The 112,044-nt window shown below is 42.8% G+C and overlaps 3 protein-coding genes across 8 annotated transcripts; 1 reads left to right on the top strand and 2 right to left on the bottom strand.

Annotated features, from left to right (window-relative positions):
- Positions 1 to 316: 316 nt before the first annotated feature.
- kif26ab (kinesin family member 26Ab) lies at positions 317 to 77,033 on the bottom strand. Of its 5 annotated transcripts, XM_058091272.2 has the most exons (17): positions 76,605 to 77,033; positions 75,367 to 75,579; positions 45,346 to 45,420; positions 44,962 to 45,234; positions 40,346 to 40,551; positions 20,048 to 20,231; positions 15,617 to 15,832; positions 14,667 to 14,760; positions 13,544 to 13,806; positions 12,679 to 12,862; positions 11,983 to 12,142; positions 10,764 to 10,926; positions 6,827 to 10,049; positions 3,950 to 4,143; positions 3,238 to 3,261; positions 3,000 to 3,150; positions 317 to 2,079 (listed from the first exon to the last, which is right to left on the bottom strand). In XM_058091272.2, the coding sequence occupies exons 1-17, from the start codon at positions 76,737 to 76,739 to the stop codon at positions 1,877 to 1,879; spliced, it is 5,961 nt and encodes a 1,986-aa protein (XP_057947255.2). In that variant the 5' UTR covers positions 76,740 to 77,033; the 3' UTR covers positions 317 to 1,876. The 5 variants fall into 5 exon arrangements, with proteins under 5 accessions (XP_057947255.2, XP_057947253.2, XP_078652444.1 ...); XM_058091270.2 differs by having other exon boundaries at positions 44,962 to 45,420; XM_078796318.1 differs by having other exon boundaries at positions 3,000 to 3,126; positions 44,962 to 45,420.
- Positions 77,034 to 81,951: 4,918 nt separating this feature from the next.
- Positions 81,952 to 100,400, bottom strand: aspg (asparaginase homolog (S. cerevisiae)). 2 transcript variants are annotated; one of them, XM_058091284.2, is made up of 17 exons: positions 99,972 to 100,400; positions 96,102 to 96,228; positions 92,840 to 92,951; positions 92,027 to 92,152; positions 91,853 to 91,936; positions 91,358 to 91,484; positions 91,145 to 91,257; positions 89,058 to 89,243; positions 88,866 to 88,979; positions 88,665 to 88,784; positions 86,708 to 86,803; positions 86,461 to 86,624; positions 85,648 to 85,734; positions 84,878 to 84,977; positions 84,746 to 84,811; positions 84,602 to 84,658; positions 81,952 to 82,980 (listed from the first exon to the last, which is right to left on the bottom strand). In XM_058091284.2, exons 1-17 carry the CDS (start codon positions 100,222 to 100,224, stop codon positions 82,936 to 82,938), a joined length of 1,977 nt encoding a protein of 658 aa, XP_057947267.2. In that variant the 5' UTR covers positions 100,225 to 100,400; the 3' UTR covers positions 81,952 to 82,935. The 2 variants fall into 2 exon arrangements, with proteins under 2 accessions (XP_057947267.2, XP_057947268.2); XM_058091285.2 differs by lacking the exon at positions 84,602 to 84,658.
- A 1,440-nt stretch (positions 100,401 to 101,840) lies between these two features.
- On the top strand, positions 101,841 to 104,389 carry arf6b (ADP-ribosylation factor 6b). The gene is made up of 3 exons (XM_058091287.2): positions 101,841 to 101,956; positions 102,059 to 102,217; positions 102,429 to 104,389. Exon 3 carries the CDS (start codon positions 102,959 to 102,961, stop codon positions 103,484 to 103,486), a length of 528 nt encoding a protein of 175 aa, XP_057947270.1. The 5' UTR covers positions 101,841 to 101,956; positions 102,059 to 102,217; positions 102,429 to 102,958; the 3' UTR covers positions 103,487 to 104,389.
- Positions 104,390 to 112,044: the final 7,655 nt, after the last annotated feature.

Raw genomic sequence — 112,044 nt, 5'->3', positions numbered from 1 at the left:
AGCTGGGATAGGCTCCAGCACCCCCTTGTGAGGATAAGCGGTAGAAAGTGAATGAATTAATATTTTTGGAATGTGGGAGGAAACCGGAGTACCCGGAGAAAACCCACGCATGCACGGGGAGAACATGCAAACTCCACACAGAGACGGCCGAGGGTGGAATTGAACTCGGGTCTCCCAGCTGTGAGGCCTGCGTACTAGCCACACTTCCATCGTGCAGCTGTATTTTGGACATTTTTGCTCTATTTTTATGCTTTGGACTGATGCAATAAACATAATCTGAGCACTCTATGGGTCATGAAAAATAATAACAATCATCATCAGTAAGAAGAAGTATTTTATTCACAGATACTGTAAAAGTAAAACACAAGCTGCCATATCATACATTTATACACAGGGTTTGAAAATCCTATACAAAAATCAAAGATATTCAAAAAAATATGGGTTTCGATATGAAACATGACCTTACATTAAAATAATTTCTTGGAAAAAAGGTCTCGGTTTGGTACTAGGTTTTTAATTCATAAGCCTAAAACCCACAACAGTGAAGCTATTGTAAAAAATTAGAATGGTAAAAATGGAGTAGAAATCATCCCTAAAAATGATTAAAAAATCTCATGCAGCATCTTCAGAGAGGGCCTGAGAGAGTAACGTCTTTGTTGAACAAAGTAAAGAAATTCTTATTGTAATACAAAAAAGCCAGTTTGTTTTTCCAGTGATCGTCTTTGTTCTCTCAGATGACCGGCGTTCCGAAATGATACCATTTTTTTTACTCTTACTCGCACAAAATTAGCAACGATGGAGCGGAGTAGCACAACGCCGTTTTTTAAACTTGCTGAGATGCAAACAAATAAAAAATAAACAGAAGCCAAACTTTGCTCGGTAATGATAGTCTGACAGTAGTTTGAGTAAAAAAGTGTTGGAATGCATAGAGCTGAGGCTCGGCTATAAACAAAGAAAAACTCAACAACAGGCAGATTTGTGCTTCCTCTTATGCCTTTTTTTTTTTTTTTGACATTGTACAGTTCGATCCCCACGTCACGCTTGTATATAAAAAAAAAAGGCTTACATGAGCACACGTGGAGGCACCAAAGAGAACACAAACACTAAACCGTCCGTCATCACAGTGGCTCTCTGATTGATATGTTTTGGCTTCATGTCTCATGAACTAACATGAACGAGCACCGTCTTATAAGCGCTGCTCCGCCTTAGCGTATCCGCCGAGACTCATTGCGATCAAGGCAACTGGAGGGGCAAATAAAACAGACAACAGCAAATGCATCCTTGATGAGAGAACATAGTCCGAGTGGAACGGAAAGAGACTACAAAAGCAGACTAAAGTAAGGCGCAAGAGGCTGAATGAACATGAAAACATGCTGAGGTTTCAAATAAGACCAAAAAAGGCAAATCTGGGAGCGCAATAACATTAGCTTATTGCTTTTTTTTTTTTTTTTTTTCCTCTTTACCCCACTTTGAATGAGACTTGAACACACCACATAATCATAAATACACTTTACAATTCAATATAAAATATGTTTCTTTCAAAGCGGTATGTTCAGTGTTTGCTTAGGTATGTTTAAGATACCTGCACCAAATGAAAATATTAATACAAAAAGGCACTTCCGGGTGTTACACTAACTTTCCAGTAAGTGACGGCCACTGCTATACCGTAAGGGAATTTTGTGCTCACGTTTCGTTTCGCCGCCATTCAAACATGTCCTGTCCAACGAGGCACTACCAGATCCAATTTCCATGCAAAGACACGCTGCCTTCGTTATCTCGGGGTTCTTCGTCACAAAATCCGTGAAGCGGCTGCTACATTTAACCATCCTTGGCTTTTTTTTTTTTTTTTCACTTCCGCATCGACTTTCGCTCGTCCTCAGACTTCAACTTCTCGTGGTCCCTCCTGAGCGGCGGCGGCGGCGGCTGCTGCGGCTGCTGGCGTGCTGCTGATGTCGAAGCACGTCACCATCATGACTCGCGACTTGCACAAGTTGACGCAAAATTCCAGCTCCTCCGTGACCCGCGCCAAGACCTCCAGGTACTCCAGAGAATCTTTATCCAAACTCTGGTCCACGTCGACTGCACAAAAAAAACAAAAACAAGAAATTAACCATTCATTCATTCATTTTCTACTGCTTTTTCCTCACAAGGGTCGCGGGGGGGGTGCTGGAGCCTATCCCAGCTGTCTTCGGGCAAGACTTCGGGTACACACCAATCACAGGGCACATATAGACAAACAACCATTCACACTCACATTCATACCTATGGACAATTTGTAGTCGCTAATTAACCTAGCATGTTTTTGGAATGTGGGAGGAAACCGGAGTACCCGGAGAAAACCCACGCATGCACGGGGAGAACATGCAAACTCCACACGGAGATGGCCGAGGGTGGAATTGAACCCTGGTCTCCTAGCTGTGAGGTCTGCGCGCTAACCACTCGACCGCCGTGCCGCCAAGAATTTAACCAATTAGCTAAAAATGTCATCTCTACAAGAAAGAAGAAATATGATCTCAGGGAAAAAGTACATTTGAAACACTTCTATGCTAGGACTACGTTAAAAAGCCATAGCATTTCAGTATGTGGAATCAAACTATGGAATGGATTGAGTAAGGACCTCAAACAATGCATAACGATGAGCCAATTCAAGAAACAATACAAGCAGTTGATGTTTGCTAAATGACACTTACTATGGTACCCATTATGTCATTGGATGGTCATATCACCTCGTACTTGACAAAAAAAAATTAAATAAAATTAAAAAACTTAAACTATATTAGGAAAGCAGGAAGTGAACAAATGTAACAGTTACTGATTGTAAAAGTACCAGATGGAGGGGTAGGATTTAATAAGCTTTGCTTCTTCCTACTCCTTTTGGACATGTGGAACTGTGAACTGATTATGTGATGCATTCAATTGTAATCTGATGCATGTTCAAATGAAATTAAACCATTACCATTACCATTACCAGAATAAAACATCACGGAAAAGTCACTTACATTCTCCAGTCCACTTGCTGGGGTCCATCATCAGCCGGGCCTTGGTGTCCTCCAGTTCCTCCATCAACACCTCATGCTTGGACTTCAGTTCTTTTACTTGCTGTTGCCTTCTCTCCAACATCTTCAACTTATTGTTAAAATACAACAAACCCTATTTGAATAACGACGAGAAAACAAAACGTACCGTGAATGTACTGTACATATAAAGTAAATAGAAGACAGCTAAATATTTCCTCACCTTGTCAACATCCTGGAATGGTTGCTGTAAAAAAAAAGAGTTACAATGTTATTATTCTGTAGAAATTAAAAGTGAGATGTGGAGAACGTATAAATCAGTAACTAATTAAAAGGAAATCAAACATAATTAATAAGTTAACACATCCTTTCCCGGCTGTGAGAAACCTATGGAAGCAGTCAATGATCCACAGAAGAGGAGCTATAAAAAGCAATTGGGAATGAGTGGTGAGCTGATTGAGCCGGGGAGTGGGGGTTTCGGGGGGGTTGGGGGGGGGGGGGGGTCCTTGCCATCATTGCACATTCTTCAACTATTTCTAACAAGATCATTATCCTCACTCTCGCCATCGTGAAAAGTCCATATATCATTTAAAGCCTGTTAGTAATTGCCTGCGGAACTCTTGACATTCCCAAGGAGTCAAAATTCCAAGCTGGTAGAATCCCTGCACTGACAATACCGTCGCTGGGGGATTGACAACCGAGCTGACTGAAGGTCAGACGTTTCAGACGTGTTATTCCCGTCTCGGCCTTTAAAAAGAAACTGGGAAGAAGTGAGCTAAGACATTCCCATAAGTTGTTGTTCATGCAAAATAGTGCTAAGGCTTAGCGAGAGGGCTTGATGGACAGGGGGGGGGCGGTTTAGGGGACCCAGACGCTACATGATCCGTGACAAGGTCATCACGACACGCATCGCCATGTAGAACATCGCCACACACCTCCATAACTTGTTCCTGACGTCGTCTCTGAAGCCGTTCCACGTCATCGATCTCGTAGACCTTGATTTCAAAAGGCTCCTTCAGTGTTCCCGACATAGGCGGCAAGTCCACCCACTGGCCCGCCGTGCCGACTTTCTTCCCCAAGGAGGAGGTGTCTGGCAGGGGTGCAGGGATGAGACGTCTTCTCTGGAAGCCTACAAATGCCCCGCACATAAACACACACGCTACATTTGAGTATTGTGTATTAGTATTTGTTGGGAACTGCGGCTAAATATGTATGAGCTTCAAGTGATTCAAGGCTGGGCTAGCGATGCCGGCTGCATATTTATGGACTTTTCATGAGTTGCCATGCCGCGGGTTCAAGGACGGAAAATATTCCGGGGTTATGTGTAAGCCCTGAATACCAATGTTTGTATGTTCTGGGTTATAAACAACCTGAAGTCGGTCCCTAATGCTCATATTCGATTCACCTAACCTGGTCATCAAATGTTTGAGGCGTCTTTTTGTGAAACATTCATCACTGCTTTCCCATATATATATATGAATAATGTATGGGACTGAATCAGGGGAAGGGAAATACAATGAAATACCAATTTGTGACTGTAATAGGAAAGGATAATGGAAAGGAAGGGATAAAGAGCCTTCCTGGATAATGGAGCATAAACGGCGGCTATATTGCTATAGTAATAAAGCTATTCCCAACAAAAGTAAAACTTCATTCATTCATTTTCTACCGCTTTTCCTTACGAGGGTCGCGGGGGTGCTGGAGCCTATCCCAGCTGTCTTCAGGCGAGAGGCGGGGTACACCCTGGACTGGTTGCCAGCCAATCACAGGGCACATATAGACAAACAACCATTCACACTCACATTCATACCTATGGACAATTTGGAGTCGCCAATTAACCTAGCATGTTTTTGGAATGTGGGAGGAAACCGGAGTACCCGGAGAAAACCCACACAAAACTCCACACAGAGATGGTCAAGAGTGGAATTGAACTCGGGTCTCCTAGCTGTGAGGCCTGCGCACTACACACTCAACCACTGTGCAGTCTGTTTCATCCCTTATTATTCATTCATTCATTTTCTACCGCTTATATCTCACTAAGGTTTTGGGTATGCTGGAGCCTATCCCAGCTGTCTTCAAGCGAGAGGCGGTGTACACCCTGAATTAGTCGCCAGCTAATCACAGGGCACATATAGACAAACAACCATTCACACTCACATTCATACCTATGGACAATTTGGAGTCGCCAATTAACCTAGCATGTTTTTGGAATGTGGGAGGAAACCGGAGTACCCGGAGAAAACCCACACAAAACTCCACACAGAGATGGTCAAGAGTGGAATTGAACTCGGGTCTCCTAGCTGTGAGGCCTGCGCACTACACACTCAACCACTGTGCAGTCTGTTTCATCCCTTATTATTCATTCATTCATTTTCTACCGCTTATATCTCACTAAGGTTTTGGGTATGCTGGAGCCTATCCCAGCTGTCTTCAAGCGAGAGGCGGTGTACACCCTGAATTAGTCGCCAGCTAATCACAGGGCACATATAGACAAACAACCATTCACACTCACATTCATACCTATGGACAATTTGGAGTCGCCAATTAACCTAGCATGTTTTTGGAATGTGGGAGGAAACCGGAGTACCCGGAGAAAACCCACACAAAACTCCACACAGAGATGGTCAAGAGTGGAATTGAACTCGGGTCTCCTAGCTGTGAGGCCTGCGCACTACACACTCAACCACTGTGCAGTCTGTTTCATCCCTTATTATTCATTCATTCATTTTCTACCGCTTATATCTCACTAAGGTTTTGGGTATGCTGGAGCCTATCCCAGCTGTCTTCAAGCGAGAGGCGGTGTACACCCTGAATTAGTCGCCAGCTAATCACAGGGCACATATAGACAAACAACCATTCACACTCACATTCATACCTATGGACAATTTGGAGTCGCCAATTAACCTAGCATGTTTTTGGAATGTGGGAGGAAACCGGAGTACCCGGAGAAAACCCACACAAAACTCCACACAGAGATGGTCAAGAGTGGAATTGAACTCGGGTCTCCTAGCTGTGAGGCCTGCGCACTACACACTCACCCACTGTGCAGTCTGTTTCATCCCTTATTATTCATTCATTCATTTTGTACCGCTTATATCTCACTAAGGTTTTGGGTATGCTGGAGCCTATCCCAGCTGTCTTCAGGCGAGAGGCGGTGTACACCCTGAATTAGTCGCCAGCTAATCACAGGGCACATATAGACAAACAACCATTCACACTCACATTCATACCTATGGACAATTTGGAGTCGCTAATTAACCTAGCATGTTTTTGGAATGTGGGAGGAAACCCGAGTACCCGGAGAAAACCCACACAAAACTCCACACAGAGATGGTCAAGAGTGGAATTGAACTCTGGTCTCCAAGCTGTGAGGCCTGCGCACTACACACTCATCCACTGTGCAGCCTTACCCTTATTATTCATTCATTCATTTTCTACCGCTTATCCTCACTAAGGTTTCGGGTATGCTGGAGCCTATCCCAGCTGTCTTGGGGCGAGAGGCGGGGTACATCCTGGACTGGTGGCCAGCCAATCACAGGGCACATATAGACAAACAACCATTCACACTCACATTCATACCTATGGACAATTTGGAGTCGCTAATTAACCTAGCATGTTTTTGGAATGTGGGAGGAAACACGGAGTACCCGGAGAAAACCCACGCATGCACGGGGGAGAACATGCAAACTCCACACAGAGATGGCCGAGGGTGGAATTGAACCCTGGTCTCCTAGCTGTGAGGTCTGCACACTAACCACTCGACCGCCGTGCCGCCCAAAAGTAAAACTTAGTAATTTAAATGTTTTTCTCACCGGTTGCTCTCTTCTTGGGACATTTGGAGCTCCTCGTTCTGCCCGAAGAGGACATGCCGCTCTCGCTCATGGAGTCGTGGGCAGAGGAAGCACTCCCCGTAGCTTCGCTGTCACGGATCATACTCTCGTATCCGCTGCTGCCGCCGCTGTGATAGAAGAGTGCCGTGCGACCCATCGCGGGAGGCAACTCGCCGCTCAACACGCTACTGTTGTCACTGCCGTGACCGCTGCTGTAACGCTGGGGCCGCCGAGGTGCTGTTATTTTGCTGTACGGAGAAGGTAGCATAGCAACGGGGGATTTGTCGTCGCCCACGTTTACGCCGCTGTCATTCCCGCTGTCTGAATCTCCAGAACCTCTCACAGGTTTGCCTGATGTGCTTCCCGTTGCCAGTTCGCTCACGCGGCTGTTGGCGGCTCGTATGGCCTGCTTCGTGCCCATGATAGTCCCTCTCCCGGGTTTGGTACTGTTACCGACAGCGGCAGTGGTGCGAGGAGCTGAGGTTCTTCCTGAAGGAGGGAGGTTGGCATTGGTATTCCTAGTCCCAGACGTAGTCAAAGATTTGGTGGAGGAGCTCAAGCCTTTGGAACTGTTGGCGGACAGCGAGCGTGCTTTGCTGCTATTGATTGCTCCTAACGCTCGAGGATTTCCTGATGCTTTGACTTGACCGGTTTTGCTAACGGTTCCTCCACCTGGAGATGATGGGCAGGTAGCAATGGGGGAACTTGAAGAATTAGGAATACCAAATCTTTGTATCGATTTGCCAACTTTACTACTACTACTACTGCTGCTTCCCAGACTTGCTCCGCTGTTTTCCCGACTAAGTCCGAGTCTGGGACTGGACAAAGAGAGGCTTTCACACCGCTCCAAGGACATCTGACTCCCAAAATGATGTCCAGCATCGCCTCTTGTTCCTCTGGGCTTCAGACTAGAAGTAACTCTGACATTGTGTTCACCTTTAAGGCTGGAGGTTTTTAAACTGGTGGAATCCATTCTGTGACAAACATCAGTCTCATCCTCCGATACAGCCGCCCTGGCTCCAAAGCCCCTTGCCGCCTCCCCATATGCTGACTTTAAGGCACTTTGGGGTAGCAGGATCTTAGTCTTTTGGTCAAGACTGGACTTTCTGACTGGTGGCGGAGGAGGGGATGTACAGCCAGGTCTGGGTAGATGACTTGATTTCTGTGAATTAGCCTTGTTGTTTTTCCCGAGAGAGGAGAACTTAAGGCTTGGAGCTGCAACAGCATCCTGGGCTCCCTTGGAGTCCACCGAGGAATGGATGACCGGGACTGTTCCCAGAGTAGTGGCACCTCTTCTGAGCTGGGGCATCCTGCTGGGAGGATCGCATTTCTTACTGGTCGACTTCTCGCATCCGTCGACCACCCTTTGGGATGAGGTAGACCCATGCGCCTTCGATGGCCGAGGTGCACTGCTGCAGTTGTTGGATATTTTGCTTGAAGAGATACCGCTGGGGGGGTTTCTGACAAACCTGCTGGTGTTGCCGGAGTCAGAAGGCTGAGGTTGGACGCGCTGCCACGGACTTTCCTGCTTAGCCTCTTGTCTTGCCTCTCTGCTGTTGCTGCTACTGCTACTGCTGGAGATGGACGAGGTAGGTTTCACCTTCCTTGGAAGACTGGAGTGGACTATGGAAGAACTTTGCGGAAGCGAGGAGCTGAGTGAATGGGTTTTTGTTATTTTAGACGGAAATCTAAGGGAACCTTTGGTTGAATCAGGAGACGGGGGGCACTTTGTCAAGGATAGTTTGCTTGAGGCGGCACTGTCACTGTCCTGTTCGGAAAAACTAAATCCGCTATCATTTAAGGAATTCTTGGCATCTCTAGGAGATGAAACACAATGGAACATGTCAAGGGAATCAAAATTAAAGTTGGCTTCCGGTCCGATGCTCTTGCCCGGTGGAAGAAAGACGTCAGAGGACTGAGCCCCTTCACTCTCTAGCGTGCACACGCTAACTTCGCTAAGCCATGAGCTAATAGATGAACCCCTGCTATCTATACACTCCATCGCTCCTTCCTGCGGTGGTGTGACCAATACAATGTTCACATCAGATCCTCCGACTGACGACGTGTAGGCGTCAAATTCGTCATTGATGCTGCTAATGATGCTGACCGGTCTGGAGCCCGAGGCGAGTGCCTGCAAGGAGCAATCACTGTTAAAGCTGATAATGCTGGATGGCCGACCCTTATCAACAATACTGCCTATCGACAACTCCTCCACCACAGTGAACACAAGCTCGTCCTCTCCATTCAGCTCCACAGGCTGCTGCAGGGTAACAGTCGCTCTGAGTATGTCCCGATCAAAACATCTTTCCCGCAAGGTGGAGCGAACCTGGCAAACCTCCAGCGGAGCTCGGAGAATTGGGGATGAGCAAGGATCCCTCATTTTCACAGCTTGGTGGCTCATTCCGACTGGAGGCATTCTAGTGTTTGATCGCTCCTCCTTTTCGGAATTTTCCTTGCTGGAGGCTTTCCTGTTGAAGTAGACCTTCTCCCTTACAACTGGCTCGGGATCAGTCGTCGCAGCAGCTGACAGTTTATCAGCACTTATGTTTTCTGACGGCAAGTTCCTCTCTCCGTCAGCGCTCGTTCTGCACACATTTGAAGCACAATCAGATGGTTTCCATTCCGCAGGTTGCCTTGTTGAGATGTCAGCTTTGGGTTTTGTGCCAGGGCTACAAAATGGCTGCACAGCAACAGATTTAGCAGGGATGTTATCTTGGTTGCAAGCGATACTTGTAGTAGTCTTTGGTGAAACAGTGCTTCCTGTCTCCTTAGATTTTTCCGTTTTCGGGCTGGCCTGGCTTCGCTTGCCCTCGCCAACAAACGCTGCAGGTTCTTCGCTTCCGTCGATGCATTCCAATCTCTCCTGCAGCTCGGCGAATGTGTTGCATTTAAAGAATTGGTCTCTGTCTAAGGGGCCGTCTTTTGCCGCTCTTTTCTTGTTGAGGGAGGGGATGATGGGAACAAAAGCAGGGGGGCCTTCGTTGTCGCTGAGCTCTCTGTCTGAGATGGCAGCACCCCCGGGGCCCACGTATATGACCGTATCACATGACTGTTCACTACTGGAGGAATAGTCTGGGTCACTGAGCAGGGAGGGCAGATCCGGGTCCAGGGCCACCGTCCGAGGATGGAAAGGCCTGAGATGAGGTGGTCGACGGATCCTCCCTTCCTCACAGGAACTTTCCCCTCCAGATGAACTGGATGCGTACTGCGGAGTAAAAGCAGGAGGCACATACGTCTTTAAGACAATCTCATTAAAGGATGGCAGTAACGCTGAGTCCATCTTCTAAAATATTCATGTGGCAATCTGGTCTTTCTCCGGAACCATTTGCGTGCTATATTAATTCCCAGGATCAAATCAATCTCTAGATGAGATTAAGGCTAAATTCATTCATGAAATTATCACTAAATATTTACTTAAGGGTTAAAAGTGTACATTAATATCCATATAAAAGTGTTCTGATTTATTGTGTGCGGACTGCATTGTAATTAAGCCCGGAACCGTTAGTGAACAAATGCATGCTGTCATTCCGCCTAATTATCTGCAGCACATATTTCCCTAATACCGAGGAATGCATTCCACAATTCCTCAGGCAGCGGTATTGATTATGTGTTGAAGAGCAGGGAAAACTACCTCCAGACTTACTGCACAAATAATCTTTCACTTGCTGAGGCATTAACGCATTCATTTGCTTAATAGCTCCAGAATTACAGGAGGAAAACAAATTTAAGGATGCAATGCAACGGACATGGTGGATATTATTTCAATTATATTATGTAGTCTGACAACAATGTTCAAATGTTTAATAACAATTACTCTAAACGGATTATCCACCATAATTATTACAGGTGATGGTGACTTGTTGAAAAACCTTAAATCTCTGAAGTCTTTCAGCTCCATTTTGTCATTGATGCTGGTTACCTTTGTTTTCTTTTTGCGCATGCGGTGAATGCGAGATGCCAGCTGGATGGTGGTGAGGGAGTCTGCGTAGTTGATGGGAGAATCCGAGATGTGGGCGATCATGGTGGTTCGACAGTTGATGTTGCCAAGAGACTCTCTCAGCAACATTGTCAGTTTGCTGTCCCTGAGGGAGCGATGCGATGTTATTAGCAAACAGCACTGCCATACAGTATATCATAGTGACAATAAAGGGAGCTGATATCATTTCAAAAATCCCTCAAGGATGAAGCATTTTGAATTCTTAGGGAAAAAAAATCTTTCAGAGTGTCACTTTCTATAACTAGGGCTGTCAATCGATTAAAAATATTTGATCGCGATTAATCACTCTTTGTCCAGAGTTAACTCACAATTAATCACATTTAATCACAGATGGAAATATGTTTTTATCTATAATAAGTAAGGAAATCTCTTTGTGGTAAACGATTCCATGTGCAACTACAACGATAATTACATCAAATTTTATGTAAATGATATCAATTTGGGCCATTATTTAAAAAAAATACAGTCAACAAGCATATTTTTGTATTACTATTTTTCCTTATTATTAGCATTTCAGCTCAAAAACTTGCCCACAAATGTTCAGCAAATACAAAATGGGAGCAAGTGAGACCTCTCACACTAACATGTCTTTGTTTATTTGTGTCAGCTCAAAATAAGATTTGTTTATTCATGATACTGGTTTTAAATTTGAAATGTTTGTGAGTAAAAAGCCCATTTAGGAACATTAAGAAAGGATTATTATTAAAGAATTGCCTCAATGCACCTTTCCTTCATGTAATGTACAAATGAAAATATCTAAAACATAGGGCAATAGTCATAAAACATTTTATACAAATTGCAAACCTAATTTCATTTCATTTCTCTTTTAAAACACACTGAAATACATAGAAATGAATCATTATATTATATTATATATATATATATATATATATCACTGTAAATCAAATTTGCCGGCGTTAAAGGGAACTTCCGTTAACACGTCATTAATGCGTCAACTTTGACAGCCCTATCTATAAGATAATATATTATCAACAATGTATAAGGCTGCCACAAGAAGCTAATTCATTAGAAGAACAAGCCCATGTGACAGACTAATGATACGAGCTGGGACTTGCCCTACACAATTCCATGCGGATTACAGCTGTGCAGCAGTTCATTGATTAATGGAGTATTTTCTCACCTGTACGGTACGTGTTTTGCTCCATTCGCTAACGCCATGATGACGTTTCCCAACGCATTCAGAGAAAGACAAGCGCCACCACCTCCGTCTCGGCTTTTGCTAAGGACCTTCTCGCAGCTCCCCAAGTCAATAAGGTGCAACCTGCTCCGTCCGCCAGACACTGGGAGGGCAGAAGGAGGAGTGAGTGAGTAAAACACAGATGCATCATGTCTGTAAAGTTCCTCACACACTATTTCGTGATCTCAGGCGTGACACAGCGACTACCACAATGAATGAATGAAGGCTCCCACTAGATTAGTAGCACATAAAAACAAAGAGGCTACATTGTAGGAGCTACTTATAGTGGTTAAATTTCACTATATGTAAAAAAAGATGTTTTAACTGTAACAATGATTTAGAGTGCATGAGAAAGTGGAAAAGAAAATTCGGCTATCCACAAGATCATTAAGTATATTGCACAACACAGCAATAGCACTACTGTTGTAACAGTGGTAAGTGGTAAGGCTAAATTAATACCTCGGATGACTTTAATATAGCAAGTGTAACATTTTAGCACTGAAATACTCATCAATTGAAGCATTTACAGGACGTTATGGCGATCTACAGAGATATAATATATCTTAAGTGTAGGTCGCAGAGAGGAACCAAATCTGGTGTGGCAGGACGTTGTGGAAAAACCGTAGAAATGACACTAACTTCCTCCCTTGCCAGTCTTCTCCATGCGGTACTGGTAGATGTGCAACGTAAACAGCATGTGGGAGTTGCGTCGCTCCTCCTCATCTGCATCGGGCCGGCTGGTACTGCGTGCAGATATGGCGGCATCCAGGAAGAAGGCTGCCTTCTCGGCTGTCGGGGCATGAAGTTCGCTCTGATTCTGAAGCTGCAAAAGGGGACGGGGGGGATGGAGGATGTCAGAAAGAAGGCTGAGCAAAAGAGACGGCATGGTGCTTGAGAAACAGAACAGGCCGACAGCAAAGAGGGCAAGTGCTTAATTGGACCCCAACACATATTCCTTGACCATTAGATTGGGTCTCAGGGGCAATTAAACCAGCAGATATGTGCACAGAGGGAGGAAGATTAGCAGAGGTAATGGTGCAGCAGGAAGCAGAGAGGTAAGCCCTTCACCGTGGATGTGATGATAATGTGGGTGAGAGAAAAAGATGGAGCGAGAGGAAGGGAACCTCCATGCGGATGCTAAAAGGAAGAAGGGATGTCTTTGAAGTGAGGGGACAAACATTCGCCCGAACATCTGACAGCGACGCCCGTGAGTGGCTTTTCAAACCAACACCATCCCTTGATAATACTTCTATTGTGCTTAGAAGGCTCATGCGTTTTCACACACACACACACACACACATGCAATAGATGCTGATGGATGCTGACAAGAGAGTCAATACAAAGGTAAGTAGAAAGCCATCAATACCACAGATGGCTTTGGTGAAAAGGCAAAAGACGTGCAGGTCAGCGTTAGATGATATTCATGAAGAGAAATATTTTTATATGCAGACAGACAAGATGGACTCCCCACAGAGAGGGTGTGAAAAGGCAAAAAGTTTCTCACCTGAGTGCCACAAATGGGATCCTCTCTCAGGTGGATGCCGGGAGACTGGCCTTCCTGCGGGTTCCCGGTCGACACTTCCGATAGCAAGTCCCTCAGCTCCTCATCTTTGCCGAAGATTTCCACCGCTGACACACGGACGGAGAAACGAGCGCCCGTCTTCTCCTGGCGCTCGTTGATGAGCTTAAAGAGCCAGGAGATGGCGCAGGGCACGACACCTAGCGTCTGTGTAGAGCTGTCTTTGCCGATCATGGTGTATGTCTTACCTGTCAACATGGGGTGGAAATAGGAGGACATTAAAGTTATGGCTTAAAAACAGTGGTCTCAAACACGCGGCCCGCGGGCCAAATGTGGCCCGCAGGACACTAGTTTGAGGCCCCCGCCTTGATACAAAAGTTTAATGTTAGTGCGGCCCGTGCAAGTTTGATACGGACGCTGTATGGTATCATGTACCCAGAAAAAATTATTACGTTTGATTAATGTTCATGTTAAAGGTTAAATAACTGTTAATAGTTATCCTCCCTATCCGTGTGGAAGTGGTAAGTTTTTGGCTATTTAAGTTTAAAGGAAATAACTTGGAGGCTACCGTTTAGGTCGCTAGCTCTAGTTTGCGAGTTAGCATGTGTCTCAAGACCCTGCAGTTGCACAATATGTTGTAAATAAAAAAGTATAAATGTGACTATAGTCGTGTTTTGTCATGTCTACAGGGCTCTAATAATGCTTTGTTCATTTTAATCTGAAAAAAATAATTTGTCTATCCACCAACTATATGTGGTTTCTTAAGTTTTTATTATTTGCCGTTTTACTATTATTATTATATTTATTTATTACTGATTGATTTTCTTTTGATTTGTTCAGTTATTTTTCTCCTTATTTTGTGCAGAAAAATAAAAATTAAGATATTTGAGAACAGTGGAATGTTTTATCAGAGCTTTTATTGTAGAAAATTTGAACCAAAGCACTGAAAAAGTTTGTATATTTTGCTGTTTTGTTTTTTTTGGAAAATCCAGTGCCCCCCAGTTAAATTGAGTTTGAGACCCCTGCTATAAAATAAAGAATATGAGTGGTATAAATGTGTGGTTTGTAGCTGGAAAAGATGTGTTTTCGTACACGGGGAGTATCTTACCAAGCTTAACTTGGCCAAAGCAGAAGATGCAGCCATCTGCGCCATTCGCCACCGACTGAATGACCTCAGCTACTGTCCCTGAGCACACCTCAGCCTGTGGAACAACATCACCACTCCGTTTACAGCCATGTAAAAGATAAACCAACACACAATGAACAATACATCCATAAGTAGCCTTTTAAATGAACATTGATTATCCCAATCAAATGAATGGCTTCTATGTTTTTTTTTTTATTGTATTGGCGTGCGCTCATGTTTTGGCATGTAACTCATTTTTGCTGTCTGTTTCAGCACGAGTCCTCTGGGGCAATGCTTGTGCAGCAGAACCCCCCCTCTCTCTCATTCATCATACAGCAAACAAGGCCTGTAACAGCACAGCAGCTTGCTGATACAGTTAGCCACCAGCAGCGTAGTCCCAGCGGCACTATCGAGCATGTTGGCCTCGGCTCTGCAGTGAAAAACGTTTTAGGCTTAAACTATCAGCTTACTTAGGCAAACACTTGCTTCAGGTAGAAGAAATGATGCACTAGTCTTTAAGTGATAATATTCTTTTTGCTTATGTAATTAAACCTCCCTGTATCACGGGGAGTACACCTTTTGGAGTATAAATAAGCAGTGACAGGGGTAACCGTATAGTACAATATAGTAAACATGTATCTAACCTTTTGTCTTTCATGTCAGCAGGTATGCTCGCCAAAGGGCTGAGATTAGATATAGCGGCTATATGGAAGGAGCGTGGATTGAAATCATTCCCCACAGGGCTTAAAAGCCCCAGCTGTTAGTCGCATACTGGTAAGAGTGCCCCCTGACCCAAGAACGGCATTTTTTCCTTAAGCCCCTGCCCACTCCCTGTCAGCCTTAAGATGTTCCTTTGCCCTTGAGAGGGAAAAAAAAAAAGGCACCTTCGAAAACAATTCCGACGCATGCACCAGCAACATATATTTACTCACTTGTGAGGCATCCTGGGTAAAAACAGCATCAAAGGCGAATATCTTTGGGACGGCAACAGTGGCGGAGCGCCTGTGTCCTGAACTGGAGTGCGGCGGGCTGGATGCGGGATCGTAAAGAGTCACTTGTTTTTTCCTGCTGTCCACTTTTAAAAAGGACTGAGACTCTGATGAGTCCGTAGCCTCCAGTGATGGGCAAATACGCATCATCACTTTTACCTACAAGTGAGACAAACGGCAAGGAAGCCGAAAAGAACAAGGTGAATTAGAAAGCCAGGTAACAAAGCATGAAAAAATAGCCTGAAGTGGTTTGTCGGAATGCATTTCCTGGTTTGCCACAAAGCAAGAAAAAAAAATGTACTTTTTACTTGTACAGTACTGCTGACAAAGAGAGAATAAATGACATAGCTCAGCCTCCAAACCGGGAGCTCGGTGCAGCATTGTGCATTAACATCACGTTCTCTCTGTGTCAGAGCTGACGGACACGGAAGGTTACCATGGAAACATTCAATCCTACATTGACTGGCAGAACTGACAGGTCAACATAATGCCTAATGGTGTCGGTGTTAGGCGGCAAGGTGTGCATTGAAAGTCAAGGCAGAGAGTGGTGGGGATGAATGTGTGTGAAGCCACATGCAGGGGGGGATTAACACTCCAGCAGGTTGTTTTTCTGGACCAGGAGAAGCTCACCAGCATGGGAGTGAGGGAGCATATGGCACCCCTCTTATCCCACCTCCTCACTCTTCCTACTTCTCGGCTCCGTCAAACCCCCCTATTGGTTTCTATCACTGGAAATTAAAAGGCTCAAACACACAGTTGTATGTTGACATTTCAACACTGTTCATAAATCACAATCATACCTTCCTACATGTTCTACTACCATGAGGGACATGCACCTACCCTGATTGCCATGGTTACTGCAGCGGATACCAACTGAACACAACATGAAATACATGTTCCTGCCATACTGTACAAGTGGCTTTGGTGTCTGTCCTAACATTTGCGACACAGACATGGATAAATGAGACATGAAAAATACACGTTTTTTCACATCAGTACTACTTTTAAACATCGTTCAGGATACATTTCATTATATGGATATTTTCAAAACCGCATATTTTTGTCTGCATTTGGGCCTTTTGTCTACATTTTGTTGCTAAAGATGCAAAGAACAAAATTATGCCTTTGGCATTCATGTGGCTTGAGGCTGTGTGGAATAGGAGAATGTAGTCTTTTAAAATATCCACGTCGGTGCAGACATAGCATTAGCTTAAAATATGATGTGATCATCCCAGCACATTTGCCATTCATCCCCTCAAACTTGCCAATTCTTTTATTTTTTCCTCAGAAAATTAGCCCAGAAAACAAATATCATACAACTTTGTCCATAATTTTTTTTTTTTAAAACTTGATAATATGCTAATGTATGATTGTAAATTGTTACTGGAATTACACCCTGGCAAGCAGGCAGTGTCGATTATTTTGCAGCTTGGAGAAATGCCATCTTCGACATCTTGCCGGGACAACCCAGGGGAGCCTTGGACTAGCTGTTGCGTTAGTCTGTGAATCCCAATTTATCCATTTAATCGATCATTCATTTATAAACATTCATTAGGGGTGAGTATATATATATTTTAGAATTAAAATGTGTTTAATAAGTGTGTGCGTGTCGCATAGTTAGGACTTAAACCTGACATTATGCATGAAGTGTTTAGCTTGTTAGCTTCCGGCGCTAATGAACAATGACAACTGAGAAGAATCGAGTCTAATAAGTCAGTCACAATTAGTCACTTTTATTGCAAATGTTGATCTGAAATCTGAGACATTTCCCTGAGTGTATCAAGATTTTCAAGATCAATATTTTCGCCATTTGCTGATAGGCGTGGAACGTACTGAGTCAACTGAGTCCTGTAGGTGTAGATGTTTTTACAATGGTAAATTCTACAGATGTTCCAATCAGGATTTTATGCCGATCCATGAGTGAAATCGGTCGATACCAATTTGTGCAACATTTATATATGCTTGTTTTACCAAAAACATTAAACTCATGTTTTGTATTTCACAATGCATTTATTTCTACTCTGAAACGCAGGTTTGCCCGCCTCTGCTGGGCCCCTCCAGCCACATCCGCCGCCTTCTGAACTGCATAACCTCATCTTCTGTGCCCACGGCATCCCAGAGAGGAGACAAAATGCGGGTACTTGTCCGTCAGCTTAGCACCAAAGCTAAAATCAGTGTGCACAATGTGCATTGGCCGCACACGCTCACTCGTCACGGTCCAAGCGAGCTGTGTCCGCTCATTGAACAGCCGATTTGAGGAAGTACTGAGACTAAAATGGATGAAAATGTGTTATTTCATTCAACATGCCATAGATAAGACAGAATAGGACCCTTCGTAGAACAATTAACAAAATGGGGGTACTTTAAAGTGTATTAGCGTCTAGCATTAATGAGATGATGGAATTCCCATGCAGTGTCCCATGGATGGGACACTGCATCTCATTTATATCTGCCATCCAAGCCTCACTAGCGCTCGCTCTTTCAGCATCAATTGGCTTTGAAGCCTGTCGGGGTTACTGTCGAGCTTTGAAATCACATCTATCGAAATGTCATTCATTTGAAGGACGGAGTCAATTAGAGTGGGCAGCAGTTTGGAAGGAAAGTTAGGGGAAGAGTTCGACTATATTTCCTGTCTTGGAGGTATCTGAAATGATTGGTAGCTGGGGAGAAATATCGGCTTTCTTATATTAGTTTGACCTTTCTATTTTAGTTCAGTCAACCATTTTTAAGCTTGAAAATGCCTAATTTAGGGCAACAGTACTGAAAATCCCTATCTTGTAGTGAGTCCATCTTGGGTTTTTCCAATCCACGGGAGTCCTGTTGCTATGACTGACGTGTGCACATGTTGAGAAAATTACATTTGCTATGACATTTAAAGCGTCCTTTCACATTTGCCTGCAGTATCTCACACAGCGAATACCTCGGTTATATTTATGTTGGCGCAGATCACATGCTTGAGGCCACAGAGGATTGGCCACAGTATTTTCACACCTCAAACTGGTGTGCTAATGGCCCCTTGTTTCACTGCCCTTAGATCCCCCACCAAGACCATTAATGTGGTTCTCCAATCCCTAAATCAGCACAATGCTGAAGTCAACGCAGACATTTCAAGAAGAAAGATACTGGCAAAATGATTTCTACAATTATCATATCAAATCAGTCAACAATGAAAAACAGATGGGCATGAAAATAAAAACAGGAAGTGATCGCTTTAGGATTACAATATAGCTTAACGCACTTCTAAAAATGCCATAAATGTTAATTGCCTCCTTTGGAAACAACCCCTTCAGGGGCACAGATGCACAAATTATCCCTGTTGTGGACTTGTTTACAACAATAAGTTTATCTCGCTGGGAAATTTACAATAAACGACCCAACTGTCTGGATACCTGACGCAAAAAAAAAAAAAAAACAGCTCTTCCTACCCAGGTGGGATCTTAATCTTACTCTGGGACGTCTGTTTTGTAAATACAGGACGCGGGCTCAGACAAACAATAGCCAATAAACCACAGAGGAAGAGTGATATGTTTACACAGCTTTCTTTAATGACTGCTCCATCGTGACGACTCTTGACTTTCATCAGCGTACGGTCAACCTCGCGTAGAAATAGAAAAGCTGTTGTTGACATAACCGCAGATTGAACATCCTACAAATGAGTGAAGTCATGACGTTCCAGCAGGCTTATCCGATGTATGTGCTACACCTGGTTTTCCTCCCTGTTTTGGGTGTGAGCGTATTTACTTCCGTCACGTGCGGGGATGAGGTCATGTTTTCAGGATTTATTTGCTAGTGTGTAACTTCCTGGTACGTTTGTGTGAGGTTTGAGGATACATTGGTTGAAACCAAATCGATAATGAAGTGCTGTACAATATCGATATCAGATATTAGTAAGAAAGCCATTATTGAACATCCATCCATTCATTAGGATCAAGGCCAAAATTGAGCATCTCTAATATATTATCCTAATGTAAATAATATGGCGGCACGGTGGTCTAGTGGTTAGCGCGCAGACCTCACAGCTAGGAGACCAGGGTTCAATTCCACCCTTTGCATCTTACTCCGGTTTCCTCCCACATTCCAAAAACATGCTAGGTTAATTGGCGACTCCAAATTGTCCATAGGTATGAATGTGAGTGTGAATGGTTGTTTGTCTATATGTGCCCTGTGATTGGCTGGCGACCAGTCCAGGGTGTAGCTGGATAGGCTCCAGCACCCCCGCGACCCTCGTGAGGAAAAAGCGGTAGAAAATGAATGAATGAATGAATGAATCTGAGATGTCCCATAATAGTGCATTTGAAGTGTTTTGTCAAAAATCTAGCCAAAACTTAAGATTATGTGGGAATGACCGTGTGCATATGAGGATGTGTCTCTCACCTTTCCCATCCCTGGATTCTCTTTCACTTTGGACACGGCCCTGAGCAGGCATGGCGGGGCAGGAGGAGGCGACACCTGAAGGATGCCGCTGAAGTTGGTGGGATACACGGAAGGCTCCTGTGGGTGGAGCAGGGAAGGCTGGTGCTTCTTCCGTTTGGAGGACAGGTTCAGCTTCTGAGCTGCCCTGCAAAAAAAAAAAAAAAACAAGGACCCTCAGTCGCTAAGGGCAGAACAGTCGAAAACGTTTTACGTGTAGTTTATTGATTGTCAGCCTTGATGTGTTCTAACTTGATAAATTAGACACTGTGTACCAACAGGAAGAAAAACAAGATGCTTTGTATTTCTCCAAGTTAAAACAAGACAGTTCTCCTTGGCACCGGTCTCCTCAGGGTCCCTTACGAGAAAGATAATCCTGAAGCCAATTCTTATTTTTTGCCTCCCTCAAGTAATATGTTAGATGAGCAATTCCCAGTTACAGCTCTTCAGGGACTATTGGCATAGGAGGCAAAGCATTTGATCAAACAAGCACGACTAACTGTCACAGCCATGGACCAAATACCACTATTTAAAGACTCTCCCCCGGGATAAATTCATGTGTACCCGGGGATGAAAATAAGCAACTATGACACATAATATCCTCTTGTCATATAAGTCAAAGCTCCATTTATCAAAACCAAGAAGGCCAACACCAGTAGCGAAGACAGGTAAAGCATACCTGTCACAGTCACACTTTATATATTTGTTGTGTAAAATGACATCTGAAGAGCTGCACACAAATTTGAAACAAAGCTCTGTTGTCGGCACTATTATTTTTCTGATAAATATTATATATTGTTGTATAATGTGTGGGTGTTTATGATTAATGTTGAGAAAGACATAGGAAGTGAACTACATCAATAGGAACCATAATAGTGGAGGGAACATCAAATTATATTCTATTCTACATACCTTAAAGGGGACCTATTATGCTAATTTCTGGACACTTTGTATTGTATTGTATTGTATTGTATTGCTCCTATAGAGCAGCGACACACAATAACCTGCACAGAAAACTTTCTAGATTTTCTATTCCAGCTGTATTTCCATGGATTTGTGCTTCTCGCCAAAACTGACTTTTAATTTATTCCACCCACAGCCCACCTCCGGGCACACCCACTCCGCTGTGATTGGTCACAAGGCCAAAATACACCCTAACTACACTGTTGATGTCGTGGAGCTCCGAAGCCGGATGTGAGGGCGCTGCGTTTACTAACTGCAGACAATCTTGGCCCAATATCGGTAGTGGAAATGTGATCATTACACGTTTTTTTGTGGGACTACCTAAGACGGGTACTGTGGTTCTCTCCACCTCCATGGACGCACAGCGTGTCCGATATTAATGTACCTTTCCTGGCAAGAGAATGCTGCTGCTGGCTTCAGCAACAGTTTGGCGGATATTTCACATTTGTCAAAATATTCTCAAAAACCGTCTTGTGTGAAATACCATTGACAGATTTTGTGGGAATCACCAACTCCAATAACTTCTTCTCTGGTAGACAGAGAAGCAAAGCTTGGGGAGGGGCTGGGGAAGCAGAGCTTGGGGGAGGGCATAGGGCGTATCTGGCCTCTGTGACATCACAAAAGAACAGTTTTGCAATGCCCTCTGAAACCGAGCGTTTCGACCAATCCAAAACTTCTTTCAGGGCTTACTTACAAATGGGTTTATCACGAGAATACAACATTCTAACTTCATGTGTAGGTCAGAAAAGTGGAAAAACCTTTAACTCTAGTCAAACACATTATTGTACACCTTGATCATTTTCTGAAGTTATTTCAGATTTGTCAAATGGTACATTTTGAATACAGGAAGAGAACAAAATTATTGATGTGAAATAAAGAGGTTTGGATTAAATAAGCTCTGCTTCTTCCTACTCCTTTTCCAAAATGTGGAATTGTGAATTGAAAAGTATTCCAATGCAATATGTATGCATGCTCAAAATAAATCAACCCATGTCGGCTAGCATGTCTTTCAAAGCTTTTTTTGAACACAATGCCACAAGGAGTGTCCTAATTTTTCACATGACTATTAAGAATCTTGCTGTGTCGCCATCCAAAAGTGTAAATTGGAAAAGAAAAGTAACATTTTTGACAGTCCTCTAATTAAAGTCTGCCGTCTCCCGCCTTCCAGAGAGAGTCAGACAGGGCCAAGTGAGTCTCGCCGTCAACTTCTTTCTGTGTAAAGTGTGTCAGCAATATCTCTGCTCAGTCTGCAGGGAATATGGCCAAACTTAGGCATGTATCTCCCAGGCTCCAAATGCAAGGTCACCGGGAAAGCAATACTCTCACTGAAAAGTCATTGCAGGGAGGCCACATGGGCATGGCAGACAGGAGTGTATGAACAAGAAAATGCAAGCCTCATTAGTTCTTCTGGGTTCCTCCGGACAGGACTGGGCGGGCCCCTGCCAAAAACACAGCCCCCCCTCCCTGCATCCTGGAGTGACAACCACCCCCCCTCCACTCCTCTCAGCACTCCCCTCATCCCCGCCCCTCTCCACTGTATTCCCCCCTGCTGCGACAACCCTTCAGCACAATCAGGGAACATGCTGCCGGCTGATGGAATAATTATTGCATCCAAGAGGGCTACAGGAGAAGGTTCTCCTGGGGGAGTTGCTGATGTGTGATTGCATGCTGGCTGCATTGAAGAAAAAAAAATGGAGATGGAGGAGATGAATTTGAGATGAAAAGAGGGAAAGGTGGAAACGACATCGGAGCGCACGTGTCATTATGCAATACATGCATATGAGGACCGATATTGTCTCTGCAGCCCATTCATTCAAGATAAATGTACCCAGCCTCGCACTCCCTGCCCGAAAAGATAAATCATCAAAAATGAAATTGGGTGGAATGAATCCATAACCGTCATCACCACGACTTTGGGCAACCCAAAGCATGTCACCTTGAGGCTTAAAGCACGCTACATAAGCAAGCATGTTTGCATGGAAGTAAGGGAAGAGATGATGATGTATGTGTTTTTCCCACTCAAACACCTAACAAGACAGGAAAAGGAAATGAATGACTTGTCACTTCCTCTGTGGCTACCTCTCTCCTCATCGCTCTTTCTTAGCAAATTATTAGACAGCGGAAAATGAGATATGAGAACGGACTCAGACAGCTTGTCCACCTGAAACGACTTGAAACGCTTGTTCACTGCAAATGAAATAAAAGTTGTAGGGATGTATACTTACAGCTCTTTCCAATCCATTATCTAGAATGTGCTCATAGTCACAAAACATACAACTGATTGAGTTCAACTTTGCAGTCCATGTCTGTGTTGTCAGCACACGCCATTATTTCAACATGTGATACGTCGGCACAGTCCGGTGAGCGAGGCGGGGCCGCTCACCAGTCGGGGAGCCGCGGTCCTTTTTGCTCCGATGGCAATCATGGAGGTTCCACTTGATTTCACAGAGGTTTGTAAGAAGCTGGAGTGGCGGTGGAAAGACAATGAAGAGCAGCAGGAGGAGGCGACTTAGTAAGTGAAGGGATAAAAAGCACCGGCAGGGCAGGGTGAGCAGACAGGAAGAGTACCAAGTGTGTAAAGGGGGGCAGGTAGTCCATGGGGCTTCTTGGGAGGAGGAAATGAGGGGGTCAGGACCAGACTGAGCATCTCCTCATTTCACGCACCGCTAAAGCACTTCCAAAAGCTTTCCTCCCCTCTTCAAGCAAAAAAAAAAAAAAGTTCCAATCTGAGTCCAAACATTCAAACATGCAGCAACAGTCTGCACACAGTTCTGCTCCCCGCCTCTTCATTCACATCCATTCTGCATTCACGCCACGGGCTGTGTGGTTAATCCAGACTTGATGTCCACGTCGTTCCCTGCAGAGTGCCACTGCATGGAGGGAATAAGCATGCCTGACTGGGCTGCAAGAGAATGAAGAGAATTCCTAGTCTGCCTCTCGCTCCTACTACTACCGGAGAAATGCTGGCAGCTGTCCTGCTGTGTGTATGCGCGCATGTGTGTGTGTGTGTGTGTGTGTCAGTCTCTCTCTCCCTGCTTGCATGCCTTCCTCCCCTATCCCTTCCCCTCTCTCTCTTTCTTTCTTTCTTTTTTCCGCCGGCCCAACCCCTTTTCCCTTCGACAGCCAGACCAAGTGTCAGAGCACTCGATTGCCGGCTGCTTGCGGCGCAAATCAGGAGTACTGTTTTTCTCTACGTGCACACACATGTGCACACACACACACACACACACACACATACACATGCATGCACCCCGCTGCACGTCAGATGAATACTTAATGCACACAGGAGCCCTCTCTTCTTTTAGGGTCCCACACTTCAAACAGATTTGGTTAGTATGCCTACAGTATATGCATGATGTGAGTGCGTGTTGGTGTGGTTAGCCACTATGTATGCATGCAAGTTTGTATTTTTTTTCTTTGTTGAAGGATGTAATTAAGCAGACAAATGGGTTATTAATCATAAGGGCTAGATGCAGCGATAAGGAAGGGTACACTTAAGAGCGCTGAGATGGATAGCCTGCATGAGGATTGCAGCAACTAAATGGCAGCGAGGAGGCAGAGACATTGAACAGATGACATCATTGAACGGCAGATTGATGCCGGACGGCGTGAATGAGTGCAGTCAGTCAATGGTCAAGGGTAGAAAAAAGGGGAATGAAAGCAAGAGAGTGGGCGAGAGCGCCCCTGTATTCCCTGGGCTGCCAATTTAGCACGGAACTCTCTGGGCCGCCGACCAGCCAGTCTTGTTGGAGAGCGCTCCCGACAGAGTGGGTTGTGAGTGCTGCCAGATGAAAGAACATTGTGCACAAATACACACTCTGCTTCTGACACAGTGCCCCTTTTATGAACTTGGATGGACTGAATATCGGAGAAGAAAGGAAAAATAACATTCCAACCGCTGCCTACCTATTTGCCCAGCACAGAATCGTAATGAAGCGGTTTGATGTATCACGTAACCTTTAGCTTCCTCCTTTCCCTGTGCTGTTTTGCAGCGTGTCCAACTTAATTTGCCTCGGGGGCTTATTTTCAAAGTGCAGAAACGGTCGCCCCCCCACCCCCACCCCAGTCAAGCTTTGCCACATGCTTCCAATTCCCCTGGATCCTGTTGCATCCTGATTGCCAAAAGGTCCAAGTGGAAGACAATACTAATGCGAACACTGGTCACACTGACAGCCTAACCAGTCATTATTGGACTAATGCTTCTTCCCCTTAGTGTGGTTTCATGTCTTATATGTCAACATGACGTCATACTTGCAGTTGCAGTCGCAGTTGGAAGTGGCCTGATAGCATTTTAGCTCCATCACTGTCTCCTCGTGAACAGACCTCAGGGACGGATAGTGATTGCCGTGTATATATAAAAGACCCAATAGCAAGACGGATTTTCGAAAATTGAGCAACCTTTTGGAAGAAAAGATCTCCTTTGTTGAAGGACGGTCGTCAGGATTGTGTCCTCTCTTGTGGAAGAAGTCACAGTGGGGTGCAGAGAGAGTGTAGAGGCGATGTTTTGGTCTGCCCCCTTTTCCCTTTGGCCTGCTGTCAGTAATGGTGCCGGCTTGCTTTTCCGGTATTGTCAAATTCATTCATTCATTCATTTTCTACCGCTTTTCCTCATGAGGGTTGCTGGAGCCTATCCCAGCTGTCTTCGGGCGAGAGGCGGGGTACACCCTGGACTGGTTGCCAGCCAATCACAGGGCACATATAGACAAACAACCATTCACACTCACTTTCATACCTATGGACAATTTGGAGTCGCTAATTAACCTAGCATGTTTTTGGAATGTGGGAGGAAACCGGAGTACCCGGAGAAAACCCACGCATGCACGGGGAGAACATGCAAACTCCACACAGAGATGGCCGAGGGTGGAATTGAACCCTGAGCTCCTAGCTGTGAGGTCTGCGCGCTAACCACTCGACCGCCGTGCCGCCCTATTGTCAATTTAACAAGAGAAATTCCTCCGCCCCAGAGAATCATTAGTAGCTGCATCCATTACCTTGTTTGTGCAAATTTGTTTCTGTTCCTCACGCCAGCTGTACAGATCTTTACGTGTAGCTAATTACCATGTTGGCCACATTTACTATCCTCGACGTTGGCTTTTTGTGATTCTTCCCTTTTTTTTGTCCCTCGGTGGACAAGATGAGACGCCGCATGCATGGATCAGATCAGTGGGTGTGATATCAGGCTGTGCACGACACACACACACACTCACAGCGCCACTGATTAGCTGTGCAGAATGGCTCTTCATGAATGGAGACGAGAGCCAACCTCACCGCAGCGCCGTGGTAATGACAAGAGCACAATGATTCCGGCTTACTCGCTATTTGGAGACATTCTGAATGTGTCCCGGATTCATTAAAGGAATGTTCGACAGTCTCAACAAAGCCAGGTTGTTAGCAGAGGAGGCTGCCAAAATGCCATATCAGCAGATGGTAAGGATGGATTGAGGAGGATGTGTGCTGCTCTTTCAGGTGAGGTGCTGTGTTTTAGAGAATCAATAAGAAACCTCCCCTGAGCTAAAATCACTACACACCATCTTATTGATGGCCTGCCCTTGACATGATCAAACAGCCTTTTGGCCCAAAGGTTGGAGAGAAGAAGAACACAAATCCAGCAGAGCTAACACACTCAGAGCAGACCGACGCATGGGCTGGCCCACGATGCCATATTACCCATAACCACAGCCCGACTGCTGCTATGCACCAGTGGTGATCAAGCATCCTTGACGACATGTAGCGAGAACATACACACTTTCATGCCATCATACAAAACGAGACAAACATGAGATAAAAAACATTAGAGAGAGAAAACAACAAAGCCGCTGTGTGATGTGTGGTGAGCTTTAGTCTGGTAATGAGCCTCCTTATGACTCCCCTGCAAAGACGACACCAGCATAAACAGTTGTCTTTTGAACAATCTTTCTCTTTTCCCAAATCACTCCAAATAACAAGTGTCAACAAACTGTTCTATAATACTTCTCTACAAGAGAGGAGAAATATGATGTATGTGGAATCAAACTATGGAATGGATTGAGTAAGGACCTCAAACAATGCACAACGATGAGCCAATTCAAGAAACAATACAAGCAGTTGATGTTTGCTAAATACAAGGATGAAGAGTCTTGAACCAGTCATGATGTGCTATATATATATATATCACTATATTGACAGTTACTATGGTACCCATTATGTCAATGGATGCTCATATCACCTCGTACTTCGGTACGAGGTGCATTATTAAAAAAAAACAAAAAACTTAAACTATATTAGGAAAGCAGGAAGTGAACAAATGTAACAGTTACTGATTGTAAAAGTACCAGATGGAGGGGTAGGATTTAATAAGCTTTGCTTCTTCCTACTCCTTTTGGACATGTGGAACTGTGAACTGATTATGTGATGCATTCAATTGTAATCTGATGCATGTTCAAATGAAATAGAACCATTCAAAAAAAAATTTAATTGAAAAATAAAATTAAATTATATTAGGAAAGCAGGAAGTGAACAAATGTAACAGTTATTGATTGTAAAAGTACCAGATGGAGGGGTAGGATTTAATAAGCTTTGCTTCTTCCTACTCCTTTTGGACATGTGGAACTGTGAACTGATTATGGGATGCACTCAATTGTAATCTGATGCATGTTCAAATGAAATAAAACCATAAAAAAAGTTTTAAAAATTAAATAACAATTTTTTAACAAAAAAAATACAATTAAATAAAATTAAATTATAATAGGAAAGCAGGAAGTGAACAAATGCAACAGTTACTGATTGTAAAAGTACCAGATGGAGGAGTAGGATTTAATAAGCTTTGCTTCTTCCTACTCCTTTTGGACATGTGGAACTGTGAACTGATTATGTGATGCATTCAATTGTAATCTGATGCATGTTCAAATGAAATAAAACCATTACTTTCACAAGCAGTTGTTTCCCTGCTATGCTTTACCACCATGAACCTTCCGTCTTCCCAATCATTTTGAAAAATAGAATTTCTATATCAGTCGGCAGTCGGAGATATGTTCAAATGGAAAGAGAGAACTAACATTCTTATCTGGCTCTCAGTGAATCTTATCAATACCGAGCTCGGAAGCTTTCAACTGACTGCCTGACTGCCGGTTTTCCTCCGGCGTGGCTGTATTAATAGTAGACTGAAGGCTCTACACGGGAAAATGCCAAACACCTCCAGGGTAACATTCATAGGCTGGCTATAAATCTTTCAAAATAGATAAATTAATCCTCGCTTAAAACAGACAGAGAGGGATATGATGTCCGGTTAGCTGAGTAGGAACCATCCCAGTATGTTCCGAACATAGTCTGGCCTTGGACACCCAGTACTTGATTGGTGGTAAATGATGACAACCAATAGGCTGGACACCAATCCCTAGCCAATTCGGGAAGTGCATTCCTTTTATCCTTTGAAACTCCCCTCATGTAAGAAACTCTGAAACATTCGTCAAGATACAAAAGTAGCACAGAAAGAAATATGCATGAAAAGAAAATGATGAATAAATCAGAGATTATGGTGATAAAAAAAATGAGATCCAGTTCAAAGACGGTACCATTTACAGTAGGATGAAGAAAAGCGGCGAGAAGGAGCAGCTGAGACCTTCATGAACTGGCTGAGTGCCAGTGAAGCTCTGTCAGTGAGACGCTAAATAATTTTATGCCCGAGAAGAGGAAGGAATGATCATTGGAGGCTTTGACACAGCCACCTTGGAATCGTTCAAAGATTGGATTCCCCAGTTGGCCAAGAATAAATTGAACAGTTGGTGCAAAACTCATCAATATTCAGGAAAACCTGCTTTGGTGTAATGTCAGATTAAAATAAGCAAAGTGATACACAGTGGGTTTAACGCAGACTACACAGTGTGAAAAGCAAGGATGTTTGTTTCTGTGGCGAATTATTTTAGTAGCACTTAAATGCATCACATGGATGTGTGACACTCCTGTAACTTTCAAGCTTTTGTAGTTGCTTCCTGCTCTGCTCGTAAAGCCCCCCTACCCCCTCCCTACCACAAAGCTCTCTTGAGCAGACCACCATCTTAATGAGGGCTTAAGACTAGTAAACGAGGGGCAAAAGTCAGGGGCTATTGTTCCATTTACAGTTCATGTTATTGTTTTCTATAATATGGCCTTAAATAGGCTGAACATCAGGTCATGGAAGTGTGGACAAAGAAGAGGGCACTAGACTCTGTAGGACCCAATTGACCATCGATGAGGTAAATTGGCCAATTCAAGACCGCAGAGGAAAGAATTGGAAATACGTGTAATGAAGCCCCCCCCCCCCCCAAAAAAAAGTCCTTTTTTTGACCCAAACGAGTAAAAAATCTTCCCCTATTACGTCACACTAATCGAACCAGGAGGACACAAAAATTCACTTCTGACAGAAGATAACGAAGACATATTCCTTAGGTTGAGCAGACTGAAGTCTTATCCCCAGCCTCACCCCACCAGCCGCCCTGGCACCGCTGACAGAGATTAACAGCTGCTTTCATCCCTTCCTGTGCATTTACACACGGCTCCTGAAGCAGCTATTTCGCCTGTGCTGATCTGTGCGGCTGTGGGGAATCATCTGGAATGACTTCACACACTTTGTGAGTGCACATGTTGAACTCGGATTCAATCACCATTCCCACCCACACCTCGGGAAGTACTCATCTGCAATGTCTGGATGACATTTGCGGTGTTGGGAATGCAAAAGACACAAACAGAAAATATATTTTTTTAAATGAAAGTCCCCGTATTCATATAAATCTTGTGTGGGACATAATGTTCATGGGAGTGGCAGTTTCTGCCCCACTTTGCTTTTCCATTAATCACTTGCAGCCAAGGAGAGACATCCAGTGATTATTTATTTGAACATGCCCACATAGAGTTGCACGGTGGACGAGTGGTTAGTGTGAAGGCCACACAGCTAGGAGACATGGGTTTGATTCCATTCTCGGCCATCTCTGTGTGGAGTTTGCATGTTCTCCCCGTGCATGTGTGGGTTTTCTCCGGGTACTCCAGTTTTCTTCCCACATTCCAAAAACATGCTAGGTTAATTAGCGACTCCAAATTGTCCATAAGTATGAATGTGAGTGTGAATGGTTGTTTGTCTATATGTGCCCTGTGATTGGCTGGCGACCCCGTCTCTCTGCCAAAGACAGCTGGGATAGGCTCCAGCACCCCTGAAACCCTCGTGAGGATAAGTGGTAGAAAACGAATGAATGAATAGAGGCTATCAGAGGCTGTCCAGAGTATTAGACAGTAAGGGAGGGAGCATTTGAACATGTGTTTCTTAATCCCTCCCCCCCTATATTCAAGTTAATAGGCAGCCTAACAAACAAGGCGGTGGTTCAAGTCCGATAAACGGAGATGTCCTGTTAGTGAGCTGGCCACCACTGCTGATTACAAGTCGAAAAGATCAAGCGGCATATTATGGATGCGGATAAAAACCCGGCCCAGCCACCATTTCCACAACAACTGCACTGCATTATCCAGGTTAAGAAGTTTATCCCACATTTCACACACAAAGACATGCACACAAACACGCGGTAACACTCGCCAGGCTATATAATGTGTGCGGGGATAATGGGCTTTTTAGCATAATGCAGCCACGGCTCTCACGTCCTGGGTCGCGAACCGATTACAGAATAATCCTCGGCATCCATCCAAGGCGATGAGCATGCAGAAAAGGAGAGGGGATTACAACTTTTACTGATACTGCGAGAGTCAACAGTAAGGGTTCATGCACTACAGGAAACAGTGTTACAAATGAAAGTCCAGCCCCGCCAAAATCAAAGAAAATGTAATGTACAAATGAAAATGTACAATAGTGAAGAATGAAGGAGAAGATTTGGTTTCGCATCATTATCATAACATAAATAATAAAGCAATAGGTTGTCCTTACTTTCCTTCCATGCAAATACCATCACTGTTGAAGGAATGACACAATGAGGCAGATCACTCAAAGTCAGAACCATTTGTCATTTCATTGTAATGCAAGCATGACCCCACGTTTGATCTCCTTGCTGATGAATTCCATCCTGCTTTCACAACATCTACGATCGAAGATTCAAAACAAAAGAAATGTAAAACTATGTTGAAAAGGTTCCCTTGTGAAGCTGCGGGTGTTGAGCGCAACAATGGTCGTACCCTCTGTGGTCATCTAAGATTGGTACCTCCCATTGATAAACATGTTGTGATGTGTTTTCCAGGGAGAAACATTTGGGCAAATCAATCTACAAGCTCTCATTAGGAAACGATTAGTTTTTCATACAGAACAGAAGGCCACGATGCTGATCGGCGATGCATGAAAAGGCTGTGGTGAGCCATCTTTGTTTTCTGTGGAATTGTACTGCATTAAAGCTGGGGAGCACTCTGGGGATCAGAGACCAAAGGGATACGTTTTGCATACGTGCACACAATAGGTCATAAAATTGCTCAAATGTATATTCCGCCTTCCATCGACTACAGCAATCTGCTCAACCTTATTCTGCAATATTCGCATGGTATAATCGTACATTTGCATGACAACTGTCGCTGGGTCATACTTTAGATCACATGACACATTCATTCATTCATTTTCTACCGCTTATCCTCACTAGGGTCGTGGGGGTGCTGGAGCCTATCCCAGCTGTCTTCGGACGAGAGGCGGGATACACCCTGGACTGGTCGCCAGCCAATCACAGGGCACATATAGACAAACAACCATTCACACTCACATTCATACCTATGGACAATTTGGAGACGCCAATTAACCTAGCATGTTTTTGGAATGTGGGAGGAAACCGGAGTACCCGGAGAAAACCCACGCATGCAAACTCCACACAGAGATGGAATCGAACTCAGGTCTCCTAGCTGTGAGGCCTGCACACTAACCACTCGTCTTGTTCTGGTGCTAAATGTGTTTTCATTCATTTATTCATTCATTCATTTTCTACCTATGGACAATTTGGAGTCGCCAATTAACCTAGCATGTTTTTGGAATGTGGGAGGAAACCGGAGTACCCGGAGAAAACCCACGCATGCACGGGGAGAAAATGCAAACTCCACACAGAGATAGCCGAGGGTGGAATTGAACCCTAGTCTCCTAGCTGTGAGGTCTGCGCGCTAACCACTCCTCCACCGTGCAGCCCGCATGAGACATTATTTATGCTATTAAACGTTACCGATCACCAAATGCAAACACGATCAAGATTCAATGTTTCAAACTGCCACGGTGAGTGGAAATTAAATGCTTAGTGGAAACATTTTTTTTAATGTCCTAAATATGGAGCCCTCAGGGCATCGGACCCTCTTTCCAGTTGAGTCTGGAATGCTCGCCGTGGGCTGGAAATGGACTGATGCGAACGCTTTGACCTTTTCTTCCCACACACATTTTGACATTTTTTTTTTATCACCTCCACCACCATAATGAGACAAATGCAGCCCTGTGTTAGGTGACAAGTCAGGACACAAGTCCTCTATTACTCCATGTGTGAAAAGAATCTGTCAGGAGTGCATTGCCGCATTTCTCCTTCTTCCCGCAGGGCTTAGTGCACATGGACCCGGGGTGAGCGCATACCCTTGCGTCAGCTCTTTTGTTTGTTAGACGCCCACCCTCCTCCAGGCTATATGAGTGGGCTAGACAGAGTTTTTCCTGACTCAGACGTTTATCTGGGGGAACAAGCAATAGAGAGAAATACCGCACCAGGTTTCGGCTCACGCATTGTGAATGATGGTGATGACAGGAGCGAGTGATACCCTGCTGCCCGTCACAACAGTCACAAACTGCATAGGAAAGACACTGTCACAGCAGGTTATCCCGCAGGGAAACTCTGATCCGCACTTCCTGTCCACTGAAAGATATGGGCCACTGACCAATGCAGCAGTTCTTAATGATATCCACCACCTCTTATAATAGAAATAAGTATCTATATACAGGGTCAGGCAAAATTATCTGACACATTTGCAGGTTAAATAAAAGGCAAATAAAGTAAAGGAGGCTGCACGGCAGTCGAGTGGTTAGCACACAGGCCTCACTGCTAGGAGACCCGAGTTCAATTCCACCCTCGGCCATCTCTGTGTGGAGTTTGCATGTTCTCCCCGTGCATGCGTGGATTTTCTCCGGGTACTCCGGTTTCCTCCCACATTCCAAAAACATGCTAGGTTAATTGGCGACTCCAAATTGTCCATAGGTATGAATGTGAGTGTGAATGGTTGTTTGTCTATATGGGCCCTGTGATTGGCTGGCCACCAGTCCAGGGTGTAACCCCCCATAGCTGGGATAGGCTCCAGCACCCCTTGCGACCCTTGTGAGGATAAGCGGTAGAAAATGAATGAATTAATGAATTTAAAGAAAAAGTGGCATCATAGGCCTCCAATTATAGTTATCATCCCTTTGGGGTGGGGGGCATAAAAATGTAAAAAAAAAAATAATAATAAAAAATTGGAAAAACCCGAAAAAAAATACAAAAGAACTAACAAAAAAATGCAAAATGGTAAGAATGAATGAATTAATAAAGTAAAGAAAGTGTTTTTATTTTCGAAAAATACATATAACGCCATTATGTTTCATTATCTTTTAAAAATTAAATCCGTTCTGGCGGCATGGTCGGCCGGTTGATTTTCGTTTCAATGCAGATTTAGTAGCTATGAAGTTGGTAACCCATAACAAGATGGAGCTGGTACGGGATCATGTCTACCAAGATTGAAGTGTAAACGGAACGCTCGTTGTGTTGCAGTTACAGATTTGTTTGTTTTGATAAACGTTTCCGCAATGAAAGAGCGATGCTCAGTGAAAAAGAAACGAAAAACAATGGCATAAATGGCATTATATGTACTTTTCGAAAATAAAAACACTTGTTTCTTTACTTTATTTACCTTTTATTTAACCTATAAATCATTTTGCCTGCCCCTGTATAATGCAACATAATTCCTCATCTAATGAACAGTCTCTACTCCAATGCAGGATTGTGACTGGCTGAGAGTGAACATGAGGATTGTGGGAGGGTTTGTCCTGACACTACAAGGCCAGGCTGGATCTCTATCAACACCTCGGCCTTGACAGCGCCCCACAGGGTTTGGATGGAATCACACCTGGGCCTGTCTTCTGGCTTGCAGCCCTTCCATGAACTCAGCTGGTGCTGCCATTTGTGTTTTCAGCCGCACAGTTAGCAGCCATTAATCCCACCGGGTTGAACATAGCAATAAAAAGTTGGTTCCCGGTGGAAAATAAAGATAAATACAGCCGAGCAAATAAACCATTGCAAATTCCACCCACTCGATACTTCTGATTGCGCTGTTTGCTACCCTGGTGTTGCTCGGATTCAACAGATTGTTATGAATCATCTCTCATGTGTCAGGAGGCTCGGAGGTAGCTGTGGTAACATTGCTGCAGCACCTCAAAAGAGAGCCGGCATTTCAGCAGGCACCTTTTTTTTTTCTTTCCTGCTATGCTATATATTCTGCTCACACTCTCGCCCCGATGGAGGAATCCATCTTGCGCAGGCTTGACAACACAACCATTACCCTCTCACCTCCAGGGAGCAGAAAGTCCAGCCTCAACTATACAAAACTGCAGTAGAGAGAAGCAACACAGAATGAAATGCAGAAATAACACAAAAAAGACAAAGAGTAGGAAAACACCGTACATCAGCAAGCAACAACAACAAAAAAGACATATTAGGTCACAACATGAGAGGCCATAACACATCCAACAAATGTTTGTGTCTGTGTAGGACATCTTACGTGAGTCGCATACTCCTGAATCTAATATTCCATCTCAAACCTCTGGTTCCTGATGCTGTTAGAATTGAGCCCAGGCTCACTTTCCGAAAGACATCACGGAAAAAAACATCGGTCCATCCTCCTCTGGGTCAGCTCTCCACTCACCCAGTGGATCTCTGTGCCACACATAATCTGCCCCGCCTATTTGTCAGGAGTCATGATCCGTCCTGTCATTCACACTGAAGCCAACCAAAGAGCATGGTTCTCATTTGTCTGCCTTGCTTCATATACCTCTGTGATACATACTTAAAGACAAAGTTGTGCCTTATTATGGTTATTGTCAACATTTATGCTTTTTCGGCCTTGTTTTTAAATTTTTTGCTGAGATTTTTTTGTTTTGTTTTGTTTTTTCATTGTGTTTCAGGCCAATGATAAATGCTACACATGCTACAGATGGCTGCAGGGTCGGAATAAAATACGTTTAAAAAAACAACACACACACAAAAAAAGGTAAAAATAAAAATTCCATGCTTAATTTAAAGAAGTTGGTCGAGTTGGTTAGCGCGCAGACCTCACAGCTAGGAGACCAGGGTTCAATTCCACCCTCGGCCATCTCTGTGTGGAGTTTGCATGTTCTCCCCGTGCGTGTGTGGGTTTTCTCCGGGTACTCTGGTTTCCTCCCACATTCCAAAAACATGCTAGGTTAATTGGCGACTCCAAATTGTCCATAGGTATGAATGTGAGTGTGAATGGTTGTTTGTCTATATGTGCCCTGTGATTGGCTGGCGGACCAGTCCAGGGTGTACCCCGTCTCTCGCCCGAAGACAGCTGGGATAGGCTTCAGCACCCCTGTGACCCTCGTGAGGATAAGCAGTAGAAAATGAATGAATTAATTATAGTTATCATCCCTTTGGGGTGGGGTGCATAAAAATGTAAAAAAAATAATAATAAAAAAGTGGAAAACCAAGAAAAAAAAACTAACAAAAACAATGTAAAATGGTAAAAGAAAAAATTACCAAAAGGCACAATGAGAAAAAGCTGCGATTTTGACAGCAACAACCAATAATAACACAAAGCTTTGTATTTAGAGATGAAAGAAATAAACATGAGAAGAAAGTGTAATGTATGGAGTTCTATTTCAAATCCGAAATTTTAAAAATAAAGGAGTTACTCTTGAAGTGGACTTAAACTTCCTGAATCAGTAATTTCATTTCAAAACGATAATGGCTTATTTCGATGGTTACTCAAAGCACGTGGGTGGGTGGGGGGGGGTCAGGCACAAAAAGCACATGGCCCCCGCTGCCACAATTCCGGGAAGATTCCTTCGATACAATCATAGTCATTAGCGAACAACACTCACCTGGGCAGCAGCTGCGGGGCGGGGTCTATTAAAAAAAACACTTCCTCCTGACACTCCTCCAGGGTCACATTCCAGCAAACAGCTGTCCAGGCCTTGCCCAACAGCACTGATGCCACCTCTGCAAGATCTATTTATTACCTCCCCATACGTGTCTCTCTTGAGCATGATTAGTGTGAGGTTGCACACTAACACAAACATAAGATCACATGAGTTGTGTAAAATTAGCAGACCAAGCAGCATGTATTGCAAACTGAGCATTCTCCACTGCACTGTGCCCCTGCCCCCCCCAAGAGGAATCCCAGGGGCCTTTGGGTAATAAACACACCGTCACAATCAGCAGGTGTTAATGGAACAGGAATATGGGAATAGAGGCAGCAGTTATTTCCAGTCTCGCTCCCTGCTGCGAACTCCACCTGCTTTCATTACACAATGCTGTGTCAATACAGTAATCATATGCTCTGTCACAAGGCAATCAGTGCTTAACGTGCTAGTCAGCTGAACACTGGGCTATAAATTCATTAGCCCCACCCCCCCACCCCCCCCGACGAGTACACACACACACACACACACACACACTCATATGCAGCCAGTCAGTGTTTGACCCTTGACTCTTCCTGTCTCCATGCAACTGTAGAGTCCGTCTAATTGGTCGTGGCTGACCCGGCGTTATCATGGCTTTTTAGACTCTTTCCAAAGACACCATGAACAAGTCAGACGTTTCATTAAGATGCAGCCAACATCAACGTATGCAATAAATTGAGATTTTTTGTAGCGATTTCCCCCAGTTAAAAAGTGCAAGCATTCTCAGGGCATCGTTGGCAACTGGACTGTTCATGTTGGAACACGGTGTAATACACGAGGAGCATCTACTGTACGTGTGGAACCACATGACCCACCAAACTACAGAAGAAGTCTGTCTGTCTTTCCGAGGCTTATATTATTCATTTTGGACAATAAGACAACAATCAGGTCAATGTCGACCGGACTGAGTCATGTTCATCAAAATATTCAGATATGTTGGCTGGTCGTCAAAACTCACTTCTAGTCATGTGACAGTGACGAGGTAGTGACGGCATTTGTGAGACCTGAAAGATGTTTGGGATGAAACAAAACACTCACAGAGGGTGTTGCAAAATTATTCCTTTGTGATGTCACAGAGGACCAGGCTTCCTTATGGGCGTGGCTGTAGGCGCTCTCTGTCCTCCCTTTCCAACATCAATTTTTCCAAAACCAATAAATCTTTATTTCTCAAGAATATGTAACGCCGCCAATGGAATGTCAAGAGCTTATAAATAAAACAATTTGAACAAACAAACAACATAATAAATAGGTGTGTCCCAGTACATGCATTAATTAGCTTCCTCTTTTTTAGCTGTTTCTATATCTTTAGAATGCCCAGAAGAGAGAAATACATGTGTTCATGTCACTTAGGGATGGGCAAAATTCCAAAAAACCATTTGAATTTGCATTAAATAATTTGCATTAAATAATATTTGCATTAATATTTGCATCAATTAATTAATTTGCATTAATTAAATAATATTAATGTATTTAATCACGACAGCTCGACTTGCTATAAATAAAACAATTTGAACAAACAAACAACATAATAAATAGGTCTGTCCCATTACATGCATTAATTAGCTTCCTCTTTTTTAGCTGTTTCTATATCTTTAGAATGCCCAGAAGAGAGAAATACATGTGTTCATGTCACTTAGGGATGGGCAAAATTCCAAAAAACCATTTGAATTTGCATTAAATAATTTGCATTAAATAATATGCATTAAATAATATTTGCATTAATATTTGCATCAATTAATTAATTTGCATTAATTAAATAATAATGTATTTAATCACGACAGCTCGACTTGCTATAAATAAAACAATTTGAACAAACAAACAACATAATAAATAGGTCTGTCCCATTACATGCATTAATTAGCTTCCTCTTTTTTAGCTGTTTCTATATCTTTAGAATGCCCAGAAGAGAGAAATACATGTGTTCATGTCACTTAGGGATGGGCAAAATTCCAAAAAAGCATTTGAATTTTCACTAAATAATTTGCATTAAATAATATTTGCATTAATATTTGCATTAATTAATTAATTAATTTGCATTAATTAAATAATATTAATGCATTTAATCACAACAGCTCGACCTGCTTTTACAATGCAGAGAGCTCTGCGGTGTCAAGCAGTCCAACTCAAGGTAATTGCTTTGTAATTAAAAATTCATCTGTGAATAAAATGTTGTAGGTGAATGTCAAAGAAATGTCCAAGGAGCCAAGTGCTGTTTGGTGATTCATCTCCACCATCTTGGGCTCCCTGGATTTGCTCGCAAATCCACCTAATTGTATCCGTCCAGAACAAAACGGAATACTAATGAGATATGGCTTTTTTCAATTAAGTGGAAACGCTAAAGGACACTAATTTCTTTGCATATTTCAGCATTGAGAGAACAATGGGAGGAGCTTAATTTTAATCAGGATGAAACAAAGACAAGGAAGAGATGGCGATGATGATGATGATGACAATATTTTGGTAGCCAGCAACAGCTGCAGAGAGTCAGGAAGCTTCAAATCAACCACAATGCATCTCTAACACCCTCTTCTCTGTCTGCGGAATGTTGTTGAAAGCATCGTAACACTTCTCCGAGCCAACAAAAACAGCAGATTCCTGGCAAAGGAATTATCTTTGGGATAAAATGAAAGGTGGAACCTTTCTCCCCTAACCCACCAGGACCTGCTGCAGCGGAAAAAAACAGATCCACCTTTTTCCCCCCATGGCTGGGCCCGGCCGGCTCTTGATCGTTATCCGTTTGAGGTCATGTCCAAAGAAAACAGGACAACTTATAAATCAGTGTCAGGAATCAACCCTGTGTCACACCTCACTGTTGTCCAGGCATTTGCTGTCGTGACTGAAAAGTGTGGAATTTCCCTTCAAATTAGCATCCAGTCACAATCTGGTTGGAGTTTGAGATTTGGCAAGACAAACTACGCTAGAGAGAAAGCTAATCCCCCTCAGTGATGTCCCATTGGCTCCTTGTCACAGTCCCTTCACTGGTTTCCTCCCTCCTGTGGTGTGGTGCAGAGTTTCAATAGTCCCCATGCATCATCCTTAGCAGGCTTCCCTATTGTCAGCATTCATTATCAGAACAGCACCCCTCAGAGACGTATGCACCTGACCAGCGTGCCGGGGAAATCTAACGGTGACAGTGAAGCACCGCTGCATCTGCCTGCTTAGCAGATGGAGAACATTCTCAAAGCAATAGTATAAGACAAGGCAAGTAAATACCTCAGGACAATACACAGATTTAACCTAAGCCCCTTCGTGATACTCTCCCTCGTCATATAAAACCATGTCATTCTGTTATCCATTCATGGGCACTGGTGCTTGTAAAATAAAGGTTCATTTCATTTGGTGATGGAGCGTGTCCGTCTGCATGCTGTCATTCAACCATGGTAACAACATGGAATGGAATCAAAGTCATGATCTTCAAGGACGAGTCTGTGCGGATCTCCTCTTTTTCTCAGCTTTGGATGCAAGTGTGTGTTCTCTAATTTTATTCATTCATTCATTTTCTGCCGCTTTTCCTCACAAGGGTCGCGGGGGATGCTGGAGCCTATCACAAGGCACATATAGACAAACAACCATTCACACTCGACAATTTGGAGGCGCCAATTAACCTAGCATGTTTTTGGAATGTGGGAGGAAACCGGAGTACCCGGAGAAAACCCGCGCATGCACGGGGAGAACATGCAAACTCCACACAGAGATGGCAGAGGGTGGACTTGAACTCAGGTCTCCTAGCTCACTTCTAAACTTAAGGAGAAAAAAAAGCTACCACTTCCACACAAGATGGGAGGAGAACTTTATTTCACTCTATCTATCTATCGATAGCCGAGGGTGGAATCGAACCCGGCTCTCCTAGCTGTGTGAGGTCTGCGCGCTAACCACACGACCGCTGTGCAGCCTGGTCATAAATCAGACCACATCAATCCATAAAGTGAATGAAATAACCTTTTTATAATTATTTTTAGTGATTTAAGCTAGCTGTCTGCTGTGTATGCATGAGCTCATCAAAGCATTCTGCTGCATATGGCCGAGGGTGGAATTGAACCCTGTTCTCCTAGCTGTGAGGTCTGCGCGCTAACCACTCGACCGCCATGCCGCCCTCTATAATTTTATGTTTTCATTAAACAACACCTTAATCTAATCAGTCAACATTTAGACACCAGTACGGGGGAGGTCCTTACCTGATGAAGAAGGAGGCCGCCGCAGACGAGGAGGGCGTATTGGTGACGGGGGCAGGGAGGTCTGGTTGCATGGAGCCTCGGAGGCGACAGGGCGTCAAGGTGCTGCTCTTGCTGCAGCTACTGGTGGTGCTGGTGGTGGTTATGGTGGTGAGCGGGGCCACGGTGGTTGTGATATCTCTGTCGGCATCGCCTATGAAGCTGTGGGCCTGTTGGCATACAGATAGTAAGAAAAGACCCCAAGCTGCATCACCTCCTTCATTCCACTCCATTTACCCTCCCCTCTGCTGAGCTGCGCCGCAGATGGACGGACAGATGCTGCAGCCAGTGTCGCTGAGCCGGAGTCAGCAGCCTCCACAGAAAGAATTGTACCATTCAACAATTGCTTGAGTTGTTATACAGGGTCAGGCACATTTGTAGGTTAAATAAAAGGCAAATAAAGTAAAATAAAAAAAAATTGTTTATTTTCGAAAAGAACATAATGCCATTATGTTTCATTATGTTTTCAAAATTAAATCAGTTCTGGGGTGCGAGGTTGCTTGATTTTCGTTTCAATGCAAATCCAGTATCTATGAAGTTGGTAACCCATAACAAAATGGTGTTTGGAGCTGGTACGGGATCATGTCTACCAAGATTGAAGTGCAAACGGAACACTTGTTGTGTTGCAGTTACAGATTATTATTTTTTTTTGATTAACGTTTCCACAATGAAAGCGCGATGCTCACCAGTCCAATTCATGGCAGTAACTGAAAAAAAAACAATGGTGAATTTTTTGTTTCTTTACTTTATTTGCCTTTTATTTAACCAACAAATATGTGCGATCATTTTGCCTCACCCTGTATTTGTCCAAACAACTGTATCTTTAGTTGTATGCATCAAAATGAGCAAGAAAGCAAAGAAACAAAGTGGTCTAATATCTCGAATTTTTTCCATTCAATAGCACGGAAGGGCAATGACAATCAGCTGGATTTGCCATAAAAGATTAATTTCAACGACATAAACACCGCAGCACAACAGTAACCTTGAGTACAATGTAGCCTTGGAGGCATTTGGAAGCATATGTGTGTTCCAGTATATACACAGTTAAGACCTTGTGCCCTTGATTCAAGTTTGGTTCAAGTTTTATAAAGTGTGTGGCCTTCATTCTCTGCCATTTGTCAACGCAAGCCGGCAGCTGTACTATTTATACAGCAAGCCAAGACATATGAATGCTATAGATCAGGATGTGGGGACATATTTACATTCTGATATTCACAGGAGAGGCTCAGCTATTGCCCTGCCAAGTGTTGGCACTCTTAGCTTTGCATGCACACTTTACTAGTATATTAAAGCTTGGCTCAAAGCGCTTATGTGAGGACCAGCACTGAGTATATGGATATTTACTTTTGATATATTGTGGCTTCATCACACAGATGATTATCAAACTGTGGAATTTAAACTTGTGTTTGCATGAAAGACAAAGTGAAATGAGCCATCCACAGCTACCCACACAACAACCACAGCAAATGCTGGTAAGATGCTGGGCCCGTGCCAGAGAAGTAGGCCCATTACACTTTGGCACGAAAAAAACTGCAGCACTTCACATGCAGCCACACAGGAAGTGAACCTGTATGGCCCATGGAATGTTTCACAGATTGAGCCCATTAGATATCAGTTTTAAAAATCATCAGGCCAACATGTGTGGAGCACACAGGGACAGCTGGTTACAAGTGGAGTGCATCAAGAGTGCCTATTGAAGGATATTCCCCCCTGGTGTTGAGAATGAGGACTTCAGCCCTCCAGACAAGCTGCTCGCTGCAGCCTCGGACCTAGCCTGGATTGTGACTGCAGATGAGAAGAAGTACGATCCATCCCCACGTCCCACGTCAGGTAATTAGGCTGTGTCAGTGGAGCCTTTTGAGCCAGGAGTCAGTAATGAACCGGCCTTCCAGCCTTTAACCCTCGGTGCGGTTCCAGAAAGCAAGGACAAAGATCATTGGGGGGCGAGGAGCGAAAAGCGGGGGAGATTTGGACATAATGGGGAAAAAAACGATGCGGCAAAAAGGAAGCCAAGTGACAGCGGAGACTTCTCGGAGTAAAGTGTGAAGCAAGCAGGCTCCTGTGACCTTAGATCTCATTGGTTAACTGGCGATCACTGGCCGAGTCACAAAGGTCCAGTTAATCTGGCCGGTCACGCTCCATTGCTCTCTGGGGATAATGGAAACGAATGGAGGTGAGGTTCTAAAACAGACGATAAGTGTGGTTAAAAAAGAACAAAACGTGGAAGTAAAGCTTCGCAAGTGACGCAAAACGTTTAAAAAAAAAAAAAGAGGCTAATTGCACAATTTCTTGACTCATCAGGGCTGTTAAGGGAACCCTTATTCTGTTATCTTTGGTTTGTGGCCCACTGCCATGCATGCCCAGCTGCCACCAACTTAGCAGCAGCCAAAATCGTCCTCTGGGCTTCAACTAGGTAGCAGTGGCACCAAGCGAGCCGTGGAACAATAACAAAAACCAGTCACAAGCACTTCTTCTTTGTAAATTAGCACTAAGTGATTTTGATGTGGCGGCACGGCGGTCTAGTGGTTAGCGTGCAGACCTCACAGCTAGGAGACCAGGGTTCAATTCCACCCTCGGGCATCTCTGTGTGGAGTTTGCATGTTCTCCCCGTGCATGGTAGTTTAATTGACAACTCCAAATTGTCCATAGGTATGAATGCGAGTGTGAATGGTTGTGAGGATAAGCGGTAGAAAATTAATGAATTTAAAGAAAAATTATAGTTATCATCCCTTTGGTGTGGGGGGCATAAAAATGTAAAAAAAAAAAAATTCTCCCATTATTGGTGAGAATTGATATTTTGACATTTTTATGAAAAAATATTATTTTGGTATATATCATGTCTCTATAGCCCAGGAGCACAATATTCTGTGTGCCTTTAAAAATGAGTCGAAATCATCAAAAATGGTGCCGGGCTGGACAGCTTTTAAAAAATGGCTGGGATTGAACGAGTAGAAAATGAATGAATGAATGATTTTGATGTTATAAGGAATAACTCTTTATCAAATGATGAAATGATACTGTGTCAAAGCCCAGGGCAGTGATACTGATAAAATATAGAGTTTAACCATGTCCAGTATCAGCCCCCGTAGCTGTCCGCCCTGAGGCCCAGTATCATGCCCCCAAGTGTCAGTATCAGCCAGAGACCGAAGGTATGGTATCGGGTTTTAGAAGATTTTCCCTCCCGCCATTCAGGGCAGCCAACTTAAGAGTCCGACAATTCAAGAGGGATCCAGATAGTTTCAATTCCAAAGACCACAACAATTATTCCAGATATAAGGAGAACTGGGAATAGCAATAGATCCAAGGTGCACTGAAATGATCTCAGCGGGGGATTGCTCGTGGCTCCCCGGCACACACGCACACATGGATTTCTGCGCGATGCCCACAGCCACCGGGCCTTTGCTTCTTTGTCTGCACAACACCACATGCCCTCTTTACAAAAGAAGCCAAGTGGGAATCGTGAATTAAAGCTTTTGCCTTTGGGTGCAGTGGACCACTGTGGTTTTTTCTCATTTTGAAGGATCTGGTTTTAATGAATGAGAGACACCAGAGGAAAGCTTGGCAGTGTTTTGGGAACCCCGTGAAAACCTCAATGTTTTAAGCCTCGAGAGCTTTCACATACTCCGTAGATGGAAAACAACATTGAACCATTTAGCATGAGGAAGGAAAACATATAGCCGTGTCCTTCAATACACAATAACAAATGTGATTCGCAAGATTTATTTAAGAAATATGACAGTAAATGTCTTGACTTGAAAGGCTACATTACACACCGATTAGACCTGGTTTGTTCACACACGATTGGCTGGTTGATCATGAGACCAGAAGTTGAAACGTCACAGCAGGGTTGGCGTTAGAAACAAAAATAAGTCAAATAATTATTGTCGCTCATCAATCAAGTACAGCATAAGGGACTCTTGTGACATGAAAGCCTCGCTTATCTAGCATGAGTGCAGTTACGGTGATGAATGATGCATAATGAAATGTTAGTGAGAATATAATATTTCATGGTTCATTTTTGGTTCTTTACATGTGATGATCTCATGGTCTGAAAATCACAAAGGAACTCTTATGTGGTCAGACATTTAGAGTACATTAATACATAATGGTGTTCAGGAATTGACTACTGCAGTACTTTAAAATCAAAGGTCACGGTAGCTTAAAAAAAAGGGGGCGTGTATTATTCATTCATTCATTCATTTTCTACCACTTTTTCCTCACGAGGGTCGCGGGGGTGCTGGAGCCTATCCCAGCTGTCTTCGGGCGAGAGGCGGGGTACACCCTGAACTGGTCGCCGGCCAATCACAGGCAACATATAGACAAACAACCATTCACACTCACATTCATACCTATGGACAATTTGGAGTCGCCAATTAACCTAGCATGTTTTTGGAATGTGGGAGGAAACCGGAGTACCTGGAGAAAACCCACGCATGCACGGGGAGAACATACAAACTCCACACAGAGATGGCCGAGGGTGGAATTGAACCCTGGTCTCCTAGCTGTGAGGTCTGCGTGCTAACCACTCGACCGCCATGCCGCCATGTGTATTATTTAAAAGGCATAAAAAATAGACATACCGGTTTAAGCTGAGGGAGGAAGTTGTTGACCCTTGAGATGCTCCACATGCCTTCGAGGTACTGCTGGGCTTGGATGGTGACAGAATCCAAAGATCCAGTGAACTGCCCTCCCGCCACCGTCACCTGAACACTAGTCTTTGGGCTTGATGGAGCCGAGGGTTTCTGGGACCAGAATGGCTCCTTGTGCTGCTCCCCCAAGGGAAAGGCTGAGTGGGCTTGGCCTTTGGATAGTTGTTTGGCATGGATGGATGATGCCACAGCAAAACCTGTGAGCTGTGGTAAAAAGGAAGAGGCTGGCAGGGCCGGCATGTCTGGACAGAGACTGGGAGCATGGAGGGTCTGCAGGGCCTCCTGCTTCAGTTGGTGGAGAGGTGTGAAACACACCTGGCAGCAGACAGCTCCTTCCTTGCTCCCGGATGTGTGGAGCTGATCGAATAGAAAAGTTGCATATCCCGAGTCCTGCAGTGCAAAATAAAACACACATGAAAGGAGCGCTGGGACAAAGTGACCAAGCACTAACATGTTGTTCGTGTTTTCCGGGTGCGCCACTGGTGTGTTCACGGTTCCATTGTGTGTTTGTTCAGACTGAGCCCCCTCTGTCTGCATGCAAGTACACTGTATTCTAGGGAGACAATCAAGACTGCCAAAAAAAGCCCAACCATATGACATGGCTCAGAAAGAAGGCTCTGGTTGATTAGTAGAAGATCCCACAGAATCCTCATTAACTCATTCCCTACCAAAGACGTATTTAACCACATTTGCACATTTTGTAAAACATGGCTACTTTCATGTAAAACAACTATTTTTGCGTTGTTATTTGTGGCATCATTGTTGAGACATTTTGGCTAATTAAATAAATTTCCGGGCTGCACGGTGGTCGAGTGGTTAGCGCACAGACCCAAGTTCAATCCCACCCTCGGCCATCTCTGTGTGGAGTATGCATGCTCTCCCCGTGCATGCGTGGGTTTTCTCCGGGTACTCCGGTTTCCTCCCACATTCCAAAAACATGCTAGGTTAATTAGCGACTCCAAATTGTCCATAGGTATGAATGTGAGTGTGAATGGTTGTTTGTCTATATGTGCCCTGTGATTGGCTGGCCACCAGTCCAGGGTGTAACCCCGCCTCTCGCCCGAAGACAGCTGGGATAGGCTCCAGCACCCCCCCCCCCGTGACCCTTGTGAGGATAAGCAGTAGAAAATGAATGAATTAATGAATTTAAAGAAAAAGTGGCATCATAGGCCTCCAATTATAGTTATCATCCCTTTGGGGTGGGGGCATAAAAATGTAAATAAAAAAAAAATAATAAAAAAGTGGAAAAACACGAAAAAAACAAAAGAACTAATAAAAAAAATGCAAAATGGTAAAAAAAATTGACCAAAAGGCACAATGAGAAAAAGCTGCGATTTTGACAGCAACAACCAATAATAACACAAAGCTTTGTATTTAGAGATACAATGAATTTAAAGAAAAAGTGGCATCATAGGCCTCCAATTATAGTTATCATCCCTTTGGAGTGGGGGGCATAAAAATGTAAAAAAAAAAATTTTTTAATATTTTGGCATTTTTATGAATGATGAGGGTCTAATATTTATTTTGGTGTATATCATGTCTGTATAGCCCAAAAGCACAATATTCTGTGTGCCTTTAAAAATGAGTCAAAATAATCAAAAATGGTGCCGGAATGGACAGCTTTTAAAAAATGGCTGGGATTGAACGAGTTAAAAGTCTGGAGAAATATATTTGCATTTATTTTCCCAGCTTTATGAAGAGAAAAGTGATGTCCAGTTTTGTTCTTTCTCTATAACAGAAGTCTCTTGGGTGTTCCTCTCTGCTTGGTCGGAACACTGAGAAGAAAAAAAAAAAAAACAAGACTCTGGCACCCAAAGCTATGCAATTTACATATGATAAGTGCCGCAGCATGAAAACAGACGATAAGCCAGCAAATGTGAAAATAAGTACCTCCTGCAGGAAGCTGGAGGCACACCAAGCTGTCAGCCAACTATTGAAATTCTACAAGAACATACATTTTGGGGCAAATTAACACACAAACACACACATGCATATACTTTGAGAGTCTCTGAAGAGGCATAAAGGGGCATCGGGACTGTGGCCCAGTGGAGTCGTGGCTTAAGACAGGAGCCCAAACATAAATGTTTATGAGGCCTTTGCTCTGTGGACCCTCAGAGGTGATCAAGAGGAGCGAGGAGGAAACAATAATCCACTGCTCTAATGTAGTGCCACTTAATACATCAAGCCCAGTAGACAGGTAATACATCTGACCCAAAAAGGCCCTGCAGAGAAAATAGCCGAGAGAATCTAAACCCAATAAAACACGTGCTGTTTAAATAAACAAGCTGAAGCTTTACGGCTTGACAGAGTAACAAAATCTTTGCACGCTTTAATAATACAAGCAGTCCGGCATAGGAGTGTGACTGGACCGGACTGCTTGCTGGCTGATGATTTACTGGCTTGCTGGCTACCTGCTTTCCGCTTGAGCAGGTGGGGGCAGATTCCAAGCACAACTAAGAAACAGGATGTACGGAGCACCATAAATCCTAACTGCAAAACGGCCAGCTCAGTGACAGATTTAGTGTAATACGGAATCAAGTGACGGAGTATATCCAATAGGTTGGATGACGGTAAGTTCTTGTCTTTATTAACACAGTCAGCCACCAGTCACGATTTTCCAGAACTATAGTGACATTTCTGGATAAAGCCAAAGAAAAACAGCAAAGGCTGCCCTTTGGCTGGATCTACATTGCTTCCCGGGCAGGAAATTGAAGCCAAGTCATAACCAGTTAACTCCACCTATCTATCCACTCCCACCCTTTTACCCTTCGGCAGCCCCTTACCAACCTCGGGGCGCCGGTAGATGCAGGAAATCAATCCGCTGGCGCTCTCATGCATTGTTAAGTTCTGATTTAGGGGAGCTAATAAAAGGACGCACAAAGCTCGGCCCATCTGCTATTCAGTTAGGTTTTCGGGAGGTTAGAGAGCAGGTTGCTCCTGTAAAACTGTCTGCGAGCTTTACACACCCGGCAGAGTGAACGGAGGGTCATGGCCATGAGGCTTGTGGGGATGATGGCACTGATGATGATGATGATGATGGCGAATGATGCAGGGATAATGAAAGTGAAGGACACTCTGTCACTTGCGGTGGATGAGGTCAACAGATGATCACACAATCTTTGCATATGAGACAATAAACGTAAGATGTTGGCTGCATTGTTAACTACCAACGTGATGTATTGTTGGCAGGTGCAAGTGAGTATGAAGAGCATCGCGTCTTTGGAGGAGCCCATAAACCCAAGCTAGGTGTTCAAAGCATTCCTGTTGGGCGAGGAGGTTCTACCTCGGGGATCTGACTCGGCGGCCATTGTTCTGTACAAGTGGGAGATGGTTTTGGTTTTCAAGCGAGAGCATGGGGTGAGGATAAGAGGACAGACTGAGGAAGGGTGGAGGGAGGAGGTGTTGTGGCTCTTTGCCTGGAGGCTTGTGGGTGGTTATGTTGGTTTACTGCCTGTCAGCGCCGATCTTTATTAAACTCTGGGGACAAACGTAGTCAGATGCCGTGGCCTTATTATGGAAAGGAGGTTGGTCGACTGCCGTGGGGGGGTGCAGACCTGCCTATGTGAAATAAGCCCCCCCCGCTGCCCTTTGAGACCTAAGTTTGTCCCTGTGCCTCACACTATCCATGATGAAAACCATGGCAGACCATCTAAGTGAATGTGTCTCTGGGTTGATAGAGAGTGTCATCACGCACAGTGCATGCCCACAGGCTGATGGAAACAACCTCAGCCTTAGCCAAGTGTGGGATGATCGGACAAGGAGAGAGATGGCAAAAAGTCAAACGACAATTCACATCATTTACTCCACGAAATCAGTGCAACGTTTCTATCAAAGTAGAACTGTCAATTCAGTTTACACACAGTATTAAAACAATGCTCATACTGATGTGGCGTTGACTTAAATCGCAAGAAGGCCACGGCGATTTGAAATGCATGAGGTCCCTCGCTCGCCTATAGGCACGCTTCATTGAGCTAAAAACACTCACTGAAAAAAAAATATTCCAGTTGAGGCCATTTCCTGGGCAGAGAATGACCCCATCGCCCATGGTGGCAGAAAGACAAATGAAGAAAAATTGGACCAATGTGCATCCGTGATGACAATAAAAATGGAAGTAAGATGGTGCAGCCTAGAGATATCTGTCAAATTGTGCCTTGTGCGATTTATTTTGTTGAGTATATGGAGTGCCTTTTGGCAAGAATAAGTCCAAGAACCGGTTTCCGACTCTCAATACTGCGGTAAATGGAACACCGGTCAATTTAACTAACCGTTTAACCATCAGTCCTTTTACCTTCACTTTTCATAGTGGATTTCACAATGTGTGGCAGGTTCACCTGGGCCGTGAAAGAACACTTCAGGGGGGGTGCAGGAAATTGAGATAACTAAAGAATTTTTTTTTATTAAGCTAATTTCAGTATATTCATTCATTCATTCATTTTCTACCGCTTGCCCGCATGAGGTTCGCGGGGGGTGCTGGAACCTATCCCAGCTGTCTTCGGGCAAGAGGCGGGGTACACCCTGGACTGGTGGCCAGCCAATCACAGGGCACATATAGACAAACAACCATTCACACTCACATTCATACCTATGGACAATTTGGAGTCGCTAATTAACCTAGCATGTTTTTGGAATGTGGGAGGAAACCCGGAGAAAAAACCCACGCAGAGATGGCCGATGGAATTGAACGTGGGTGAAATTGGACCATTTTCATAATTTTGATGACAAATCTCCAAAAGGTTCTACAAAATACCAAAGACTGATCTAAAAAAGTAGGATTACTATGCTGACTGTCAATAGAAACTTTGAGGTACAAAGTAGTAGTAGTAATTGTACCTTGTCAATTTATTGTTGACTTTGTACTTGAGTAGTTGTCACGGTTCATTGCACATGGGTTGGTCTCTGTGCAAAATACTCAGTGGGTATTTGCATAATTTGAAGATTGGTTTTGGAGGCCTACTGTAAAAAAAAAAAAAAAGGCCAGTATTGTTAGTCCAGTGAACGGCATCATGCCACATCTATCACAGACAACAATGTCTCCGTGCACTGGGTATGGTGGAGGCCGGTTTGAGATACAATCCACAATCAGAAACCCGCATGAACACCACAACATGACAGGCGATAGAGACGATAGGGAGGGATGGAAAACCGGAGTCCCCCGGAGAAAACCCACGCTGTGCACGAGGAGAACATGCAAACGCCACACAGAGATGGCCGAGGGTGGGATTGAACTTGGGTCTCCTAGCTGTGAGGTCTGCGCGCTAACCACTTGACCGCCGTGCAGGCCCAATTTCAGTATTGAGTATATCACAAATCAATTTTATGATTTTATTTCCCGCTGTGAAAAAAAGTAAATATGGTAGCATCTGGGTTAAGTACAAAACTTGGGGGGCTAATATTAAACTAGCAGTCAGGACAATGGCTCACTTCACTAAAGTTTGCACCAGTCTTGTTGACACATTACAAATTCAGGTACCAAGTGGAAAATCAGGACCACACAGACGAGTCCTGTCATCCCCTTGTTTTGGCTTTCTCTGGTGCACAGAAAGGATGCGACATGAGACATCTTTGTTTACTTGGACTGCGACTCTGTTGACCCTCACCACACACCATAAGTCCATAAGTCTCAAAGGGACTGAGCTCCAATAAAGCCGCAGGGGCCCAATCCTGAGGACGAGACATTCCCACAGGTAGCCGAGTTCTATCCTGACAGCCGAGTGGGAGAAGTATGAGGACAGCTGCTGGCCCTGCCCCGGGTGGGCCCAGGGCATTAAGGCAGATTACATCCCCGGGATAAAAGAAAACATCCAGCGGTGTAATCCCCTTTTCTGCCATCCACACCCCTTTCTTTGCTCTTCCTCAATTCTTCTCCCACTCCCATGTCGCGGTCTCCGAAACAGACGACTCAAGCTAGGATCCCCTCAAGGAGGGTTGAGAGCTGGATGAGATATCATGTGAAGGTTTTAGTAGCACAGCAGTCCTGTGGGATACACACCATTAAGTTTAACCACTGCCTGCTCAGGGGTACACATCACAATGACTCAGGATGTCACACTCGCGTGCTACTCTTCAAACTGTGGGAAACGCCTTCAGTGGAACACAAAGAGGAGCAGCTTAGCAGATCAAACAGATGTTTGCACCTTCCTTATGACCGGACTATCGAATAACAATGCAACAAGATTACACCATGCATTTCTTCGCTTAGAGGTAAAAATTCCAATCGTTGTCCAATCAAAATAATAAAAAGAAGGATCTCATGAAGAAAATGTACTTCCTTTTTGGCTACCGAGATCCTAAAGTTCTAAGTCTAAGACTTGGTAAATGGTCTTTTCCTGTCCTTGGAAAATAGTTAACAGTGAAATTCCATCAAATTCCTGCCTTCTAAGGTACTTCAACTGCAACATTCAGCGTACAATTCACTTTAGACTGTTTGACTTCTCGCATTTGTTACAGATATAGGTGGAGAATCAATTCCACATGTCCTCCTTTCATGACTGCATGGTGGTAACTTGCAAGGCAAATAGTAAAGAGACAATAAAAATAACACAGTATACTTCAAAGACATCCTTAAGGCTACTTACTGGCAGCGTGAACGGGACGTTACAGCTTTTCAAAGATGCACACAACCGAGGATATCACGTTGTTTGGAAGAGCGCACGTGAGAGCTCTGCTTGTGGATTTCGCCTTAAAATGAGCAACCACATCTGAAGCATCTAGCATCTGTTCCCTCACCGGGAGACAGATGTCAGACGGTCTGCCCCGTGTGATTTAGGCCTCTCCTCCCTTTTGACCGTTGCAGAACTGCTGACTTAAAATGCAAATAAGTTTTACTCTTAGTGACACTTCCAACACATGACACCACCTGTCCATGTTATCACAGTCATGTGACTCCAGTGGAGAATTCCAGAAGAATCCATTGGAAATGTTTTTTTCTTTATTATTAAGACTTGGTTTAGCTTAGCAGCTGCAGTATCAAAACTAAAAGCTGTCATCAACCGTCAATGACGCCGATACGTCCACACGACAGAACCGTCCATCACCGTGGGACTGCTTGTTGCTGCCATTACTGTAAAAGTGTCATTACATAAAGGTTTCGCAGGACAAAGCTTTAGTGCATGCGAGTGTGTTGTCCTCCCGTGTGGCTGTGACTCTATGCCGCACCCATCCATCACTCCAGCCTTTCACCACTTGGCCAGTTAATTACCCTTTCCTGTTCACTCACGCACATAAAGAAAACAAGCCCCTTCCAGACTGTTTGGACAGACTTCCATTCTCTCTCCCCACCTTTTCTGACCTCTTTTGCTCTCCTCGGCAGGGCCGAGGCATTATTTACTGTCTCTTTCATCGACTTTAGAGGGGGTAATAGCGCCAGGGAGGGCTAGACAGGACAGAATAGCTGCTTATTAGAGCAACTCGCTCGTGGTTTGCAAAAAAAGTAAACAAACTGTGTTCATAACTAATGCATCGCATTGTATATTGGAGGAGCAAAAGGGGCTATTTACTATGCTAGCCGCACATGCAGGATTGTGTTTACATCCCTTTCAGCAAAGAACATTCTCTTCTAATTGGAATGACTACTTTTTTGCCTCTCGCAGTCGTTTATTTTTCTCCCCCCAGCAGACCGAGCTGTGGAAACAAACCGAGATGGGAAAATAATGAAAGATTCAACAGGCAAGCTGGAGAGATGGGCGCCAGGTGTTGCAGTAAACTGCAGGTGAAAGGGAGGACAGATGGGGAGGAGGGAGAGTTGAAGTGGGGGTCAATAGGGTTCAAAATCCCTTTCAACGCGCATATGATGAACGGGATGTAGAAATACGAATCTTTGCACTATTAAAAAGCAAATATACAGCGTATTTGCTATGCATTTGGAAAAGTCCTCTTATGCAGTTTCAAACTAAACCCGGATTCCGTGTTCCAAACCATACACTGGAGCCTGTTGAAAGACCAATGTGAATTGAAGGGCCCACTTTAAAACACTCACCGCAAAGTACAGAACCCAGACTCAAGAGTGTTTTTCCAAACCAAACCACTACTTCAACCCCTCCATCTCCCCTTTCAGTTCTGACAGCCACCTGCCTCTCCTCTGTCTCAACCGTCACCGTCACACCACAAGAGCGAGAGAGACGGAGAGATGGAGTTTGTTTGGATGGGAACACAGGTCTGACTGGGATGACTCCCACTTCCATTCATTCATTCATTTTCTACTGCTTATCCTCACGAGGGTCATGGGGCCGCTGGAGCCCATCCCAGCTGTCTTCAGACGAGAGGCGGGGTACACCCCTGGACTGGTTGCCAGCCAATCACAGGGCACATATAGACAAACAACCATTCACACTCACATTCTACACACCTATGGACAATTTGGAGTCGCAAATTAACCTAGCATGTTTTTGGAATGTGGGAGGAAACCGGAGAACCCGGAGAAAACCCAGGAGGAGAACATGCAAACTCCACACAGAGATGGCCGAGGGTGGAATTGAACTCGGGTCTCCGAGCAGTCTCCTACGTGCAAACCACTAAATCGCCATGCAGCCCTCTTTTACATTCATTCATTCATTTTCTACCGCTTTTTCCTCACGAGGGTCGCGGGGGTGCTGGAGCCTATCCCAGCTGTCTTCGGGCGAGAGGCGGGGTACACCCTGGACTGGTCGCCAGCCAATCACAGGGCACATATAGACAAACAACCATTCACACTCACATTCATACCTATGGACAATTTGGAGTCGCCAATTAACCTAGCATGTTTTTGGAATGTGGGAGGAAACCGGAGTACCCGGAGAAAACCCACACATGCACAGGGAGAACATGCAAACTCCACACAGAGATGCCCGAGGGTGGAATCGAACTCGGGTCTTCTAGCTGTGAGGCATGCACGCTAACCACTCAACTCCCACTTTCCTACAGCTTATTTAGAGAGAAAACAAACATGAATCCCCACTGAAGTGTGACACAGTAACAAATACAGTACTTTCATTTCAGAATAATACTCAAAGTAAATGAACTGTATATCATTATTTTCTACATCTCAATGTGGAAAACATCAGTCTAGACGTCAGATTTAGACCAACATCTTCATTTAAAGCCGCTCAGAAACATAATCTTAAACATATGGCTCGTGAATGGCACATCGTGTTCTCATTTGATAGAATCACTGCAACATTTTATGCAAGACACACATAAAAGAGGCACCACACAGTCTCAGTCATGAAAATAAAGTGGCATAAAAGTGATGACAAGGTGAAATGTTGAGTATTCTCCGTTAAGAATTCCTCTCCAATATCCACTCAGAATGAACACTTCTGTAATTATAGAATATTGGCAAGCAGCCATATAGAAAAACAGTCATTTTTTTCTCTTACTGCTGCAGATATCAGCTCCCCACTTCTCTCTCCTCATGGAGTGTCTGTGGAGCCTGAGTTCACTGTGAGAACAAGTGTTAAACAGTGGGGGATTTGTATGTACTTGTTTGTGTCAGCCGTGTTTTATACTCCTGAACTTTGCCAAAATTTTTTGGCAACTTTGCCAAAATATGAACCTCTACTATGATGCGTGTGCTATTATTTTTCTGACACTTGGTGGCATTGTTATTAAATCCCAAAGTTTGACCCCCATAAGAAAAATGATTGAGAATCATGGCCGCCATCACCAAAATGTGTGGCAGTGCAAATCTGTACGGAACAGTGGCCCTACCATGTTTGACACGACATGATGTATGCTGGAGCCTCTCCCAGCTGTCTTCGGACGAGAGGCGGAATACACCCTGGACTGGTCGCCAGCCAATCACAGGGCACATATAGACAAACAACCACCAGTCCAGGGTGTACCCCGCCTCTCGCCCGAAGACAGCTGGGATAGGCTCCAGCACACCCACAACCCTCGTGAGGAAAAAGCGGTAGAAAATGAATGAATGAAGAAAATGCTGCACGGTGTTCGAGTGGTTAGCACGCAGGCCATACAGCTAGGACACCCAAGTTCGATTCCACCCTCGGCCATCTCTGTGTGGAGTTTGCATGTTTTCCCCGTGCATGTGTGGGTATTTTCCGGGTACTCCGGTTTCCTCCCACATTCCGAATTGGCGACTGCAAATTGTCCATAGGTATGAATGTGAGTGTGAATGGTTGTTTGTCTATATGCGCCCTGTGATTGGCTGGCCACCAGTCCAGGGTGTACACCGCCTCTCACCCCAAGACAGCTGGGATAGGCTCCAGCACCCCCGCGACCCTTGTCAGGATAAGAGGCAGAAAATTAATGAATGAAGAAAAAAAAAATTTGGGTGACGATGTAGCTTTCCCTACTGTAGCTCATTGTAAGCCGAGGTGAGCTGTGCATGCACATCCTTAGCAGGCATTGTGTTGCAGAGTGACACACTTTGTGTCTGACAAAGCTGCTGCATGTCCACGAGGACAAAGGAACAGCAGAGCTCCGAAAGGAAAATAATCAGCTGTGAACTGTAGCTACAAGCATTCCTAACGAAAGATGCCCGTGTTCAAGATTACCATGTCATTGAATACCATTATCATTGTGTAACAATAATAGAAATGTATGCCACAGTAATAGAAAACTGTTGTATGTTTACAAAACCGACACACTGTTAGGAATGAAGATAGAAATAACACATGGAGATAAGCACTAACCACCTTTTTCTTGCTAATTGAGATGTCTAGACACATTCAATTGAATCTAGGCAAGATAAGGAAGTGGGTGGAGCTATATTGGCGAAAAATAGCAAGCGCTAATCCACTTTCTGAGCTAATCTGAGCAATATTCATTCAGCATCCAGGAAAATACATGTCTTATCAACATTCTTTTCCTCGTGCACATTTTGCTACTTTGTCTTTTAGGAACAATAGCATCTTGCACACACATTAAGTTTCACTTAAATGATGCGAGTAGGCAGGGAATATGAATGTTGATTTTAATTTACACAAGCAATGAGAAAAAAAAGAGTGCACTACTTGGTTGTAACCAGCAGAGGTGCTGATTCAGTTTGTGGTCTATACCAGTGTTTTTCAACCTTTTTTGAGCCACGGCACATTTTTTACGTTGGAAAAATCTTGTGGCACACCACTAATCAAAAATGTTACAAAATGTCTATCGGAGTAACAAGATAGGTGTTGCCACACGGACCAATATTACAGTCTTTACACCACAGACACTCCACAGTAGCCACATTTTTACATGACCGTTTTATCTCTTTCCGAATGACCTTTTGGGAAACAATGGTATCCATGGAAAGGAATATTCCAATCTCTTATCTACATGCACCGTGAAAATCAACCAGAATAGTCAATAGGGCATGCCCAGTAAAACGTAAACATCAACATCACGTGATATCGGCTTCCCCGAGTTATTCTTTCACTTGTTGGAATAACTCCGTATTGCCAGTTTTTCATCTGTCCAGTCTTGAAATTTAGTTTGAATCAAAAACAAACTTTGCTTAGTCCAGTGCCGATTGCTGGCCTCCATTTTTAAAAGTGAAGAACGTCTGGATCTGCGTGTTACGTCATATCTGAGCATGCGCTGAAAGAACGCACCCGGGATCAATTTAAACAGGAAAAGATCAAATTCAATCTTGCTAATATTTTGTCATTAAACTCATGTTTTATATAGATATATATTTTCTTTTTTAATAAAAGTGCACTTGTGAATGGCGTATAGAAGGGTTTAGATTCTGTTCCACAGATGGCGCTAATGCACACAAAAGCCAATAAACAACAGAAGAAGAAAAACACCACGAAGAAGAACGCACCCTGACAACTTTCCGGGTACAAGATCCCTCAATCGGATTGGTTAAAGGAATATTCCATCCCTGTTCAATTCTTTCCGTTTGAGCAAATAAACCAAATGCAATTGGAATATTTGGGTCCATGTATTCATGGCTATTGACATAATATTTGCAAATGATGATTAATAAATGTTAACTATAAAAAGTGATATTGGATAATTCCTCACGGCACACCTGACGGTTTCTCAAGGTACACTAGTGTGCCGCGGCACAGTGGTTGAAAATCACTGGTCTAAAGAAAAAGTTCTACGTAAAGCAGGTATGGGGATGCACAAGCATGCCCTGTCCGTGCTGGCGACTTGACTGCCGGACTGAGGGGTCAAAGGGTAACTAATTGTGCAACTCATGGGAGGTTAGCATCAGTGTGGCCCCCTGGAAAACCACCTGAATGACATATGAACCTTTTCTGATGACTTCCAGTCATATTTTTATCTGCTATGTACGTGCCAAAGTTGATATTTGTATGTTTCATATTGTTTTCCCCCTCATAGAAATCTATTGCTTCCAGTTCAGGTCCACGGACATTGTTGGCAAAACAGAAAAGGGTTCACTCTGGACGTTCTAACAATAGCATTGTTGTGCAAGTAGCTGGCTGTTTTTTTTCTAGACCCCATAAAGAACTAAAAGTAGCCCTGCTGTCCGACTCTTGGAATTCCACAACTCCGACTTTAACAGTGAGCCGTGACACAGGGCAGGACAGGAGATGGTTATCAGCGGTCAATAATTAGCCAGCTCCTTAATGAGGTATTTGTGAGCTGCATCAGCTTGCGCCTTCTCATTTAGCCATATCACTGCAGACATGGCCGCTTTTACCTGCTCAGGCATCAGGAGTTAATACATGGCTTGAGCTGCACTGATAGCGGACTTTCAATGTGGAATGTGTTCGGTGTTAGCTGGGTGTGTGTGTGTGTGTGTGTGTCATCCTGTTGCACAACATTAACGCATGTGATGGATGGACAAAAGCACATGACAGCTCCTGTCTGACAGGCTCGGCATTGTGGTATTGTGACTGTAGGTCTCGGGATCATCCAGAGAGAAGGAGTGTCTCACTTTCATGATTAAGCAAATGTCAAAAAGGATTTCCTTTCCTAAACAGAGACCACAATCAGATGAGGCGACCAGCGGAGTGGGACATCTCCCTCGCTTCGCTGCCGGCAGCTGTTGCAGTACTTTTGGGAGATAAAAATGACCCGGACCTGTGTCAACATTTGGGGAAAAAGCATCCCTCACGTTGCTTTGTGAAAGTGATAAAAATAACACCATGACTGCAGGTTACGCCCCGAACCAGTCTGTTTTTCTTGACCGGGGAGGGTCGCTGTCAGCCAGGGCTGGAGCTCAAGCCAACACACATCAAGGGCAGCACTTTCCTAGCCTCCATTTTCACCCCCTGACTTTTCCTGTTTTGACAGGAAACAGGAGATGATAACAGAGCCACACAAACAAGCAGCCATCGCCTGCAACCTGCTTTAAAATGGCCTTCAGTCTAGAAACAGAAATAACAACAAACCTATTGAAAATCCTAATTTGAATCGGCATCAAAACAGTACACTGTAAGGGCACGCCTCCAGCATTTGTGGGTGTTTTTTTCTCCTTAAGATGCATGCAGCATTCACTGAAAAAGAACATCTAAAATCTAGCAATCACGTATGACGCAAACATAATCCACAATCCTGAAAGTTTGTGGATTTTTAAATGTAAACCAGTGGTCTCAAACACGCGGCCCGCGGGCCAAATGTGGTCCGCAGGACACTAGTTTGAGGCCCCCGCCTTGATATGAAAGTTTAATGTTAGTGCGGCCTGCGCAAGTTTGATATGGATGCTGTATGGTATCATGTACCCAGAAAAAATTATTACGTTTGAGTAATGTTCATGTTAAAGGTTAAATAACTGTTAATAGTTATCCTCCCTATCCATGTGGAAGTGGTGAGTTTTTGGCTATTTAAGTTTAAAGGAAGTAACTTGAAGGCTCCCGTTTAGGTCGCTAGCTCTCTAGTTTGCGAGTTAGCATGTGTCTAAAGACCATGTAGTTGCTCAATATGTTGTAAATAAAAAGAGTATAAATGTGACTATAGTCGTGTTTTGTCATGTCTACAGGGCTCTAATAATGCTTTGTTCATTTTAATCTGAAAAAAAATAATTTGTCAACTATATGTGGTATCTTAAGTTTTTATTATTTGCTGTTTTATTATTATTATATTTATTACTGATTGATTGATTTTCTTTATTCTTGATTTGTTTATTTATTTTTCATCTTATTTTGTGTAGAAAAATAAAAAGTAAGATATTTGAGAACAGTGGAATGTTTTATCAGAGCTTTTCTTGTAGAAAATCGGAACCAAAGCAAAGTTTATTCATTTTTCTGTTTTTAATAAATGCGTTTTTTTGGGGGTTTTTTTTGGAAACCTGATGCGGCCCAGTCTCACCCAGACCCTAGCTCCAGTGGCCCCCAGGTAAATTGAGTTTGAGACCCCTGATGTAAACCTTAGTTATGAAAAGGCAAAAAACTGGATAATGTTGCTGTTAAAGAAAAAGCATACAATCTATCTCCAGGGTGTTGTTGTTTATAGTCGTTTTTGTTGTAGTTGTTTTGGATAATGTGAATTTCTGGATTCAACGTTAATAAATAGAATATTTTTGTAGTTACGGTATACAAAACATTTTCTAAATATTTTTTTAACCATTATTAGAATCATGGAGACATAAAATTTCACCCTTATAGTCATCTTTACATTTGTATTATTATACCATATTGATAATGCGCGGGATGGACATAATAGGGCCACAGCTGCATAGCATGCTAGTGAGCTAAGTCGTTAGGGTAATTTATTCTAAACTTAAGAAATACAACATGAGGAGCTAAAAAAAACGTACCACTTCCACATGGAATAGGAGAACTTCTTTTCACTTTATCATGTTGGACATGCGATGGCTGACTCCACTGATGTAATGTCATGTCATTACAGATACCTAGTGGCCAGACCACTCCATATATAACTTGCATTTCAATATTGTTTGACTAACAATAGCCCATAATTAACCACAAAAGAGTGATCTTTGACGACCCGCGATATTATTATAACCTCGATATAGCAAGGGACCATTTTCATTGCATAATTTTCATTGGCCAGCTACAACAAGCCGGTGGACATATTAAGATGTTCCACCCATACATCCAAATGGTTTCTTGCAACTAACAATCCAAGAAGAAACTTCAATAAAACCGTGGTCATCCTTTGTGGATTACCGTGTCCTGGATGACTGAGAATCTACAAAAGGGTTGAAAACATAACCTCCTTGGTGAAGGTAATAACAAACATGGAAACCAAGCCGCTGAGACGCACAGCTCAAAAACAAGTAGTGCTCCAGTCTTGCGCCAACGCAGTGACGCACAAAGGAAGGCAATAAAGGCAGACCACCAAAGTCACGGACACATGAAAGCCGGTGCAGTCGCCACGGGGAACCAAACATGCATCAGCGCAGAGGTGAGCCGAGGAGCAATGTCACTATCCAATAGCGAGAGGAAGAGGCCTGGCTTTGAAGGCCAAAGGGAGGTGTGGATAGCTACGACCTCCTGTCCGAGTCCCTTTTTTGGAATCCGGGCCTTTTATGTTGGCAGGAAGCGCACTGTGGTGAGACACAACAAGGGTGGAGGAACGGGGTTATTAGAGATGCTTTGTTGACGGTGAGAGCACCTCAAAGGAACAAACCACTTTGATTGCCCCTTCTGATCCCCCGCTAGCCTTTGTTTATGAGCTAATTAAGCATTGTGGAGGAACTGCGGGAACCTCCAGGCTTCCATCCACCACCACCACCGTGACATTCAAATACTACTGTAGGGCTTTTACAGCACCTTCCATCACTTAAGGACTATCAGGATCGAGCAAGGAATCACTGGTGAAAGCCTGATTGTGTGCGAGGAAACATTTCAGTCCAGAAGGTCAAATCCAGTTCAATCACAGTCCCCGGTGACCATTTCTGGGGGAGTTCAAGTGTGCCCCGGATTCACCTCGCCAACAAAGAGATGAAGACATAAATGCTCAGCGTGGGATGAGAAGAGGCTGAGGGGGTCAGCGGATGGCCAGAAGGAGTAGGAGGGGGGGTCGAGCTTCGCTAGACCAACGTGGCAATGACCGTGTGAAAGCAGTGAACACTGTGGAATGCTCACAAAGAGGGAGGAACATTTGAAACGAAAAATGTACAATTTCTTCTTCTTTGGTTGTGGGACTTGCCCTGGAAACTTGATGCGATACTTCAAAGTCACACTCGTAAAACGCTGGGTGCAAATAAAACCACACATTCAAGTTTGTCCACATAATATACTTTTACACCCTGTTGGATGTCTGAACTTGCAGTGAGAATGCCCTTTTTGCAGCGTCGGCCTCTGATGTTACTTCCTAGCGTCCAGCGTCCACCATGACTCTGAAGCCGGTGATCCAAGCAGGAGTTCACCAAGGACGCACGCACAGGTGTGCCTGCTGAGCTTGCCTCCTTTTCATGGGACGTTTGATTAAAAGAAAGTATTCCTGTGTTGCAAAAACATGTTCAAAGGCATTCCTGCCATGGTTGTGTTGGACGCATTCATTTGGAGCAGTAAATAACTCAGCTCATTTAGATGTTTACCAGCAAAGTCAGCAGAAGTGGAGTCACCTTAAACGCACGCTAGACTGAATTGCATTTTTATTTTATGTATTTAAAAAAAAACAGTGCACACTAAGGCTGTAAACAGAGGAATTTTTAAACATGTATTAGCATTAGGCCACTGTTTCCTAACTCAGTATAATTTTTTATTTTTGCATGTTCCCCCTGGGATTCCTCCCACATTCCAAAAACAGGTTACTTGGCAGGTTGTGGTGAGTTTGAGGCTCGCGATGTGATCATCCATCAGGCAGCAGCTAAAAAGCGCCGCCTCAGTTCGGATTTTGGAGCATGCAGACACTAAGTAAAACTTTTAGTGCAGGAGGAACTTTTGTTGTGTGCGGGTCTGCGACGGGTTACGAATTATGACGTATAGCGTGTGTTAGTCTCGGCACTTCTGCAGTTCGGCTGTCCAATGAGGACCGGAACTAGTATCAGCCGAATTCCTTCATAGATTATCGGGATTGTATCAGCATCCCGAGCTAAAATAGCTTTCAAGTGACGTAGAGCACCTCCTGCTATTAGTACATTGACTAATGCCAATAATGTCATCTGATAAGTCAACAAAGATACACATTTGTACAAGTCCACACTATACCACGCTTCTTCTCAAGATCAGACTAAGAGTCGGCCATGGCTCAGTTGGAGAGCCACGGCGTAAGCGTGCGCGTTCCCACAACAAGCGCTTTTATTGGCAATGCCATAGTAATAGCGAGCCGCAAACGCAGAGCCTGCAGAGGCAGATTGGGGCTCATAAACAGAGAGGTTTTAAGTTTAAGTGCCTGACACACACGAAGGAGATAAAGCGGCACGCAGCTCTTCAGCAGCAGCGGAGAGTGACATCATAAAAGTAGAGCATCAAAAACAAGATGGGAAGCATAAAGGACAGATCTATTAATGGGAGTAAGTTCAACGGAAGGTTTACTGTACAAGCGTCGGCTGGGAGGGACGGCCATCCTAGGGTGGCATCAATTCCCAAAGAAACCATTGGGTTTAATGTGAATGTGAATCTGTAATTAGTTAATCCTCTCAAGCAGCTGCCATAGTACGGTGTAATCTCAGTTTCCGCAGGGTTCTATTTTTGATGAAAATGATTGCCACAAATATGCCTGGGTTTTTGTACACTGTCATCGTACAGCCAAACAATGCCCAAAGCGTCCACTTGTCGGTGACTCAGTCTCCGTGAAGAATACATGATGGTTCTTTTAGAGCTGGGACACTTAAGGCGTATTCTGGTCAAGGAATCCTTTCATCACTTTGTTCATAGAGTGCACACTGAACGATGAATAAATAACTCAGTGTCTGTCTCCTTTCTAACTCGATGTACCGATGGCCCTGGGCAAGTTAAAGTTAAGTTATTTTTTTAAGCGGTTCTTGTTGGGTGTTGGTAAAAAAACACGGACTGCGTAATACCGGTGGTAATTTGCAAACCAATCCTTGCTAATCTTGAAACGGACCAATCAGAATCGTTTATTTAGACCGCGGTCCGAAGTCCACAGTCCGCGTTTTACCCACACCCGTTCTTGTTCGCGATCAGCGAGGGTTTGACTACGAAAACATCTATCAGGGCTCGACAATAACGATGTACCGATGGCCCGGGGCAAGTTAAAACAAAATTGGGGCAAGTAAATCCAATCAGTGATATTCCCGTCGGTCAAGTGCACTTTGGCTTTTGATGATGGTTCTTGTTGAGTATTGGTAAAAAAAACACGGACTGCGTAATTCCGGTGGTAATTTGCAAACCAATCCTTGCAAATCTTGAAATGGACCAATCAGAATCGTTCATTTAGACCGCGGTCCACAGTCCGCGTTTTACCCACATCCGATCAACCAATCAGCGATTGTTTGACTACGAAAACATCTATCATGGCGTCCCTGCCAACATGGTCTAATTCTTCAACAACTTCTGAAGGAAAAAACAGCAAAAAGTGATGAAACAGTACCTCCTAAACGAGTATTTTATTAGCGGCACAGGTGAGTGAATCACATTGCTGTGACAATTTGAAGTGGTCACAATGAAACACCAGTGATTAGATCCAATACCAAGTGCTGATTTTGCACAAGCTACAAAATCTAGCGCGTCCATTTCTCTGTGTATTTTTCTCACCTTTGCTTCACAAATTATTGTTTGTCCGTTGAGCATTTTTTTCTGGCTTAAAAACACTTTACTAGTACACAAATGTGTCTATTCAATAATGTTTCATTGTGGTGCACAACTTATAAATATTAGTGCTTACTACGACTACCATGTGTAAGGTAGTATGGCATGCCATGTTAACATACATATCCACTATTTTTCAGATATTCCTCCAAATACAATGCGTCAGTACTATTATCTGATGAATTATCAGCATATATTGATATATGATATCATTATGGCAGTCTTTTAATTTTACATGGGGCAAGTTCGGGCAAGTAGTTCTCACCTTAAGGATTCCCCAAGGACAAGTAATATTTGTTTTAAATGTAAAGCCCTGAAGTGCGCTGCAAATTTGAGTCCAGTGGCAGTAGGACCATGAGGTTCAGGAAGACACTGCTTTTATAACCTGATTGACTTTCTTTGCGGGAAATCAGTAATAAAAATCCATACAAGATGAGGGTGACCTTTTCGGCACTCTGCTGATGGAGAAATTCACTGTTTAGTGCCAGAATAAAAGCAACTTTGCTGTCATTTTGTGGAACGCATTGCTGTTTCCTCTCAAATGTCAGCAGGCAAATTGCAAAGCAATTGCAAAATCAAATCATTGAAGTGGTAAAATAAAGCAGCACAAGGGAGTGTACACTATGCGCCCTCTGTATGCAGAATGCGTACCAGCTTTGCAAAGAATGCGTTTCTGGACAGTAACCTCTACCAAGGAGGTTGTCTTCAGCATAGGTTGGTTTGTTTTCAACTTTGTGACTACAGATCCAGACTACACCAGATTATTATTACACTCTTAACAGTGCCTGAAGCCATTATCCCCTAAAGATAAGCATACAGGAACACACACAATTCACCTTCTCCATCACATTCCCCATTTAGCAGACCACCATTGGTGTGCCAGGATAAGGATATAACACTGACTGCAATAATGCAATCATAAATTGGTAGGCAGTTAAGTTGAGAAAGATGGATGACATCTGAGGGGATGGAGAGAGAACGTGCTTCGTCTCTTTCTCTTTCCTGTGGTACTTACACGCTCGTTCGCACGCCATCAATACGCACACTCATCCTCACTCACGGAGCTGGATGCTCAAGCATGAAATGAACATGAGCGGTGTGAACTTTGACTGGCATTTTCACACAGCGGCAGGATTTATGGAGCACTATATAGGTAGCTGAATGAGCCACTGAAGAAGAAGAATAGCCTCACCGGTGTAGCTCGGAAACACAGCGAGGGGCCAGTCAACCCAAACCAAGCATCACAGCTGTCAAGCTATCACAACACAAACACAAACATGCACGGACACACCGAAGTGTTTGATGTCTTCATCAGTGGCCAATTTACCACTCAATTAACATCACACTTTAAGTAATGACAGAAAGAATTAAATCATGATGTTGGTGATGTTCAGTCATCCACATGGAGGCAGCACCTAATACCAACCCAGAAGTTGCCAACTCATGCCGTCTGGGAATACTGAGGGGTCCAAAGGGAATGGATAGTATGATAGATGGATGAATGGGGTCAGATATTCCCCCTCAGGAATTGAAAACAATGGAACATCCCCATGAGCAACACAATTTCAATGTTGTGTGGAGATTGCATGTTCTCTCTTTACTGTTTACTCCAGGGGTCTCAAACTGTATTTACCTGGGGGCCACCAGAGCTAGGTTCTGGGTGAAACCGGGCCGCATCAGGTTTTCAAAAAAAACCCCAAAACACATTTATTAAAAACTGGAAAAAAAAATCAATAAAAAAACTATCTTCAATGCTTTTGCTTCTACTATACCCTACACTTTTTCAGTACTTTGGTTCCGGTTTTCCACACCAAAATCTTAATTTTTATTTTTCTATACACAAAATAAGATAAAAAATAAACAAATTAAGAATAAAGACAATAAATCAATCAATCAGTAATAAATAAGTAAAATAATAATAAAACAGCAAATAAGAAAAACATAAGAAACCACATACAGTTGGTAGAGAAATTATTTTTTTCAGATTCAAATGTACAGTATTAACAGTTATTTAACCTTTAACATGAACATTAATGAAACGTAATAATTTGACCCAATTAGCAAGTTAGCATCGTACTCAGTTCCATCTGGGAGCAGCGTCGTAACTTTAACAACATGTTTGATGAGATGCTTTATCTTGGACGTGTATTTTCTGTTTTATTCCAAATCATTTCCTGCATTTATTTGTACCACAGCGTCATAAGCCTTTAGCTTCATTGCTAATCCAAAGCAAAACAGGGTGGGGTAACAGAGTAGGGTAACAGTATGGGTGTGGGCAAAATCATGTTAATTGCGTCCAGTGTGCACACAGCTTTAAGCTGTCATTTCAACATTAAACTTTGGTATCAAGGTGGGGGCCGCGAGTTTGAGACCCCTAGTTTACTCCAATACTCCTTCATCCGGCAGTCCAAAAACATGCATGTTGAATATTGTTTAATTGTTTATATGTGTCCTGTGATTGGCTGGAGACCACCACTCACAGGCTCTAGCTCAGCCATGCCCCAAATGAGGACAAGCAATACAGAACATGTATGGCAAAATTAAGTAAAGCCGTATATATGAATTCAGGACTAAAACTAAATAAAACGACTACATTTGACATCAATTTAATATTAGTCACTTGTGTTTCTATGCCGGTGTTGTACTGACCGGAATAATGCTATCCAGAGGATGTTTGCGTGATTGCAGCTCAACTTATTGACAATTATTGAAAACTGACACTTGCTGCAATAAGACACAGAAAATTGATTCAATCACAATAGACTTTATAATCGATAAATTGATTGCTATTCCCATATCTACTTGGCTGAGTGCAAATAAATGTTGGAGTAGGTTTTACAACCAGTTAAACTAGTTTCTATTTTGATGCCATCCAAAGTGATGGAAGTCCATTTACATCTTCTTCCAAAGGCAAAGCTACTTGAGGCACTGTGCTCCCCGATGCATTTTACTTGCCATGAAGGAGGTTGCCACGCCCGGGCAGCCCAGTTTGCTGTCCGCATATCCATCTTGGCAGGGTTACACAACACTGGCGTTGTCTTTCAACGCTTTGCTATGAGCAGAGAGATTTGTTTGCGACCACAAGATCTGCTGTCAATGGAAGTACGTTTTATGGCGCCAACAAGAGATTACCTCCAGCACTGAGCTCCTTCATGGTATGTGTACCTAACCTAGCGCCGTGAAAATTTATCACGACAACTCTGTTTCTCCAATACTCTGAATCAGACTCAAGACTGTCTTCTTACATTGTGCATGTCTCCTTGACTTATGGAGCTAAGCACAAGAAGCCCAGTCACAAAAAAACACACACACACACACACACAGAGAGCCTGGCCCTACATTAACAAGTCAACCTGATTAATTCACTTCTTGTTGCACTCCTTGTTGTATTTTTGTCCTGTGCTCGTTGACATTTCTGCTTTTGTTGCCCTGCTCACATGCGGGTGCTGCAACACATCACCCTGTCAGGCTGGACCACGGCACTATTGTTTGGTTCAAGTCTGGTTCTTTGTTGCACATGATCCCGCACCCAACACCAGCAAACACGAGCTCTATTATGCAGGGCAATCCTTCCTGAAGCACCTTCGCAATGAGAAATAGCTCAAAAACATGTTGTCACAATGTCCATATCGCACTTCTTTGAGTCAAGCTGGAAAAACACATGTACTCTGATTTAATTGGTTCTCAAATGTCCACTTAAGCCATGATCTCAGAGGTGTCAAACTCAATCGCACAGAGGGCCAAAAACTCTAAGCCGAATTTAGGTCACGGGCAGAACTAAATTTAGTAGTCCAATTTCTACTTTCCTATAGTCTCTGAGGCCATGAATGTATCCTGACTGCTGATTTGGATGAGAGTGGAAAAGAGAGTGGGAGAAATGCATGTATACCGTATTTTCTGGACTATAAGTCGCTACGGTGTATAAGTCGCACAAGGCCAAAAATGCATAAAAACATACATAAGTCACACTGGAGTATAAGTCGCATTTTTGCGGGTAATTTATTTTACAAACTACTTGACGAAAACAGACATTACGTCCTCTTGGAAGGCAAGATCTAACAATAAAAGAATAGAAAACAGGCTGAATAGGTGTAAGATATGCTAACACAATGGTTATTCAGCTACACGAAAAATAAATACGAACAGAAAAGGTGTCCAGTTTATGTAACATAAACAGTTTTTTTCATTTATAAGTCGCTCTGGAGTATAAGTTGCAGGAACAGCCAACCTATGAAAAAAAGTGCGACTTATAGACCAGAAAATACAGTAACTGTGCTTGTTTGTTCATCCTCTCAAAGCGACACATTTTATATCAACACAAATACATCACAATCCGCGGAAATACTTTCTTAAACACCAAAAACCATCCAGAACTTGGCTCACGGGGGTCAAGTGAGGGGAAAGTCACCGTTGATGCACAATGCTGCTAATTGGGATGTCGTACAACTTCATGTCAAAAGATTTCAAACTATTTGTTTAGGTTTTAAATGGAAAATTCTGTACTTTTTTCCTGAGGCTGAGATTTGAAATCTTTGTCTGAGAAGCTCAGACTGTCAACCAAGTGTGAAGTTCCATGGCCGCCTGGTTGCTTGGCGCCTTCCCAGCTCATTATACAGGTAATGATACAGCTGTTCGTTCCCAAGTCACACACTTTGATTGAATGTTTTTGCTGAATAGTTGTTATTAAGCATAATAGACTGGCTTTACATGTTTGTCTTCTGGGAATAAGAAGTGATGCAGCCTTTACCACGAGGGAAGGCAACAGACCAAATTGGCTAAAATAGATCAGCTCACCTGAACACATATCTGAGGGAACATCTGAAGTCCCCGAAGACACAAAGTAGGCATGCAGCCAGAGCATCCGAGTGCCAGATGGTCAGAAGAGCACTGCCTCCACACATGAAATGGTAATTTCTTAGCCTCCTCCAACTTATTATTTTTGCACCTCTTTATGAGAAGCGATGTGCATCGACCTCAGCGCTGCTCACCATCCAGAACCCTTCTCCGACTCAAAACTCAATTGAGTCTACCAAAATGAAAAGCAAGGGGAAGATGGTCTTTAGTTGTGACTAGAGCTTCGTTCATTTTCTACTGCTTTTTCCTCACGAGGGTCGCGGGGGTGCTGGAGCCTATCCAAGCTGTCTGTGTCTCTCTGGGCGAGAGGCGGGGTACGCCCTGAACTGGGCACCATGTAGACAAACAACCATTCACACTCACATTCATACCTACGGACAATTTGGAGTCTCCAATTAACCTAGCATGTTTTTGGAATGCGGGAGGAAACCGGAGAACATGCAAACGCCACACAGAGATGGCAGAGGGTGGAATTGAACCCCGGTCTCCTAGCTGTAAGGTCTGCTAACCACTCGACCGTCGTGCCGTGACTAGAGTTGTCCCTCCTAAAAGGTACTACAGTACTTTTCGACTCTCGACCTGTACAGTACATCAGTTACTGTGGAGTCCCGTATGGGCTGCATTAGTGTAGATCAGGGGTGGGCAAACTACGGCCCGGGGGCCACATGCGGCCCACCAACGTTTGAATCCGGCCCGCCAGTTGCCAGTTGAAGTTTTCTTTTATTAAGAAACCAGCATGGCAACAAAATGTAGTATTTTCTACATATATAATAGTGTTGCCTGAAGAATTATTTAATCTCTTCATGTTGCACTTCCCATGAAGCCAGGGGTCGGCAAACTACGGCCCGGGGGCCACATGCGGCACACCACTCATTTGAATCTGGCCCGCCAGTTGCTTTCTAAGTAACTTTTAACGTACAAACTGGCAACATGACTTCCAAGTCGGATGTCTTATTTAGTAAAAAAAAAAACAACAAAACTGTAAAATTTAATTTAAATAATTAAATTAAATTAAAATTTAATAAAAAATTAAAAGTAAAATATTTTTTTAAATTAAATTAAATTAAAATTTAATTTAAAATTAAAAGTAAAATAAAACTTTATTAAATTAAATTAAAATTACATTTTAATAATTTGATGTAGTCTGATGTTTAGAGTGCTCCTGAAAAAAGGGACATTAGAACATACTGCTGATAGTAGAACACTTTTACAGATAAAAAATTAGACAAATAATAAACATAAAATAGTGTGTGCGTGTTAAATATATGTTCTGGCCCGCCGGACAATTTTGTTAACTCAATGCGGCCCACGAGTCAAAATATTTGCCCACCCCTGGTGTAGATAGTACCTGAAGGAGAAAATGAGAAAATGTAAGTTATTTGACTTCCCAGGAGAAGTGTCGCCACCCGCTTTACTCCATAAGAAGAGCACTCACTCCACCGAGCCTTTAATTTCACGCTATTCTACCATCATAGTGCACTTAGCAAAACCCACTATTTGACATTTTTAATGCTACGTTACATTCGGATTCCTTGCAATACCAACAAGACCTTCTGCACAAAAACTAGCATACGATAGATACATTTTGAACACAACAAATTATTGTCCACTACCGATAAATACTAAAGTCCAAAAGCCATCATCAGCCAGTACCAAAAAAAAAAAAAGATGAAAATGTGTCTGGCAGCTGCACAAATCCTAAACAAAAGAAGCTTGAGTGCCGTGCTAAAGTGGCAGTGAGCAGCTGCCGGGGTTCCCAAATACAACACAGCAGAGTATAGTGGAGAACCATGAATGATGTCTGAGGTCTGCACACCATTTGACACCATATTATCACTCCGTGCTCGCACACAGACACATGCCATAAAGCACAAGTCACATGCTGACCACATATGATGCGAGAAGGTGTCTCTCATCTCCTCCTGGAGTGCACACACACACACACACACACTACACACACATACACACTACATCCAGAGCCATGGAGGTGAAGATGCTTAGAGTTGAATCAGATTGTATGGCCATATTCTGTTTTAACTCTGCTCAAGTTTCACCACCGGAGGCGTTTTCCAAACTTTATTTTTCTATCCCCTCCTCTCCAAAAAAGGCTGCCAGTCACTCATCTGTGTGGTTTGACAACCTGACGGTATACACCTGTACCAGACCCTGAGAACTGACACAAAGGCCAGAGACTGATGCACAGAACTTCAAGTCACCTGAGAGGTAAATCTCAATCATCACAATACTGCCTTGTAAACACTTGGACACATATCAACAATGGACGGTAGAGCCTGCTTTTTGTGGGGCTATGATCCGAAAATTTTTAAAATGTACATATGTTGCAATTATTAGAGCTCTCTTCAATTACCATTGTTTACTCGTGACACGATCCAAGTTCTAAATATGCGTCAAACACATATAAAATGTATAGGTACCCACTATTGAATGACAATGAACAATCATCAAAAAACGGATGCAATCTGCCCTTAGCCTGGTTATAAGGCTAGCGCTAGAGGCTAGCATAGCAGGCTAAAGAAGGCCTGTTGTAACGATTTACAATAATGTATTAACTTATGTTAATCTTTCTGCACATTTGTAGTCATGACAGCAAAGCCAAACAAACTTTTGTATCACTTTTTCAGAGGAAAAAAGTTTTAAGTTTGGAGTTTCGGCCTTAGCAACCAAGCACTGTTGCGTGACAATTATTCAAATCTGTATGTGGGAACACAAGTTCTGATAAGGAAATTACTTGAAGTCGGAGTTGAACTTTCTGCACAGCGGTGTTGATGTTGCATGCCAAAACAAGGGTGTGCAATGCTATGGAGTGAGGTTGATTCCTTTAGTCCTTCACAGGAAATATGTCAACTGCTTTGGTAGCCATAAATGAATTCACTAACTGTAACTGGATGGAGGGTCAAGCAGGAACAAAAACTTGAACCGAGTGAACACAAATGAGTCTCCTGTGAGTCATTTTGCCTTCCGATATTTTATGAATTCAGCATGAAAAGCAGGCAAAAGGTCCAGTGGTTTATTAACTCTAGCAGTCATACTCAAAACGCGTCCATAATAAATTTGGACACATTGTGAATACATCAGTAGTGCTTGGCTTTTGGTATTAGCTGTTTGCTATACCCAACTAATAGTCTAATTACATTGGGGTTCCTGTGTGTCATCTCCACCTAAGGCACATTTGTAAGACCTATAAGAGCCAGAGCAGAATGTTCTGTGTTAATGAATCAGTGTGCTGGTGGAGTTGGCAGCTTCAACAGTACATTGATATTCATGAAGCTCAGTATATGAGAGGGTGTTAAACACTGCTGACTCCCATCATTGACCACCAAACTCTTGTGTAGCGAAACCCTTACATTAGAAACGTCGACTGACATAGGGTCTCTTGTTGAGGTTGGCAAGTATAACTCAAAGACAACTAACGTTAGTGGTGGGAAAAACCGTTCATTTGAGTGAACCGGTTCGTTCGGTAAAAAGATCCGTTCATTTCGGTCATTTCGGTCAATTGGTCGTTAGCCTGAGACCTCCCTCTGTGCATAGACCTGGTCAACCGTGTCGAGTCAGTCGGTTCACTCATGTTCAAGTTCGTTGTTTCGGTCATGAATGAACAGCAAACGAGTGTCGGTCAATCTCTCGGTTTCGGTCTTTCAGTCAGCTAACCCCACCCACTCACAGAGCGAGGCGTGACGATAGGATAACAGTGAACTGACTCTACAGCCAATCAAAAAAACCATTTGCAACTGAACGAACTGAATGGGTATTTTAGGGGCGGTGACTTCGTTCATTCCGTTCACAAAACTAGTTCTTTTGACTCACAGAGCGAGGCGCAATGATAGGATGAGACAGGCAAGCACGCAGATAGTCCCGCCCTGCAAAAAGAAACGGTGAACTGACTCTCCAGCCAATCAAAAAAAGCATTTGCAACTGAACAGACAGAACGGGTATTTTAGGGCCGGTGACCTTGTTCATTCCGTTCACAAAACTAGTTCTTTTGACCCCGTTCGTTCATGAATGACACACCACTAACTAACATGGTGAAAACTACATCACCACCAAGAACCACCAGATACAGATTGTACTACAAACAGGCTTCTTTCTTCCACATTTCATTAAACCCATTTAACATTTTAGCCTCGGCCAACTGTCTTTTAAAACAGGATATCGAGTGACAGCCTCAGTCAGAGCTGTGATGCAGGAGATGGATCTGTTCTAGAGCCGTTCTAGCTTGGCCACAGGCAGACTGGTCACAATGGCTCCCAGCAAACTTGGCTGCATACAAACCTAATCACCTATTGTGGTCATTGACACCCTGCAGTGTTTATTGCATGAGCTGGCTGATGTCACAGCCACACACAAAAACAGAAGAACCAAAAAAAAAAAAAAAAAGGAGATTCAGCATGAGGATTTAAGCCAGCCACACGGTCATGTCTGTAGAGTCTGTGATTACTTCAAGGCGCTAATTTGCTACTTTGAAGTTGCGATTTTTTTTTTTTTTTACAGTATACGGTCTTCTTTCTTTCTGTAATTCCCGGCCACCGTGTCCTGCCACAATAAGCTAAGGCTACAATTACTGAATACGCTCCCCTCTATTGAAATAATGCCCATAGGTTTTAATTATGTAAATAAAAGTGGATGAATTTCTGTTTGATCAAGTCTGCGGGCATGTTCCTGCATGTTGTTTTAATTATCTGCCGTTTTGTTTAGTCTTAAAAAACAATTGAAAAAAAATCCTAGAAACTTCAAATGAACATTGTATTAAATGATAGCCCGTTTGCCCTCGCTCACAACCACGAGAATGTGGATTCAACTCCCTACAGTAGATGCCAACCAACACCCGTAAGTCAATACCTTTCTGTTGTTAAATAAAACCTACAAAAATGAGATAATTTCATACATATTTTATGACAAACAAAACAGTCAGAATTTTTTTCTCATTCTAGTCAAGTGTGCGAATAATAATAAAACTTGTCGGTAACACTGACTACTGTCTTTCCAGTATTTCTATACACAGCTCATACATACCTCTGATGTTATAGGAATTCAAATATTCCAAATATTCCACTAAAGTCACACAATTCAGTGGTGAAAACGCTAGCTTGCAAGACTTGCTTGGTGAGCATCGAAAAAGTCTTTTTATGAGTGGGTTCATTGGGACGCTTCAACGGAATGTAACATGTCGGACCATAGAATATGGTATAAAGTGAAAATAAGAAATAATAACAGAAAGTGTGCTGCGTGCTATATGTGAAAAGACTCACTTCGCCAAAGTAGTCTACCTCTGTAAGTTAAGGATTTATCGCTAGCATTATAATGTTATATTGGAGTAGATTACCGGTCATACAGGTCAAGGTATCCCACATGAATTTGTTCTTGTTTTGAAAATGTTTCACTTTTAATCCAAAAGGCTTCTTCAGTTCTGAGTTGAGCCCCCGGCCCCCCCGTGAATTTGGGAAACAATTTGGAAGCAATCATCCACAACCGGGTCCACAACAGGTGAGCAGCACAGGCCCATAAAGACAATGGCTTCATTATGTATTGACGGAGACAGGACCATGTCATGACCCGACTCTACTAAAAGTAAAGCAACCTGCCTTTACCGTTTGCCAACCTGGAATTAAGCCCCAATTTAGCTATCAACAAGTGCAAAATAGTGATCTTCTGGCAGACAGAGCACCTGGTGAAGGCCACAAAGCACTGTTGAAGGGTCCCCGCACTAAAAGAGGCGGTCACTTCCCACGGGAGATAACAGCACTCAAGGGGAGGCTTAATGTGTTCTTTTTTACCTGATACCTGAATATGGATCTGATACACTCCGAGCAAAGACCACACATACAGATCTCTGGAACTGCTGCTTGTCCCTTGTATACCTGCTCCCGTATAACCATCAACGGCAATGGGATTTTGCGAGGAGAACCTTGAAGAGGTGTAATCCAATCTGCCATTTGAGACTCCCTCGCTAAAACGGGACAACAAAAGACAGGACCAGGCCAGGGGGGCAATCGTAGCCCACCACAACAACAGTGGTCTCGGGGGCCTATATTTAACAGCGGTGGGAACTGCGCGAGCAGCCGTACAGGAACACTTTCAATGCACAGTGAAGGTCGGCTGGGACTCCACTTCCTCCTCAGTCTACAAAGTGAGAGGCTGGCTTAGTTCAATCCCCTCGATTTCCCCCCTTTCCTTTACACCCAACAGCAAAAATAAAAAGATAAGCATTGTTCGGCTAAACAATGGCCCACTTTCAAAGTCTACAAACCCGTCCACAATTTGGCATCCAAGGCCGGTTTTTGATGTAAACTCAACAGCAATAAACAAGATTTCTAGCAGATGGCGAGCTCGTTCCGTGCATGTGTATTTACTACTTGGCAGGTGTTTTTAATGTAAACATGTGGAAATATGAGTCTTAATAACAGGTCAGCGGAGATGAAATATTATTGGCTTGCTGGCAAAGCAGTTTTCTGTCACGTATTCTTTGCGTAGATGTGCAACAGGTGACGCTTGAAAAAGTACATTAAGGTATCTTTAGGGGACACCAGAACAGAATATAAAATGACGATTTCTAAATTTGTTTTAAAATATAATATAATGATTGTGCCCCTTTTTTTTCTCCATGCCCTCCTGCATGCAATGTTAAAGGTTTATGGCTAAACAGTATGGAACCATTAAAAGTTAAGTAATGGCTGTGAAATGATATAGTATATATTATATAAGTTTTTAATGCAATTTCATTACACTGCAACAATATACTACATATGAAAATAGCACCCCCTGAAATGTTATCTTGTACCATTACCGCTTGTCACTGGTACTGTGACTGTACATGTACTGGTACTCAAATATTTAGACTTATTAGTATGCATTGCACCATGATGGAGTGTAAAAAAAAAAAAAGACCTACCTTTAATGAGTTTTGGTCTGCCAACGCCAGCTTCTTCAACTCAGACACTTTCTTCTGACAATTGTGACAAAAGCCCCCCTTCGCCTCCGTCTCTGCCACAGAAACTGATCCGGCGCCCTCAGGAGGGGGGCGGCTGCTGCAACGAGCGTCCTCCGCAGAGAGGAGTCTCTTCCTGGGGGTGGCAGGAGACCCTCCAGTCGGACATCCCTCCACCTTCAGCGGAAAAACAAGAGAGTTTCACCTGTCAGGGTATGTAATTTATGCAGATGAGGTTGAATCCTGACGACATTAAACCATGCATGTCAAACTTACACTGCTCCCAAGCCCACCTCTGTCTCCCCCGGATGCATTCATCATGCACTACAAGTACACACTTTCACGACTTAAAACAAGCCAAATTAAAGATTGTGACAGAGCCATAGGCAGCTGAGATGAGTGAAGGGTGACCTGTCATCTGCTGACTTAGCCCAGACGATGTTGTCAGGGTGTCCCATGTGAGTTTGCAACCCGGCGGACTTCCAGAGAAAGGAGGCGGTGTTATTGTGATCGGATGGGAAGGGCCAAAGTAAGCCTGTGCAACTTAAAGTCACTCAATGGCAGAAAATAAGTTGTATTTTTCCTTAACTATTATTATGTCTTTAAATATTGACTATTAGGCATGTTATAAATCATCCATCCATGTTTTTATACTCCATTGAGTTGATTTTTACGTCAAAATTTACTTTAACAAATGATGCCTAAATCAAGCCACATTGCACATTTACGCTACTCTGGCGCCATCATCTGGCAGAATACGACATGACATCATTTTTACCCAGGAGCACGGTAGTGGATGGAGGGGGATTTACCGCGGGTAAATATTTAATTGGTAAACTTTCAATATTTCATATGATGACGTCAGCGACGGTGGCCTCCGATAATGCTTAGTGCACTCTGATGACCCCATATCATCACCATATATGGAAATGTTTATATATTTTTTATCAAATAATGTTTTTATATAAATATTCGTAATTTTAAGCGTTTTACAGTAAACACGAACAATAAATGGTGCTAATTAAATGGGGTAAGTTATGCTAGTAGCATTAGCAAAGACGTGATGAAATAGCTAGCACCTGTTTCTAATTAGTCCACGGGAAGTTCAACACACGCTAATGTTTTTTTTTTTTTTTGCTAAACTGTCAAAAAATACCAACCAAATACTTTTTTAAAAAGGCAAAACATAACCTTTTTCTCACCCGTGTTTTTCTCTTTAGCAGGTGACTGGTAAATCCAAAAATGATATCGGAGTCAACGAAGATGGTCCCCAGGTCGATGACGCCAGGGTCCGGCGTGCCACCTCCAGGAGACTCCGGTGAGTTCGGTAAAGCCATGCGGGCTGTAAATTTCGCCTACACGTATTATATTCCACTACAGCATCTTTAGAGCCATCTAAAGAAGAATCTGGTGTTTGTATCCGTCCAAGAAGAAGGGAAAAAAAGTCCACATGCTGTTTTTAATCCTGACATCCAGAAAGCTGGCACATAGTATTCTCTCAGAAGTCCTCACAGTGAAGGCATACAATCCTTTAAAAAAAAAAAATCTCCATCCACTGGGGTTCTTCTTAGGACATGATGTGAGGAAAAACACTCTGCTCCTCTCTGTTCTTCTGCCTCCCCCTCACTCTGCCTTTTTTTACCTCTCTCTCTCCCCCTTTCGCTCTCCCCTTCTTTCTCTCTCCACGATTCGCTGCATGTCAGCTCCCAAAGCCAAGATGTATAACCATGACATTCCAGGCCATAATCGCTAACGACACATCCCTGTGATATTCCCATAATATTCACAAGGAGACTCACAGTATGCACGCAAATGTTCTCATCGGGACTTATTTAATGGCACCATTTCCACTTTAATAGTCCTGCAAAGATGCACTGTATATAAAATATATCCCACTATGCATGTCGAATATATTCTTATGAGAGCTGCTATCAATATTTTCGATTTTCCCCTCATCATTCATATAAAACATAGTCCTAAACTTAAGCTGATTGGATTCGGATTGATTTTAATAAGCACGGCGGGACCTCGGAGTGTAGCTCTCAACAATAAAACTTGAATCTGACCTCTGTTCAACTTTATCACGGCGGAGAAGCCAATAAGGCCTCATGATTGCTGATCAATATTCAATGACTAGCCTTCACTGTAGCATTTCTAACGAGCTAAGCCTTGTTATCACACAGATTGAATGGCGGTTCCTATAGCGATAGCTAGGGTCCAGTGGAACTATTAGACCTTGTCCATTATAATGAGGCTGATATGTGAACAGCAGAATGCATGATCCCAGTAATGAGCTATATGTGCATACAAAACTGTTCAACAGAAGATTATGTTTATTCATTGTGGTTGATGGTAATTCACTCATTTGCCAGAGTAGACAACCGATTGCTTTGGACAACAGTCAATCCCTGGTTGCTGATCCGGGTGTGGTTCCTATCGGTTGTTTCCTTTGCTGTACGGCAACACTGCCTCCGCTTGTGTTACCTAATGTAGCCATCCTGGACGGGGGTTGTCATTCTCTATCATCTCTATCGTCAACAAAGCCTGTCGTGTTGTGGTGTTCATGCGGGTTTCTGATTGTGGATTGTATCTCAAACCGGCCTCCACCATACCCAGTGCCCGGAGACATTGTTGTCTGTGATAGATGTGGCATGATGCTGTTCACTGGACTAACAATGCTGGCCTTTTTTTTTTTTTTTACAGTAGGCCTCCAAAACTAAATTCATTCATTCATTTTCTACCACTATTCCTCACGAGGGTTGCGGGGGTGCTGAAGCCTATCCCAGCTGTCTTTGGGCATTGTCCATAGGTATGAATGTGAGTGTGAATGGTTGTTTGTCTATATGTGCCTTGTGATTGGCCTCCAAAACAAATCCTCAAATTATGCAAACACCCACTGAGTATTTTGCACAGAGACCAACCCATGTGCAATGAACCGTGACAACATGACAACTACTCAAGTACAAAGTCAACAATAAATTCACAAGGTACAATTACAACCCTCCTTTATTTCTACCTCAAAGTTTCTATTGACAGTCAGCATAGTAATCCTACTTTTTTAGATCACTAATTTTTAGAACCTTTTGGATATTTGTCATGAAAAATGATGAAAATGGTCCAATTTCACCCGAGTTCAATTCCACCATTGGCCATCTCTGCGTGGGTTTTCTCCAGGTTCTCCGGTTTCCTCCCACATTCCAAAAACATGCTATGTTAATTGTCGACTCCAAATTGTCCATAGGTATGAATGTGAGTGTGAATGGTTGTTTGTCTTTATGTGCCCTGTGATTGGCTGGCTGGCGACCAGTCTAGGGTGTACCTCGCCTCTCACCTGAAGACAGCTGGGGTAGGCTCCAGCACCCCCGCAGTAGAAAATGAATGAATATTCAGGGTCAAGGATGAGCTGGAGCCTTTACGAGCTGACTTCCTGGACTGGTTGCCAGTCTACACTCACATTCCTACCTATGGACAATTTAGACTCACCGATTAACCTAATATGCATGTTTTTTGGGATATGGGAGGCAACTGGAGTCCCCGCGCAGAGAGGGCCCTCCAAAAAGGCTGAGATTATAACTGAAACCCAACCTACCATACTGTACATATCTCAGAAATGAGGGCATATTCAAACCCAAGACCTTATTGCTGTGAGGCAACAGCATTAACGTTAGTTAACCTTAGCGTAGCATGTTGCAGTTGGGGGTTCCATGTGTTGCTCAAGGGTTCCTCATACTTGTTGATGTGTATCTGCTCTCAAAGCTCTCGGTCCCTATACAGCCATATCTATTAGCTGCTGCTGACGTGAGTGATGTATGTGTAAAACGGTATAATGCAAGTCAAATCAGTGCTACGTATGTCGTTATTTTATTTTATGCGTGCAGCGAGAGAATGTGTCAGAGAGTTTTACGCCGGTCCGAGAGTTTGGACCTCTGTTGTCATTGTAGGTTAAACATGATTACACAAAGATTTACATTCACTCGCAACAATTTTGGCGATCACAGAGGGCTGAATAATTGATATTTTAGGGTGGAATAAATTACAATAGGCAGGAACACCATGCCTCCGGGTGACACCCAGGAGTACACACCTATTTGTGAGGGAGTGGAGGCAGGGCTTGTCACTAGGCCGATAATTACAATCCATAGTAAAGATGATTTACCATGTCCGTCACTCAGCGGAGGGGGTTTGGGTTGGGTCTCCCTTGGCCCGCTGATGAAATTCCACGGAGGGAACCCCCTGGGACTTGTGCTGCTACATCTGCTGCCCTTGTGCACGTACAGGGAAATGGCTAAGGGCATCTCATTAAGGCCTCTTCTATGTCTTAGCCACGCTTGTGAGACCCGTGTGCCTTCTCCTCGCGCATGCACGGACAGGGCTTTGTGCGAAACGTTTAGCAAATATTGATAGTTCTGCTGCATGGCGAGGATCAAAGGGAAAAGGGAAAGGGGTGATGGGTGTGGATGGTGGGCGCACGGTGCTTTCATGAATGATTTATGCAGGATTCTTTGGGAAAAGGGCATTTGGATTTTGTTGTAAGAGTGTCTGATTCAGGTTTCCCACGACATAGACATGGATATAAAGAGCTGTGTGCAGTTTAATAGCGTTTTATTAAAGACACCATTCTACTACCTCCAGCTAGAACTCAATTTTCTACAATAAAATTCAATAAAATTCAGATTGAGCTTAATAAAAGCAGATATCAAATGTCAGTTAATAAAAATCTACTGGGGTTTAATCCAGTTGAAGACGGTTTTCATTGTTCTAAAATTGATTTATGTTCACATTTTTTATAGTCTTGAAACGGTTGCAGAGCTAATGTGAACTAGCCAGAAGGGGGTGCTATTTCACAACTTTGACCTGTTGGTCGACAAGCTAAAAGTCATTTAAAACACCCACAAAAGGTGTTCATCCATATGAATACATATGCTTTGTTTGTGTTTAAATAAAGTATGATACAATATATATACAGTGGTTAGCATGTTGACTCTAAATTGTGAGTATGGTTGTTTGGCTATATGTGCCAGTCTAGTCCAGGGTGAACCCCGCCTCTTGCCCGTCGTCAGCTAGGATAGGCTCCAGCATAACCCCGTGACCCTAGTGGATGGCACCTTTTTAAAATCAACTGGATTTAAATTAAGAAGGAGAAATAACCTAAAAAATAGCTGTCAGTATTTTGCCCTCTTTTGATTATATTGAAGACACAATAAGTAACATGAGTGAGACTTCTTTCCCAAACCATTCCTAGTGGATTGCGGCGGTAATATGCACCGCGTGTTGTGTTTCCACTGCAGTGATAGTCCCTTGGCAGCAGGCTGGCCATCCCAGCCCACAGTGACTCAACAGAGACAAGTAATTTTTATTGTCTTGTTTTAATCAGGACTTTTAATCACAGCAACAATAAACAGAGAAAATACGATCCAGCATCGGAGCTGTAAAAAAATTTGTGTGCATGCCAGCAGAATGAAATGAAACCTGGTGGGGTGTTTTTTTTTAAAAGCCCTCTGCAGTTTTTAGGCAGGTAGTTAACTATGCAACATAAGGAGGCCCAAACAGTGGAAGGTAAACTCGAGTCTTCTTGCCTTGAGGTTGATGCATGTAGCAGCAAATGTCTGACTGGTCAAGTGGTCCTAAACATTTCACAATTTTGTCAAAGAACTGTTGAACTGTCGAGAACCACTCAATCAGGGAGACCACATTCATGTCCCAAATGTCTATACTCCTTCTGATGGATGCCTCCGCTATTAAAACAAAAGCAAAGAAGCAATTTAGCATCCTGGGATGTTGCTGAAAAGACATCACTGCAGGGGCAGCAGCCATGTGAAGAGTGATTACCTTGCAGAGGAAGAGCTCCTGTTTCTTGTTTCTCCTGTCGTCTGCGCTCACACTGTCAACTGAAGTGGCGCTCGCCTTTATATATCATCATTTGGGGCTCGGTTCAAACAAGTTTCATTCAAGGAGGAATGAGGCCCATTCTGGTCCGACCGGACCGGCTGGGTTCCAAGTAGCAGGCAGGACAAGCGGGCGGCCGCTCTTATGTAAAATACATTTGGTCTTATTTATGTTGTTTAATGTGTTGTGTTCATTATAGAACAAGAAACCGTATTTGGTAACTGATGTTGGTGTCCAAACTGACACGTCAGGACTTAAGTGGACAAGAGTCTAATTTCTTTCAATGAAACACTTAAAATTTAAATAATTAAAGAATATAATTATAATATTTTAAAAAGTTACATGTTTCTAAAGTATTTTATGTCAAGGATATGAAGGTATTTAGACAGATAGGTGTTGTGATGTTAGGTGAACCAAACTTGGGTCTACACAAGGCCTGTATAAATCATTTATCCATTAAATAAAACATATTTCTGGAAGTTTTGGAAGGAAAAAGACAACTGACTTCAAGACAAATTCTATTTCTGTGAAGTATTTATTAGATAAAATGTGTGTTGTTTGAATATGTGAAATGTAAAAACAACTCATATAATCCCAAAATAATGTATTCCCTGACCAAAGACTAAAATATGTTAATTTTAGAATAATAAAAACAAAACCACAAATGAAGAAAACCTTTATTAATTCTTCATATTGACAGTTTTATGATAAGCAGCATCAGTTGCAACAGTGTGAAGGATCCTGGTAATGTCAGAATTCTAATCAACTTTATTGGATATGGCTGTACTGGGAATGAGTGTTTACGTAGCAAAGTATCGCTTAACTCCTTGTGGTATTTTTAGCTAAAATTAATTTAAATCAACATCAATATGAATCAATTATTAAACGATTTAATACTGTTGCTTTCTTTTTTCACACATACAGTGTCAAAAATGCACTTTTACATTCTTTGCCAAACAGCAGGACAATCTGTTTTTAACCACAAACATTACAGAGAAGCACGTTAGCACAGGAAAGAAAGAGAAAAGTCAGGCTACATGATTTGTCCGAATAAAGGAAGAAATAAAATACATAGAAAATATGACAGAAACTACAGCAGCCTTGAACTGAAATTGCCAGTTGTGTCGGAGAGAGAGAGCTATGCCACTCTTCCAGCTCAACAGTGGGCTGACGGAACAGGCTGGATGAGTCTGCTAAGTCCCTTCACACCTCTTGTTACACGTGTTCTCCAGCAGGACATGACACCTCTTGTAGATATCTGACCGGAGTAGACGGACGTCCGCACCAAGAAAATAGCCTTTTTTTCCGTGTCATCTTATATTACAAAAATAAATATAAAAATAGAACCCTGGATTTGAATTTCTTGGTATACGCACAGTAACCAGACAGTGTTCCACCTGTCCCTTTTTGGACGTACAAAATAAAAGCTTTTTTTTAAATTAAAACCTTCACATCCACAATGAATACAATATTTATATCCAACTAGTATTAATATTGAGCGCCATATTGTGCACCCAAAGCAGTGTTGTGCTTATAAAACTATTAGATTACAGACGGTATAGCCGCCATGTTGGTGTGGATGGCGCAATAAGGACGGTTCTGGAGGAAGTCGACGCAAGGAGTTGACCGAGACCAATTGGAGACAATTCACATTCTTGCCGGAGAAGCTGTAAATTCGATGATGCCGCCGTTCTGCCACAAAAAGACACAAAAGGCAAAAAGAGATGAATAGGCGAGGTCTTCACACATGAGCACGCCAGTTAAAAAAACACACACTTCACATTGGAAAATCAATACAGGTGAATGGTTGTCATTGAATACGCATAAATACCCAGAATATACAATGAGGGTTGACTAATTTTGAGTGCAACTGGATTTGACTGGTTTTCCAACATAATATTCATGGCGTAAGATTTGGGGAACAATTTGATGGATTTATGGATTTGTCTGACCTCAGCGACCTTGCCCATTTTGGCACAGATATTTAACAGGAGAAGGAAGTCGCTTTAATGCTACAACTACAAATTGAATTAAATAAGCTTTATAAAAATGTGTTATTGTGTTTACTTGACTGCAATTTTTTCAGTTCCATGATAAGTAACAACATTGTCAAAAGTATCGGATTGGGACTCGAAATCAGATGGGATCAGATTGGATGGACGAACAAAGAACAATAAAATTGTTATTCTCTCTCTCGCAACTTGAGATGGAAAATGGCATAAATGTGCTTCTTTGTGTTACAATGTCTTCAAAATGTAGACTTTACACACAATGTTTAAGAGTACCTCAAAATTTGAGCCATAACTGTCGAGTACTTAGTCAAATTAATTTATTAACATTTTGGCATTGACGAGCCAGAAGCGAATCTAGTACTGTATTGTCATTCGGACATGCCAACCAAACATCAAAACAAATGAAATTAGGGGTGCAACAATACGTGTATTTGTATCCAACTGTTGGAAGCGGGGATCACGGTTCGGCATGCATGTGTATCGAACCGAATGCAACATAGCGGTTTCTAACCCCATTGAGTTGAATGAAATTATTGTGTGACAAGATTTAATTCATTCATTCATTTTCTACCGGTTATCCTCACGAGGGTCACGGGGGTGCTGGAGCCTATCCCAGCTGTCTTTGAGCAAGAGGCGGGGTACACCCTGGACTGGTGGCCAGCCAATCACAGGGCACATATAGTCAAACAACCATTCACACTCACATTCATACCTATGGACAATTTGGAGTCGCCAATTAACCTAGCATGTTTTTGGAATGTGGGAGGAAACCGGAGAAAACCCGGGAAAAACATGAAAATTCCACACAGAGATGGCCGAGGGTGGAATCGAACTCCGGTCTCCTAGCTGTGAGGCCTGCACGCTAACCGCTCATTCGCCGTGCAACCCAAGATCGAACTGAAACGTTGATAATTATTACTCAATGTTTACTGATTTTTGTTATTGATACTTACAAACTGAAACGTACATGTATGATCTTTGTGTGATTTTTGTGTATGGTTGTACCCCTAATCCAAATACATACATATTTTTGCATCATGGCCAGCTAGTACTATTTCATTCTATTATGTATATAAAGAAATAAAAGGCATGCTCTTCATTCCTCTTGTTACAGATGGATAATGTGAAGACCTGGACACAAAATAAGGGGAGACCAAAACATGGATGGACAGGTGGGAAACAGGCACAAACTGGTGTCCACAAACCAAACTGGAAGCCAAAGTCATGCTAAAGGGGCTGCTATGCAAAAGGGACGAGTAGTGTTTTACACTGGGAATCACACACTAGGACATCTCCTTTACCTCCTCTTCCTCATCATCATACTCATCATCATATTCATTCAATTCTGCAAATGCAGTCTGAAATTAAGCAGACAATTACAAGATTAGAAACTGTGCACTAAGCTGTGTGGAAGTGGTAACACACAACACAAAACAAAGGCTTACCTTTGGTTTTCTGCTCAGGGGGTGCAGTAAAAAGGCCACCACTTCCGCTTGACCAACAGCTTTAGCCTGGATAGAGATAATATCAAGATTAAGTTTGTTTGTTTTTCTGCTATTTCTATATAAAACACCCACCACTTCAATGGCTGTCTGCCCATCATAGCCTGGTTTATTCAGATCAGCTCCAGCGAGACTCCATATTTCCAGGCCCTCCACATCGCCGCTGGCTGCCAGGCTAGCACATTATAAAAACAAGACAACACACATCATTACAGGAACAATGGCCAATGTTTCCAGAAGTAGCTCATCATTAAATGAGATAAAACACAGTTGGAAAGCAAATACAGTAGACCGCCAGTGAATGGCGAAAAGCTGTGAAGTAATTGATAATCCTCCTGCTAGCTTGACGTTAAAGTTATCCTATGATTCGGATCAACAGCAATAAGAGTAACTATTGTTATTATTAGATTACATTCCGCTCCACAACCCTCGCCTTCTCTCTTCAATTGCCATTGTTCCATGTGACACAATCCAGGTTTAGGTATTTACAAATTATTACCGACTTTTGCTAGATAAGAATGTTTTCTATTTGCTGAGAAAAAAAATACATATTTAGACCAAAAATCCACAAATTTGAGTTTGAATTGTGAATGTGTGGGGATCCACTGTACTGCACCACGCTGTGCAAGGTTGTGGCATTTAGCTATGCTCATCATAGCGTGCGTCTTTGTCAAAGTGTAAAGTGGAACCATCTCCGGTGGATGGATACAGAGGAGTCCCGACGCTATGCTGTCAGGGAGCATTCCTCCGGTAAAGAGCGGGGAAACTTGTTGGACTTGCGTGAGCTATTTAGGATGGGTTCGTGTGATAGTCCACATGTGTGTGTGTGTGTGTGTGTGTGTGACCTGCACAGTTCGGTTCCAGCTTCTTCCAGCTTATCCCGGGAGAAGTGGGCTCCCGTCTTTCTCAGGAGCTTGACGACTTCCTTGTGCCTACATTAGACGACATCATTATCATTAGTTTCATTATTTAAGATTGTAGTAGTCATTTATGGAACGGCAGTTATGAATAAGTAACACCCTGGCCCCTGCACCCACCCTAACCGCTCACACAGAACCCACCTCAAGTGGGTAGAGTATACTCTATAAACCACACAAACAAGTTCCTCGCTGATAACAAAGGTCTATGATGGTTAAAAATGTCGAGGTATGCGGCTTAAGAAAACATTAAAATAGACTTCCTGTTGAGTGTTAAAAAGCCAGTATCTATGAACAGTAAAGCATCAGTCTGGTAGGACTGGTTCACAGGCCACACCCACTTCCCCCACCCACCTAGTGTGAGTATAGAAACGCACCGTCCGACAACATTATAGACGTGTGATGGAGTGCCATTAAACAGGCTCCAATCAAGAGCAGCATAGGAAGTCATGCAGCAAATGGAAGTGAAGCGGCGCCGCGTGGAAAACATGTCCCTGCTTGTCTTGCCAACCGTTAAATTAGGACACAACGCCGACACATGAGATTTCCCTGCGGCTAAATATAAAGAGGGGTAGCTAAAACACACTTGATAAATATTTGGGACAATGTCAAGGAATGACAAGGTGTAAAAATAAACAGTTAGGCAATTAGCCTAAATGTGATCGAGTATTAATTTCCCTATCCTACAGTGTCATTCACGCCTCGCGTTAGCTTCTTCCTTGACAACAGGAGTCCTCTCACCTGAAGCGTACAGCGTTGCACAAGGGTGTGTCTCCATAACGATCTTTTGCGTAAACCGTGGCTCCGAGAGTCAGCAGGTACTCCACCACTTTAAGGTGCCCCTCGCAGGCGGCGATGTGCAGGGGGGTCCGTCCGTCATAGTCACCCAGACACAAGTTACTGCCCTGAGACCAAAAGGTGCTTTGACTTTAATGCTCAACTGTAGAACCATAGAACAATCCAACATGTACATTGTGGGAAAACTTGCCATTTCTTTTAAGGCTTGTAAAGCCTCGATGTCGCCAATCTTTGTGGCCGCACATGCCAATGGGGGGGTCAGAGCATCACGGATGGCCTCCAGTTCCTGTGGGCGGCACAAAAACACGGTTGGATGGACTTTTATTGGATCTTTTATTGGATTACGGAGGCTTAATGCAAAAGCCAAACAGTTGGTCATACTGTCTAATATCAAAGTATGTTCAGCAGTACTTTGGTTGCATTATTTTTAATGCTTCAAAGAGCTATTTTCAGAACCATATTCGATTCCACAAATTCACAAAAAAAGAATCTGTACCAGGTCAGATCGAAACGAATCTGTACTGTACCACTGCTTGTCCCAATGTTCAAGGTGAAGACATTCAAGACTGTTATTAGACCCCGAGTAGTAGGATCGTAAATCAACACTATGTTATCACAGTCACTAGTGTACAGTTCATTGGTTCGGTGGACTTTAGTGGGAATTTTTGTGGGAGAATGCTAACATATGTGTTTTAATTCATGGCTTCCAGATGAACAATGGGAGTCGTTACGAGCCGCATGTCTCTTGTTTGAGCTCCTTTCAGATGGGAACAATAGAGAGCATGGTAGCACTAAATGTTTCCAATAAGCCATTTTGAACTGAGTACATCAATCGGATTTGGTTTATTAAGAGCGAAAAGGGCAAGTACATAATTTATTGTTTTTACATTTTAAGATCCACAATTATTCACATCTTTTTCCAATTGTATGATAGTTAAGAAGATAAATGCAAGTAGCAATCTCCGCTTCCACGTCTTTATTGTGGGGCTGCACTGAATAACAGTTTTGTCTTTGCCAATCGGCAATCATCAATTTTAAAACAACGTATTCCTCATAATAGCTTTGCTATTTTCACTGATCAAACCTGGCGCTTTTGTTGTTGTCAGTCTGGCAGCAAAAGAGGACAGTGTCTGACTTTCAGACCTTTACGGAAGTAGATAAGATGGGTGGATAAGATCAGTTTCATATGTAAGGATCATCCTATTCCCTATCAAAAAGGAAATTGCACTTGCTTTTTTCTTCCTTCATTCATTCATTTTCTACCACTTATCCTCAACAGGGTCGCGGGGGTGCTGGAGCCTATCCCAGCTGTCTTTGGGCGAGAGGCGAGGTACACCCTAGACTGGTCGCCAGCCAGCCAATCACAGGGCACATAAAGACAAGCAACCATTCACACTCACATTCATACCTATGGACAATTTGGAGTCGCCAATTAACCTAGCATGTTTTTGGAATGTGGGAGGAAACCGGAGTACTCGGAGAAAACCCACGCATGCACGGGGAGAACATGCAAACTCCACACAGGGATGGCCGAGGGTGAAATTGAACTCGGGTCTCCTAGCTGTGCTGTGTCCTACGTGCTAAACACCCGACCACCATGCAGCCCTCTTTTACATATTATTTAAAAAAATTGTTAAGAATGCTAACGCGGCTTAGTATGCACAGCAGAAAATGGCGCGTGTGTATAGCTACACCAGATACAGTTCATTTAAAAAATATGCTTTTAAGTTTAAACAAATATTAAACTAATTTTCACTAAAATATTTTTGTATCAAAAAAATATCATTTTTTTACACTGTACATAGTAATGGGTTTGACAGTTGTAGAACCAATTCAAAAAATTAAAAAATAATTTTCACACAAAAATATTGAATATTGAAGAGCAATACCTACAAAACGCCACTAGGTTACAGTATTACTCCAACACCTTATTCTCGTCCTGTTCGGTGTGTTTTACTGTAGCTAATTTTAGAGTGGTTAACATCTTCTGACACTTGACAGTATGACAGTTACGAATGTAGAAGTACTTTAATAAAGTACGACGGCTGTTCATAAAGCATATGGAAGTCAACTAGCAACACAGAACAAACAGACAACAGACTTTGAAACAGACATTGAACCTTAGAGCATCCCCATGCAACCCTCACCTCTTTGCAGCTAATGCTCAGAGACTTGGCAATGACCTGGATGAATTGACTGTCACTCAGACACAACTTGGCTCCGGCCAAGTCAGCACTCATCTCACCTCGCAGGTTCTGGCTCATCATCTATATACAAAGACACATTTGTTGGATAGTTGTTTTTTTTTTTTTTTACCTTTTGGTGTACAAGTGACCTCAAGATCTCACCTTTTTCTTAGCGTCAAACCCTATCTCCGTCTTGGCCAAGACATAGGACAGCTTCGACAAGGCGGCCTCTGGAGTCATGTCACCACCCGCTATCAGCCCTGCATCTATCAAGACCTGAGGTGTTTTATAGTTTTATTTAATGCAGTATAGAAGGAAGGAAGTCATGTGTAGTGAAAAGGGGACATGGACCACCTTGCCTGTGGCGTAGGACGTAGACACCGTCCCTCTCAAACACTGGGTGCAGTTAATGATAATGACGCCGGAGTCGGTGGCCTTCTTCAACTCCTCCAACAGGTCAGGTCGGTTATCTGGGGCGTTTCCACTGCCATAGGTCTCCAGAACCACACCCTCCATGGGCGGTTGCAGGAAGGCCCTCACCTGAACAGGGAAATCCAAAAAAAAAAAAAACTGAAAATGCATGGCGGATCTGCTAAATGAAAGTTATTTTTTTGCACGTCTCCAATGCCCAAAACAATCCATGCTCCTAAAAGCCCATCTGGTGGAGACTCCGCAAGTATTTCTGTCACTGGCTGGTAGGCACCAGGAGGCCCTGTGCCGCATCGTTAGCCACGGCATATGACGAGAAGGGCAGATGACGGAAATGTCCGGAAGGAGAGCAATTAATCTGAAGGTGTTATCCAACATAAAGTCACTTGGCAAGTCCCAGGCAGTTAGCAGAAAATATGAGAACAGGGGCTCGGTAAAAGTGGCTACTTTTTGATGCCATAAGCACTTTGACAAGAAATGCTCGACGCAGATTAGCTATGAAGCTCTCGTACTGCCGACATGGAGATGCGCATGAGAGCCTGGTGCCTCATCAAAACGACACCTCATAAAAGCACTTAAAGGCTGTAAGAAAGCCTTGATGGGCGAACTGGGCGGCGGGAGCAGATTGAGACAGTAAAGTCGCCCTCCTGAGCAGGAGCTGCAACTAAACGCTTCACTATCAATGCCAAGCCCCCGCTCTTTACTGGGTGATTGGTCATGGCCCATAACGCCATCCTATCTGTGAGCCGAGCTCTGTTGGGGATTATTCACGTGGTCAAGAAAGGAAGAAGAGCCTTCATTGCACCGTTAAATTAAAGTTAACTATATTTTATTGCACTTGGAGTAAACAAGCGTTTGGACTGGCTGTCACCTTTGAATAACATCTTGAGAACCAGAATCCTAACAAGACCAGCAAAATGGCTGCTCTGTCTCTGTCTGACCCTGAATTGGAGCTGACTATATCATGGATTTAGTCACATTTAGGGTTGTGCCTTTAGATTGGAGAGGATTATAGCACTGGGTTTGATACCTTTGAGGGCAACCGTTAGAATATACTAGAATATAGGTGACTATAGCATGATCTTGTCCCATGATGAGGACCACTATGCAGAACTTTATCTCAATTGACGGCCCACTATGGATTGAGAGGGCATCTTTAGATAGGAAGTGATCGTTGTACGGATTTCGGATGTACTCTAAAATAATATCGTTAAATATCCATAAATACAGGGCTGCATGAAGGTCGAGTGGTTAGACCTCACAGCTCGGAGACCAGGGTTCCAATTCCACCCTCGGCCATCTCTGTGTGGAGTTTGCATGTTCTCCCCGTGCATGCGTGGGTTTTCTCCGGGTACTCCGGTTTCCTCCCACATTCCAAAAACATGCTAGGTTAATTGGTGACTCCAAATTGTCCATAGGTATGAATGTGAGTGTGAATGGTTGTTTGTCTATATGTGCCCTGTGATTGGCTGGCCACCAGTCCAGGGTGTACCCCGCCTCTCGCCCAAAGACAGCTGGGATAAGCTCCAGCAACCCCCGCCACTCTCGTGAGGAAAAGCGGTGGAAAATGAATGAATCCTTAAATACATTATCTAACCAACACAGTTCTCAATACCGCTTATGAGGGTCACGGGCGTGATGGAGCCTATCCCAGCTATCTTCGGGCGAGAGGCGGGGTACACCCTGGACTGGTGGCCAGCCAATCACAGAGAAAACCCACGCATGCAAACATGCAGAGAACATGCAAACTCCACACAAAAATGGCCGAGGGGGGAATCGAACTCGGGTCTCCTCGTTGTGTGGCCTGCACGCTAACCACTTTAGAACTGTGCAGTCTTCAGTTCATCTTATCAAAAGAAATGTTGACAATAATATAATTTAGTGTCACACTCTCTGTACTTTTCTTAAAATGAATGTTAATATTCCAATGTCTTGTCTCTGGACACACCTTATTATTATTTATTACACTTGATTTGTTCACCCAAAAAAAAAAGAATCACAGTCCCACTCACAGTTGCTGCAGTTATTCCTGGGAAAAGCCTCAGCAGGCCGACATTCCGGTTGAGCTCAGTGCGGACTTGAAACTTCGCTGTGGTGTTTGCCCTCCACACGGTGTCCCAGTTAACTGCATGGAAAGAAGGAGAGGGCATACAAATGACATTGTTACACCGTCTATTGCCTATTTAGTTCCCCCATGAGACCGGTCCATTATGTCTTTATCTTACTTGCAATGTCCACCTCCGCAGTGGCGAGAGGGGCCAAATTAGGGGATGAGAATGCATTGAAACTCCCAGCATCCACCTTGGTCACACGGTTTCCTCTGTAGAGCTTGTTGTAGAAATACAGGCACACCTGAGGAGAGATGTGATATATTTTATTGATGTATTTCATTAGTTTCTCCAAATGGTCATTTCGGCCGAACATCAAGACTTCCTGGATGTTATCAGTTGGATGGAATGTGTGTGGCACGTGAACTGTGTCGTTTAAGATAACGACTTCAGTGTTCATCCAGTTTCTGATAAAGTTGTTGACTATTACGAAACACAAGTCATTGTCATTAGAAATAGTTCCAACACAGGGCATATCTAATGCATATTCACAACATTATAATAAAGTCATGTATGCACCTATGGAAGATTATTTGGATCTGTGTTGCAATTCATTATTTTATCTCATTATCAAATATTCCTAAGAGGCGTGTTTGACAAGCATTTTCTCACCTCCGGAATAAGAAATTGGCCAGCGATCAACAGTGCCCCCAGCAGGTTGTCTCTGCCATCATTTCTCATCTCATAGATAGGCACCTGAAGACAAACGAGAATAAAATAAAAGACTGAAATTTGTGCTGTAAATGAGTCAGAAATTAGGTGGTGGTGGTGGGGGGGTGCTTTTACCTGCGAGCCGGTGAGGATGACGGGCTTCCCCAAATGTTCACACATGAAGGACAATGCAGACGCTGTGTAGGCCATGGTGTCTGTGCCGTGAAGGACCACAAAGCCATCGTAGCTTTCATAGTTTTTCTGTAATTAAATAAAACAAAAAACATACAAAATCAATAATTAAATGATTGCAATGAAATAAATTAAAAATTAAAAAAATTAAAAAATAAAATAAATAAAAATAATACAAAATGAATACATTTAAATAACTAAAAAAAACACTATAATTATAAATTATAAAAATATATCCATCCTTCCATTTTCCCTCCTGATTTAGGGTCACTGGTGAGCTTATCACTACAACTTAATATTTTTTACCGATATAGATCTACATTTTGAAAAAACAGGATGGAATTGATGCTCACAAATAATTATATGCTGTAGATCAGCGGTCAGGACCTTTTTTGAGGTCCTGAAGAGAGCCAATACCGAGTACAACTATCCATCCATTCTTTTTCTATGCCGCTTATCCTCATTAAAGTCGCGGGTATGCTGGAACCTATCCCAGAATTTATGAATGAATCCAACTGGCATCATAAAAATATTAACTACACAGGTAATGCTTTAAGTGTCAAACATATGCAGTAAAGATAACTGAATTCTAAATGGTTTTTTTTACATTAATAGAGCCCTCTAGAGATGAAATAGCACCCCTATAGTCACCTATACACTTGTATTTCCCAATATAAAAAAGACATAGGATATAATCGGAGATAATAAGACATAAATAGACACAAATAAAACATTTAAACATTTAAGCCCAAGTACCTCAATGTCTTTTCCAATTCTACCCCAGTCGTCTGTGGTCATATTTGAGGAGTCCAGCAAAGGGCTATACTCTATAATAGTATAGACGATCCTCTTCTTGTTTTTACTCATACTGAAAGACAAAAGTTCATTTATTAGGGTTGCATGCACAGACTCTGTCCTCACATCTGACAACACACCAAACCTCAACATCACACATCATTAGTTTTAGTCATCACATGCGCACTAGTTCACTCCAAATAAAACACATGGATAAACAAAAGCTGATTGTTTCCACTGTGAAAATGATTATTCTTTGTCATGCAGCACAGCTGGATCGAGTACGGGTTACTTTTTTTTTATATATATATAAAACATTTTATGAAGCGAGACAAGCCCCAGCCACGGGATACCGAAACCGGAATTAAAGTGTTTAAAAAAAAAAAGGAGGTGTTACGTCATTCGGGACCGACGTCAAATAAGCTACAGAGAAAGCTTAACACCCTGTAAGAGTGCAGCACGACATAAGGTGCATTATTGGCTATGTCTTGAGGGTTATTTGGGGAGTCATTCATGTTGGAAAAAAAGCCCATGTTGCGAGAGAGAGAGAGAGAGAAAGAGGGGGTGGGGGTGTGCATGTACAGTATACATATTAATGCCGCCTTTTAAACTGGAGTTTAACTCCAACAGTGGGTGGGCCCCACCTGCGACACTGGCTTTAAAGACAGCATAACAGGCTCATTTTCCTTTTAATCTCCTCTTTTTTTTTAAGACTGAGGGAGGGTCACCCCTGCAGATTAGCATGGGGCAGCCCATTATTGTGCACATAGACAAGACCCGAGTGGAACAGCGGGGGGGATGAAGAGGCAAGCAAGTCCCAGTCCACCCAACTAGGGGTCTTTATAATTAGCCTCAAAATCACAAACATATGTCACTGATAAGAAGAATGCCATGTATGACATGGTTCATCTACCTGCCAGTGTACCCTCAGGTGAGGCTGCAAAGCATCAGAATAATCAATAATAATGATTACTGGGACAACAATGAGTGTCGCACATATTATTGTTCCAATAGCGTATGCGTGTGCATTGTAGAAACAAATGTCCTTAAAAAGTCACATGAACAAAGAATTTCCAAAAAATCAATACACTAATTCCCTCTGTGCTCCCAGGGACATGCGCTACAGTATTACAACACTCCTATTAGACTTGCATATATAAGCCAAACACGGTTCATACAAACACTGTATGAACTGAAAAAATGAACATATATTGTAAGTAATTCATGCTCAACAGTTTGAGGCACAACTCTGACAAATGCGATGGAAGTGTGCTGGTAAATTCCCGTAAAATGTTAATGTAGTTTGATATTAGTTGATGTTAGTCGATCGGTGTGGGTGTTAAACCTTTGCCAATTTTCATTTTCATTTGCTGCAAGGAATCATGGGAAATGTGGTCCAGTGGGGCTCCACAAGACTAAAATTAAGATAAATATAAATCTTGGGAAATACTTCCCAGTTGTACAGTATTTTTTCCCAAGGGGCAATACTATGGAAATGAACTTTGGGATATACAGGGTGTACTTTAGAGTAGTCAGTGCACATCTAGGAGTATAGATTTATACCATAAATCAGGGGTCTCAAACTCAATTTACTTGGGGGCCACTGGAGCTCAGGTCTGGGTGAGACTGGGCCGCATCAGGTTTTCCAAAAAAAATTTTGATAAAACATTCCACTTTTTCTACACAAAATAAGATAAGATAAACAAATCAAGAATAAATAAAATCAATCAATCAGTAATAAATAAATATAATAATAATAATAAAACAGCAAATAATAAAAACTTAAGAAACCACATATCGTTGGTGGGTAGACAAATTATTTTTTTCAGATTAAAATGAACAAAGCATTATTAGAGCCCTGTAGACATGACAAAACACGACTATAGTCACATTTATACTCTTTTTATTTACAACATATTGCGCAACTGCAGGGTCTTGAGACGCATGCTAACTCGCAAACTAGAGAGCTAGCGACCTAAACAGTAGCCTTCAAGTTATTTCCTTTAAACTTAAATAGTCAAAAACTTACCACTTCCACACGGATAGGGAGGATGACTATTAACAGTTATTTAACCTTCAACATGAACATTAATCAAACGTAATAATTTTTTCTGGGTACATGATACCATACAGCATCCATATCAAACTTGCGCGGGCCGCACTAACATTAAACTTTCATATCAAGGCGGGGGCAGCATGTTTGAGACCCCTGCCATGGATATATAGTATAGGTTTATACTATACTATACTTACAGAGACTTACAGTAATAAAAACGCTTGCTAAAATGTGATTGGTGTACTCACGATTGTGCGTTACAAAACTCCCAGAGCTAAAAATATTCATATTTAAGAATATAGATGTGCTAGTTAGACTCTTAAGTCTTTGTAATGTGCCCCCACACGCACTTCATTTTGTTAGGGGTTCATGTTGCCATGCATATCCTGTCAGGCAAATACGTAAAGTTGTTTTGCAAACAGCCGAGCCATCAAACACCCTCTAGGGCCGGGCGGGCAAACACAAGGCGACCAGGTATACAGCACCTGTGGAACAGTTGGTCAGAATGAACAGTTGGCATCCTGTAAGGGCAATAACATCATTAATTAATCCCAGTCAATACATTTCTATGGCGGCCAGGGACAACGTCAACACAAACACATTTGCTATTGATGATGTGTTGACAGCTCCTGGTATCAAACTTTAACAAAAACACTGGGAGAAAATATTCATTCATTCATTTTCTACCGCTTTTCCTCACGAGGGTCGCGGGGGGTGCTGGAGCCTATCCCAGCTGTCTTGGCAGGGTACACCCCAGTCACATATTTTTCTAAATAATTATTGTTGTTGCATATAAGATTCATTCAGTTCAATAAGGACGAAGGATGAAGAAATAGCATTATATAATTCAAGCTCAAAAATGAATGAGTAAATAAAAAGGGAAGTTGATATGCAGGATATAAATGATTCGTGCCATTACATCATCTTTATCTAGGTCAAACCAGGTGAGTGTACTGCTAAAAACTGCACATAGTGAACAACTTGTATGTACAAGGTAGTAAACCTTAATAAGACTACTTTGTTTGCCCTAAGGGTTAGCAATAGAAACACCATTTAATGCACATCAATTACTGCTTTCATTGAAGATTCTATTCATGAAAATGCAATTAAGCATTCACTGGTTTGTAGTGTAAATGTTGCACTTTGCCGAACCGGCTGTCCACTTACGGCAGGACTAGGGTGTGCTCAGATCCATAGTAGTCATACAGGCAGGTCTGCTGGGCATACAGCTCATCATGGAGGATGGGCAGCTTACGCAAACTCTTCACAAAAGCATTTGCTTTAGGTGCAAGAACTGTGGGTGGAAAAGCCGAAATGTCAAATATGGCAACAAGGACACTTGTGGGGATTGACTGACTCTATTATCCTACTTATCCATGTTATACTGCACCCTAGTGGAAGATAAGGAGAATGGCATGCATGTTGACTGTTGATCAACATTTGATCAACTGTTAAAACAACGACTTTTCTTCCCTTGACATGTTTCATTCATTCATTCATTTTCTACCGCTTTTCCTCACGAGGGTCGCAGGGGGTGCTGGAGCCTATCCGAGCTGTCTTCAGGCGAGAGGCGGGGTACACCCTGGACTGGTCGCCAGCCAATCACAGGGCACATATAGACAAACAACCATTCACACTCACATTCATACCTATGGACAATTTGGAGTCGCCAATTAACCTAGCATGTTTTTGGAATGTGGGAGGAAACCGGAGTACCCGGAGAAAACCCACGCATGCACGGGGAGAACATGCAAAGATGGCCGAGGGTGGAATTGAACCCTGGTCTCCTAGCTGTGAGGTCTGCGCGCTAACCACTAGTCCGCCGTGCCGCCCACTTTAAAATATAAATATATGTATTTAAAAATATATATATAAGAAGTGCATTATTATGGTAATAGATATTACAATAATTGATAATACATGTGGCACGGCGGTCGAGTGGCTAGCGCGCAGACCTCACAGCTAGTAGACCAGGTTCAATTCCACCCTCGAGTTTGCATGTTCTCCCCCGTGCATGTGTGGGTTTTCTCCGGGTACTCCGGTTTCCTCCCACATTCCAAAAACATGCTAGGTTAATTAGCGACTCCAAATTGTCCATAGGTATGAATGTGAGTGTGAATGGTTGTTTGTCTATATGTGCCCTGTGATTGGCTGGCCACCAGTCCAGGGTGTACCCCGCCTCTCGCCTGAAGACAGCTGGGATAGGCTCCAGCACCCCCGCGGCCCTTGTGAGGAAAAGCGATAGAAAATGAATGAATGAATGATAATACTTGTCTGTTGTCAAGAGGAGAGTTTCAGATGTAAACAAAAAACAGATGAATGACCTTGCAATTGGACCTTGGCGTGTTATTCATTCAGCTGCTCCAAATGTTGCCTAATCTATTGTCAACATATGAAAGTTGTGCTACGGAGCCAAGCCAGAGTCAACAGTGTTCATTTTGCCGTTTAAGAAGCAAAGTATCTCATTCATTGGTTGAATATTTTCTCCACAATAGAGAAGAAGCAGCACTTAATATAGAGGTTGGGTATTGATGTGCAACAGGTTCCAGCCGGTGGGCCTGTGCAACCTTAACAGCCTTGCTGAGTGTCGTGTTGACTGAGTTTTTTTTTATTGTGAAGGTTCTGGGTTTGAGCCCAGTGTGGCGATGGCTGAACCAGGTGTGCTACAAATGAGTAAGTAATAAAGCATCCAGTTGGAGAGGAGATGGGTAGCCCAGTGCCCTGTCCACCATTCCCATTTCGCTTTTTGTTTACAAAAAAAATAATAATTTGTATTACGGTGCAATTATGGGGTAATGGCCAAAGAATGGCTGTGTTGTCGGAGCACACGTAGGCAAGTCATACACGGTTGCCGCAAGAGAGCAAGTGAGTGTCTTGGGCTGGTGTGGGGACTCTAGAGGAAACGATGGCGGCTGACGCAGGGACTGAGGTGGGACAAGAACTTCAGGCAGGACAGGAAAAGAACTTCAGACAAACTCGTTGGCCTGGTGTGAAGGCAAAGCAGAAGGTGGATCATTGACCTGGCGTGAGGGTGAAGTAAGAATCAGCTCGACGGTCTAGCATGAAGGTGAATCAGGAGGAGAGAGATGCGAGTCTTCAATCGCACAGCTGAACAGGCACAACAACAGATTCCAGACATCCATCACTGTCATAACCGGAACCAGGGACGGGTAGAGTGCAGTTTGGAGGAGGGTCAGGGGTTCCTCCCGCTTGATCTCCTCCATCTGAGGGGGCATTAGAGGATGTGGAGTGGGTACCGGGGGCGCTGGAGGCTTGAGACGGCGTGGAACGGGCACCAGGGGTGTCGGAGGATTGAGCTGATATAGTCCAGGCTCCGAAGGCGCTGGAGGTCTGTGATGCTGTGGAGCAGGCAGCGGAAGTGTCGGACGTTTGGAGGGCAGAGTTGCAGAGTTGGGGGGTAAAATAGCCTCCTCTTGTCGTTGTATTGGAGGTAGCTGGAAGGCAGGTGCTGATGTTCAGCATGGTGGGCTGAACCACGGACCGGCGCACAGGAACATATTGGAGCCGCTGCACCTCGGCTTGGCATCACTAGGAGGGAAGGGATGACTGCACCTTTGCACACTGTGGAGCCTTTGCAGGTAAAAAGTTTAATCTTTGCGGAGTGGAAAAAAGGATCTACACAAAGCGCAGAAACATGCCAAAACACGCAAGTCTCCAACGGAGTAAGAAATGAGCGCCTGGAGCACAGAAACGGAAATGTGAAGGCAGCAGCAAACGGAACACAACAGGAACAAAGATAGACAAATAAACAAACTGTCACGCAACAAATAATGCAAGGGCGTGACCTGAGGCCTTGAGATCCACATCACTTCCTGTGAGTGCAAACAATGATGACCACTGTGAGTGAAAACCATTTCGGGTGACTACTTTGAGGAATCTAAAATATAAGACATATTTAGAGTTATTTCATACTTCTTAAAAATATATTTTTAAACTGGAAAGGCAAATTATATACATATTTATATAGATATACATGTATATATACTTTATACCAGGGGTCTCAAACTCGCGGCCCGCGGGCCAAATGCGGACCGCGAGATGCTAGTTTGAGGCCCCCACCTTGATACCAAAGTTTAATGTTGAAATGACAGTTTCAAGCTGTGTGCACACCGGACACAATTAACATGATTTTGCCCCCGCCCATACTGTTACCCTACCCTGTTACCCCACCCTGTTTTGCTTTGGATTAGCAATGAAGCTAAAGGCTTATGACGCTGGGGTACAAATAAATGCAGGAAATGATTTGGAAATACACGTCCAAGATAAAGCATCTCATCAAAACATGTTGTTAAAGTTACGACGCTGCTCCCAGATGGAACTAAGTACGATGCTAACTTGCTAATTGGGTAAAATTATTAAGTTTCATTAATGTTCATGTTAAAGGTTAAATAACTTAATACTGTACATTTGAATCTGAAAAATAATAATTTCTCTACCAACTGTATGTGGTTTCTTATTACGTTTTTCTTATTTGGTGTTTTATTATTATTTTACTTATTTATTACTGATTGATTGATTTATTGTCTTTATTCTTAATTTGGTTTTTTTTGGTTTTTTTATCTTATTTTGTGTATAGAAAAATAAAAATGAAGATATTTGAGAACAGTGGAATGTTTTATCAGATATTTTGGTGTGGAAAACCGGAAGTACTGAAAAAGTGTAGGGTATAGCAGAAGCAAAAGCATTTTTTTATTGATTTTTTTTCCAGTTTTTAATAAATGCGTTTTGGGTTGTTTTTTTTAAACCTGATGCGGCCCGGCTTCACCCAGAACCTAGCTCCGGTGCCCCCCAGGCAAATTGAGTTTGAGACCCCTGCTTTATACATTATATTGTAAAGTGCAGACTATATTTAGTGATGCACTGTTATGGTCACGCACCCTCGTGCTCAACATGACATGTCAAGAAAAGGCTAATAGAAAGCTACCAAGTGTGCTAGCAGTTCGACCTTGATTCGACACCATTAAACAGACAGACACAACATGTAAGGTTAGAACTAATAAAGTGGACCAGATCTACCGTTGTCAAGAAGCGTCATTCCGATGGTCCCTCCTGTATTGATGACCAAGACGCGCGCTTCGGTGGCGCTCGGTGAGGTGGCTTGCTCGGTGGAATCGAACGACCCGCAGCTCGACAATTGTCTCCTTCGGCACGGATGCACCTGAGCATTTCGAGGCAAAAACACTTCATTGGATTCCACCAGGTCCAGTTTGTGATGGGACAATGCACGGGCGAGGGATGTCAAGGTGTTATTAGGAGAGGTATCCGCCATGACGACAATTGAATCTGCCGAGTTGCTGCCCCTTTAAGTTTCTTCAAACACTACGGTGGTCTTTGAATGTCACGGGGACTCTGAATAACGTCAGCTGCGTACAAGCGCTAATCTTTCATTGCAATCAACATTTGCGGTAATTAACATAAACATACAATCATAAGGCGAATGATCCGTTTCCTTTTAACCACATTTTTTGTTCTGAGGACATTTGAATTAAGTACACTTAGATTTGGACAGGCCTGAAACAAAGATTCACTTCCGTAGTATGCTCTCCGAGGCTTTGGCCGCCATGATGGTGAGCAGACTCCATAAACGCTGTATTGAAAACATGTCAGTCGCTAATTGCTCTCATAGACTGTCCAAAAGGGTTTTTAGGTTGTGTCAAACAGGACTTAAAGTGTATATTGTCAGCAAATAGCTAATTTGTTTTTCTGGGTGATTAGTTGACTTTATGTCCGTGTTGATGATTGTTGATGATTAGGTTATAGTCGATTAAATGTATTTACAAATAATGCCAGTACTGATATAAATGTTACAGTTAATGTTTCATATTGTGCAAATACTTAGTTATCTTGTCAGTATTGCTTTTTAGTATGTTGATCGGTAAATGTTGGCCAAGTTTCCTTCATCCTGCTTTCTTCTTTTCATTTCTACCTACATGTCAGTCATATTTCTATGCTTATAAATTCATTGCGTTCAGTAAATAGCATTCATCCGTTTCATCAAAGTATATGCACGGCTTATAACAATATTTTATTCTCAGCTCAGAGCTAGTCAATGCATTGTTGCGCAGTTGTGCGTCGAGCCCTACCCTCCCTTGCTCACCATCATGGCGGACTTGCGGCTCCATGATGTACTACACTCCGTTCCACTCATTTATTGAATCGCAGTGTTATTCAATCGAGTGTCCTTGATTCTAAATCAAGTGGGACCGGGGGGGAGGGAGGTATCCAAACAAATTTGGGGGAGGTTTATTAGCTGTAAACTGCAGTCATCAATTTAAAAAAAAAATACTTTCTTGTATCTAATTGTTGCATTTTTTACATAATTGTCTGATAAAAATATATTTTTGTTTTCCTGAAATCTTATTTCTGTGTTTTAGTCTGATTGTAAACATAGAGAGGCCCACCATTGGAGAAGCACTGTCTTAGTAGCTTCTAAGAAGCCAATGTAAAATATGTCATCCAATTTGAACAACTATTTTTTTTAATAACACAGGCCGTAAGCAAAAGTGCAGTAAATGTTACTAAAACATGTCGTACTGTACTTGTACTAAATGCTAAAAGAAGAATAACAACACCAACAAGCCGGTTGAAATTCAAATTGACATAGTTCTGTCAACATAACACTTTTTTTTTAACACTTGTTTCTAATATTTTGCATGTTGTTAAAGAGGCAAGTCAAAATAAATTGTGCTCTAGCATTGTGTTTAGCACAGTTCATGTATTTAAACGCAATAGATGTGTGGAAATGTGACTTAAAGTGCTGCTAATCTGTTTTAAATTAGTAGAGGCAGACCACTGGAATGTTGGAAATGTGTGTTATGACGTATTTCTACCACAAGGAGGCAATATTGAGCTTCATTGAAGTTGAAACCTTGTAATGAAACGTTTATGTTTGAATTTATGTTTGTTTTTTTTCTTTAGCTAACGGTATGGAACCAACCTTTAAGTGAAAGACGATGAATCGTTGAATGGACGTGTTTCCTTTTTAACGACTAGGTCCTGTGGTAAGTCAGCGATACCGTTTGGTTTTAGTCTGTCCGTAGAACTGTTTGTACAACTTTAATGTCTGGATAAAGGTCCAGTAGAATTGACAGTTATCGTTTCAGTAGTCGTCCCTGAACGCACCAGCGGCAGTTGAATGAAGTGGAGGGCAGGAAGTGGTTGTGAAGGCAGTTCCACACCTTTCCGGTGTAACACCGCCGCGATCAGCTCGGCTTAAAGGAGAAAGCCTACTATAAGGGACCGAAAGTGAGGACATAACGCAGGTAAATTGCTTATATTTCACTTTAGAGTTTCCTTCAGAGTCAGTCGATTCCAGTATCGTTCCATTGTAGCGAATATTTTGTAACAGAAAACGGTTCATTTTTCGCCGCTAACAGCTAGCTAGCTAGCTACAAGCTCGTTAGCTTGCTAGCCGTCATTAACCAACATGAGCTAATTTGGTTTGCCTGACACTCCTCTTTAATCTCCTTACAGGGGGGAGAGTGTGTCCTGGTTGACTTCATGTGTTGCTGAGTCACGGATGAGTTCTCTAACCAGGAAGGTGACAAAAATCTTTGGTTGGAGTAGCACTAGCTGTAGAAAGCTGATTTTTACTTACCCGGTAGTGCTGCAAGAGCCGGGGCGCAGCCGGTAAAGAGGACTGTCACAGGTCTCCCGAAGGACTGTAGTCGTACTATAACACTTCCCTGCATAATTAACACACCAAGAACTCCCATTTAGACTGTTTTGGGGTCTGGGAATGACCATCCCGCAACAGTTTGTGGAGTAACGAGGCATGGTGTGAACAGGCCGCGTAGTGCTACTTTGATACACACGTCCATGCACCAGGATCCCGACCTCTATAGCAAGTGCTTAAAATAGAATCAACATGAGAGTGCTTTTCTAACATTATTAGCAGCCATGCTTTCACACATAAGCCTATAACTGAACTGAAGTCCCATTAAGAATACACAGTACTGTTTTTGTCATTACCAGCAAGGTATTTATATGCACAAGAGTTGAAAATGGGGAAGATGCTGTCTAAGATATTTGGGAACAAGGAGATGAGAATATTGATGCTTGGACTTGACGCCGCCGGGAAGACAACAATCCTGTACAAGCTGAAACTGGGACAGTCGGTCACCACCATCCCGACAGTGGGCTTCAACGTGGAGACGGTCACCTACAAAAACGTCAAGTTCAACGTGTGGGATGTGGGCGGCCAGGATAAGATTCGCCCCCTGTGGCGACACTACTACACAGGCACGCAAGGGCTCATTTTCGTGGTGGATTGCGCCGACAGAGATCGCATCGACGAAGCGAGGCAGGAACTCCACCGCATCATAAACGACCGGGAGATGAGGGATGCCATCATCTTGATATTCGCCAATAAGCAAGACCTTCCCGACGCGATGAAGCCACATGAAATCCAAGAGAAGCTGGGATTGACCCGCATCCGAGATAGGAATTGGTATGTTCAACCCTCCTGTGCGACCACAGGTGACGGACTCTACGAGGGCCTCACATGGCTAACCTCCAATTACAAGTCTTAATGATTGATTGCTGACTGTTTTAGGTCAAAATTATAATACAAGTTGCAAATAACCTCACCAATGAGTGGTTAAGTACAAATCAATTGCCCTCATTTATTTTTAATACTGCATTTACCCCATAACTAATTGATCCGCCAATTGGGTTGCTGGTTTAAAAAAAAAAATGCTTGTCCTGTGTAGCAGAATTTATCACAGCATTTTAGGGCTTGCTTCTTTATATTGAAATAATCGGTTCTACTGTGGAAGCCACAAAGAGTTCACCACCTTTGCCTGTTCTTTTTCCTGTTTTATATCATTTTTCTAATGATGCCGAGTTTATTTGCATTCATTCTTGGGTTCTTGGGGTTCTTTTATTTTTGTTTTAATGGACGATGACGCAGTACTATGATGAATAGTATTTGATGAAAGGGTATTGATTGCTGCAAATTGAGAGAGAATGTCCCCTTTAGTCATGATTCATTGTTACATGTCTTAAGAGAAGATTTCATCAGCCCTCACTCAATCCTCTTATACGGGCTATGTATCTTTAAACTAATGTGTCATGTCTGGATACCTAAATGTGCTAATATTCAACAGAATGCCTCTTAACCATGCTTGTTGGGATGCATTTTTAATTCAGAGTGGGTCAAATCATCGCTCCAAAGGAATGTCCTTCAGTACTCTCAATCTGTCTGGATTAGTCTCGGTATCGGGACATTATATGATGATGATGATGATGGCCTATATCTGTAGCATGAAGTGCAGCAACGCTCCACCAGGGACCACACCTGCCATGCAGTCAAATGTGTTTGCTGCAGCTCTTATTTTGTTCAGGCTGGGGGATCCATGTACAGACCTTGTCATTGTAATGTCTTATTAAAAAAAAAAAGTGATTTGAAAGCTGCGTCGTCTCTTGTTTGTTAAACCAAATGGGGCTGGACTTAGAAGTACGGTGAAGTAAAAACTACGTTTTAATGTGAGAATATGCAAAACGGGAAGTTAAACTGCATGAAAGTGGTAGAAATTAATGTTTGGTATATACCTTAAAATGCTTGTAGGGGATAAAAACGGCAACAGTACTTGCATGATCACTCATATCTAGAATGTGACTTAGAACACAGGTGTGCATCAGGGCTGAGTGTTAGGTAACGGGCAACTTCCCAGTCCGTGGATGATGAGAGTTGGGCGTGTGCCATTATGACTGATGGGCGGATCAGTCCTTTGCTCTCATAATATACAGTATAATAAACTGCAATATTGCATCACTATATTTGCACCTCAAATTACCTTTTTCTAACAGTTTTATATATCATATCACTGCTATTTTTTTTAGAATATTTAATGTTTTCATTATATATAAAATGTAATATACTGTACAGATATGTGTATATAATATAGGAACAAGGAACTCTGAAACCTTTCATTGTGCTTCATACATTGGCAAAATATTGAAATACTCAAAACTATTGCAAGATGTATCACTGTAATAGGAATACATGTCAATTAAAATCATTTTATAGTATTTTTAATGAATTTGTGTTACCGTTACCGACTTCTTCTGACATCTTCACATTGTTTATACGATTATCCTGATCTGGAAAACTAGAAGTGAGCATGCGTTGAGGGGTTCCATTTCCCTAGTCTTTGCTGACCTCATTAAATTCTTCTGCTTCTGCTTCCGCTGGTGCTGAATAAAGACTGCCTGCCTAAATAAATGCGTCATAGTTGCACACAAGATCAAAGATTATTTCCGAGCTTCATCTAAAGGTGAACGCTGACTGGCGGATCCGCTTCTAAGGATGATTGTTCATGCTAACTATCATCACTAGTCTACACAACAATGAATTAGAACAGTAGTTTTGTTTTTCCTTTTTTTTTTTTAATGATGTTGCATCCCAGTGGGGCACCCACTACTACAAGCTGACATAATCTTGATTCCACAGCCTTCTCCCCCAACCACATCGACTTAGTTGCAATTGGTACTGGTTCGAAGTCCTCAGAGCTAATGGTTATATCAGTGAACAGTGTGGAAAAAAACAATATCCGATATAATTGGATGACTATGGAGTATCCAGCATCGAACTGTGCCTTGTTCACAAAACAGCTGTCTGGAGGTTGGGTAGTCGGTCTCTAGCTCCCTGGAAAACCATAATACAGTAAAGTCTCGTTATATCGATATCGGTTATAACGAATTCCGTACGATACCTGGTTATTATGATAATCCGGTTACTACGATGCCCTTTTCATCTCCCGCCAGCCAATTTGGTCTGCTTATATCGATACAAAAGCAGCTTAAATCAATCTTTGCTTAGCCGTTCGCCGTGTTCTTTTTTGGTATTGAAATCCTTAAGCAAAGATTGATTTAAGCTGCTCGACATTGTTCTATACTATAGAATAATGTCGAGTGCATTATTGCCCACTTTTAATGCAGTTCGGCGCAGGATCGGATATATGGATAGTCCGGTTATATCGGTATTTTGTCCGACTCCAGAGAATATTGATATAACGAGACTTTACTGTATTTCCATTGCTGCCTAACTCCGGTTGATATACACACAAACAAGGTAGTCTGGCAAACTTTCTTTGTGTTCTAGGATACTTGCAGCATGTCTCTCATACAGTTGTTTTGGGGTTTGTGTATGTTTTTTTTTTCATTTTCAGCATTTTTCTTTTGCATTTACTTTTGAACTTACTGTGTTTTTAACATGTTCCAGTTGTATGTGTTTTTCTTCTTTTCTATCCCCTCCTGCTCCAAATCTGGCCAAATTTGCATAACAAAAAGCATTAAATACAGCTGTAAGGGCATTTAGATCAATAATACTCAGCCCCAATGGTTGGCAAAAAATAAATTGGTGCTTGTTGTGTTGAAAGGTTAGGTGCTCAATCGCCCAAGAAAGTAAATAATGGATACCAGCGAGCGTTTCGTCAAGAAACCTCCATTAGCCAACCATGACACTTTAATTGTGTTGTAATGACCACTTTCGTTCACACCACTTCATTACCAGCATGTGATGCTCGCTGCTTTGTTGGGAACACCATCACGGCCTACTGGTGGACAGAGGACAGAGATAGTAACAATAACCATAATTACCATTACCATAATATAATTGAGATGAGCCCACTCCCTCTGTGAGTGCCTGGAATTCCTTCATGATTTGTGCCAGTGAAGTAGGCAGGTGTTCTGATGGTACCACCAAGTACTGTACATGATGGTAGCATAAGTTCCCAGTGAGTTCCTCTATGCTAAATGGAAAAGAGGAAGAGCTGACAGTTCCGCCTCTCTACCCCCTTTATGCTAAGCTCAGTTCTGCAATTATGGAGCAAATACAATTCCCATCCATGCAAAAAAGAAAACTTATTACATGGTGGTTGGGTTTACAGCACTACTGCCCAGTGGTATTTTTATACCGAGGGAGAAGGGTATGCTAGTAAAGTACTTTGTGGCTTGTGCTTTTTTTTCTTCAAATGTGTCTTCCAGTGGCAATACTAATGCACAGAGCAACACAACATTTAGATTCATTATAAAACGTCCAATATTCAATTATTTGCCATTCAGCTGCATGTTAGAGAATATGTTGTGCAGAAAGTACTACAACACTGAACATTAAAAAGTTTAGATAAGGTCAAATTGAATCAACCTTCAAATGGTATATGCTGTATTTTAGATTCAGCCTGAAATTTCACCCAAATGCTAAATATCCTGAACTTTTTGTGAGTAGCGCATGTACCGTATTTTCTGGACTATAAGTCGCTCCGGAGTATAAGTCGCACAAAGCCAAAAATGCATAATTAGGTAGAAACATACATAAGTCGCACTTTCTTCTTTTCTATCCCCTCCTGCTCCAAATCTGGCCAAATTTGCATAACAAAAAGCATTACATAAAACTGTAAGGGCATTTAGATCAATACATTGATGCTTGTTGTGTTGAAAGGTTAGGTGCTCAAGCCCCCAAGAAAGTAAATAATAGATACCAGCGACTGGAGTATAAGTCGCATTTTTTGCGGGTAATTTATTTTCCAAACTACTTGACCAAATCAGACATTACATCCTCTTGGAAGGCAAGTTCTAACAATAATAAAATAATATAGAACAGGCTGAATAGGTGTAAGATATGCTAACACAATGGTTATTCAGCTACACAAAAATAAACATGAACAGAAAAGGTGTCCAGTTTATGTAACATAAACAGTTTTTTTCATTTATAAGTCGCTCTGGAGTATAAGTCACAGGAACAGCCAACCTATGAAAAAAGTGTGACTTGTAGTCCGGAAAATACGGTAATTAATTTACAATAATTATAACACTTGACTCCTATTGCACCACATTGTTATGCTGCCTTGTTATTTGGCAAATTGGCAAATATTTGGAATACAGGAAGTGAACAAATTTAATTGTAATTGATGTGAAATAGAGGAGGTAGAATAAGCTTTGCTTTGCAAAAATACAAAAAAATACAGTATACATATACATACACTGCCTCAATAACATAAATAAATATGAATAATTTGTCCATTAAACTATATTATAAATGCATTTTCTCAATGATTCCAATTGTTTCTAATATTTTCTTCAGTAATAATCGTTGAATTTGCAAATTTTGGTTCCACACCCGACTGCAAAGTAGGATTCATAATTAATAAATTGAATATTTTTGTAGTTACAACATCGAAAAAAACCTGTTTAATACAATTGTTACCATTATTAGAGCTTTCTAGACATGAACTAACAACCCTATAGTCACCTTTTACACTCATATCACCCAATACAGTAGCTATAATCAGATAAAATAAACCATTTAAGACCTAAATAGGACTCGTGCGGATGCGTGTTTCAATAAATGCCATCTGGAAGTGAGAAGAGGAACTGATATTAGGGATTCAGAGTTGAGATTTAGCAGGAGTACGGCCACAAACACAAAATAACGATCATTTATGAATTAATTTGTGCTAATTAATTAACTGTGCCGTTGCTGTATTGTAATGCATCACAACTGTTGGACATATTGGGGCACTGCCCCTTGCGACAAGAATAACAGTAGAGTTAAAAGTCCTTAAAGTTCTATGGTAATTTCTTTAGTAGGTATTGCGTAATCCTGCTATTCACGAACAGCAATGCAAACCTAACCTGGTTGGTGTGTATTTTTACAACAATGTGGTCTTTTATATTTGCTTTCATTTCCTCTATTCCTCAGCTGCACCTTCATTTTAAGTGGGAACTTATATATATACTTATTTCTGACCTGGTATATTGTAAGATCTCTAATGCATAAGCACAGAGGCCAAGCGTATTATTACAGGGGTCTATTTGTTTCACAAACGGTGGCGTATGGGGAACACCCACTCTGTCAGCGTTTACACAGGCACAGCTTATCCCCAAGGACGGTTAAACGATCTCTTTAGTTTGGTTAGCAAAAATGTGCATGCACTTTTTTTTTTTTCCCACTCCACAGGAGCTGTTAGTTCTGGGAGTTTGTGTTCAAGTCTTCCGGTGTTTATACGTATACGTTGAACGTAGTGGGTGTAGATTACCGTATAACATGACCAATTGAATTTAACTAGTTGGATATACCCGGTCAAAGTGCAATAATTACACAATTACAGCCATTCACAGGTCTGGCATTGTGCTTTTTTTTTTTTCTTTCTTAAAAAGCAGTCACAGATTCGATTCATATGAAAACTTGAAATTTGTCCACAAAGTTTCTCTGTGAGCTGGCTGGTCCCTGGGCTGGAGTGTGTTTATTCAGCTGGAAAACACACACACACACACACACACACACACGCAAAGTCAAGTACGTCATACATGAGCATTATCAGTCCTGCACACGCCATAGTGCACTACAGTCCATTTATTTGGCTCAAAGATCATCTATTTCTATAAAAGTCAATTATTTGTTGGGACATGTTTTTTAACCGGGAGGTTACTCACACGACACAAAGTTGTTTTTTTTTTTTGTTCTTATGTAACCTCCTCACCACTCTTTCAAAGGCTTGTTGGTTGGATCCACCCTATCGCTCACAACCATTTACACATCAAATAACAAAGTAAAAAAAAAAAAAAAATGTTCCAAGACCACTCCAAAAGCTTTGCCAACACTAACTACATTCTACACGTTTGACAAGTCATCATGTAATTACAGAGCAGTTGCTGCTTTGACTCATCTTACAAGGAGAAACATGCTCTATATAGATCAAGGCTCTAAATGATGGCATGTCGCATCACACAACATGGCATTGATGACTTTCATAATTAGCCGGAGTACCCGGAGAAAAACCCACGCATGCACAAGGAGAACATGCAAACTCCACGCAGACATGGAATTGAACTAAGGTCTCCTAGCTGCGAGGCCTGCGCACAAACCACTCATCTTGTTCTGGTGCTAAATGTGTTTTATTAGTTTAATTAATATACATTCATTCATTTTCTATACCGCTTATCCTCACGAGGGTCGCGGGGGGTGCTGGAGCCTATCCCAGCTGTCTTCGGGCGAGAGGCGGGGTACACCCTGGACTGGTCGCCGGCCAATCACAGGGCACATTCATAGATAACTAAATTCTAAATGGGTTTTTTTTACATTATTAGAGTCCTCTAGGGATGAAATAGCACCCCTATAGTCACCTATACACTTGTATTTCCAAATATAAAAGAGACATAAGATATAATTGGAGATAATAAGACATAAATAGACACAAATAAAACATTCATTTTGCACCGCTTATCCTCACGAGGGTCACTGGGGGTGCTGGAGCCTATCCCAGCTGTCTTCGGGCGAGAGGCGGGGTACACCCTGGACTGGTCGCCAGCCAATCACAGGGCACATTCATAGATAACTAAATTCTAAATGTTTTTTTTTTTACATTATTAGAGTCCTCTAGGGATGAAATAGCACCCCTATAGTCACCTATACACTTGTATTTCCCAATATAAAAGAGACATAAGATATAATTGGAGATAATAAGACATAAATAGACACAAATAAAACATTCATTTTGCACCGCTTATCCTCAAGAGGGTCACTGGGGGTGCTGGAGCCTATCCCAGCTGTCTTCGGGCGACAGGCAGGGTACACCCTGGACTGGTGGCCAGCCAATCACAGGGCACATTCATAGATAACTGAATTCTAAATGTTTTTTTACATTATTAGAGTCCTCTAGGGATGAAATAGCACCCCTATAGTCACCTATACACTTGTATTTCCCAATATAAAAGAGACATAAGATATAATCGGAGATAATAAGACTTAAATTGACACAAATAAAACATTTAAGACATAAATGACGGGTGCAACACCTTACGCCTTCACGCAGCATTTTCCAGTTTGCCATCTATTTTTGAGCCCTTCCTGAATTAGCGTGAGAATGAGTCTTCATTGGGGCAACACGACTGTCTGTTGGCTTGGGGCTGCGTGGTGGTGGTGGTGGTGATGACGTTGATGATACAAAGGCTCCTCTGTGTCATTTGACCGTGATGCAGTCGGAGAGCACAGTCACACTTTCCTACACTCATCTGTTTTCTTTTGTAAAAAAAAAATGAACCTGTGTTTGCATTGCATAACAGATATGGAGATTAAAATAGCTACTGCAGATAAAACAGACATTTAATTCATTCATTCATTCAGTTTCTAATGCTTATCCTTGCGAAGGTCACGGAGGGTGCTGGAGCCTATCCCAGCTTTCTTCGGGCGAGAAGCTGGGTACACCCTGGACTGGTCGCCAGCCAATCACAGGGCACATATAGACAAACCATTCACACTCACATTCATACCTATGGACAATTTGGAGTCACCAATTAACCTAGCATGTTTTTGGAATGTGGGAGTACCCGGAGAAAACCCACACAAAACTCCACACAGAGATGGCCGAGGGTGGAATTGAACTCGGGTCTCCTAGCTATGAGGCCTGCGTGCTAACCACTCAATCACCATGCAGCCCAAAACAGACATTTTTTTTAAAAACATTTATTCATTTTCTACCGCTTTTCCTCACGAGGGTCGTGGGGGGTGCTGGAGCCTATCACAGCTGTCTTCGACCGAGAGGCAGGGTACACCCTGGACTGGTGGCCAGCCAATCACAGGGCACATATAGACAAACAACCATTCACACTCACATTCATACCTATGGACAATTTGGACTCGCTAATTAACCTAGCATGTTTTTGGAATGTGGGAGGAAACCGGAGTACCCGGAGAAAACCCACTCAAAACTCCACACAGAGATGCCCGAGGGTGGAATTGAACTCGGGTCTCCTAGCTGTGAGACCTGTGTGATAACCACTCAACCACCATGCAGCCCAAAACAGACATTTTTTAAAAACAATTATCTGTAAATTTAAAATAAAACCAGTAAAATAAAAATAAACCTATACACATTATGTAATCAATACTTGTGTATCAATATTGTGTATATATCAGAGCATCAATGTGCAGTACAGTATACCATTGTAAACCAGCATATACGCTCACATACATGTATATATTCATATAGTCATGGACAAAAATACCACCACCCTTGTTTCTTTACTTTATTGATCCATTTTAATGCCTGGCACAACTAAAAGTACATTTGTTTGGACAGATATAATG

Source organism: Doryrhamphus excisus, linkage group LG14, assembly GCF_037039965.1.
Source record: "Doryrhamphus excisus strain RoL-2023G ecotype Guam linkage group LG14, RoL_Dexc_Guam_v1.1, whole genome shotgun sequence".
NCBI classification, from domain to species: domain Eukaryota; kingdom Metazoa; phylum Chordata; class Actinopteri; order Syngnathiformes; family Syngnathidae; genus Doryrhamphus; species Doryrhamphus excisus.
This window is presented reverse-complemented; position numbering and strand designations above follow the sequence as displayed.

Coding starts and splice junctions, on each gene's coding strand:
- arf6b (XM_058091287.2), top strand. CDS start 102,959: ATGGGGAAGATGCTGTCTAAGATATTTGGGAACAAGGAGATGAGAATA.
- kif26ab (XM_058091270.2), bottom strand. CDS start 76,739: ATGGCTTTACCGAACTCACCGGAGTCTCCTGGAGGTGGCACGCCGGAC. Junction 10,927..11,982: donor GCAAAACACGTACCGTACAG/GTGAGAAAATAC, acceptor TCGCTCCCTCAG/GGACAGCAAACTGACAATGT. Junction 3,151..3,237: donor CATTCCAGGATGTTGACAAG/GTGAGGAAATAT, acceptor TTATTCAAATAG/GGTTTGTTGTATTTTAACAA.
- aspg (XM_058091284.2), bottom strand. CDS start 100,224: ATGGCGGATACCTCTCCTAATAACACCTTGACATCCCTCGCCCGTGCA. Junction 92,153..92,839: donor GAATTGGAAAAGACATTGAG/GTACTTGGGCTT, acceptor ATTTAATTACAG/AAAAACTATGAAAGCTACGA. Junction 91,937..92,026: donor TCATCCTCACCGGCTCGCAG/GTAAAAGCACCC, acceptor GTTTGTCTTCAG/GTGCCTATCTATGAGATGAG.